Raw genomic sequence first — 105659 nt, 5'->3', positions numbered from 1 at the left:
GTTACAGTTGCTAGTAATAGTTAATAGTTGCTTGTATGACCTTCAGCCATTTGGATAATTTGTGTGTCAAGTTGCGTGTGTGACCTGGTGGCCCAGAGCCCGTCCCAATCCCTGAAAGCAAGACGGCCTTGCATCAACCAGAAACTTGCAGAGAGTGGAAGGAACCCTTAAGGTGTGAAGATGTTTTGCTCAGGATGTCTGGAAGCCTGAAATTCATCACACCCAGGCTTGCTGAATCCACTAACCAAGTTCACTCAGTTGTCTGGTGTAAAGCAGCTGCAGACCTTTAAGGCTCACATGTTGAACCTCTTTGTGGTGAAGAATCTCAGCTCCTCTGTGGCTAGGGTCTTCTATACCATCCACAGTGTCCTTCTCCATCTCGATCTTGCTTGCTGATCTTCTGTGAGGAAATAACCAGTAGTTCTTCTTATTCAGCCCCATATATAGAACCAATCATTAACCCATTGGCTGGTTTTTGTTACTATGCTTGTCTTCTTGGTTGCTTGTAATATTAGCAGATCTTTTCCTTGGGATTCCCTGAGTCTTATGCTTAAGTTTAAAACCTAAATCTACTTCTGAAAGTTTGAAGAGTGAGTTTGTGGTTGACATTTAATGAAAATAGTTATTACTGTAGAAAATTCTATGTTTATGTGTTTAATCCTAAAATTCAACTGGATATTAAAGGCGGTATTTGCTTGAGAGGTTGGTAATATTCAGAAAATGTATTATTTGATTTGTATGATTCTTTTAAACATTAAAGGGTATGAAATCGTTTTAATCAAATATGTGCTCTAAAGTTTTCCATCTCCACCTTTTTTTTTACAGAATATCTGGGTTGTTCCCAATGGGTGTTCGTCTTGCATGGGAGAATTGAAGACCTATTCATTTTGAGATTTTCCCATCAAGCTGTCAGAGATGTTCTGATACTCAAACAGTTATGTAGGTGAAGACCAGTGAGCAACTATGTTTGACATTATACGTTAACTTTCAAACTAGGACGTTTTTTTTATAGGAGGTGCACAAGTGGTGAATTTGTCAACCTATCCTGTTCAACTTCTGGTTCTGTTGGGACCCAGGCCAGCAGGGTCACCCCCATAGTTTACTTATACCTCAGTCCAGCCCTGGACTGAAAGAAGTTATAAAGACGCAAAATAATCTTAGATGACATTTAGTTGTTCTGCTATAGACATATTTATTCTCACTAACATAAAACACTTATCTGCACTATTCACATATCAAGTAAAATATTGTGACTTGGGAGGCATTGAAAAATTTACATAATTGTCAGCCCGTTTGGTTTTTTTAGTTTTTCAACGTTTGTTTTTAGCTGGTTGTTTTCAACAGGACTGAGTTTTAGGTGGATGCTTTTATTTTGGTGGGTTGGGTCAGTATTGTTTCCGGTGTTATAGTTAACAGCCTTAGAGCGAGAACTTAATGTCACCGCTGGATGGCAGCGTGCCTACTTTCACCGGAAGTGTCGGTCCAGTAGCTCAATGGATGTAATTAGGATTTAGGCCGCTCAATTTCCAGAGAGGGACGGTGTGGTAATGGGGAGGTGGGGGACGGTGCTGGTTCTGGTCTCTGGGGGAAGGAGGAGGAGGACCAGTCCTGGTTACCCGTCCTCACAGGCCCAACACAGAAAGACACACATTCACCCACAGTTCTGGTCACATTTACTGGCAGGCCTGGTAAAGATGAGTGAAAAGCCTTGGAAAAAATCCTCTTTTATTGCAACAACATAATGTTAGTGTGAGATTACAAATAGAATCAGAATAATCCAACATTTAATTTGAGTACATTTGATGATCTGGTTGGGAACAAAAATCCCATGTTACTAATTGATTTTAACAAAGTCACTGATGGTAAATTTGTTGGTACCCCAACAACCCCTCTAAAATAAATAGAACTAAATTCCTAAACCTTCACCTTCTGTTTCCCTGGAATATACAGTGTTTTACATGATTATTCCTACCTCTTAAATTTTCTGACACTATATGACTCCGGGGGGGGTGAATACAAATGCACAACCTCAGGCATGCTGAAAAACAGATCAAATCATGTTCATTTTCTTTACTCTTCAAAGCTGCTGTATGATTGTCTCTCACATAAAATCTCAATATAATACGTTGAGGTTTGTGGTTAGAACGTGACAAAATGTGATAAAGCTGGAGGGCATGAGTGCCTTTGCACGGTTTGACAGTTTTAACACACCATCACAAAGCCTGATAAATGCCTTAATTAACATGAGTAATTTATGGCAGACTTGATAAACATTCATTTTGAAGCTGCAGTTTTACTCAAACTCTCTAGGGCAATTCTGCTGAAACAGGCTCTCAGGAGGAGGATTGTCAGGATAAAAGAGAAGAGGGTGGAAGATCAATTTTTATTTCTTTATGATGAGATAAGAAAAATATTCTACTCTTTGTAATTATCTTCTTCTTCCTCTTACAGCTGCCAATATTGCCCTTAAGGTCTTGACCGTAGCTTTAACACCTGTAAGAACCAAAGCAGGATCTATTATGCAAAATTAATTTTTTGATCATTTTTATAATACCATTTGGGTCTCTAATGTCTCTACAAACAGTCCAAACGCAAAAAAACAACAGCATTCAGCCATTTTTTGGCTATAAATGAATGTTTTATTTTTTCTAGAAGACACGTGGTTTCAAAAGCTGTGTAACTGTGAGGTCACAATTACAATGGCACCTAGGTTACCTGAGCCCCGCCCCTGACTAGCAACTAAAGTGGAGCTCAGTTAATTTGATTTTCAGTAGACGATCACTTCTCGCTGCCTGGTTTTACCTTACTTTACAATGGTTCCCCTTAAAGGCAGACGTTCTGTTGTTGGCTGCAAAGACCCACGTGTCCATGCACATTCTCCTGCTGTCGGATTATGGAGATTAGTGGCCTAATTTTATTTAGTTTGCGCGAATCGCTTCACCACGGACTGCTTTCATAACTCACATAAGTACACGTCAGGATTTGCAGAAAGACTGAAGAAAAATTCAGTCCATACTGTTTGTGGTAAATCTGCATATGACACAAATTTAAGTACTCATTGTTGTGTTTTATAAGTTTCGTTTTCATGAGTACCAAGTGCTGGTTGGGGGCATAGCCAGATACAGCTAACATGCATAAAGTGACAGAGCCCTAAAACAGCTCATTCTGAAAGGAGCTCAGCAAAGGGGGAACCGAGGAGGTGAAATCTCATTATCTGAGAATGATTTTGTGAGAAAAATGTAATTAACATGTTTTGTATAACCCATAGACGTATCCCAAATGTTTAAAAGGAAGTATAAAAGGTCACCTTTAAGTTAGAGCATACTAGGGTCATGTAGGAGGAAAAGGATCCAAACAAAACTAGGAAGTCTACCTCTGAATGGCCTAAACAAAGATGATTTTGGAGTGGTCTAGTCAGACTACACTTAAACAGAATGAGAAGCTGTGGCATGACTTTAAATAGGCCGTTCATACTGGAAAACTCTCCAGGGTCTCAGAATTAAAGCAATTCTGCCAAGCAGAGTGGGTCAAAGCTCCTCCACAGTGATGTTAAAACTTATCACCAGTTCTTACAAACACTTGATGGCAGCTCCTGCTGCTAAGGGAGGAACAAGCAGTTGTCAGGTTTAGGAGATGATTACTTTTTTACACTGGACCAGGTTGGTTTGGATAACTTCGTTCCTTCAATAAGTGAACCTATAGTTTCAAACTACTTTTGTAATTATTCAGGTTGTCTTTGTTTGATTTTAACATTTGTTTGATGATCTGTGACAACTATGTTTGACAAGCAAATCCAGAAGAAACATGTTACACATTTACAGCACTGTATTTTAGCCAGAAACTCCATTGTGGTGACTTACTTTAAAAGAAAAGGTTCAAAATGACTTAATCCTAAATGTGACATAGAGTGCAGATTGTTTAACATGGAAATCCGTTTCCATCAGTGCGAACAGCTCCTCTGCTTATTATGGTTTATCACCTGTCCATTCAGACTGATTTAAACTTTTTCACAAATGCCGTCATCCAAGCATGACAGACTTCTCCTTTTCTGCTCGAGTCTTCCTGCTGCAGCAGAGGAAGGAGCGCAGAGGATGAGGAGGGCTGCCCCTCCCCCCTTCCCCCTGACGTGTCATCCATAATTAACTCTGCCACTGTTGCTCCACTTTGCTGATTTTGCAAGGCGGTTAGAGACTGAAACCACAACAAAGTGGTGCCTCCTGCTCAGAACAAGGCGAGTGTGGCTGTTGTGAAGAGGGTCATCAGCAAGTGTTAGTTTGTTTAGTGCTTTATTTTGTCTCAGCACACACACACACACACACACACATCCGTGTTTTACTATCTTTATGAGGACTTTTCGGTTACTTCCATTGACTTCCATTCATTTTCCTTGATTTTCAGTACCTAACCCTAACCCTAACCAGTTAATACCTAACCCTAACCCTAACAATAACTCAATTCATACCCTAGTCCTAAACCTAACCCCTGTCCCAAGAACGGAATTTGAAAAAGTGAGGACCAGGAAAATGTCCTCACTTTGTCAAAATGTCCTCACTTTGCGATAAAAATACAAAAAATGGTTCTCACTCAGCAACAAGTACAAGAACACACACACACACACACACACACACACATGAAGAAGAGGACAAGATCCTCTAAATGACCTTTTTATTTATTTATGGGACACAACAGAATGAAATGGAAATGCCAATAGTAGGACGAGGATCTCTTCCATTCAATTCAAAGTCAAAAATACTTTATTAATCCCAAAGGGAAATTAAATGTTGTTATAGCTCATATTATGAAGGTTTCCTCAAAGAGCCGTTGTAGATGCTGATGGCTGTGGGCAGGAAGGATCTCCTGTCTTACAGCAGATCTGAAGAAGCCTCTGACTGAAGACACTCTGTTGTTGTAGGATAGTCTCATGAAGAGGATGCTCAGAGTTCTCCATAATGTTCTTCATTTTATGAAGAATCCTTCTTTGCACAATGATCTTCAGAGGTTCTAGAGGAGTCCCCAGAACAGAGGCTGACTTCTTTATCAGATTCTTGGCTCTGATGCTGCTTCCCCAGCCGGTGATGGCAGAAGATAACACACTTTCCACAACAGACTTATAGAAGATATGCAGCATCTTGCTGCAAACACCAAAGGACCTAAGCTTCCTCAAGAAGTACAGTCTGCTCTGTCCCTTCTTGTAGATGGCTTCACAGTTGCATCTCCACTCCAGTCTGTTGTCCAGGTGAACCCCGAGGTATTTATACTCCTCCACCACCACCACTTCTTGTCCCATGATGGAAATAGTGTCTGACCTATTCCTGTTTCTCTGAAAATCTACAATCATCTCCTTTGTTTTATTTACATTCAAGATGAGATGATTGTTTGCACATGTTGGAGTTATCCCTAAACTCCTGCATGCTTGTTTGTTTGGTAAAGCTAAGACCTCCTATACTGTTATTAATAAAAAACAAAGTAAGTCTTTAGTCTTTAGATGCCTGTACAGGGAGAAGCTCGTCCGAGATACTTCTGAAACTTCCGAAACTTCTGATTACTTCCCCCAGAACAGTAGTTACATGACTTTTCAGCACTTCCTGTTTTTCTACAAATATCTTCTTGTCGTAGGGCAGAACTCTTACATACAGAAATATGTTCTTGTCGTTACACAATACATTTTATTTCACACATTATTAAACATACTTAAGCATAGCCATACCAATCCTATAAGCATAGCATGAATATTTTCCAACACACACCATGCCACAAAGCAGTCCACCACCTTCCTGTACTCATCTTCTTGTCCATCTTTGATCCACCCCACGACTGCAGAATCATCTGAGTATTTCTGCAGATGACAAGAGTCTGTCTTGTACTGGAAGTCTGAGGTGTACAGAGTGAAAAGGAATGGTGAGAGTACCGTCCCCTGTGGTGCTCCTGTGCTGCTGACTACCTGGTTAGACTCACAACCCTTCAGTCTCACAAACTGTGGTGTGTTTGTCAGGTAGTCTTTGATCCAGGAGATTGTTGAGGTCTCCACCTGAGTCTTCTGGAGTTTCTGACAAAGCAAATCAGGTTGGATTGTATTAAATGCACTGGAGAAATCAAAGAACATGATTCTCACAGTGCTACTGGCTTTGTCCAGATGACAGTGGGTTTGTTGAAGCAGGTGTTTGATGGCATCTTCAACTCCAACTCCACAGCGATAAGCAAACTGAAGGGGGTCCTGATGGTTTACTGTTTGCTTACTCAGGTGGGCCAACAGGAGTCTTTCTAGGACCTTCATGATGTGAGATGTCAGGGCAACAGGTCTATAGTCATTGAGGACTGATGGGTGAGTTTTCTTTGGTACCGGAACAAGACAGGAGGTCTTCCACAACACCGGAACCTTCTTCTGGGCCAGGCTAAGGTTGAAGAGGTGCTGCAGAATCCCACAGAGCTGCTCTGCACAGGCCTTCAGGACTCTAGGGCTGACATGATCTGGACCTGCAGCCTTATTCCTATTCAGTCTCTCCAGTTGCATCTTCACTTGACTTCTTAAGACACACAGGTGGAAGGGGGAAGCAAAGGGAGCATCAGCATCTTCCGATTTGGTTGAAGACAAACATGTAGAAGCAGAAGGGTCCATGGCTGAGATGGAAGATAAAACATTTGAGGTGTGACAGAAAAGCTGTGGGTCAAAGGAGGGTGGGATGTCTGTTTGGCTGTGAGCAGGAGAGGAGGATGCTGAGCTTGGTTCTGAACTGAACCTACTGAAGAATGTGTTCAGTTCATTGGCTCCCTCCAGACATCCATCGGCCCGATCTTTCTGCTTAAAATCTGTGATCTTCACAATCCCTGACCACACATCTCTGACATTGTTTGGCTGGAGCTTGTTCTCCAGCTTCTTCTTGTACACCGTCTTGTTGTCTCTTATCTTGACTTTAAGTTGCTTCTGTATACTCCTTAATAATCTCCTGTCTCCCTCTCTGAAGGCTCTTTTTTTTGTTAAGCAGGTTCTTCAGGTCTTTGGTGATCCAGGGTTTGTTAGGACTCAAGATAAATGAAAACTTGCCTACATCTCTATTAATATGAAATTCAATTTCCAGTCGTTGCCCCACAAGAGGAAGAAATTCTTTTGAATTGAGAAATGTTTCTGTAGCATAAATAAGCTCTACAGGATACGTTTCCTTGTAGTGATGTAATGTGTTAAACAGCTGGTGGAGTGAATGATAGATGTCATATGGTAGGTTTTACATGAGGCTGACTGGTCAGATGGTGAAACTCAACATGTGAATTTTCTACATCTTAGAAAAAGTCAATTACAGAGATGCAATAAAATCATCTGGTAACTGGAATTAGCCGTTTTCATTCCAGTTCAGTGAATGTACCTTAACCAAGTAGGGCCAGGTCAGGCTGACAACAGTGCAGAAGTGAAGAATGAAAGTTAGCTATTTTTAGTATCTTTGAGGCGTTATAAAAATAAAGTCAGAGGAACAGAAGAGATGTGAGGAGCTTTTTTAAAGGAAGCTGTGTTTTCTATGACATGTCACTATAGGTCTGCAGTTAATTCAAACTATGAGGAAACGAGAGAGCTCAAGACAGATAAGAGGATGTTGTTCTGTTTTTTTCCTTTTGACCTTTCAACCTCTGGATTCAAAAACTCTCAGAGGATTTAGGATCTGCTCTCACTTGGAAATACTGAGGCTGATATTTGCAGGGAGTAAAGCCAGCCATGCTAACTGCTCTAATTGCTCACATAAGATGATAAAGACAGATTAAAGGGGAACTCAATAATAATTTTGTCTTTTCTAATGTTAGTTTTCAGAAAGGATGTATCATTTATTCTAAATGGACATTGCTTTTGGGGTTCCTCAGGGGTCAGTGTTGGGGCCTAAGTTATTCATGTATATAAATGACTTATGCAAAGTTTGTGAGAATATGAAAATGTTATTATTGGCAGATGGCATTCATGTATTTTTCCATTGGAGATGACCTGGAGAATTTATTCAGTGATGTAACAAAAAAAAATTAACAAACTGAAATTGTGGTTTGATGGAAATAAGTTGTCCTTAAACTTGACCAAAACAAAAAATAATGCTATTTAGGAATTGTAGATCACATGTAGAAGTTTAAATACAGCAAAAAATACTAAAATATTACATTTAGGGCCTGATGTTCAAAAGCAAAGCTGATCTACAAACGAGATGGTAATCGGATTGCGTGTGCAAAATCTGCAGAACTGCGGCACAAACTTTTAAGTGTGATCTGCCTTCATTAATATGCAAAACATATGATAATGATCTAAACCCACAAATTTATTGGAGGAGGGTATGCAAATATCATCTCTCACCTCCAGCAATGCGATTTTCAAAGCCTGAAACGGTTTGCGAGAGCAATTTTTGAGTGTGGATTTAGCACATTTGAATGCCGGTGCTAACTGGGATGCCAAAATGTCTGCTGTCACTTTGGCCAGAAGGAGGCATCGATAGAATGACAGATGACAGGGAGAGAGAATCTTCTGTACATGTGACAACAGATTTGGGTTGTCAATAATAAAAATATAAAAAATAGACGATAATAGAGGATTCTATGTAGGATTATCTAAGCTCTGATTTGGAGCCAATCACAAACAAAGGCCATGATATTTCTCCTATGGTAAAACTCCTTGCAACACTTTATTCAACATCATTCCAGCGTAACATCGCTGTCATTGATCATCTGCTGAACGCGCCAAACTCACGCAAAACAAACAAAATGAATTTAGTAAAATCATTGGAAAATATTTTATCTTTACGTACATAAATGTTCGATTTAACTTTTTTTCAGGACAGTTATGTGACGCTATGTTTTCAGATTAGCAAAGCTAAAATATACCGATTGCCAACTCCTACAACAAACTATTTTTATGTTGCTAATATTACTTTCAGGCTTAAGTATTGTGGCTGTTTATGATAAACTCAGAACTCTTCAAATATGTACTCTCAACAAAACAACAGAATCTGGTGAGTCTCTGAAAAGAATTAAAAGATCAAGGGAGACAAATCAATTAGCAGACATATTTGTCTTTTATATTGTTAATATAGATTGGCCAATTTGTTGTGAGTTACGTCAAGCAAGATAAGAGAAATAATCTCGTCAGAGCAGATGAAAAACCTGCTGTTAGTAGCACAACAAAAGTTAACTAACTGTAACAGTCCAGAAAAGCAAGGTCATTTATAATGATGCATCGTAACAATCCCTGCAAATTCCTAGCAACACAGCAGAGGATCTGTTTGCTTTTCCTCCTGTTCCAGCCAGTAGCACACGCAGGTTCCCCATTTCAGAGCCTAGAATTGAGCCCATGACCCAGAAGTGTATTCACATCTACATCAATTTAATCAATAACTTTGTATTTATAAGTAACATTTGAGTTTTTATTTCTTTTCATTTTTTATAATTCTGGCTTACAGCTAATAAAAACCCAAAATACAGTTTTTCAGAAAAGGAATTTTGGACCTACTGAACCATATGTCTATGTTCTGTACATTATCTGCTCTCAGTACTTGGTCTGGGCTCCTTTTGCATGAATTCCCGCATCGGTGGGATTCATTGGGGATGGAGGAGGTCTAACTGTGGATCTGCTGAGGTGTTCAGAAAGCTCAGGTGGCTTTGCTAGAGGCCTTCAGCTCATCTGCATTGTTGGTTCTGGTAGCCCTGATCTTCCTCTTGGTAATACATAGATTCTCTGTGGGGTTTAGGTCAGGTCAGTTTGGTGGCATTACTATGGTGATTAAAGCAGGTATTGGTACTTTTGGAAGTGCGGAACAGTACCAAGTCCTGCTGGAAAATTAGCATCTTCATCTTTAGGGTTGTCTGCAGAGGGTTGCATGAACTGCTCCAAAATGTCCTAGTAGGTGGTTACACTGACATTTTGGACTTTATAAAAGCCCAGTGGACCACCACCAGCTGATGACATGGCACCTCAAATCCTTATTGACTGTAGAAACCTCACACTGGACCTCAACAGCTTGGATTCGGTGCTTCTCCTCTCTTCCTCCAGACCCTGGGACCTTGATCTTCAAATAAAATGCTAAATTGACTTTAATCCTGAAAGAGGTCATTCGACCACTTAGCAACAGTCCAGTCCTTTTTCTCCTTCACCCAGTAAGATGTTTCTGATTTGCAAGCAAATGTTACAAGCAATGTAACAGTTGTGCTCCATGTCCTGGATAAGTCTTTGTTTTGTAGAACTTGAAGCTCTTCCAGCTGCAGTCCACACTTTGTGAATGTCTCCCAATCTATTGAAAATGATGCAGTTATTTTGCTTACTTGTGCAAGTTTTTCTGCCAGATTTTTTTCTTCCACACCATTTTCCATTAATATGCTTTGATACAGCACTCCGTGAACAGCCAGTTTCTTACACTCCTTGACATCTGCTGGACATCTGTCAGGTCTACAGTCATCCCCATGATGGTTTAGAATTCAGTCACACAGAATTCCAAGTGATTCAGGACATTTGTGTACAGCATGACTCAGCAGCACTGACTTAAGCACCGAGTTCGGCAGAAAATAAATACGAACTAGGTCCTACAGCGTCAGGTTTCACCACTAAATCACTCTCACCTCTGTGGCAGTGGTTCATCTCTGACAGGAAATGGGTTCAGAGATGGGTCCGTCTGTACGACACAGTCAGAAGGAAACAGCAAACAGAGACAGACTGTCACATTACAGCCAGTGTTTAATTCAGTATGTGTTCCCAACAAGGCAATAAATGTACAGCAAACTAACACCTAATGTCACACATGATGATCAGCTCACTCCATGCCACAAATCTGCAGGGACAGAACCGATACTGGGACTACACTGCATGAACACATCCATATGTCATGCACTATTACTGACCAGAGGCTGGGCCTAAAACAGAACACTACACACACAAACAAACACACACACTCACTCACTCATTATGAACATTTTTACATCACATGAGCCATGGATAATACACGCACACTTTTCAATGAAGGACATGACCAGAGTGCAAACCATGGTATAAACAATGCATTAAGAACAGCAACGTCAACAAAAACAAGAACAGTATTAAAGCTTTTTATGACCATATCAACATTCAGTCTATTGGAAAACACAATCCCAAAAGACTCTTTGTATAAAAAGAAGCTTCTCAAGTCAGCATGGAACAAATAACAGTTCATATGTCAGCGGGTTGGGCTGGATGACAGGGACGGGTTGGCTTCCTTAGACCCAGAGGAGAGGAAGAGTTGGACGTGTGGTTGATGGGATGTCTCACAGAACTAGGCCTGCTCTATGTGGCGTAGCGTTTGGTCCACTGTTTGGCTATCCTGTCGTGCTCGGCTCTGTTGGTCAGGTACTGTGTGGCGATGCTTCCAACCAGAGGATCAGCTGCAACACAAACATTATAGAGTTACCACAGACCCATTTAAATCGGATTGTCTGTTGGAGTGCTAATCTTTGGTGTACCAGAGTTGTTCTTAGCATTCAATGCAGCTGCTTGCTCTGACATTTTTCAACATGAATCTGCTTTGACCTAAAGCATCCATTTTATCTCTGGCTGTATGTTTACGGTGGTTGTCTTGCTGAAGGTGAACCGCCACCCCAGTCTCCAGTTTTCTGTAGCCTCTAACAACTTTGCTTCCAGGATTGTCCTGAATTTAGCTCCTCTGACCAGCTTCCTGCAGAAGAAAAGCATCCCCACAGCATGACACTGCCACCATCATATGTCACTGAGGGGATGGTGTGTTCATTGCAGGGAGGTAAGCAACCACTCCTAATTCAATTCAGTTCAACTCAGTTTTATGTATATAGCGCCAATTCACAACACATGTCTCACGGCACTTTACAAATTCAAAATGGGCAAAGTCAATTCAATCGAATCATACAAATTTCAAGTCAGGTTCATACATTCCAATTAATCTTAACTAACAAACAGTTCAGTCAGATTCAGTTTATTGTTAAAGTTGGTTAATAGTTTTTCTGTCTAAGGAAACCCAGCAGATTGCATCCAGTCAGTGACTTGCAGCATTCACTCCTCCTAGATGAGCATGTAGAGACAGTGGACAGTCACTGGTGTTGACTTTGCAGCAATCCCTCATACTGAGCATGCATGTAGCGACAGTGGAGAGGAAAAACTCCCTTTTAACAGGAAGAAACCTCCAGCAGAACCAGAACCAGGCTCAGTGTGAGCGGCCATCTGCCACGACCGACTGGAGGTTTGAGAGAACAGAGCAGAGACACAAAGAGAACACAGATCCAGGAGTACTTTCTATGGGAAAGAAAAGTAAAATGTTAATGGATGTAGTTCCTTTAGTCGTTTCACCTAGGAGAGAAAGACAGCTAAGAAGATGAACTGAGTCTAAGCCTATAGCAGCATAACTACAGAGATAGCTCAGGATAAACTAAGCCACTCTAACTATAAGCTTTATCAAAAAGGAAAGTTTTAAGCCTAGCCTTAAAAGTAGACAGGGCCTCACGGACTAAAACTGGGAGCTGGTTCCACAGGAGAGGAGCCTGATAACTAAAGGATCTGCCTCCCATTCTACTTCTAGAGACTCTAGGAACCACCAGTAAACCTGCAGTCTGAGAACGAAGTTCTCTGTTAGGAACATATGGACCAATCAGATCTCTGATGTATGATGGAGCTAGATCATTAAGGGCTTTATATGTGAGGAGGAGTATTTTAAATCCTATTCTGGATTTAACAGGGAACCAATGAAGGGAAGCTAAAATAGGAGAAATATGATCTCTCTTTTTAATTTTCATCAGAACTCTTGCTGCAGCATTTTGAATCAGCTGAAGGCTTTTAACTGCATTTTGTGGACATCCTGATAGTAAAGAATTACAACAGTCCAGCCTTGAAGTAACAAATGCATGGACTAGTTTTTCAGCGTCACTCCTGGACAGGATATTTCTAATTTTGGCAATGTTCCAGAGGTGAAAGAAGGAAATCCTAGAAACCTGTTTAATATAGGATTTAAATGACATGTCCTGGTCAAAAATAACACCAAGATTTTTTACTTTATTATCAGAGGTCAATTTAATGCCATCCAGGTTAAGTGATTGACTAAGCAGTTTCTTTTTTAAAGACTCCGGTCCAAAGACGACAACTTTTGTCTTGAATTTAGAAGCAGAAAATGTAAAGTCATCCAAGTTTTTATATCTTCAAGACATGCTTGTAGTCTATCTAACTGGTTGGGTTCATCAGGATTTATGGATAAGTAAAGCTGAGTGTCATCAGCGTAACAGTGAAAATTGATCCTATGCTGCCTGATAATTTGACCTATTGGAAGCATATATATAGTAAAGAGAATTGGCCCAAGTACTGAACCCTGTGGTACTCCACAATTAACCCTGGAGTTTAAAGATGATTTATCATTTACATGAACAAACCGGAGTCTGTCAGACAAATAAGATTTAAACCAGCCTAGCGCTGTTCCCCTGATCCCTACAGCATATTCTAGCCTTTCTAAGAGAATATTATGGTCGACTGGATCAAATGCAGCACTGAGATCTAACAGAACCAGAACAGACACAAGTCCATTATCTGAGGCCATAAGAATATCATTAGTGACTTTCAGCAGAGCTGTTTCAGTGCTATGAAACTCTTCAAACAAGTCATTGCTGTGTAAATGCTCACACATTTGATTAGAAACTACCAAAGTTAGGGGTGCCCAAAGTGTGGTCAAGAGACCATTTGTACCCTTTGAATAATTTTATGTGGCCCCAGACTGCAGTTCAAGAAGGATTCTTTTACGGCGAGATTTTCAATGACAAATTTATATCTTTATAAATTGAAAATGTTAGATACCACACAAAGGATTTTTTCTTTATCAGCCATCCTTTTTTTGATTTTATATTAGTTTCACATTAAGTCAGGCCACAAACCCTCAGCAGGTTTTATTGAAAAACAGCCTTGCACACAGCCATTCATTAAACATGGCTAAACACAACCAGGGTTTTTAAAGGTTTAATAGACAAAAACATGTTCCAGACAAACAATTTAGCAAACATTCAACCCAAAAGGTTAGAAAACCATATTTCATTTATTAAGGTCTGAGAGCCTTTTTCAGACCTTAATAATTAGGTTTCTACTTTCCTTCATTAAAATATTGCATGTTTCATTTATTGCTGAGCAGGTAAACAGAAATAAACTCACAATAAAATGATTTTGTGTTTTCATCTGAAAAAATAAATGACAATCACTGAGTACATGAGTGGCTACAGCTGTGAACCCACCTGCTTATTAGATAAAACACCATTTATTAAGTCTATATACAGGTCCTTCTCAAAAAATTAGCATATTGTGATAAAGTTCATTATTTTCCATAATGTAATGATGAAAATTTAACATTCATATATTTTAGATTCATTGCACACTAACTGAAATATTTCAGGTCTTTTATTGTCTTAATACGGATGATTTTGGCATACAGCTCATGAAAACCCAAAATTCCTATCTCACAAAATTAGCATATCATTAAAAGGGTCTCTAAACGAGCTATGAACCTAATCATCTGAATCAACAAGTTAACTCTAAACACCTGTAAAAGATTCCTGAGGCCTTTAAAACTCCCAGCCTGGTTCATCACTCAAAACCCCAATCATGGGTAAGACTGCTGACCTGACTGCTGTCCAGAAGGCCACTATTGACACCCTCAAGCAAGAGGGTAAGACACAGAAAGAAATTTCTGAACGAATAGGCTGTTCCCAGAGTGCTGTATCAAGGCACCTCAGTGGGAAGTCTGTGGGAAGGAAAAAGTGTGGCAGAAAACGCTGCACAACGAGAAGAGGTGACCGGACCTTGAGGAAGATTGTGGAGAAGGGCTGATTCCAGACCTTGGGGGACCTGCGGAAGCAGTGGACTGAGTCTGGAGTAGAAACATCCAGAGCCACCGTGCACAGGCGTGTGCATGAAATGGGCTACAGGGGCCGCATTCCCCAGGTTAAGCCACTTTTGAACCAGAAACAGCGGCAGAAGCGCCTGACCTGGGCTACAGAGAAGCAGCACTGGACTGTTGCTCAGTGGTCCAAAGTACTTTTTTCGGATGAAAGCAAATTCTGCATGTCATTCGGAAATCAAGGTGCCAGAGTCTGGAGGAAGACTGGGGAGAAGGAAATGCCAAAATGCCAGAAGTCCAGTGTCAAGTACCCACAGTCAGTGATGGTCTGGGGTGCCGTGTCAGCTACTGGTGTTGGTCCACTGTGTTTTATCAAGGGCAGGGTCAATGCAGCTAGCTATCAGGAGATTTTGGAGCACTTCATGCTTCCATCTGCTGAAAAGCTTTATGGAGATGAAGATTTCATTTTTCAGCACGACCTGGCACCTGCTCACAGTGCCAAAACCACTGGTAAATGGTTTACTGACCATGGTATCACTGTGCTCAATTGGCCTGCCAACTCTTCTGACCTGAACCCCATAGAGAATCTGTGGGATATTGTGAAGAGAACGTTGAGAGACTCAAGACCCAACACTCTGGATGAGCTAAAGGCCGCTATCGAAGCATCCTGGGCCTCCATAAGACCTCAGCAGTGCCACAGGCTGATTGCCTCCATGCCACGCCGCATTGAAGCAGTCATTTCTGCAAAAGGATTCCCGACCAAGTATTGAGTGCATAACTGTACATGATTATTTGAAGGTTGATGTTTTTTGTATTAAAAACACTTTTATTGGTCGGATGAAATATGCTAATTTTGTGAGATAGGAATTTTGGGTTTTCATGAGCTGTATGCCAAAATCATCCGTATTAAGACAATAAAAGACCTGAAATATTTCAGTTAGTGTGCAATGAATCTAAAATATATGAATGTTAAATTTTCATCATGACATTATGGAAAATAATTAACTTTATCACAATATGCTAATATTTTGAGAAGGACCTGTACAACACAATTATTGTTGACTTCTTCAATTAATTTGAGCTCTAAATTAAAAAAACAAACGTCTTACGTGGTGGGAAAATTACACCTTAGGTAGAATGAGGCCAATTTAGAACTATTACAAGTAAGCTCTCCTGTTTGCTTTGCATAGAAAATCATTGCTCACTTATAAACAAGTTATTAAAAAGCCACTGTGGAGGAGCTAAAGAACCACATGCAGCTCGGGGGTCACAGGTTGCTGACCCCTGGCATGGGGCGTGCTTGTCCTTACATCAGGCCTAAAACTAAAATGCATCACACTGACAGTTAAACATGGTGATGGTCATGTAATGGATGTTTCATGACTCCACAAACCAGGAATGCTGCTAAACATCTTTAAATATGCTGTTCAAGCCTGGAAAACCATCCAATGTGTCTGACTTAAAACAATTCTGCAAACCAAGTGGGTCAATGTTCCTCCACAGTGATGGTAAAGACTCATTACCAGGTACCATTAACACCTAATAGCAGCTGCTGCTGCTGCAAAGGGTGGAACAACCCGTTATTAGGTTTAGGGGTGATTACTTTTTCACGTAGGCCCAGGATGGTTTGGAGAGAATTATTCCTTTAATAAATAAACTCATAGTTTAACAGGGTCTTTTTTATTTCCACTGGTTATTTCTGTCTGATGCTATCATTTGCTTGATGATCTGACACATTTGAGTTCAACAAAAAAGCAAAAACAGAAGAAATGTGTTAGGGTGGCAAATGCTTTTCTGAAGGCAGTTGTTGGCACTGGACTTTAAATGGTAAATGGACTGAACTTATATAGCACTTTTCCAGTCATACAGACCGCTCAAAGCGCTTTACACTAGACCCACATTCACCCAATTGCACTCACTAACACTCACACATTCATACACCGATACGCAGATCGGTAGGCAACAACTTAACTTGGGGTTAAGTGCCTTGCCCAGGGGCACATTGACATATGGCAGGAGGAAGGTGGAATCGAACCCACAACCTTCTGATTGCAAGACGACTACTCTTCCAGTCGCCTCATTTTATGTAGGGCTATCAGAGTAAGGTAGGTTCACCACCCATTTTATTCTGTAGAATCTAGGAAACATACATCCACTTTCCTCCACCTCACATCTACATGCTACTTTGTTCCGGTCTATCCCATAAGTCCTACGGTGATTTCTGTGCCGATTGTTTTGGAGAAACAAATAAAACTCACTATGTTTCATCTGTCAAAGTCTGCAGTGCAAATGCAGTGAACCAGATGATCCAAAAAGCATTCTGGATCACCAAAACCAACCAGTTTATCAAAAATCTACCTAGAGTAGAAGTAGAAGGTAGACCTCTGTACCTCCGTTCTAGAGACCCTGAACCTCACATTTACTCTGGCTGTCCAGTCAATGTCGGTCTTTTCACTTCTCCTGTGGTTGGAGTTGATTTTTCTGTACCAGCATGTTGAGCTACAGCAGAATCTGTGTGTCACAGAGATGGAGAAATATCCAGTCTGGGATCTCCACAAAGCATCAGTGTTTCATTACAATCAGGAGCAGCTTATTCAGATCAGAACTTTTCATCAAGCCAGTATTAGAGGAGGCATTAAATGTGCCCACAGCTGCCTGTTGATTCGCTCATTCAGCAGACACCTCTGGCTCTGTCTGCTGCCGAGGCTCAGCATGCTGATGGAGCTGTGTGATAAGCCTGGCTCTACAGGCTGCACAGACTAATCCCTGCTGGGCTTTTTCCCTACAGGCTTACAATCATGGATGACGGGATCCTTCCATATCCCAGCCCTTCCCATTCCAACCAACTGTGGCAGTCTGCTAGTTTTTCCTTCACTGCTCCTCGACAGCAGCTGGGACGAGACTCCTGGTGGTAAAACCTTTGGAGGTATCTGACTGACCTGTGTTAGACTGGTGCTCTGAGTCATGGAGCTCATTAGTCACATATGTTCAAAGTTTGTAGACACCTGCAGCCAAAGCAGGTTCTACAGAGCATTGGATTTGAGGTGCTGAGTACATTTACATGCAACAGTGTTAAAAACCATGGAGTACTTCCTTTCAGCTTCAGAATGAAGCACTGCAATAATATATAATAAAATAAAAAATAAAATAAAATCCAGCCACACCCCTAAAATTGGTTCTCTGCTTCAGGTAAACACCCTACAGTCCTGCACTGCATCACTGTCGCATGCCTAAACAAATACACCCCCTTCCAGAGACCATTACACACACACAGCAACAAGATGGTAATACATAACGGTTATTAATATTGGCCCAGTTTTACTTTATCAGACCAATAACATATGTTAAAAAATGACTAACATCGGCCGATACCATTGTCAATATATCGTGCATTGCTACTTGGAAGCTATTCAGGTAGAAAGCCAACATTCAGCACTCTTATGTCAGGATAAAAATACAAGCAGAGAGAAGAGCAGGAAGCAGGCTGACTTTGATGAAGCAAGAGGCAGAAAGCGTGGGACTAGGTGAAGTGCAACCATGTCTTTTGTTGGAAAGAAATAATCTAACTTCAACTGAGCAAGAAGGAGAGAAACCTCAGTTCTCCTTTATCTGCTAAATTTCATAACGGAGGATAAAAAGCACTCAGAGCTCTCTTTACAATCAGCACTACTAAATCTGACCATCCACCAATACCCCCAACCGTCAGAACGCTGTTAGCAGTTTACAGGATTGTTTAACCAGCAGGTCCCAGTTAAATATCGCAGCTGCAGGGATGGAAGAAAGACAGCCCAGACTGTAGAGTAGCAACAGGAAGAAGATAATGGTTCAGTAACATGAAATAGAAGAAAAAGTTGAGGAGCAGAGAGAAGTCAGACATCTGGACACCTACTGTGTGGTGCTGATAACAACATACTGTGATGCTAGTCGCTTATATAAGATCCAAAAGGCGATTAAAGCAAAGCAAGGGAGAACATAAAAATATATAGGCAATGAAAGCATGAAGGACATAGGGAAGGGAAAAAAATGAAGTACGCACACAAAGAAGACTGGTAGGATGAAAGGAGACAACATTTAGACAACAGATGGGGAACTCTGGAAGATTCCTACTTTGACTTTCCATACTCATCCACATCTGATAATCCCAAATGTTTCCAGACTGATTAGGACCTCTGTGTAGACCTTCTCTGGTTGGGTCTACTGCCGGGGATGAACTATGATGATTAATCAAACACTCACAGCAGTGCTGTATTCTGTTCTCTGTCATCTCCTTATCCACTGGAGGAACCTCCTACAGGTGATCTAAATAAGACCTGAGCCTTATGTGGCTATTCAGGATCTAAGGTCTGTCAGTGTTTCATATCACTACCTCCACTACAGACTCAGAAGAGAAATATTATTTTACCACAAAAGGAAAGCAGCTGTGTTGTTTTAAACAGTGGTTAGAGCCCACCAGTGGGGTCAAAGGTCTCATTATCAGAGGATCAAGCTATAAAAGCAGGCAAGAGAGTCAAATAGAGCAACAGAAGAGCTGGGGTTACTAAATCTCCTCTGGAGTGAACATTAGGTTACTGTTACAGTACAGTGGAGCAGATTTTAGGGACTTTAATCTGTACAAACTCTGCTGAGCTGCAAAGAGCCCGACTACAGCTTTAATATGACAGGCTTCACTGAACATTATCAACACAGAGTACATGTCAGTCAGGCAGGCAGAGCCTCACCAGGGTTGCAGTCAGTGAGCAGGGAGCAGATGGACAGCAGGACCTTGGAGATGGTGAGAGCGGGACTCCAGTTGTCCTTCAGGATGTCCAGGCAGATCACGCCCTGACTGTTGATGTTGCAGTGATAGATCCTCGTACGGAACGTCACCTGGTGGCACATAGAGAGACTTTGTTCAGTGTAAGCAGTTTCGGCAGCAACCTCGAGCTTTTTATTTCTGACACATTGCAACAGAAAGAGGAGACATGAGGACAAAAAGGTTCATTCTGTACAAATAATACAAGCCTAACTGTTTCCAGCAAATAGCTGCTGAACCAAAACCAGATGTAAGAAACAGGCTGCGGAAGGAGAACCACAGCTGCTGCTCTCACCAAGTCAGTAACACACACTTTGTACTCTTACAGTGTGAAGGTGAAGCTAATGGATCCCTGTGGATCTGACGTGAACAGAGCACAGCAGAACCTAACATCAGCACACAGAGCTCAGCATCATTAAAGAGTCACCTTTGACCTCTCTGCTTCCCTACAGTTGAAGCTACTGACGTGGATATGCTTGTTTCAGACTGTAAGTCGTTTCCTTTCTCCACATCACTTCTTTACGAGACAAAAATAATCCTCATGTGCACATCCAACCCAGCTCCCCGGGTTTCACAGGTTTCACACTCCTGGTATCGAGAGGGTTGGACTCATGACTCATGATGACAGACACCTGGGACAATAAACTGGATGCTCTCTGTAACATTAAGGCGTTTGCACAAATGTGACAAGGAGAGGCAGGCAGGTGGGAGGTGAGCTGATTGATGCTGCGGTTTAAGTCTCATGTCTGAATGGGTTCTGCCAACGTTGGCAGCCATGAAAGCCATCCCTGGCTGGCTGTGCAGTCTCATTAACAGGCTGTAATCCCATCATGTATGATGCTAATAGTTTATGATACCACTTCCCTTCAGTAATATGGAGGCACCTAAGCCTCTGCACACAGCTGCTGCCTGTTTTTCTCCCCAGCAGGCCTCATTCTGAAGAAAGAACAAATCTGAGGTCATGCTAATAGAAAACAAATATCCACAGGAAACAGCGTTAATTCAGTCTGTCAGTGTCATTCACAAATGTCACCTCAAGGCACCGTTTGCATCCAGTTATATACAAATACATATTCTAATAAAAACCAATCCAATCAATCATATAGACAGAATCAGATTCATATGACATACAGTACAATGTTATTGAATGGATTTATAACACAATATTGTCAAAATCGTTGATCAAGCTGAGTGGTAAAACTAATCATAGCTAAGGAAGGTCAGCCAACTACATTGTGTCATTGATCATTAGTCTACAGTAGGGCTACCAATTCATCCTGCTCAAGAGATGGGACTACACAAGATCCTGGTTTCTACAGATATCTCTGTGAGAACTGAGACAAAAACTGGAACTTTTAACAAACTTAATAAAGATTTCACCAAAAGCCCTGTAATCAGCGTAGAACAGGGATTCCCAAACCCCTGGGGGGTCACGACACACCAAGTGGTCATGATATGACCGCTGAGGTGTATGGAGGGCCAGAAGGGACAAATTCAGTAAATGAATTTATCATGAAATAAATAAATGCACCATGAAATATCCCACAAAATAATTGAATAATATATGAAAAAATTAAAGGAATGCCATTTTGATGCAACGGTCTGCGTCAAGGACTATGACTTTCGTACATGGGTTGTACACTTAGCCACCCCTGTGCCACCAGCTCTGCACCCATGAATGTCATTAAAAAAAAAATAAATTCATTTAAAAATATATAATTATTTCACTCAATGTTCTGTAAATAGAGTGTTAAAAACTATATGTGTTTTTAGGGAGTCGCCAGTACCTGCGACTGTTATTTTGGGGATTACAGGCTAATAAGTTTGGGAACCCCTGGTGTAGAATGATCCAGCCTGGGTTTGACCAATCCAAATAATCAATGATTAAACATTAGGAAGCTGTTATTGTAAAATCACTTTGAGTGTTTGTAAGTATTAGTGACAAGAAGATCATCTCAGTTTTTTTTTACAGTGAAATCATGATTTTATCACGGTTTCTCTTAGTGAAAAACACAACTCACCATTCACCAACTTTTCAAAACCACGGTACACGTTTCCTATTAGTAACTGGTCTATACTTAACTTCAACCAAGTACTTGTTTGTGACAGCAATATTGCATATAGTGATACTAACTGCAATTCTATACACTGTACAGCTCTAAGGGAATAAATGCACAGCAGAGGTTTTAGGGTGGATCATAGTAGACTTTTACACACTATTCAAAGATCTCGTTATGAAACCAAAGTTTAAGGTTTTCTAGCTAATATAAACAAACAGAAACAAATAAAATTAAAGCTGCAAGCAGCATTGAAGGCCCTCTCAGTTCAGCGCAACTCAGCCTCTGCGGCGACCGCGGGAGCCTGCCATCGCTACCTGCACGCCACTGACAAGGCTGCTGCCCAATTCCACATGTCGACACTAAATGGCACTGTGAGCAACATGTCATATGATGGTCGATCATGCAGAGTTATGGACTGGCGAGAAGCATTCAAAATTTGGCCGAAATCTGACCTTCCTCATGAAAGCTGCAATCATTTGTTTGTTAGTGGGCGGGGCTAAAGTGATGTAATTAATTGACGGTGTCAACATGTTCGGCATTGATCCATAATCATGTATACTACTTTTCAAGTGGATCGGATGATGTATGAGGGAGATAGAGCACTTAAAATGTCCTAGGGGGCGCTGTTGATCCAAATTCTAATGTAATCCAATAGAGCTGTTTGTGGGTTGACAAAGATCAACCATATTCAGTTTGGAGCAAATCGGACCTTCCAGATGGAAGCTGCACTCACTTGTTTATTAGTGGGCGGGGCTAAAATTATGTCATCGATTGACGGTGCCGACATATTCAGCATTTATCATTGATGATGTATACTACATTTCAAGTGGATCCGATGATGTATGGGGGAGATATAGCACTTGAAGTGTCCTAGGGGCCGCTGTTGATCCAAATTCCAATGTAATCCAATAGAGCTGTTTGGGGTCTGACAAAGATCAACCATATTTATTTTTGAGTGAATCAGACCATGTATGTGTAATTTAGAGCCAAACGTATGGCCGTGGCGTGACAATAGAATTCGCCACGCCGCCACAGCCACAACCTCCAGCCAAATCAGTCAGTAATGAAGACTGTCTTAGACTATCATGTTATCTGTCACTTGGGACAGTTTCACTTTGATTAGGTGAAGGACACCAAATATGGACCATCAAAAGGAAAACATGACACTTCCTGTTCTCAGGGGGAGGGGCTTCGATGATGTCAGCATCTGACCAGTGAATATTTTTCAGCCCTAGAGGCAGATCAATCTGAGAAGGTTTCATTTGTCTGTGACTTTCCTTGTAGGATCTATATCAATTTCGTCGTTTATGGCGAGAAGTCATATTGTGAGGCGTGGCCACGCCCACCTGCTTTCATGTATCAAAAAGCTTTTGATAACTTTTGATCCCCAGGCCTTAAGAGTATACTGAGTGATTTTTAAGTCTCTAAGTCAAAAGCTGTAGGAGGAGTTCGCTCAGATATGTTGTCTAGAAACGGCGAAATCAGGGTCAAAATGGCAACTTCAATCCAAAATGGCCAACTTCCTGTGGGGTTTGGACCAATGCTCCAAGAGATGTTTTTGTAGGGACTGAGAAGATACATAAATCTAAAAGGAAACCAAAATGAATCACAGCTAATAACAATCCTTAAGTTAAGGAGGAGGTAACTGAATGAGCCAAGCTTGCTCCATGGAGTGTTTAACAACATTTACACTGTGGTTTAGACCAAGGATGTGACGTTAGGAGAAAAATCTTTCAGCCACTGAGGTTCTGAAGCAAACAAGTGTAGGACTGCAACACAAAAACTGAGGTAATGTCCTTTTTGTCCTCAGGATCTATCAGTGTCAGTCTTAACTGTTGTCTTCATCCTAACATTAGTGAGTGAGCCCGTGAAGGGAGCAGCTGCTGCTGTCTGATTGGTCACCGGGCCTCACTGGAAACCGAGGCAGCAGGAGGCCAACAAAGCTTAAATGAGCCCAGTTTCCCCTCCATCTGGACTGCCAGGAAAGTGGCTTTTGGATCAGAAGACTGACTCCTCTGGAAAATTGTTTCTGTTTAAGCATCAAGTTATGACTGCAGGTCAAATCCACTGGCCTACAGACATGAATATAATACCCAACAACCTTCACCTTAATACTACTGTTATAGAGCGTTCTACACAGCTGGAACCAGGTACAGTATTTACCTACACTACATAAAGACACACAACCTTTTTATTCTCACTGCCTGACATCCAATCAGAAGATACATTTCTTGCTTTAGGTCAGTTAGATTTATCTGTTTCCCAAATACCAGAATAATTTCATGACTTTCTTCTAAGTGAGATGTTCACACCCTAACCTTACTATGCCTTGAAGCAATTTATTAAAATTAAGATGATAATGTCATAACATTTTAAGCTTCTGATAATTTTATTCACAACATTTAAGTTAACTGAAGGAACAGCTGTGGATGTATTTATAGGAAGCACCTTAAACATGCTTCCTTCTGTGACATCATGGAACAAATCTAAAATTAGCCGAAATATATGGGAGAGAATTATGGACGTCCATAAGTCTGGTTCCTCCTTGGATCGAATGTCCAGATACCTGAAGGTTCCACGTTCATCTGTTTAAACAATAAGGGAACGTCCAGCCATGATACAGTGCAGGAAAAAGACGGGTTCTGTGTCCGAGAGACGGACGGGTTCTGGTGTGAATCAACCCCAGACCATGTAAAGATGCTGCTGAAACTGGTAGGAGAGTTTCACTGTCCGCTGTGTTGAGTATAAGCAAGTTCATGACAGAAACATCGTTGAGAACTTTGAACTGAATGTTGCTATATTTAAGGTTAGGGACATGGAGGGAAATTAGCTCATCCTAATATTTGATTTATTTATTTTATTTATTCACAAATAAATATTTAATGTTATACATATATAAAAAGAGAACAAATTCTTCTTAGTTCTTAATAATAGAAAACATCTTTATTAGTAGTTTTCCTTCCTTCAGGCATTGCATTGTCTGTTTGTCATCCATGGTTTGTTGCACTTTTCTTAGTAAAACAGGAAAATCATATAAAGTTTGCACTATAATCATGAATCAATCGTATGCCTTATTCACATCATGTACATACGCTGTTTCCCAATATTGTTTTATTAAGTCACATTTCAGCCTCCAAGCTGTTCTTAGATCTGTTTCTAATTATCTTCCCTGCTGTAGTTTCCTGTGTTACCTTAATAGTTCCCACACACTGAGAAACCTGGTGAACGGTCACTAACATCTGGCATGAAGATCCCACCTACCAGGTTTCCATTCATTGGTGAAAATATCATCAATGACTGTTGCAGTCTGTAATGTAATTGTTGTGGGTTGTAGTATCAGAGGAAACAGACCCAGACTATACGATGAGTAAATGAAATCACTGATTAAATTCAATCCAGCCAGGTTTCCTGAACAAGTGTTAAAATCTGTTGCCGTTCCAATATTTTGTCAAAATTGAACTAAACCCAATGTAAAAGCATAAACCCATCCCCATTTGGAAAATGCCACCAAAGTGGGTGGTGCCAAGAGACACTGAGGGGATAATTGGAGGGGATTAAAAGGGGTGTGGTCAGGAGGACGAAGGAAAGTGACAGCTAGCTTAATTTTACATACTGAAACATGAAGAATGAGCAGAGCGACGATGGTAGTTTCACCACAAATAGATTTTTTGAGGTGGAGGATTTTTTGCCCCCCTCCATCACCAGAGGTTGAGAGGCTTTGTGGGGCCCAGCGTGCCTGAGCTTTATCAGTTGGAGCCACTGGTTCAAGGCACTGACTGACCAATGACCGAAGCCGGCGCTGAAGCCGGACAGAACGGGTCCAGTTTCTGAGTGGTGATGTTAACAGCATCATTGTCAACATGGGCTAACGTTCAAAGCACTAACAAACCTTCAGAAAGTTTACATTTACATGTAGATTTATATTATCTCCAGTAAAGCATATGATCGAAGGTATAAAGCATCAAAAGCTTTGATCAATGCTTGCAATTCCAACTCCTGACTCGCTACGGGGGGTGTGTCTGAGTGAGATGGTTTTATACCCGAATGCGGGTATAAAACCGCATTCATGTATAAAACCATGTCTGATAGTGTTCCCTTTCAGAGCTGTGCTGATATATAATGCAACTCCACCACATCTCAGTCTTATAACAATGTTTCTGTAACTGCTTTAATGTTCAAATTGTTTTCCATCTATTTTAAATAATCTTGTAGTTTGCTGGCAAATAAACTCCTACCATTGGAATGAATAATAGGCAATGTCCCATTGATATTGATGTTTTCCATAAATTACTCCTCTGGGTAGTTCTCACAACCTTCATTCACAGAGTATAAATTAATATGCGTTTCCTTGTCTACATCATACATTTTATAGCCGTATAGTTTATAATCCAAGTCAATATCTGTATCTGTTTCCATATTTCAGGAACACAACCTCAGAGTCGTTCCTCATATCCATATCTGGTTCTAGCATGTTTCATTTACCCCTCTAAAATGATCTGAACTCTTTTTGGTCTCTTATCATTTTAGTAGATGATGCCTTCTATTTTATCAAAAACATACTTATTTCTGGTCCCAGTTGAAAATATATTTTTCTGTTTTCTTAACATCCTTGTTTTTTGTGCAATCTCCCCAATTTTAATTATTTTGTAAAATGTTTATTTCTGTACCCATCAGTGCTTTTCAGTTTCTTCTACTGTGTTAACAAACCATTTCTGTTTTCTGCTAATTAATCTTATGACAACAGTTTTTGCTCTCTCAGTTTTTCCAGCTAACATGTAGCAGAGGTCAGTGTCAATGATCACATCCCAACGTGCAGACAAACGTACACTGAAGAGAGAACTTGACATGTAACTTGTCTTTTACTTTATCTACGTTTACTCCATGCTGATCGAGGTTAAGCGTGGTGACCAGCACAAGTATGTGAATTGTGGATGAGGTTGAATGAGGTTCGCCTTTCATCAGTTCCATCAGAAAGGTTTTTGATCATTTGTTTAACCTGTGTTGGGGGAATGATAGACATTCATTTTAAAGTGTTCTTAAAGTATGCTTAATTCTCTACAACTCTTTTTACAATCCCATGGAGAGTAAAAGGGGGCAGACATTGTATTTTTAGTTTTGTAATGTGTTCTCTATGCTAACCATATAGTCAACATAAAATACTAATTAAAAACTGAAATAAAGCAAATTATAACGTCTGTTTAATTAGTGTTGTTCTACTCTTGATTTAAGCTACAAATTTGCCTTCCTACTTTTCCAGTCATTAAACGACTTTGCCTGCAACCTGATGTAAACGTTACATTATGCAACAGAGACTGAAGCTGATGAAGAAATATTCAGTGACCTCAATAGACCAGGCAGTGTGGTGCTGAAAGTCTTCTCCGATGACGGTGAGATATAAAGGCCAGTTCAATCAAGCATCCTAAAGCTTTTAAAGCAGGATAAAACTATTGATAATTTTGTTGTCAGAGTTCTCAGGATGGTCTACTGCTTCTGAACTGTCTAACTCAATTATATCTGCTCATATATCTCCTTCCACCACCACCAGCAGGACAGAAGGCTCCCAAAATCAGTGCATGTGATGCAGTCAAGAGACTTGTCGTCTTTCATGAGGCAGCCTGTGTGCCAAGGAATTAATTTTAAAAGCCTCAATGGTCTCTCTGACCTTATGTTTCACTGCAGGTCCTTAGATCATCTGATTAGCTTATGATGGTTGCTTATATGATTTGTAGTATATTTTATTTTGCTTTTATTGTTTGATTCTTATTATTTGTGTCTTGGTTCGACTTGTTTTAGTACTGTATAGCACTTTGGTTGAACAAAGTTTTTTAATATACCTTAAAAATAAAATGGATTTGGATTAAAGTATATACAGTAATGTGTAACTTTCCTTGCATAGACATGCATAAACAACGGTGGCTGAAAGGCAGCTTTAACGAAGTCTTAGTAGGCAATTTCTTTCACTAGTAGATATGAATCTTTACATCTTCTATAATGTCTGGAGCTGTATATCTTATTCCTAATGTTGGGTGTGTATTTTTTTTAACTCTAGTTATGCTGTAGTTTGGAGGAACCACTCCTGGGCCAGTGGGTGAGCAGCCATACCTCCTTGCATTTGGCCGTCAGAAGAGTATGACAGACAGTTTCTACATCGTCATGGAGACGTGCCTCATCCCATGCCAGGAAAAACACTCTCTTGGAGCATTTGACAAGCTATTCAAAGCCCATTTTGTGTAAATGTCTCTTAAGATGCTGCAATTATGATTTTTATATGTTTCTGCAGGCAACAGTGTATAACAGGGATGTTGGCAAAATGAAGAAATCGTCCAGAGTTAGGGAATTATAACCTATTTTGTGTGTCAGAAAGTATTTTAATTTTACTAATAACTATTTCCTTCATATTATAATACCTGACCTTCTTGGGGGTGTTGCTCAGTATGAGCTAAAATTACTTTTTGAAATCAGACAGGATTTGCTTTGCAGGATATATAGTTTTGATTAGGGGTACGTAGAAAGAAAGAAAACTGTGTGTTGGTAATTACATTGGTTTGTTTTGTTCAGACGTTTTGCCTCATTAAAATCATTCCACTTTGTCTGGGGACATTATTCCAGCAGAAGACAAAAACTGGTACTGGAAATAATGAACATTGTCTTTTCTCGTTCCCTCACTATGGTATGATAACACATTTGAAGCATTTGATTGCTGAGCACCACAGACCAAGTCCGTTAATCCACATGGGAACCTGACATCTGAGCATCATTTTAGGATCCACTATCCACCCTCTATCAAGAAAACATATTTATTGTTCCATATTTGGTCATTAGATTTAAAGCCAAACACAAGCTGTTTAAAGAGTATTTTAAAGACATAATACAGGTCCTTCTCAAAATATTAGCATATTGTGATAAAGTTAATTATTTTCCATAATGTCATGATGAAAATTTAACATTCATATATTTTAGATTCATTGCACACTAACTGAAATATTTCAGGTCTTTTATTGTCTTAATACGGATGATTTTGGCATACAGCTCATGAAAACCCAAAATTCCTATCTCACAAAATTAGCATATCATTAAAAGGGTCCCTAAACGAGCTATGAACCTAATCATCTGAATCAACGAGTTAACTCTAAACACCTGCAAAAGATTCCTGAGGCCTTTAAAACTCCCAGCCTGGTTCATCACTCAAAACCCCAATCATGGGTAAGACTGCCGACCTGACTGCTGTCCAGAAGGCCACTATTGACACCCTCAAGCAAGAGGGTAAGACACAGAAAGAAATTTCTGAACGAATAGGCTGTTCCCAGAGTGCTGTATCAAGGTACCTCAGTGGGAAGTCTGTTTGAAGGAAAAAGTGTGGCAGAAAACGCTGCACAACGAGAAGAGGTGACCGGACCCTGAGGAAGATTGTGGAGAAGGGCCGATTCCAGACCTTGGGGGACCTGCGGAAGCAGTGGACTGAGTCTGGAGTAGAAACATCCAGAGCCACCGTGCACAGGCGTGTGCAGGAAATGGGCTACAGGTGCCGCATTCCCCAGGTCAAGCCACTTTTGAACCAGAAACAGCGGCAGAAGCGCCTGACCTGGGCTACAGAGAAGCAGCACTGGACTGTTGCTCAGTGGTCCAAAGTACTTTTTTCGGATGAAAGCAAATTCTGCATGTCATTCGGAAATCAAGGTGCCAGAGTCTGGAGGAAGACTGGGGAGAAGGAAATGCCAAAATGCCAGAAGTCCAGTGTCAAGTACCCACAGTCAGTGATGGTCTGGGGTGCCGTGTCAGCTGCTGGTGTTGGTCCACTGTGTTTTATCAAGGGCAGGGTCAATGTAGCTAGCTATCAGGAGATTTTGGAGCAATTCATGCTTCCATCTGCTGAAAAGCTTTATGGAGATGAAGATTTCATTTTTCAGCACGACCTGGCACCTGCTCACAGTGTCAAAACCACTGGTAAATGGTTTACTGACCATGGTATCACTGTGCTCAATTGGCCTGCCAACTCTCCTGACCTGAACCCCATAGAGAATCTGTGGGATATTGTGAAGAGAACGTTGAGAGACTCAAGACCCAACACTCTGGATGAGCTAAAGGCCGCTATCGAAGCATCCTGGGCCTCCATAAGACCTCAGCAGTGCCACAGGTTGATTGCCTCCATGCCACGCCGCATTGAAGCAGTCATTTCTGCAAAAGGATTCCCGACCAAGTATTGAGTGCATAACTGTACATGATTATTTGAAGGTTGACGTTTTTTGTATTAAAAACACTTTTCTTTTATTGGTCGGATGAAATATGCTAATTTTGTGAGATAGGAATTTTGGGTTTTCATGAGCTGTATGCCAAAACCATCCGTATTAAGACAATAAAAGACCTGAAATATTTCAGTTAGTGTGCAATGAATCTAAAATATATGAATGTTAAATTTTTATCATGACATTATGGAAAATAATGAACTTTATCACAATATGCTAATATTTTGAGAAGGACCTGTATAACTGGCTAAAATATTTAGATGGCCATAGTTTATCACTGAAAAACGATGAAGATGTGGTCAATAAAGAAAATGCTTCAAATGATCTTGTCAGAAGATGGATTCAACTAGCTGGGTTAGAGTTGATGGTATTTGAATACAATGCTGGACCTGTTTGTAGTGCAATGTAAGAGGAAATGTGTTTTGTCAGATAAGTGATACACTTTTATTCACCAATCATTTTGGTTAACCAAACAGCTTTTCACTGGGATTTTTGTTTCATGCTTTCAAGGTTATTCAAAACGAGGTTTGATTTTCTGTACTCATTTGGAGCTAATGAATGTTTGTACACTGTTCCACAACTGCTGAAACAGCAGCTGCAAAAATAAAAATAAATATCTTTAAAATTGATTGTTTTTGTTTTAAGTGACTCAGGGCAGTGCTACTATCTAATCCCACGCTATTAATTTAACTCTGTTTGTGAGTTAAAAAAGGAACTCTGGGACTTCCGGTCAGAACATCATGGTGATGGCTGCGTGGTGAGAGAGCTCCCGAAAGAACCCGAGTAATTTCATGTGAATCCCCTAAAAATGGAGCAATTTATTCAAGCTGTAAGCGACAAAGACGAGGGGTGAGACATTTGGTTGGATATCCGTTTGTTTTTGCCATTGGACGACGAGGCAGGAGGGAACTGTCGTGAAAGTGAGGCTAAAGCTAACAACTAGCCGGGGAAGTAACACGAAGACACTAGCAGCAATGGGCGACCTGGAATTGATCCTGGAGGAGCTGAAATGATGTCAAAAAGAAAACAGAGAACAACTGTGAATGATAAAAGAAGAAATCGCCAAGGTAAACAATAGACTGAGTGAGGCGGAAGAGCGTATTGGAAAGTTAGAAGACAGAACTCTGAATACAGAAGAGGTTCTGACTGACATGTTAAAGCTAAACATACGGCTAGAAGATAAGCAAACGGAGTTAGCGAGCCGATCGAGGCGGGAAAACGTAAGGATTTACGGCGTTCCAGAGGGAGCCGAAAATGAATGTGCTACGGTGACGGCGTTCATAGAAAGCCTCCTCCGCGATAGACTAAAGCTCACCGGCGATATAACTGACCTCCACATTGAACGAGCACAACGCTCACTGGGGCCTCGCCCATCTGAAGACGCGCCACCTCGCTCCATTATAGTAAAGTTTCTGAGTTTTAAAACGAAATAAGCGATCCTCCGTAAGGCTTGGCAGAGCAAAGGATTTATGCTATTATTCCACTTTGTGGGTTTTGTTATGACTGGTTATGGGCCCTGTCCCAATACCCACACTACACCCTACGCCCCTCTATGAAGTGTGTACTTTGTACAAGTGCATGTAAGGGTTGAAGTGCGCAAGTTACAACCTGCAAAATTGGAGAATTGGGACAGTAGGGGTTACGTCATCGACTTGCACCTCTGCACCGTAACTGCAACATCAAAAAGGGCGGGAACCAGCGCTGATTTCACAGTCTTGCTGCTAAAAAAAACAACTTAAAACTGCAACAAGCAATTGTTTTGAAGAGAATAAAGTGCAGGAACAAAAGAGGCTTATACACCAGACTCTCGCATAACCAGTGTTTGTTTGAAAGGTAACTTCAGTGTTATGACATACTGACTGCTCAGACTCACTCTGAACCCAGTGGTATCTTAAAATGTTGAGCCTGGAAAACCAGTAAAAAAATATATTTGTTGGCTTGCTGTCTAAAGTTTATGCAGTTCTTATTATTCTGATTTGATGGCTGGTTACATTGACGGTTGTGATTGGTTTTTGCTCAGAACGTCATCTGCAGCAGTGAATTGTGGGTAATATACTTCATCTAAGCGGACTTTGCCGAAGGGCAGATGTGGGGCACAAAGGGGGCGGGGCTAAGGACGACTCTGGAGAATTGGGACACACTACGCACACGAACCCATCAACGGGAACGCGCAATTCAGGGACACAAGGTTAGAAGTGTGGGTATTGGGACAGGGCCAGGGTCATACTTGAGAGGTGAGTTTTACTCTAAGACACGGATGTCCCACTGAAATACAGATCAACTGAGCAGTCAGGTTTGTGTTCACTTACATCACGTATTCAATATGGGCCCCTCACACCAAGGACATGAAGAGGGATCACCCCTTAAAGCGTCTTCCTGGATGCTCAATAGGATCTAGTTCATAGACCCCTACATTGGGAATTGAACTGATTATGCTTTGTTCGAAGTTGGTTCATGTGTTATTTGTTCAGTTTTTGCTAGTTCATTTGTTAAATGTTTTTTTTAAGCATGAGGCTCACTCAAATCTGGGGTGAAGGGGTGGGTGGGTTTACATAGATGAATAGAACAATTAAAGTGGCTTCCTTTAACATCAATGGTGTACTCAACCCAATTAAGAGAGAAGAAATACTATCAAAATTAAAAAGAGACCAAATTCAAATAGCTTTCTTGCAAGAAACGCACCTTGACGATGCTGAGCATGCAAAACTAAATAAATCAAGATTTAAATATGTCTACTTTTCCTCACATGGTTCTGGGAGGCGAAGAGGGGTGGTGATTCTTATTTCTAGAACAGTAAACTTTGAATATATTTCTAAACATTAGGACAAAGAGGGTACATTCGTTTTGGTTAATGGCAAAATTGATGATATTGAGGTTAATTTGCTAAATGTTTACGTTCCTCCGGGTAGCAACTGGAGTTTTTATAGATCCATCTGTGAACTGATAACAAAATGTCATGGGTTCCTAATATGTGGGGGTGATTTTAATATAAGACTGAACCCAAAAAACGATTCATCCAATGGTAAACCTGATGCAAGTAATAACAGCAAAAAAATGTAAACTCTAATGAATGAAACAGGAATAGTAAATGTGTGGAAGGAGTTAAATCCCAGTTCACAGGGCTTCACTCATTATTCACCAAGCCACAGTGTTTATTCCCGGATAGACTATTTTTTTATTTTTGGGAAAGATTTACATAGACTAGTAAAATGCAAAGTACGTTCTAACACATTGTCAGACCATTTCCCTTTGATTCTGACAGTTAACCTAGAGAGCAAAAGGAAATTCACTTCCTGGAAGATGAACTCAAATATTCTAAATAACGGTACAATTAAAGAAAAACTGCAATTTGAAATTGGATCCTACTTAGATCTTAACGATAATGGGGAAGTGACACCACCAATACTGTGGGATGCGTTAAAAGCTGTGATAAGAGGCAGGATGATATCAATTTGTTCTTATGAGAAAAAATCTAGATAGAAGAGGTTCAGAGAACTGGAAGAAGAATTGAAAAAACTACAAAACAAACACTCATTACCTTGGAAAAAAGAAATTAAGACAAAAATTTTAGATGTAAAGAGAGAAATAGATGAAATAAATAATGTCGAAATACAGAAAAAGCTTCTTTTGGCTAAGCAACGTTATTACGAGACAGGTGGGAAATCATTAAGGCTCCTAACATACAAATTAAGAAACCAACAGGCAGACAGAAATATTCATAAAATACAAAACCCCTCAACAAAACAGTTAGAAACAAGGCATTAAACAAGATTTCCAAAAGTTTTATGAACACCTATACACTCAACCTCAAGCAGCAGACGATCGACAAATCGATACGTTTTTGGACTCAATACACCTGCCTAAGGTTACAGATAACCAGAATAGTCAATTAACAGGCAAGATAACTTATGAGGAGGTAAAAAAAGCAATCAAGAGATTGAAGAGGGGGAAATCTCCAGGACCAGACGGCTTCACCCCTGAGTGGTATAAATCCATGCAAGACCTCTTAATCCCAACTCTGGTCAGGTTGTTCAATTGGGTGATGGAAAAGAATGAAATTCCCCCCTCACGGAGAGAGGCAATAATTTCTGTTATTCCTAAAGAGGGAAAGGATAAATCAGAATGTGGAAACTACAGAAACTGTAAGTTTTCTAAACATTGATTACAAATGATTCACATCTATTTTACCGAAATTAATACACAATGATCAAACAGGTTTCGTTAAACAAAGACAAGCCCAAGATAATATTAGGAAAATGATGCTTATCATGAAAGTGATAAAAACGCAAAAAAACAATTCTTTGATAATTAGTTTGGACGCAGAAAAGGTGTTTGATGCGATGAGATGGTTTTTTCTGTATAAAGTTCTCAAAATATTTTACTTCTATAATACCATTATTAATACGCTAGAAGCACTATATGATAAACCAAAAGCCCGAATTAAAATCAATGGGGACTTGACAGACTCCTTTTGTCTGCATAGAGGAACAAGACAAGGATGCTGCGCTTCGCCACTCATCTTCGCCCTATTCATTGAAGCTTTGGCCCAGTGGATTCAACAGAGACCTGACCTAAAGGGAGTAATGACTTTAAATGGAGAGCAAAAATTAGCCTTGTTCGCAGATGATCTTTTGATAGCCTTAACACAACCTGCTCAAACACTCCCAAAACTAATGAATATGTTGGAAGAGTATGGTCAGTACTCTGGGTATAAGATTAATATAAATATTAACTCAGGCGTTAACATTTAATTTTAACCCAACAAAAGAACTAAAAAATGAATATAAATGGAAATGGAGTAGTGACTATATTAGGTATTTGGGGATTAAACTACACAAAGATAATTCTCAGATGTTTGAGGTTAATTATCAGCCACTAATGTCAAGCATAAAATCTGACCTCCAAAGGTGGAGTATAATTCCCTTTCTGAACTTGAGCTCTAAGATAGAGTCAATTCGAATGAATGTTCTCTCACGCATGCTCTATTATTTTCAATGCCTTCCACTGAAAATACCTCCCAAACAATTTCAGGATTTGGGATAGGTTAATTTCTAGATATCTATGGCAAGGGAAAAGAGCTAGGATCAAGTACAAAACACTACAGTTGAGGAAAGAAAAGGGGGAATGGGCCTCCCATGTCTACGGGATTACTATTACGCCGCCCAGATGAGGCCACTAGTTTGTATTGGTTCAGCATCCTACACATCAGGTTGGAAGGAATTGGAAGGTACCACTGTGATGGGTATTCCAATAATGGCCCTCTTGACAGATGATAAACTCCAGAGTGAACTGATGGCTTCAGAGGACCCTCTATTGGACTGTTTATTTTACCCCCTAAAAAGCGTAATTAAAATATGTAAATTAGAAGTCGCATCCAGAATGTTGAGATGGTGCGGCTACGATTCCGATTTTGAACCCATCAAAAATGATGACAGATTTAAAAGGTGGTCTTTTAAGGGCCTCACATGCTACAATTCATTTCTTCACAAATTAAATTATTTAATTAATCACGTTTGTTTTTGTTTTGTTGAGAAACTCAGCTAAAGTAAGTGCTAACAAACTTTATTTAAAGGGTGGTTTTTAAGCACAGAAGATCGGCCATAACGTGCCATCCACGCTTATGCATTTCAACCCTTTTATTAGTGGTATTTTAAAGGTATGTGTTTGATTCTGTTGACAAGCTATAAGCTTCTTTTGTTTGCTCCAACCGCTAACAGCTAAGAAAACGTACTTTCCCACTGTATGAGTCAGCTGAAGATCATTTACCCAGAAAGTTGTTAGTTTCCAATCTAGGAAATAATATTTCCCTAAATATTATTTCACTAAATTTGATAACTAATTAAACACCATTAAGATCCATTTATCCAGAAAGGTTTGGTTCTTATTCAAAATAATATTTCCTTAAATATCATTTTACTATTTCCTTAATATTTCTTTAAATATTATTTTAATAAATAAAGGCAGCTAATTAAACACCGTTGAGAATTGGTCATCGAGAAGGTTGATTTTATTCTGCCAATCATTCTTTAAAATGTTGTTTTATCAAAATAACGTTTTATATGATCTTGCATTGTGAATGGTTGTTTAAAGGTATACCAATTATTGCCTAAGTTGGTTCTAAAACTAACTTAACTTCATTTCCAGATTCTTCAAGATAATCCTTGGTTCTCAAACATAAACATTGCATGGTAATGTTGCATCACTCTTTTGGTCATGATTTCCAATCATCTTTAATCAACTTGTTTATATTGTACATAGTCCATTAGTCTTCATTATTCTTTAATTCTGCTTGGTAGTTTAGTTGGATTGTTTTAGCAAAGTAAAGAGTTTGTTGATTGAAATATGTTTGACTTTGAGTTTACTTATTTTTGTTAATAAATTCTTGTATTTTTAAGAGATTGTGTGAATTAATTCTGTGCATGTACAGAGTTTTGCTTTTCAATAATGTCAGAGCTTAGCTCATCCCTTTCAATTTTCTCCAAATACCACCACCTTATTGGACTGGTATTCACATGACAACCATTAACAGACCGAAATATTATTTAATAAAATATTAAAGCATTAATATTAAATAATATATTCATATTCACAATTACAACACCCTTAATATTTAGCGGTAGCACCTTGCAACCGCTCCATGGCACCCACAACCTGCTGCACAATACGCCAGCAGCCCCAGCCTACCCATCCACGAGAGAAAAAAACAAATATGCGCACAAACCAGCCAGGTACTTGCACCTGGGCCCCACCAACTCAACTGCGATCACAGCACGCTGCCAGGCCAGGGGCCAGAGCCGCAGGAAGTAGCAGGAGAGGAAGGCCACAATGCACCACAAACCATGCACCCCATCAACCACACACCATGAAACTGGATGTGACCACGCGTCAGCTGTGACCTGGCACCGATCAACCCCAAAAACCAGACGCTCAACCCGAGCCCAGACCCTGACCAGACAGCTTGCTCCTCCTTGCAACCACTAATCCTAGATGGCCAACAGAAAACGGGGGTGTGGAAAGACCCCAAGCCGCCCGCTCAAACAGAGTGCATTTAAAACTGGGTGGAGATGGGGAGGTGGCCAATGCAGCCGGACAACAGTTGGCACCAGCACGCCCCCCCCACCCAGGATGTCTAAATGCAACTTAACACAGTCGGTCGTGGCAGATGGCCGCTCACACTGAGCCTGGTTCTGCTGGAGGTTTCTTCCTGTTAAAAGGGAGTTTTTCCTCTCCACTGTCGCTACATGCATGCTCAGTATGAGGGATTGCTGTAAAGTCAACGCCAGTGACTGTCCACTGTCTCTACATGCTCATCCAGGAGGAGTGAATGCTGCAAGTCACTGACTGGATGCAATCTGCTGGGTTTCCTTAGATAGAAAAACTTTTTTATCCAATTTGAATAAAAAGCTAACTCCGACTGCACTGTTCAATTGTTAGGATTACTTGGAGTGTATGTACCTGACTGTTGTGAAGTGCATTGAGACAACATGTGTTGTGAAGTGGCGCTATATAAATAAAACTGAATTGAATTGAATTTAGAGGTGGGCGTAGGCACCAGAGGTGAGGCTAATTAAATAGATCCCTCTCTGGATGCCATTAAGTGTGCCCATCCCTAAGGCCCTGCATGTACATTTCATAATGTTTAACATATCTATGACCTTCATTCTGAGTTCCTGAGCATCCAGCTTTGCTTCCTCTGCTCCATGTTCACGGTTCTGTTCCCTTTTAAATGCATGCTTAGCATGAGCTGAATGGCTGATCATAAGCTTATAAGTACCTGTGGTACTAATTAAGATCAAATATAACTATAATGCAGGGGTTAATGTTCTGTTTAGGGGAGCAGACACATCTTTTTTACTCTATATTAGCATATACTTTTAACTGAATCACTTTTTAGGAGAAATGAAGCATTGTTTCATAAAGCTATAAGGGTACAAACACCAGTGTGCGATGGACGTGAAGCAAATTTCCCTGGAGTGGAAAATGTGAACTGTTCTTCGCATCGTGTCTATAGCCCTCTATTCAGCACAAAAGTTGTCATACAAGTATGAAACTCACAAAAGTTGCTAAGGGTACATGTATGAAATTTTATTTTATTCATAGGTTAATTTTCAGATGCATTTGTCAGCAAGACTGATTTCTAGGTCACCAATCAGCAGTTATTTAAACTACATAATTATTAAATACTTATGGCTACCATGCTACATTCTGTTGTCAAATCAGCTCTTGCCTGGTGCATTTTGGTGATCCTCGTCCATATGTTTAGGCACAAAAATGTTTTTCATATTTAGAAGATGTAGACAGTACAATTTGGCTGTTTTTCTACTGAGCTGAGATTTATTTACAGAGCCTGTAGTTGCCCGTCCCGGAGGCTTATTCGTCCCCCAACTTGGGACAGCAGGTCCTCAAACTGGGTCCTGGATAGATGCAAGTACCGCTGAAAGCGACCATCATCCAGACGCAGAATAGGTGGTGGTACTCTCCAAACTGATTCCATCTCTGGAAAATGTGGTGAACCCAGGAACGTCAACGCCAGCGGCATTATTCAGCTTTCCATAAATAAAGCACCGTTACTCGATCCATGTTGAGTTGAAACTGGCAAGCAACAGATAGAAGCTCCTCCTATTTGATGACTTGGTGAAGGGAGTGAAGCGTCGTGGCCCGTTGGCCACGTTAATTGCTGGCGAAATATCAGGCAGGCGACAGCACACGATTGAGGCAGACAATTCACTGGAATCGCGTTTGTTGTGAACGCACAATAACAGCTGCAGTTGCTCGCAACATGCTCACTCTCGCTTTCTGCTTCCGGCTACCATAGTAACAGTCTACATGCAACATTTTTTTTGTCATTCACAAAACGCTAAAATCAGAGACATTCTGGGGACAGCTTTAAGCGGGAACAGGTCGTCTAAAACAGGGACTGCCCCTGCAATTCGGGGACATCTGGTCACCCTAACATATAGACGGAACGAAGCCAAAAGGCATCAGAGACACAGCACGCATTACGTAACATTGTCCAAACCAGACACTTTTTGCGAAATTAAACCATTAGCTAACCACCTTTACTATCGTTTTCCATAAAAATGTTTATCTGTTGCAAAAGTACAGTTGATGTCATAAAACTGTAGCTCAAGCCATCCTTTAAACAATTAATTTGCAATTTACCTGCAAAGTTGTAAGCTAGCTGAAATTTAAGTTTCCCTCCCACGACTATGGCTTACCGCTAAGAGCGCTGACTCTCCCATCGCGAAAAGCTGCAAGTCCTTCTTACATAATGTAACAGTTAATGGGAGTGGACTTCCTATTTTTTCTCAGGATGCTTAGTGGCATGTTTTGTATCTTCGGTGGCACCATGAGTGAGATGGAAGTGTGTTATATAGACCATGGGCAGATATCTTGAAATATTCACATATTTGCCCCTTTTGCTTTATTTTGAAATATAAATTTTAACCAGCAGATGCAATTAAGGACTTCTGATCGTCTGAAGACAAAACCTTGGACAAAAAAAATTAATTTAAAGAACGGGGTTGTCGCAACCCTGTCAGCCAGTATTTACTGTGCAAATACTGACAAAATTGCATCAGCAGAAGACACACATGACACTCACAGACTGAATGGAAGGAAGTTAAATGTTGCTGAATGTTGCAGCCAGTGTAACAGGGGGAGGTACCTAAACAAAAAATGCCATAAATAATGTATGCAAGACCTTTTGGGCTAGGCAACATTTTTCAAGCCTGTTATTGGCCGGTTCTATTGACTCCGTGTGAATTATAGCCTCGGTTTTCTGTTCACCTGGTGTGGTCTTCTGCTGCTGTAGCCCATCTGCTTCATGGTTCCACATGTGCATTCAGAGAAAGTGCTCTAAATATGTTGGTAGGAACCAACTGATATTTAAGCTACTGTTGCCTTTGTGTCATGTGGGACCAGTCGGCCCATTCTCCTTTGACCTCAAGACATTTTCATCCACACAGCTGCTGCTCACTGGATATTTTCTGTTTTCAGACCATTCTCTGTAAATCTGAGAGATAGTTGTTGGTCAATATCCCAGAAGGTCATTTCATTAAGTTCTGAAATACTGAGTCACCTTCACAATTTCCAGATTACTAAATACAGTTGCTGCTGTGCAATTGGCTGCTATGCTACTTGTGTATACAAGCAACTGAAAGGGTTTACCTGATAAAGTGGCTGGTGGGTGTATTTTGTCGATACTTTAACCACAAAAAAAGTAGCAAAAAGGGATTTGATTTGGCTGTTTCTCATACTTATTGTCATAATGTGAAAGCACTTTCTTTCCTTCAGGGAAGTGATGCTTAAACATAGCAGTCGAGTACCACAGGGTTCAGTACTTAGGCCACTTTTCTTTACTATATATATATATATATATATATATATTTATCCAATTTGAATAAATAACTGAATCTGACTGAACTGTTCAATGGTTAGGATTCATTGGAATGTATGTACCTGACTTGAAATCTGTATGATTTGATTGAATTGAATTAGCCCATTTTAAAGTTACCCACCTTTCACACAATGTAACAGGAAACAACACTCGCCAATTATTTTTACCTCTGGCTTCCTCCCTCCCTGTTGGTTGGAGTAAGGGGGAGTCAGATTTAGCCTAAACCGGCTCAGTTATGGTTGAGGTGCAAACACAACCTCCATTTCTGCTACTTGTGTGACCTCTTTTCTTTTCCAATGGTTATAATCAGTCTGACAGAGAGAGGTACCCAAAATCCTTGTGGTTTTTAGTATAACAATGGCCATCAGTGGGCTCTAGATGGACAAACTTTATCAGTTTATCATTTTACTTAGTACCCCTACACAGAGCCCATTCTAAAATGGCCAACCTCTAACAGTCAGTAGTTTATTCTAACCTCCTCAACAACCCAGCACCATTCCAAACCCTTTATGAAGTGCCTTGAGACGACATGTGTTGTGAATTGGCGCTATATAAATAAAACTGATTTGAATTGAATCAAAGCAAAGCAAAGGGTGGCTATTTTGTAATAATCTAAAATGTAAAAATGTTTATTTCACACTTATTGTTTATTACATAATTCCTTGTGTTTACTCGCAGGCTTCTCTGTCTCTGGTAAAATCTACAATTTAAATAGTCATGAAAATAAAATAAAAATCATTAAGTGAGAACGGCATCCTAAAACTTTTGACAGGTTGTGTGTGTGTGTGTGCAAAAGTGTGAACAAATGCTGTAGACACACACACACACATATACAAGGGTTGGACAATGAAACTGAAACACCTGTCATTTTAGTGTGGGAGGTTTCATGGCTAAATTGGACCAGCCTGGTAGCCAGTCTTCATTGATTGCACATTGCACCAGTAAGAGCAGAGTGTGAAGGTTCAATTAGCAGGGTAAGAGCACAGTTTTGCTCAAAATATAGAAATGCACACAACATTATGGGTGACATACCAGAGTTCAAAAAATGACAAATTGTTGGTGCACGTCTTGCTGGCGCATCTGTGACCAAGACAGCAAGTCTTTGTGATGTATCAAGAGCCACGGTATCCAGGGTAATGTCAGCACACCACCAAGAAGGACGAACCACATCCAACAGGATTAACTGTGGACGCAAGAGGAAGCTGTCTGAAAGGGATGTTCGGGTGCTAACCCGGATTGTATCCAAAAAACATAAAACCACGGCTGCCCAAATCACGGCAGAATTAAATGTGCACCTCAACTCTCCTGTTTCCACCAGAACTGTCCGTCGGGAGCTCCACAGGGTCAATATACATGGCTGGGCTGCTATAGCCAAACCTTTGGTCAATCATGCCAATGCCAAACGTCGGTTTCAATGGTGCAAGGAGCGCATATCTTGGGCTGTGGACAATGTGAAACATGTATTGTTCTCTGATGAGTCAACCTTTACTGTTTTCCCCACATCCGGGAGAGTTACGGTGTGGAGAAGCCCCAAAGAAGCGTACCACCCTGACTGTTGCATGCCCAGAGTGAAGCATGGGGGTGGATCAGTGATGGTTTGGGCTGCCATATCATGGCATTCCCTTGGCCCAATACTTGTGCTAGATGGGCACGTCACTGCCAAGGACTACTGAACCATTCTTGAGGACCATGTGCATCCAATGGTTCAAACATTGTATCCTGAAGGCGGTGCCGTGTATCAGGATGACAATGCACCAATACACACAGCAAGACTGGTGAAAGATTGGTTTGATGAACATGAAAGTGAAGTTGAACATCTCCCATGGCCTGCACAGTCACCAGATCTAAATATTATTGAGCCACTTTGGGGTGTTTTGGAGGAGCGAGTCAGGAAACGTTTTCCTCCACCAGTATCACGTAGTGACCTGGCCACTATCCTGCAAGAAGAATGGCTTAAAATCCCTCTGACCACTGTGCAGGACTTGTATATGTCATTCCCAAGACGAATTGGCCGCAAAAGGAGATCCTACACTATACTAATAAATTATTGTGGTCTAAAACCAGGTGTTTCAGTTTCATTGTCCAACCTCTGTATATTGCCTTCCAACAGGTAAAATTATCAGGCAGCATGGGATGAATTTCCACTGTTATGCTGATGATATTCAGCTTTATTTATCCATAAATCCTGATGAGCCCAACTAGGTACATAGACTACAAGGCTGTCTTGAAGACATAAAAACTTGGAAGACTTTTCTGCTAAATCTTCTGCTTCTCAATTCAGACAAGACAGAATTTGTCGTCTTTGGACCAGATTTTTTGAAAAAGAAACTGCTTAGCCAATAAATTAATGTGGACGGTATTAAATTGACCTCCGGTGACAAAGTTAAAAACCTTGGTGCCATTTTTGACCAGGACATGTCATTTAAATCCCATATTAAACAGCTTTCTAGGATTTCCTTCTTTCACCTCTTGAACATTGCCAAAATTAGAAATATCCTGTCCAGGAGTGACGCTGAAAAACTAGTCCATGCATTTGTTACTTTAAGGCTGGACTATTGTAATTCTTTACTATCAGGATGTCCACAAAATGCAGTTAAAAGCCTTCAGCTGATTCAAAATGCTGCAGCAAGGGTTCTGATGAAAATTAAAAAGAGAGATCATGTTTCTCATATTTTAGCTTCCCTTCATTGGCTCCCTGTTAAATCCAGAATATAATTTAAAATTATCCTCCTCACATATAAAGCCCTTAATGATCTAGCTCCATCATACATCAGAGACACTAGCGGAACAAATCAGAGCCGGGCCGGGGGCGGGGCAAATGACCGGGCCTTTTAATAAAGCTCATCATAACATAATTTTACAACATACACAAACCCGCAACAGCGGGGCTTACAAGCTTCGGCAACACGGAAAAAAACTGTCATTTTGAAGTCCATCAAGGACATGAAATATAACACACCACGAGAACAACAAAAACATTAGGCTACACGATAATTAATGATAAAACAACAGAAATTCATAGCAGTTCAGCTCCACGGACAGCATCGGATCATTTTGACTCCCACTTTATCTATTTCAAATCAGTAGATTTTAGGTTTGGTGAAACTGGCACAGCGGCACATAAGTTCACAAACAAAATTTCAATATGAAGTACTTCAGGCCTAATAACCACTATTTGAAGGGCTCTGCGAACTCCTGCACGATGCTCTGTATGTCCAGTTTCTTTGCTATCTCATTCTCTATGGACAGAATAGCAAGTCCACTCAGTCTCTCCTGCCCCACTGTGCCCCTCAAGTTGTTTTTAATTAGTTTGAACTTGGAGAATGAGCGCTCAGAGGTTGCAACGGTGACGGGAAGAGTCAAAAATAAAAGGAGGGCGGTGCAAACCTCAATGAATGTAGAAGTTAATGCTGGGTGGTTGACAAGGAGCATTTTTGCCAGATCCGCAACAGATTTTTGCTTTGTTATCTGGTCCCGAAAAGAGGTTCTAAAACAAAGCAGCTGGCCAGGGAAGCTGGGGCCGATGTCCCGGCTGTAGTGCTCATTAAGCCGCCAGGCAGCTTGGTGTAACTCCTCATCTCCTGCTTGCAGCAGTGTGTTGGGGTGAATTACCTCAAACATTTTCACAGTTCTGTTTAAGCTGGTGAATCTTTGGGACAGTTGCTGGATGATAATATCAAGACAGGCATTAAAAACATGCACCCTGTCTTCAGAAAGTTCATCAAAGTGACGCTAATTTTCAAGTCTTCTAATAGTAAATCTTTTTACCCTGAAGATGTACAAGGGTTGGACAATGAAACTGAAACACCTGTCATTTTAGTGTGGGAGGTTTCATGGCTAAATTGGACCAGCCTGGTAGCCAGTCTTCATTGATTGCACATTGCACCAGTAAGAGCAGAGTGTGAAGGTTCAATTAGCAGGGTAAGAGCACAGTTTGGCTCAAAATATTGAAATGCACACAACATTATGGGTGACATACCAGAGTTCAAAAGAGGACAAATTGTTGGTGCACATCTTGCTGGCGCATCTGTGACCAAGACAGCAAGTCTTTGTGATGTATCAAGAGCCACGGTATCCATGGTAATGTCAACATACCACCAAGAAGGACAAATCACATCCAACAGGATTAACTGTGGACGCAAGAGGAAGCTGTCTGAAAGGGATGTTCGGGTGCTAACCCGGATTGTATCCAAAAAACATAAAACCATGGCTGCCAAAATTACGGCAGAATTAAATGTGCACCTCAACTCTCCTGTTTCCACCAGAACTGTCCGTCAGGAGCTCCACAGGGTCAATATACACGGCTGGGCTGCTATAGCCAAACCTTTGGTCACTCATGCCAATGCCAAACGTCGGTTTCAATGGTGCAAGGAGCGCAAATCTTGGGCTGTGGACAATGTGAAACATGTATTGTTCTCTGATGAGTCCACCTTTACTGTTTTCCCCACATCCTGGAGAGTTACGGTGTGGAGAAGCCCCAAAGAAGCGTACCACCTAGACTGTTGCATGCCCAGAGTGAAGCATGGGGGTGGATCAGTGATGGTTTGGGCTGCCATATCATGGCATTCCCTTGGCCCGATACTTGTGCTAGATGGGCGCGTCACTGCCAAGGACTACCGAACCATTCTGGAGGACCATGTGCATCCAATGGTTCAAACATTGTATCCTGAAGGCGGTGCCGTGTATCAGGATGACAATGCACCAATACACACAGCAAGACTGGTGAAAGATTGGTTTGATGAACATGAAAGTGAAGTTGAACATCTCCCATGGCTTGCACAGTCACCAGATCTAAATATTATTGAGCCACTTTGGGGTGTTTTGGAGGAGCGAGTCAGGAAACGTTTTCCTCCACCAGTATCACGTAGTGACCTGCACTATCCTGCAAGAAGACTGGCTTAAAATCCCTCTGACCACTGTGCAGGACTTGTATATGTCATTCCCAAGATGAATTGACGCTGTATTGGCCGCAAAAAGGAGGCTCTACACCATACTAATAAATTATTGTGGTCTAAAACCAGATGTTTCAGTTTCATTGTCCAACCCCTGTATGTGTTTACTGGAACCTGGCTTTGGTATGGTGTGTTCACTGAATGGAAAACAATCAGATTTTTGAGTTTCTGAACAGCCGGTCAAAGGAAAGAGCCTTAGATCAGATTCTGATAAAGAGACAATTTGTTGATTTTAATGTGTGAATTTATTTATGTTTGATTCAACACCAGACCTAAAAATGTGCAAGTGTAAAACACTGACTGTGTTAGATACAGCACAGATAGACAATGGTAGGAGAGAAGTAATAAGCCTCTCTGACAAGGATGGACAGTGTAAATATTAATTCTTTAAAAGCCCTGTGATTCCCAGCATTCAATCATGATGCGTGATGATTACCAACATGTCTAATTTAGGTCTCTGGGTGAATTTATTCCACATGAAAGTCAAATGTCATCATAAATACACAGTGTTATCAGAAATAACAACAAGATAACAACAAGGCCATTCAACCTATCAGAGCTTCACAGCCAAGAAACACACCATCACAGGGTTAGATGACTATAGACCTGTCGCCCTGAAGTCTGCAGTCATAAAATCCTTTGAGCTTCTGCTGTACATATACATTCTGCTCCTTTTATTTATTTCTTTATACTTAATGTGTGTAAGCTGTGAGCGCTTGAAACCGCAGTCAAATTCCTAGTTTGTGCACACAATCTAGCCCAATAAAGCTGGTTCAGAGCTTTATAACCAAAAGCTCCAACACCCAAACGCTTCCTTAAACACCTAGAAGTCTGAAACTGAAACAATGAAATAAAAAAACTGCAGAGGTAAAAAACTGCAAGGCTTTTGGTTTTACTTTCAGAGGTAGAAATATTTAACTGTTTATTTTTAAAGTATTAAATCACTCAAGTCAAAGTAAACTGTCAAACAGGAAGTGAACTAGAAATGGGTGAGCAGGTCTAAATTCATTGTGGGTTTCCTTCAGTCTACACAGACTCAAATATATAGACATGCCATCACCTAAACCATTTAACGAGAGGTGCTGAAGGTTCTAAGAGTGGATCCAAAACAGTTAGCTTGTTTGTTTAGTGATGATCCCATTTTCTTCCCAGCATTACAATGATAGAGGACTCAGTAGAATGATAAATACTTCCAAGAAATGGGAAAGCCTGTGTGGATCTTAGAGTGCGCTAGAATTACAGAACTAGCTACTTGATGTCCATTTCCCAATTATTAGTGGGAGTATAGGTATATGTTTGAGTCTGTATGTATAATTCTGACCAAGTGTGAATTAGTGAAAATGAAACTAGACATCTGCTCCCTGTTATTGTTCTTACAGATATGATGTTTGATGTAAAATCATCCAAATAAATGCTAAAAGTGACATTAATGCCCAAACCTCTGACAACAACTGTATTAGATGTGACTGACTTACATAAGACAACCCATAGAACCAGAAATCTGTTAACAGGGAAGCCTCAAACAGCTGGAAAAGAATGTGAAAAGCCAACATGCAGCTGGAACAAACGTGACATTATTCAAAGCAGTATCTTACACATAGGGGGCGCTCTGCAGAACTGTAGGGAATCACTTACCTTGGGTGGTTTAAAGGGGTAGTCTGGTGTGAAGGTGATGTCCAGGAAGAAGACCCCCCCTTCGTACACAGAGCCTGGGGGGCCCAGGATGGTGGACCTCCACTCATAGATGTTGTCTCCTTTAGGTCCGGCACTGTAGGTCCAGAAACAGAAAATAACATGTTGTTAAAAGATCTGAGAAGTGTCCCTGCAGACACTGCTATGTCTGCCAAGTGTAGGCCAATGTGAAACACACACACAGACAAACTCTTGCCTTACTATATGTTGGGAGGACTTTGCATTGACTCACATTGACTTCTATTGATTTTCATTCATTTTCAAACCTTTCTATGGCCTAACCCTCAATTCACACCTTAGTCCTAAACCTAACCCCTAGCAAAATGGCAAGTGAGGACCATGAAATTGTCATTTTACAACAAACGGTCCTCACTTTGATGGTGAAATATGAAAATGGTCCTTGCTCAGCTGCAAAAACAGGAGCACACACACAAACACACACACTTGCAATAAGAGAGGTACTAATCAGATTACATTCTGTACTGGAATTAGGCCAGATGCCCCTGTTGGTTCTATGTATTACTTTTATTGTCATTTACACAGCTTGAGAAAACCCAGAGAGGAAGGTGTGTGTGTGTGTGTGTGTGTGTCTGCCCTGACCACAAGGAGACAGCCTGGTGTGATTTCAGACTGTGCTTTTGGTTTTTTAGTGGTTTCAGTTCAGATCTAATCTGGTGATACTTAGGGCTCACCAGCAGCTTTACTTTACTCAGTGGATTTATTTTAGCCAGATATGACCAGCTTTGTTTCAGATCAACCTTCACAAGAACCGCATCTGATTAAGTTCATCTGAAAGATTTATGTCCATGGTTCACAACAGGAACTCACTTGATGATCATTTATCCAGTTTTCATTCAAATGGTCAAGAGAAAAGGTTTGCTAAGATATCCAATAAAATGTTGGTAGATGACCACATGTGCCAGCTACAGTGGAACCAAACAAAGCTTGGCAGAAAGCATGGTAGAAGAACAAGAAACATCTGTGTTTTAAAGAAGCTCTATTCAGACTAGACTTAGATTATAACTTAGCTGAGGTTTAATCAGTCTACCTACTGTAGAACATGAGCTAGAGGTGATCAAATGTTGTCAGGGCTCAAGCTTAAGAAGCTGTTAAATGGTGCTTTAAGATCAACGCCAACTTTAATGTCAGCAATAGTTAACCAGTCACTGGATTCTCTCACTGCTTAAAAACCACTTTTTAAATTAGTGGTTTATTGGCAAGATATTATTGCAGCATTCATCAACATATCATGTATTGCATGTTTTCTAGTTATCATTCAGCCCTCCAATAGACCCACAGATCGCATAAAGCTTTCATGTTGCTGGTGATTGTATTAAAAACAACTTCCCAACATGGGATTTGTTCCTCACTGAATGATGTTCTCAAATTATAGGTTGGATTTATTCACATTTACTAGTGAGATTTTAAAGCTTATTTGATTTTAAGACTTATTTTTTATTTATTGAAAGTCAATATAGCACCATTCGCTGTTAATATCACGTCCTCCTAATATCCTGCAGTTGTATGCTAAATGAGGTCAAAGTGGTGGGGTGTTGTTAGCCAGCCCAACAGGTCTTTACTTGTTCACTTTATTCTGTCAAGACAACGGGGCGACTTGAGAACTGCTTTCTTTCTTACTTCAAAATAAGAGCCTCAAAATGTAGTCAGGTTTAAGTCCTTTTTAAATCACAGGCCCTAATATTCACCTAACCAGAAGAAATTCTCCAGACAGATTTCAGTTTAAGATCATTAGATCTTGTTGCACCCAGTGTCAATTAGCATATTAAATATGTACTGGCACAGTATTTGCAATCGGGCCTCTACCAGATGACTTACATTTGTTAAACTTTCTCCCTTTCCTTCTTGTCACAAATACTGGATTTTTATATCATAAAACTTTCAAAAAAGCTGATCAAATACAGACATTGTTCTGTTTCATGCAACTGTTTCTTTTTTCTATTTAAAATGTGATTAAAAAAATGTAATGCGATGAATAAAGGAGGACATTTTTCCTCAACTAAAATCACACACAAGTTCATTAATTTCAGGTGAACATGATGAGAGCATCGTGACTCAGCAGTTTAATGGAGGTTTTTCCCTGTTTAAACCTCAGAAATTTTGTTTGGTGCTCTGGACTGTTAAAGTAGGAATCAACACCATGGTGTGATCCAAAGAGCTGCCTGTGGGTTGTAGCAGCTTATGAGTTTGGTAAGTGATTTAAAGAAGTCTCAAAAGAATCTGAAATCAGCTGTTTCTCTTAAAGGACGATAGTCTACAAACAGAAGACATTCAGACCAACTCCCAACCTGCCCAGGTCTGACTTTACAGAGAAGTTCACCCTGAAATGAGACCGTAAGATGCTGAAAGAAGTCTCTAAATACCCTTCTAATATCATCATGGGACCTACAGCAGGTTCTTGCTACTGTTGATCTGAAAGTGCAAATGTCCAACCAGAGAGAGACTAAAGAAGTTTAACTTTAAAAACTCTAAAACAACATAAAGGACACACTGACGTTTACCAGAAAGACAAAGACCAGAACTTCTGGAATAATGTTCTTTTGACAGATGACCCTAAAACTGACATTTAGACATTTATGACATTATTCCAGGAACTGCTGCATTCTTCTACGTATCAGAGGATGCTTGAGGAAAATATGAGACCATCTGTAAAAATATGAAAGCTGAAGCAGAATTGGACACTGCAGCATAACAATGGCACAAATCATACCAGTAAATCCACCAAGGACTGGCTGAGAATGATGAAATGGAAAGTCCAGGGCCTAGTCAAAGCCCTGATCAGGATTTAATTGAGATGCTGTTGGGTGAAATGTACTAGCTAAAGATGCAAAAAACTCTTCAAAAATCTCCCAGCTCAAAGTGAGGAGTTGGACAAACTGTCCCCAGGTTGATGTCAGAGATGGTAGATGGAGACAAGAAGGGTCTCAATGAAGTTATTTTAGCCAAAGGGGGTAAGGCTAGTTATAAGGCTAGTTATTAGTACTTTTTCTGTTATATAAGAAAAAGTAAGCAACAATGTGTTTTCTATTTGCTTAAGCAGTAAAACAAGATTCATGTTTGTTGTTTACTTGTAATGGAATTATTTTTAAGATAAATAAATAAGAAAAACATAAAACTCAACTTGTGAACTTTTACTTTGAAAGAATTGAACATTTAATGGGATTTCTTTCCATTCTGTTCTACTGATTTTACTAGTCTTTAATGTGTTCCTGTATAATAGGATTGCTGCCTTATCTTCAACCTGTCCTTCAACCGGTATCTATCACTGAATGATATTGAAGAAGAAAGTTTTGTCTATAGAGTTTCAGCGACCCACAAAAACTACACAGAAAGATTAAATCAGTGGATGAAACACAACCTTAAACAACCAGGCTAATTACCCATTTCCTCCATTAGTTTTAATCTCTGTTATCACCATGTTTGTTTTATCATTATTCTGCTAAATGTTCATAAAATCGAACACAAGAGAGTCCATGTTTGCAGGCTCAGGCCAAAAATGACAATTACTGGCCTGGACAACATTAATTATTCAAATCCTACTGAAAGGTAGATTTTAAAAATAGTCCTTTAGGGGTCCCACAGCTATTTCTCACCTATGTTCCCACAGTTTGCTTTGCAGCATCTGGAAATATTTAGAGCTCTGACAAGACTGCCTTATTTTCCCCTGTGTAGTTTGTTCCTACTCACTGACAGGAAGCCAGGGCTGGCAGACAGACTTTTTATCAGTCACCCAGGCCTGTCAGGCTGATGGAGGAAACAGATCTCACCATTCACCTCAGGGATTTTCTCTTATTTATCTAAGAGAACCTATCTATTATGTTCAAATGTGGACAAGTGGTCTTTAGAACTTCTCCACAACAAACCACAACAACCACTTTAAATGGTGTCAGATGCCTCGGTGAGAGATTGTAATGATCTGTCAGGAAAATTATGAAGCCTGGGCTTCTGGGCTGGACAAAAAATGAGAGCATGTTCAATCACTTTTCTCCTTTATTGTAACGTATCTCTTATACAGTTTAACCCAAAATAAATGATTCTAAAACAATCTAACACTTTTGTTAAACTTGCTGTAACATTTCAGCATTCAGTCCAAGGTGAAAGTCTTTCAGCTGACTCCATCTACACTTAGCAAGAAAAAGAAATCTGCAGGAAAATAATCGTACAGCATGATACTGCCACCACAGTGTTTCATTGTGGGTGTTTGTGCCTGTTAAAATCATGGCCTGTATGTGTTCTTGGAAAACCTGAGTCTCACAACTAGGGATGGGAAATAATCATATTGTGTATCAGAAATGTTTTTTTCAGCATAGTAACAATTATGGCCTATCGTGAAGAAAATAAACTCTACCTTTCCCCTACTTGTCACATTACAACCACAAACGTTAGTGTGCATCACTGGGATGTTAAGTGATAGAGCAACACAAAGCAGTGCATACGTTTAAAGTGAAAAGAAAATCATAAGAACCCCTCATGCCGACTACGAAATCGAGGCACGTGACATCGCCCGGTACGGCGGAGCTGGGGTCCCACCCTGGAGCCAGGCCTGGGGTCGGGACTCGTTGGAGAGCGCCTGGTGGCTGTATGTGCCAGCTTTCTACAGACTGACATTTTTGCACCTTTAGCAAAATTGCTGTTTGTTGTCTAATGTTCTCTAACAAACCTCTAAGGCCAGAAACAGAACAGCTGAATTTATACGCATATACAAGTCAGCGTTTCCACTACCATTATCCAAGGGGGGAGCTCTGCCTCACCAACAAGACCACCTGCCCCCCCCAAGAGGATCACAGCAAGTAGTAATAGCATGTTTTCACAGTTGATGTCATTCATTTTATTAGATCATGTCGTGAGTGATTTCTGTCCCTGCGTCGTCGCTACTCTACTTTCTATGGCCAAACTTGACAAAAGCTGGACGAAAACACACTGCTCATACATGTGTCACCAACGCTGATAAGCCAAGTTACATGCACTCACACAGAGGTGAAAACGCTCCTGACAGCGGACAGAAAAACATGCCGCTAAAACCTAGAAAGCAGGCAAGGATATCTGTGGTTTTAAAAAGCGCCAAATTGAGTTTTGATGGCAGCACTTCCTCTCCTGCGAGCAGCAGAGCAAACTCTCCTCCTCCTGGTACATAAGGCGAAGGTAGAGGTACGCAAAATAGCCCAAGTGTTTCATGCCCTGCCTGACATGCAGCTAAAGTCCAGTCACCACCAAATAAAAGGTTTTGACCTGGCTTGGCTGTCGGAGGTAAAATAATATTCCTTGCTCTATAAGATTGAGCTTGCTAATTAAATACATACTAGTCATATTTCACAATAAAAGTACAGTTAGAATGTTAACATGCAGGACATAGCAGACTAGCTAACCCAGCTAAATAGCCCAGTTAACACACCAGCTAATACTCTGTGAAATAAGCACGTCTACTTAAAAACTTCTACTAAATTCAGTTGCTGTTTAATGTATATTATACTTTAGGCTTCCATCACTGTGTATATCTAAAACAAACCTTAAAACAACAAACTGTTTTAAACTTGAAATTTATACCACTTCTTGTGACTGAAGTAAAAACACAACCTGAATTTTCTAAATATCTTTAGCTGGATAAATCATTGTGCCAGTCAAAGCTCACCTGTGTTCTCCAGCTCTCTGTAACTGTGCCTAATGTGTCAAATTAACAATGAATAACATCGGTATAATAACCATTGCTTCTCTGTTTCAGATGAAAAGCAGTTAGATCACGTTATGCATACCATAAAAGACAAAAAATAAAATCTGTTTGCCAGGATTTTGAAATAAATAATATTATTGTGGTTGAGCTGCCTCCATGCACCTCAATCCTTCACAAAAACTGAAGACTAAAACAAGAGGAACCCAATGAGACGTTTACTGGATAACGACGTGGCTGTGACTTGGTTCTTCTTTTACAGAACCAGGCAGGAACTGGAACCTCTTTGGTATAAAGGTCCTAACAGTGGTCTATGTCTAATAGGGGTTTTTGAAAATTCTGCACTTAATATTACAATAGTATGTGTACTTGAAATGCACATTAAATAGCTGTAACGAAATTTAAGTACTGTGACAACTCTAATACAGCATAGTTGCCATTACTGAACCCGTTTTAGCCAGTTTCATGAAGCTGTGAAGAAGAATGTGATCATTACTGTCCTGTCAGTTCATTTAATGAAAGGTAAACTGAAGGTCTTCAAGGGAATTATCTACTGGAATCTACTTGTGCGGTTGCTGAAGATGAAAGCCTGTTGGATTCCTTTGTTGCTTCAGCTGACAGTGGGTTGTGATGACCTAAGCAGACCTTCGTGCCTCTACATCAGCTTCAGTCTTATGTTGACAAGGCTCAGCTCAGTGACAGCTGAGGTGACACCCAGAGGGCTGGTTAGAGGAGGGTCAAGCATGGTGCTACTCCGACACCCTCCATCCTCTGAATCAGCACTAAACCAATTGCACCTGTATCAGAGTCTTGAGCCTGTTGCCTAGAAACATTACACACCAACAGTGAATCCATGCATGTCTGTGTACATTTTGTGTAATGAGAGAACATTTCCAAGGAGAAAGCAATGGCAACAGGGCAACAAGCCAACACCAGCAATGTTCACAGACATAAATCTATATGGTTCATAATGCCTGTTCTGCTCCTTTAGGGACAGATCAATAACAAAAAGGAACTAAACTTGTCAACAAGATTATGTAAAAGGACTAGAGGACACACCTCATAGGCAGGCATCAAGTCTAACAAGTTTCCTGGATGCAGGTTCTCGTGATGTCTTTGGTTTGCAAGGTGAAAGGGACAGAACCCCTGTGAGACCCCCCGACTGGGATTGGGTATCAGGCACTGACACTTTGTCCTAACTGAACAGTGCTTACATGACATTTGTATGGGACTCAGCCTCCTCGTGTTACAGCTATAGAAACTACAGATTTACTGAGATGAATAAATAATACTTTAAAAAGTACTAAAAAAAAACAGGACCAGATTCTCCAAGAATCATTAATTGCTGCTAAAAGTTTTATTTAGTCCTAATAACTATATGGCTTACAGCATATCATCTCTGCAGCCCAGTTCACTACAATTCCTGGGAGAACTCCTGAAGATAATATAGTCAGAAGTGACTCATTGTTTTCTGCTTTTGAGGAAAGAACGTTTCTAAGAACCTGAAGTGTTGCTGCTATCAAACAGAAAGGGTCATTCATTAACTGTCAACTACTGGATGGCAAGAGGTCCAGGCAGTAAAACCTTGGAAAAGAGGAATAGAAATTAAAGGAGAGCAGAAATGTTTGATGTTATACTGAGAGATGATTGAGAGCTTCGAAAGGAAGTTAATACAAACATGGACATGGTCATTTTGAAACCAGTAAAAGTAATTAAAAACACATCAAATCCCACCACCCAGTCCCTAGCGACTCTGTAGGTGTGAGTGAAAAGATTTCATTTGTAATTCAATATTTTAATCCTAGCGGTGCACAAACATGTTAAAATGAGCTTGTTGATGACTTTTGTTACATTTTGGAACTTAATGAGACTTTAGGTACAGTTCCTTCAAAGCAGCTTACTGTAGCGACATTGAAGGTTTGGTTTTTCAGAACAAATCACTGAACAAACCATCGATTCTTGAAACGTAAAAGAGCCAAAACTATTCTCCTGAAGATCTTGGGATCTGCTTGATGGGTGTAGGATGCTACACATCTAGGGACCAGTTATCGATCAAAGACTCGCCTTTTTCACTTGCTTTTAATCTAACTTTTACAAACTAAAGGCCTATGTAATTAAGGTACAAGCATTGCTTGACTGTCTCTCCGAGCCCTGTAGGAGCAAACGGTGTTCGAGAGACGCCCCTGCAAAGACGCGGTCTCCCAGTCTGGAAGGAAGACAGCAGAAACCGCAGCGGACAGGACGGGCCGCCCAGCTACAGCTCCGGAGTTAACCCTTTTGTTCAGAGCGAACACACTTTCAACCCACCCGCGAAGCTACCGAGCTAACCCTTTGTTCACTGTGGATACCTTCTTCAAACTTCATCGTCTTTTGGACAACATTCCTCAATACAGTTCATGAGGATAGGTTTGGTCAGATTAACAGTTAGGATGAAATGATCTGAACGTTTTCATATTATGAAGTTTGTTTTTGTTTTTGTGAAACTCTGCTATTTTAGTGCTAGCAGGCTATCTGCAGCACACGTGTTCAGGTTTTGTTCTTTGTGTGTTTTTAAAGTTAAGACAAACTTTACTTGAAGGGTGATTTTAAACAGAACATTGATCATAACGCGCCGTCTGTGCTTATGCATTTTAACCCTTTTATTAACCCCGGTATTTTAAAGGTTTGTTTTTGATTCTGGTGCTAAGTTATCCACTTCTTTGTTAGCTCAACTGCTAACCGGTAAGAACACGTGCTTGCTACTAAAGAGTATTTAAAAAAAAGGTTGTTAGTTTTCAAGCTGAATAATAGTCCCTGAACATCATTTACTAGATTTGATAACTAAGTAAACACCATTAAGCCCCATTTCTCCACAAAGATTTGGCTCTTTTCCAAAATATTCCCTTAATAATATTTCTTCAAATATTATTTCAATAAATGAAGGCAGCTAATTAAACACCGTTGAGAAATGGTCATCCAGAAGGTTGGTTTTATTCAGCAGATCATTATTTGAAACATTTTATTAAAATAATATTTTATCTGATCTTGCATTGTGAATGGTTGTCTAAACGTTTGCTGATTATTTTCTAAGTTAGTTCCAAGACTAACTTAACTTCACTTCCAGATTCTTCAAGATAATCCTTGGTTCTCAAACATAAACATTGCATGGTAATGTTGCACCACTCTTTTAGTCATGATTTTCTATCATCTTTAATCAACTTGTTTATATTGTACATAGTCCATTAGTCTTCATTATTCTTTAATTCTGCTTGGTAGTTTAGTTGGATTGTTTTAGCATAGTAAAGAGTTTGTTGATTGAAATATGTTTGACTTTCAGTTGACTTATTTTTGTTAATAAATTCTTGTATTTTAAGAAATTGTGTGAATTCATTCCATATATGTGCAGAGTTTATGCTGTTCAATAATGTCAGAGCTCATCTCACACCTTTCTATTCTGTCCTAATACCATCGCCTTACTGGGCTGGCATTCACAGGACAACCCTTAACAGACCGAAATATTATTTAATAAAATATTAATATTAAATAATATTCTCAGATTCATAATTCCAACACTCTTCAAACTGGATCCAAGAGTGTCATACGATCCAGCGATCATAAGGTACAAGCGTTGCTTGACTTTCTCTCTGAGGCCTACAGAAGCAAACTGTGTTCCAGAGAGTTCCCAGCAGAGACCCTGTCTCTACAATGCCGAGTGGAGCAGTTTTCCCGGTCTGAAGGAAGGACAACGGGACCGCATCACCGTGGTTTCAGCAGTAACCTGCAGTTTGGCCGGCCAACCGAAGGAACGAGCCGCCCCCCACCCCACAGCTACAGAGGTTTGCTGCAGTTAACCCTTTATTCACTGTGGATGCTTTCCTAAACTTTGTCGCCCCGGACAACTTTTCCTCAGCACGGTTCACGTAAGAGATTGTGTTTTCGGCAGAGAGATGTAGTTTAGAATGAAATAATCTAAACATTTTTCGTTTTATGACATTTGGTTTGTTTGTGTTGAAACTCAGCCATCTTAGTGCTACCAGATTATCTGCTCAGCACATGTGCTCAGTTTGTGTTCTGTGTTGGTGTTTTTTTTTTTTAAAGTTAAGACAAACTTTATTTAAAGGGTGATTTTAAACAGAAGATCGGCCGTCACACGCCGTCAAAGCTTATGCATTTTAACCCTTTCATTAATGGTATTTTAAAAGTATGTGTTTGATTCTGATGATAAGCTATCAGCTTTTTTTATTAGCTTTAACCGCTAACAGCTAACATGTGCTTGCCTGCTAAAGATCATTTATGCAAAAAGGTTGTTAGTTTTCAGTCTGGTAAAATAATATTTCCCTAAACATTATTTTGCTAAATTTGATAACTAAGTAACACAATTAAGCCCATTTCTCAAAGATTTGGTTTTAATTCAAAATAATATTTCTTTAAATATTATTTTAATAAAGGCAGCTAATTAAACACTTGAGAATTGGTTAACCAGAAGGTTGGTTTTATTCAGCAAATCATTCTTTAAAATATTATTTAATTAAAATAATGTTTTATCTGATCTTGCATTGTGAATGGTTGTCTGAAGGTATACCAATTATTGCCCAATTTAGTTCCAAGACTAACTTAACTTCACTTCCAGATTATTCAAGATAATCCTAGGTTTTATTATTTAATAAAATATTCAAGTATTAATATAAAATATTAAATAATATATTCATATTCCGTGAGTGACGGAATCAAAAACAAAAATCCAGAAAAATCACATTATGTGATTTTTAAGTAATTAATTAGCATTTTATTGCATAATATGAGTTATTTGATCACCTAACAACCAGTAAGAATCCCGGCTCTCACAGGCCTGTTAGTTCTTCTTTAAGAAGCCCTCCTGTTCTCCACTCATTACCTGTATTAACTGCACCAGTTTGGACTCCTTATCTGTATAAGACGCACCTGTCCACACACTCAATCAAACTCCAACCTCTCCACCATAGCCAAGACGAGAGAGCTGTGGAAGGACATCAGGGATAAAATAGTAGACCTGCACTTTTTGAGCAGTATATATATAATAGTTGATTGGGCCAATCCAGGATCAGAACCACAATCAAAGGAAATCAGGAGTAAAATTAAATCTTTAAAAAATAATATACTAATTAAACAAAATACCTCACATTTGAGCTTTCTATCTCAATAATTCATCAAAACACTTAAAAGAAACACTGATATCCAGTTCCTAGGTACATAGGTATGAAATGCTCTGTTTGTGTTAGTATAGAGGTAGGTAGGGACAAAAGCTACTAAATCTGAGTTTGAACTGGAGAGAAGCAGCAAATGGACAAGGGCTGCACAATTTATCACAGATTCAGCGTTATCACAGTATCACTAAACACAATATGCATACGGCGAGGAACTGCTTGGACTGCAATAAATGTTATCATATAAATAATTATGCACTAAATAATTTATCCACTAGAAATTGCATAAAGCTTCTACCAATAATTAAGCGTATTTAGCATGTTTGGCATGGCATACAAAGTGCCATGCTAAATATGTAGAGAAAGGGTGTGGACAAATCAAAGGAAGCACACTGTGACCTTCCAGGCAATCACTTAATGATCTCTTACTGCTGTCCCCACAGTCATCATGGCATCATTGATTAGGTTGCACTCTGAGTATTGATTTAATGTCCCTCTTCTATCCAGATGGGCTCCAATGGACTGCGATCAGTCAAAGCCAGTCCGTGTGTAATTTACTCTACATGTGTCACAGAGAGCTTCAGCTACACATTGGACCATTTTTGGATATTTATTTTACCTTTATTTAAGCAGGTCAAGCTAAATTGAGATTAAAAAAAATTTTTTACAAGAGTGTCCTGGCCAAGACAGCAGTAAAAAATTTCAGTTTTACTCTGAAACTGACAGATATATGAAATTCAGCTCTGAAAATCCGATAAAACATCCAACTCCAAGTCATTCGGCATTTTCTTAAAAGCCTAAATGAGACCAAGCCATGAAGTGTCAAGTGCTTTGTTCCATGCAAAGGGAGCAGCATACATGAAAGCCTTTTTCCCAATCTCAGTTTGTACTTGTGGAACTGAGAATGAAGGATAACTCTGTGAACAAAGGCTGTAAGGCCCTAAAGTCTTTAGATGGCAGTAAGATGGAAGTCAAGGACATTATTGTAAACAGTGTCTTAGCCTGCCCATTGATAAAGACCCCCAGCCAATTCGTTGACAGAATGAAAAATAAAGGGTGAGTGATGTAAAGTTAGTAATGAACCTCTAAGCATCGGTGGTATTAAGTTTTAAGAGCAGGTAGACACTGAGCCAAGATGCATATACAACAACACCATAGTCCAAGAAAGACAGAAAGGAAACAGCAAACAATAACTGTTGTGGATTGAAATGAAAAACAAGATTTAATCTTGGAAAAAAAAAACTAGCTTCAGCTTTTCGACCAATTGATGAACATGTAGGGTAAAGAAGAGAGAATCATCAATTAAAATACCCAGGTATCTGTAGCATGACACAAACTCCATTTGTGGTGATTGAGGGCAGATTCTGAGTTTTATCCTTGGCATCTGAAAACCTTATGACTTTGGTTTTGTCTGTATTTATTAAATGTTTTAGATCATACAAATTTAGCTGAAATGAGCTGAACTAAAAAGCCAATTGTAAATGGCTGTGTGCCTGGGATAGGGGCTGTACAATACATCACAGTGTCATCAGTAGTTTCAGTGAACTGACCTGCTCTAGCTAAACTATGCATTAGCAATGAGTGTTCTACTAAGACAAATGCCTTGTAGAGGTCATTAAGGAGGGCAGTTGAGTGTTGTTTAGTGTCAATACAATTGATTAATATCATAAATGACTTTAAGAACTGCTGGGGGTTTAAGGGGCTTGAGAAGCTTGGCCAGGACACATAGCTTGGCAATGGGCCTATAATTACTAAGAACAGATGAGTCTCCCCCTTTTGAGATAGCAAATACATAAGCTGACTGCCATACACAATTTATTTCCAGACAAAGGTTAAAAAAGTTTGGTAGGGGCTGGGCAAAGACTGCTGAAGGAATGGCTCTAATTTATCTGCAACAACAGATTTTGTAGCATATAAAATCTCAGGTATTTGTGAACCTCTGAAGTTAAAACAGTGTTAAAATTAAAAGATGGTCTTAACAAATCATGGCTGACTGAACTGAAAAAGCACTATGACTGTTAGGGTTAAGGGACTCAAATAAAGAGCCAGAAGATGTAAAATGTTTGTTGAAACAATTAAGCATTTCTGTTTTGTCTATATTTTCTTGAAACCCATTTACTGCATACAGTAGAAGTTCTGGGTTTTGGCTGTTGTTAGACAAAGATTTAATTGCTTTCCAAAAGTGTGCGGGATTGTTAAGATTATTAGAGGTTTGGGAAAGGAAATAGTCTGCATTGGCCTTTTTAGTTTTGTAGTAAATGCATTTCTATTGCCCCTTTTCCACATGTTCTACATGGGCTGCACAGCTCCACTCCACTCGGTCTCTCTCTACTCCACACAGAACCTGTTGTGTTTCCAATGACTCACTGACGGCTGGCATTCTGGCTTGAAGCCTTGCATGCCTGTAATTCAGAAAGTGTCCGTTTTCTTTTCCTTCAGCCTGCTCGGGAACAGGTACGAGAATAGTAGCTTCTGGTGCTGAAGAAAACAGTTATAGAAACACACGCAAAGCAGGCTGAGTAGAGTGGAGCTGGCCTAAGCAGAGGCAGTGGAAAAAGGGCATTAGTCCCCTGAACAACGACCAGACAGGGTCCATATTTGCTTTCGTAGCCTTTGCCCAAAAATGGTTGCATTTATGAAGAAGACTGGTGAGATTTGGAGTGAACAAGGCATTGTTTGGACCTTTCACTCTAAACGTCCTCAAGGGCTCCATTCAGACACATTCATCTCATGTTCTATTTAACAAATTTTCTATGTGAATGACAAAGGATGATTAATAGATGAGAATTACAGTCATTTTTTAGCTTAAAATAATGCTAGTCTAACCCTTCAGCCAATCCAACATCTGAGACCTAAAGATAAGAAGTCCCCAGTAGAGAAGCTGTCTCTACAAGCCAAGTGAAACGGTTTTCCCTGCCTGAGAGAAGGACAACAGGAGCCATATCACCGTGGTTACGGTAACGTGCAGTTTGGACGGCCGACAGAACAGCCGCCACTCCCCACAGCTAAGGAGGTTAGCTGTAGCTAACTGTTTAAAGACTGTGGACTTTTCTTCAAACTTCGCTGCCTTGGACAACGTTCCTCACCACAGTTCATGAGGTTAAGTGTTTGGGCAGAATAATATAGAAGTGATTTAGATTGAAATGATCTAAACGTTTTCCATTTTATGAAGTTTGGTTTTGTGTTCTTGGTTTGTATGTTTTTAAAGTTAAGACAAACTTTACTTGAAGGGTGATTTTAAACAGAAGATTGATCATAATACGCCGTCCGCGCTTATGCATTTTAACCCTTTCATTAACGGTATTTTTAAAAGGTATGTGTTTGATTCTGGTGGTAAGCTATCAGCTTCTTTGTTAGCTTCAACTGCTAACAGGTAAGGACACGTGCTTGCTGCCAAATAATATTTACCCGGAAAGGTTTAGTTTTCAATCCAGTAAATAATGTGCCCCTAACATCATTTTACTAAATTTGATAACTAAGTAAACACCATTAAGCCCCATTTCTCCAGAAAGATTTGACTCTTTTCCAATATATTCCCTTAATAATATTTCTTTAAATATTATGTTAATAAGTAAAGGCAGCTAAGGAGACCCCGTTGAGAATTAGTCATCCAGAAGGTTGGTTTTATTCAGCACATCATTCTTTAAAACATTATTTTATTAAAATAATATTTAATCTGATCTTACATTGTGAAGGGTTGCCTAAAGGTTTGCTGATTATTTCCTAAGTTAGTTCCAAGACTAACTTAACTTCACTTCCTATATCCTTCAAGATAATCCTTGGTTCTCAAACATAAACATTGCATGGTAATGTTGCATCACTCTTTTGGTCATGATTTCCAATCATCTTTAATCAACTTGTTTATATTGTACATAGTCCATTAGTCTTCATTATTCTTTAATTCTGCTTGGTAGTTTAGTTGGATTGTTTTAGCAAAGTAAAGAGTTTGTTGATTGAAATATGTTTGACTTTGAGTTGACTTATTTTTGTTAATAAATTCTTGTATTTTAAGAAATTGTGTGAATTCATTCCATATATGTGCAGAGTTTATGCTGTTCAATAATGTCAGAGCTCGTCTCACTCCTTTCTATTTTGTCCTAATACCATCGCCTTACTGGGCTGGTATTCACAGGACAACCCTTAACAGACCGAAATATTATTTAATAAAATATTAATATTAAATAATATTCTCAGATTCATAATTCCAACATTTTCCTACCTCGACAAGATCAAAATGGCAAAAAGATGTTATAGTGAGAAAATGCAAAACAGCTTCTGAACTAACGACTCTGCTTCAGGGTGGAAAAGCCTGCAGTATATCACCAGTTACAGGAGCCCTACCCCCCATGCAGTGAAGACACCCCGCCTGGCTGAGGATCTAAACCGCTTCTTCTGTAGGTGTGATTGCCAGCCATTCACACCTCACTCCAACACACAAAGGGTTGACCTACAACCTCCTCCAAGAACTCTGCAACCCCCTTCTCTTGCCCCTGGCTGCACTAAAGATCAGAGAGGAAGATGTTAACAGGGTCTTTCAGTGTCTAAGTGGAAAGAAAGCTCCGGGTCCTGATGGCATCTCCCCTCTCTGTCTGAAAACCTGTGTTGGTCAACTTTCCCCGATTTTTACTCATAAATTTCACAAGTCTCTGGAGCTGTGTTAAGTTCCCTCCAGCTTTAAACACTCAACCATCAAGAAACGCACCATCACAGGATTAAATTACTACAGGTCTGTTGGCCCTGACATATGTGGTCATGAAATCTTTTGAGTATCAGGTGCTGATGCATCTGAAGGACATCACAGGCCCCCTGCTGGACCCCCTGCAGTTTGCTTAATCGGCAAACAGGTTGGCAGAGGATGCAGTCAACTTGGGACTATACTTCATCCTGCACCACTTCGACCTCACGGGGACGTACGCCAGGATCCGGTACTTCAACTCAGGCTTCAAAACCATAAACTCAGATTGGTTCATCCACAAAACAGGACAGGTCCAGACTGCAACGAACAATAAGGTCTGCAGAGAGAATCATCAGGGCTGACTTTCCCTCTATCCAGGAATTGTACAGGTCATGAAAATGGCAACTAATATCTATGCAGATCCCACACATCCTTGACACAAACTGTTTAGACTTTCACCTCCAGGTCGGCGCTAATTCACCTTAGTCGTCTTCTTCTGTAATAACACTGTATATATACCGTATTTTTCGGACTATAAGCCGCTACTTTTTTCCCGTGCTTTGAACCATGCGGCTTACAATGAGGTGCGGCTTTTCTGTGGATTTTTCTTCACCCGCCAGGGGGCGCTTTAGCAGAAAGTGAAAAAACAAGACAGGTGGGAAGTCAAAATTGGAAATCAAAGAAGAAGAAAGCGCTAATTTTCATTTAGCACATGCAAGCAGCAGGCACGACGGAGATTTTTTTTCAAACCCGTACCCACTCATCATGGAAACCACACGAAGAAGTTCATATGATGCCGCATTTAAGTTGAAGGCCATCAATCTGGCAGTACAGGAAGGAAATAGAGCACTTTCACTTTTATGCTACAGGCACCATTCGGAAGCTAATCAGTTCAGTTATGTTCAGTTAAACTATGTAATCAGTTCCGTCGATATCAGCAGCTTTTAGCCCGGTGCGGCTTATATACAGGTCCTTCTCAAAATATTAGCATATTGTGATAAATTAAGATAAAGATTCCTGAGGCCTTTAAAACTCCCAGCCTGGTTCATCACTCAAAACCCCAATCATGGGTAAGACTGCCGACCTGACTGCTGTCCAGAAGGCCACTATTGACACCCTCAAGCAAGAGGGTAAGACACAGAAAGACATTTCTGAACGAATAGGCTGTTCCCAGAGTGCTGTATCAAGGCACCTCAGTGGGAAGTCTGTGGGAAGGAAAAAGTGTGGCAGAAAACGCTGCACAACGAGAAGAGGTGACCGGACCCTGAGGAAGATTGTGGAGAAGGGCCGATTCCAGACCTTGGGGGACCTGCGGAAGCAGTGGACTGAGTCTGGAGTAGAAACATCCAGAGCCACCGTGCACAGGCGTGTGCAGGAAATGGGCTACAGGTGCCGCATTCCCCAGACCTGGTCTACAGAGAAGCAGCACTGGACTGTTGCTCAGTGGTCCAAAGTACTTTTTTCAGATGAAAGCAAATTCTGCATGTCATGCGGAAATCAAGGTGCCAGAGTCTGGAGGAAGACTGGGGAGAAGGAAATGCCAAAATGCCAGAAGTCCAGTGTCAAGTACCCACAGTCAGTGATGGTCTGGGGTGCCGTGTCAGCTGCTGGTGTTGGTCCACTGTGTTTTATCAAGGGCAGGGTCAATGCAGCTAGCTATCAGGAGATTTTGGAGCACTTCATGCTTCCATCTGCTGAAAAGCTTTATGGAGATGACGATTTCCTTTTTCAGCACGACCTGGCACCTGCTCACAGTGCCAAAACCACTGGTAAATGGTTTACTGACCATGGTATCACTGTGCTCAATTGGCCTGCCATCTCTCCTGACCTGAACCCCATAGAGAATCTGTGGGATATTGTGAAGAGAACGTTGAGAGACTCAAGACCCAACACTCTGGATGAGCTAAAGGCCGCTATCGAAGCATCCTGGGCCTCCATAAGACCTCAGCAGTGCCACAGGCTGATTGCCTCCATGCCACGCCGCATTGAAGCAGTCATTTCTGCAAAAGGATTCCCGACCAAGTATTGAGTGCATAACTGTACATGATTATTTGAAGGTTGACGTTTTTTGTATTAAAAACACTTTTCTTTTATTGGTCGGATGAAATATGCTAATTTTGGGAGATAGGAATTTTGGGTTTTCATGAGCTGTATGCCAAAATCATCCGTATTAAGACAATAAAAGACCTGAAATATTTCAGTTAGTGTGCAATGAATCTAAAATATATGAATGTTAAATTTTCATCATGACATTATGGAAAATAATGAACTTTATCACAATATGCTAATATTTTGAGAAGGACCTGTATGTACATCTCCATTTAAAAAAAAAACCCAACTTTGTGGGTGCGCTCTATAGTCATGAAAACACGGTACATATTTGCATTAAAAATGCTTTTTTTTTTTACTTCCAACTAAATTCACATATTCATATTTAAAATGTTTGTACATTGAGACCAATGTGGAACAGATGTGTAATTGGCTAATTAAGCTCATTCTGATTCTAAAGCTGTTTGTGTTTCATTGGATGAGGTTTAGAATAATACAATAGTTTTCCAGACAGAATTTACCAGTTTCCGAACACATATGATGGCTGTACGGCAGAAACTCTGGTTGGGACAAAATATATACAGATACAGAAGTTCAGTCCGGACTACTGGAAATCATTAGTGAGTGAGTTAGGTGGAACACCAACACAATACGTAAGTAGAATACGGCCTACATCCCCAATACATTGTCATCATATCAGTGTGCACAATGTTAAAATTGCAAAGGCTGTTTCGAAAGCATTAATTGTTTGCAAATATATATTTCACAATTCACTATTTAATGTAATATTTATCCTGTTGGATAGTTTCCATGCAGCAGGTGTTTGGACCTGACAAGGATTATAGTGGCCAAGACAGAAAGGGACAGAAAGTGTTGGAAGCACAGATGAGAAAGAAAGGGTGGAGAATATTGTAGATTTATCACTATATTTACAAAGAATTTTACAAATACATAATTTTTTTGAGCTGCCCTATTGTAGACCAAGTAATCTGAACAAGTGTAGTGTATGCACTTTAAAGCTTTTTACTGTCATATACTTGGCATTAATCTGAATGAAGTCTTAGTGACATGTTGGTCATAAACGTTTTTTCTGTTAGTAGATGCCTCTGTGTGTCTGCACTAAGCAGGAAGAGGAACGACAAGACATAAATACAACACACACACACACACTGGACGGGGAGAGATGCATGCAAGACAGAACAGCCGTTAAAGAGTAATCACACTAAAAAGGTGAGAAAATGTGCAGGAAACTCAGTTCTTGCTATTATAAGTAGCAGTATTACTTCCATAGAGGTCCCTGATGTTTTTAAACATGCAATCATAAACCCATTGATCAAAAAACTGACCATGACCCATTAGTTTGTTCAAGTCTTTTAACAGACATATTCATTTTGTGTCATTTCCAGATATTTTAGTCTGTTGCAGCTGGTCCATCTCAGCCACGGTTGAAAGTCTTTCCTCACATGACGCAAGGCAACATGAAAAGTTGCTTCGAAAGTGACTGCTACAAACAGTATCTTTGGCCTGAGTACTTGGAAAAACAAGACTCCTCTTACCGTTTTGCTTGTAGAAATTTCTCTCTCCCAAATACAAGAATCTGTTTTCACATCGTTGTCAAGATACAGCAGCCTGTGAGAGAAGCTTTTCAGCTCTTAAAATAATTAAGACCCATTTGTGAACCAGTGTGTCTAATGACAGACTGAGGAGCCTGGGTCTCCCTAGCATTAAAGCTAGAAGAGCAAAGTCACTTAACATGCACTCATATGGTTCATACCATTTTTCTAAGCATTTGCCTAAACAGGAGAATGAATCTGTTTTAAGATTTATTCATTCATAACCTGTTATAATAGTTCATATGAAAGCACTGTAGCAGGAGAAACATTTTAGTTGCTGCAAGGGTAAAGATATATACAGGGGCCTGTAGAAGTATTCATACCCCTTGAACTTTTCCGCATTCGTTACATTACAACCACAAACAAAAATATGTTTGGGGAATTTTCAGTGAAAGACCAACAAAAAGTGGTATACAATTGTGAAGTGGAACAGAAATTATACATGATTTTTTTTTTTTTTTTACAAATGAAAAACTGAAAGGGGCATTGTGCAAAAGTATTCAGCCCCCCTGAGTCAATAGTTTGTGGAACCACCTTTTTTGCTGAAATTACAACTGCAAGTCTATCAGGGTGTCTCTACCAGCTTTCAGCATCTAGTGACTGAAATGTTTGCCCATTCTTCTTTGCAAAACAGCTCAAGCTCAGTCAGATTAGATGGAGAGTGTTTGTGAACAGCAGATTTCAGATCTTGTCACAGATTCTTGACTGGGCCATTTTAACACATGAATAAGTTTTGTTTTAAACCATTCCCATTGTAGCCCTGGCTTTATGTTTAGGGTCGATGTCCTGCTCAAATCTTTTGCCCCAGTCTCAAGTCTTCTGCAGACTCCAACAGGTTTTCTTCCAATATTACCCTGTATTTGGCTCCATCCATCTTCCCATCAACTGTGACCACCTTCTCTGTCCCTGCTGAAGAGAAGCATCCCCAGAGCATAATGCTGCCACCACCATATTTGACAGTAGGGATGGTGTGTTCAGAGTGATGTGGAGTGTTAGTTCTCAGCCACACATAGCGTTTTGCATTTTGGCCAAAATGTTTAATTTTGGTCTCATCTGACCAAAGCACCTTCTTCCACCTGTCTGCTGTGTCTCCAACATGGCTTCTGGCACACTGCAAACGGGACTACTTATGGTTTTCTTTTAACAATAGCTTTCTTCTTGCCACTCTTCCATAAAGACCACATTTGTGCAGTGCACGACTAATAGTTGACCTGTGGACAGATTCCCCCACCTGAGCTGTGGTTCTCTGCAGTTCCCCAGAGTCACCATGGGCCTCTTGGCTGCATCTCTGATCAGTGCTCTCCTTGTTCAGCCTGTAAGTTTAGATGGATGGCCTTGTCTTGGTAGGTTAACAGGTGTGCCACACTCTTTCCATTCCCGGATGATGGACTGAACAGATGTTCAAAGCTTGGGAAATCTTTTTAAGTCTGCTTTAAACTTCTCCACAACTTTATCCTTGACCTATCCGGTGTGTTCCTTGGAATTCATGATGCTGTTTGCTCCCCAATATTCTCTTAACCAACCTCTGAGGCAGTCATAGAACAGCTGCATTTGTACTGAAATTAAACACAGACTATTTAGTCATTAGCATTCATCAGGCAACTTGTGAAGGCAATTGGTTGCACTCCGAGTAAAGGGGGCTAAATACTTTTGCACATTGCACTTTTCAGTTTTTTATTTGTAAAACATGTTTTAAATCATGTGTATAATTTTTGTTCCACTTCGCACTTGTATACCACTTTGTGTTGGTCTTAACATAAAATTCCAATAAAATATATTAATGTTTGTGGTTTTAATGTGACAATATGTGGAAAGGTTTAAGGGGTATGAATACTTTTACAAGCCACTGTACCCGCTCATTCCTGTTCAGGGTTATGGAGCAGAAAGGGATTGGCTTGTGTATTGTGCATCATTCATAAAAGGTTCTTCCTGTCTTGGCCACCACAGTAAAAATCTTCTGACTACGACACTAGAGCACACCCAGGTGATCTCATACAGACCGTGCTGGTAGATGTCCCAACCACCTGCAAGACAAGCTAAAATATATGCGTTTTCTAAATGCCCCAGAGCTGAGAGGATAGCAGCGATAAATCTCCTACTCCGTCTTCAGCTATATAAAACAGCCTAAGTGCTTCACTATTAATTAAATGCAACTGTCATCAGACTTTAGCCTAAACGGTTCAGGACCCCATCCTGCATGGGCAGAAGGAGAATGTAGATGTCACCTAACAGTCAATCCCTTAGTGGCCATGGGTCAACACATGAAGCAACAGACCTCATGCATTTTATTACTTTACTTTTTCCTCTAAGCTGAACCCGTCCTGTCTTCTGTTTCAGGACCAGCTGCTGCTGGGCATTCACCACTAAGTGAAATCACTGCTGTGCCATGAGGGTGTAATCCTCACTGTGGGAGATGGTTGCTGAGGCAGGAGAGGGGAGGGTGGTGTGTGTGTGTGAGTGTCTGTGAAATGGAAACTTCAAGAAACCCAATCCAGCACTGGACCTGTTAGTCCAGGTGCCAATATTTCACCAAACATGTCTGTCTGGGCAGTTAATAATCCAACCATCCCTCTGTCTAACTCTGCAGTGACTTAGGAGAGGAAGAAAACATCCATTTAGAGATGATTTCCTGGGATCCATTAGTCCATCTTTCAACTGCATTCTAGCTTCCGTCCCTGCAGAACTCCCATGACACCTCCCCTTCCATAGACCCAAGCTTGAAGGTGATAGCTGGTGAAAGTGGACCACAAAAGGAAACATTAAGAATTTAACAGGCAGGGCAAATACATCTGATAGAAAATCTACTGACGCATGCAGGGAGACAATTTAGCAGAGATGCACAGTGGGCCAAACAATCCTGCAGGAATCTGTCACTTTCCCTTATTGGGTCTTACGAGACACCCCCTTTAATAAATGGGAGCTCAGGGTCCTGCCAACAGACAAAACAATGTCAGAATAGGAAAGCCAGGCAAGGGAATGGCTCCCACAGGCACAATCTGGGGCACAGGTGGTCTACAGCTGGCTGACCATAACTTAGTTATTTCTGACCTATCGCTGCACTGAACAGTTAATTAATATTATTAAGGACATGATGAGGAACACTGAGGAGACTGAATATAAAAGTTACTCTGGATGATCGGCATTCAAACAGCTTTAAAACAGGCAGCAATGAAAGATCAGAGTCCAGGATGTAACTAGGAGGAATAAGAGGCAACACAACCCACGAGTGGATAAAAACACAGCATGGCCTGCTGGCTCAAACGCATCCTGCTCTGATTTTATCATGGGCTGTTTAGTGCCTGCATCTCACTGCACTATTGATTCAGCAGCCTTGCAGTTTGGAGAGACACTTGCAGGATAAGAGGAATGGGAAATAGAGTTGGAGCTTCCTCGGAAAACACTGAAAATTAGCCGCAGAGTACAGATTAACCAGTTTAGTCTACGTCATAAACAGGAGAAACGGTTTGCTGAGTCTCTGATACATTTTAACAACCGTACAACATCTACCAACTGGATCTGACAGACAATCAGAAACAAGCGTCAACTTTCTGTATTTGTGGTAATTTGCCACTTGATACTGCCGTAATGCACTTTGGAGGACTAAGCTTCATCAGTTCTCCGAAAATCATCAAAATGATTTAAGACATCTTTATTTGAGACTGTAACATAATTTCTATTGTTAGAGGTGCACTAACATTTGATTGATTTCTAATCCCAGGTTTTCTCTAAAACCTTGACTTAGCGAAAGCAGTATCTTCCAAATTCTCATTAAGGACTATAGGAACATATACAGTGCTGTGAAAAGTATTTGAATCCTCACAGATTTCTCCAGGTTTTGCTTTGTTGTCATGTGTTGCGGAATATAGATCAGAGACGATTTAGAATCACTATCAAGTCAACCTGAGTTGATGCAAAAAGCAGCTGTCCAATGAGGATGTTATTTATTAAAGAAAAAGAAATAATCAAAGCAACCTGTTATTGTGTGAAAAGGTACAGTAATAGCCCCCTAAACCCAAAAACTGGTTGTCCCACCATTTGCAGCAACAGCTTCCATACATATGCATAGTATCTATCCATCTATTTAGAGATAGGTACTAACCATCTCTCTCTCCATCTTATAAACAGTATGAGAAATCAGCTGTAGTAGTTTATGCCCTTGTATGGAAGCGCGTAAGGGCCAAAGCTCTGATTTACCTGGTGCTGTGTTTTATGAGCACACTTTAAATAAAGCCACCTTTATTTCAGTAAAAAATGGATGAACGAGCCATTCTTTTAAATGATCATGACAAACAGAGGCAGGATTTCTAAATAAGATCCATCTACCTCTCTCTGTCATTTACATGTGCATCAGGAGAAACTGAACAAATGAACAAAATATCAGAGACTGTAAAGTGTCTCAAGGTTCAGACATGTCCTTTATTCATTAGCTGTGGTTCCTTATTCAGCTGTATATTTGATCAACCTTTAAACCATAATCAATGAGTATTTACTTTAGAATATTGCCGTTAATCGGCACATTATTTACCGGAATTGATTGCAAATCAAATCTTGCTACACTTTTGTTAATATAGAAGTACTTTTAAGTTACATATAACAGTACAATTAATGCTGCTTAAGAACTGTAATAACTGCCCAGCCCTGATAGTTGTAGACAGATGAAGACAGGCAGATAAATGAAGCTAAAAGGTGGAGATGAACAAATGGATGACAGAAGGTGAGAAACAAAAATGGAAAGAAATATAAATATATAGATATATACATGGACAGATAAATAAATGAGTGTTTGTTCAGTAACTCTTAAGTTCTGGTGTGCTTATAATGATTTTATCTCAAATTGATTGCTGTTATTGATGGAAACATGAAAACTACTTCTGACTTCTTTTAGATCATTAGTGCAGTCACATTAACAATAAAGGCCAGATCTGCCATCCAGGGTGCCTCCGATAGCTCTGGGATGTCCTTGTCTTTCTTTTCACAAAACTCTTAAATCTCTGCACTCAGGTCCCAAATGTCTATTTTTGTAAGTAGATTGACAGGTCCAAATTTCCGGTTACAGCCTGGTTTGCACTCGGCTACAATAAATCAATCATACCTGCTGATTGCAAACATAATGACAGGGTTTCCATAATGTTCTTCCCATGAACTTCCCTCACAGAGCCTAATGTTGCAGTTTTAAAATAATGAGGCACCATTTTGAAGACCAATCACATCTGCCTTAACTCTGCTTGCCTAGAATTAAACATGTTACTGGTTATCTGAGGATTAAACAATAAAGTTAGATATGTCTTTAAAACAACGGGTCGATGCATGTGAATGTTCTTCATTCATCAGTTCTAGAACCTTGACCTAAAAAGAACGAAAACCTTGTCTATGCAGCTTCTTAGATTACACAACTGTCACTGATTTAACCGTACATGCATGCTGTCAGGGTTTCACAGCTTTATCATGGGTTCTTCTTTTCTAAGCCATGATCTGAAGTAAACCTGATCTACAAAGTCAGATAAGCAGGAGTGTTTTATCTCTGCAAGGCAAACCAGCCACATTATTCAGCCTGTCTAATACACATGAGGAGACAGACAGCATTGGGCTCTGGTTAACCATACAAACAGATATGCATAAGTTTTTATCAGTGAATTTCTTCTCTGTATCATATTCCTGTTATGATAGTAATATTACAGTCTGTTTCTCATATTGCCCTAGATGCAATGATGTCATAAAGGTGGACTCCCACATTATTTAACACTCTCATGTATTAAATAAACATGTCAGCATTGTACAAAGATTTAAAGCCTCTAATGGTCTTGCTTGTTGTCGTCAACACCCGTCTGCATCTTTAAGCTTTTGAAGCCCATGTTTCTCTGCCATAGTTTCTCAGAGTCTGTGAGGCCACTGCTGGTGCAGTGTGACCCAGAACATACGCATCTGAGTTTGTGTCCATAACAGAAAGCGTGAGAGGCTGAGCACCTCCTGTATACACTGCAGCAGTTTCTCCATGCTGCAGGAAACTATTCTCTCTCTCTCTGATAGCGTGAAGAAGAAAAAGCAGCTCTCAACACATTGTTACAGCTGGTCTCCGCCTCACACAACCCCAGAAGAAGACAGATTTACCAGTACAGATGATATCCTCTCCAACACTGCCTTCAAGTGCTGTAGCTATCTGATTAACAGGAGGCTTTAGTGTCATATCTTTCACTTTTACTGTCTGTATTGCAGACTCTTAATTTACTCTTCATCCTTAAAATGAATTTCCAAGACGTAGATCAGAAAGGTTTTATAATTCTGTTTCTTAATAATGGGGTAGCTAAGGAAGGAACCGTGCACGGTGGGATAAAAGCAATATGGCAGCCATTTTGAAAAAGGCTGCCACATTGTTCTGTGATAAACAGATTACAAACTTCTCTTATATTTTTAAAAGACGTTTTTTTTTCTTCTATTCCTTTTGCTTTCTGTATTTCTTTAGTAAATCATTTGCTGATTCAGTCAGCTGTATTTGCTTTCTACAGTTCCTCATTGGTAATGGCAGTTTTCTTTTTACATTGAATAGCTTCTGTTTTCCTTTCTGCACATTGCTTCTGCTAATTTCTACAATCATCCAGTGCAACCTTGCAGAGTATACTGGTCAGATTTCCAGCTTGAATTGGTTCACAACAACTTCATGGTTAAAGGCAACCCTAAAGCATGAGGTTCACCTCTCTACTCCACCCAGGGTTGGTCCTAAATAATTTCTGATTTCTTTCAACACCTCAATAACAGTACTTAACACATACGAATGATCTACTGGCAGCTGTTATAGGAGAAGTTCTGCATCCTGCTTGTACACTTGGGATTTAGCAAGTGTGTATCAACATAGAGACATTGTTGCAGGTTAGAGTTCCCACCCAGAAGGCTGCTGCTTTTATACACGAGTCAAATCAAGCACTGGTTTTGTTCTCCTTCTTGCCAACTAAAGAATTTCTTAAATGATAATCTAATGGTAGATATAACAAACATGTTACAACATACACTGTGAAATTACACTGCAATCATTGAGTAACTTAGAAAATGGGTATTTAGTTAGTTTATAACTAAAGGCAGGTCGGCTGATAATTAAGCCAATATTTACAATGTTTTTAAAATATTGGCCATCAGCTTCACTTAAATATACACAACTGATAACAGAGGAGCTGTGTTTGCTAGCATCACATTGTTACTGTGGTAATGTAGAAAGTAAACACATGACGCTACAATTTGACAAACAGTTACAGTCAGACCCCAAAGGATGGTCAGTTGAGCAACAGTCTCACTGCAGAGCTGGATTAATAGCTGTAGCTAATGCCCCTTTTCCATTATCACCTACTCTAAATCAGCAGAAGCTCTAAGAACAAGTATATCTGAAGTTTTGATCTGTACCGGCAAATGCTGTCCATTGAAGGTTCTTTGTAAAGTGGAGATAGCAGATTTATAAAAATTATACATGTATGTAACCAAAATGTCCACCACCAAATCTAAGAGGTAGAGAAGGAGAAAGAGGCTGCTGCTCCTTTACACCTAAAAGGTTCAGAAATATGTTATTTCCAATTAACTGGCAGAAAGTCTGACATCAGGAAACAAAAAAACACCTTGATAGAAAGAAAATATATCAGACAAATGTAATAAAAAAAAATATTTGTGAGGAACAACTGCCCTTAATTTTTATTTATCGTAATTAGCCAGGCTAAGTCTAGCAGGCACACACAGTACAAGTCTAAATAGATAAATTAAAAGAAGTCATATCTCAGTCATCCTAAAAGATTTGTGAAGCATAACGAAAAACAGGTCCCTCTAGAAAATGAGACCTTGTGACTCAATGAGACTTACCTGTATGAATAAAGGTGAAATACATGCAGCTGTTTATTTTCTTCTGTATTTCATGTTGGATCACTTTGGTTTGCTGAAGCATGTGATGTTTGCAAGTCTTTTTAAACTGAAAGCATTGCTGAATACAAAAGTTTATAGTAATTCAATTAAAATAGATGTTCAGTTTTTTACAGAGCAGTGATTTTTCCCCATGACCATTTATTTGATAATGTAATTTTACACCTGAATGACTGTGGGGCCAATCGGCGTCAACGGACTGGACCTGCATCCTCATTGGCAGAGCCTTACATAGAGATTAATTTCCTGAGTACCTGCTCCCTAAACAGCTACTGTGCCAGCTCAAGGTTTAGGAAGGATGGTGGACTTTCTTTAACTTCATTCAGCTCTAGTTACCTCAAATCAAATTGATTTAATTTATCATATGATGCCATTTTGAGTTGTTTGGATGACATCTTTCAAATGATCGGATGACAATTGCTCGCCAGAATGTTAGCATGGACGACGCCACATCTATAGTAAAATTATCAAAGTGCTTTGCGCTGGCTGGGGACCTCTTGCCAGGTGAATTTGTCCCATCTTGGTGTGGGGTTGAGGGTTCCGTTGTGAGCTCGGTGCTTGACGGTGTCTGCCGTGTTGTGACTGTGGGCGGGGGCTTGGTGGCGTTGCGCGTGGCCCTTGCCTTGTTGTCGCAGCGCGCTGTGTGTCATCTGTAAATGGTAAATGGACTGAACTTATATAGCGCTTTTCCAGTCATACAGACCGCTCAAAGCGCTTTACACTAGCGCCACATTCACCCAATTGCACTCACTAACGCTCACACATTCATACACCGATACGCAGATCGGTAGGCAACTTGAGGTTAAGTGCCTTGCGCAGGGGCACATCGACCTATGGCAGGAGGAAGCTGGATTCGAACCCACAACCTTCTGATTGCAAGACGACTACTCTTCCTACTGAGCCACAGTCGCCTCAATCTGCCCATCTGTGGGGGTTGTGCCCATGTGCCGTGGGGAGGGGATTCATGGCGTTTGGGTTTGGGGGCTGGTGTCCGATATCTGTGTCCTGGTTGGGGGTGGCCCTGTGGGGAAATTTGGGTCGACGTTCATTGGTGGTGGGGGGCTCATGGGTTAGGATCGGAATTCATTGGGGAGTTGGAACTATTTTATTCTGTGGCGGCTCTGGTTGGTAGGCTGGTTTGGACCATGTAGACCCCTCTTTTGTACATGGCCCCCTCTCTGGATGAGGATGGGGGTTGTTGGGGACTGGGGTCGGGGTGGTGGGTCGGGGTCCGGGCCAGGTTCAGGTGCTGGGGCGGTCTGCCTGTCTCCTCATGTGTACGCATGAGGGTGGGAATGAGTGATTATGTCTGTGTGCGCCTGTTTTTGAGCCAGGTTGGGTCTTGGGCTGCTCCCTCTCCTGGATCAGCTTAGGCCCCCATCAAATGTAGGGCCTGTTTCCTCCCTGCCACACTTACTGCCGGTGGCTGGTGTCTCTGCCCGCTGGTGTATTGATGGTTCTCGGTGTCCAGAGCTAGGTGCTTTGGTGTGCGCCGGCTCACTCCCAGTGGGTGCTTGCCCCTTGGCTCGGTTGGGTCTCTACTAGGGGGGTGATGTGCCAAGGGGTCTCAGGTCTCTGGGTCCATTTCTGGATCTGCACCAGCGTAGACGGCTGCCGGCTGGTCCTGTGGGCTCGTCACTGCAGCTCCCTGGGGCTTCTTCATTGCGGCTGCTGGGTGCATAGATAAGGTTTTCCTTCTTTTTAGGTGGTTCCCCTGGGGCTCTCCTCTCAGGTGTTAACAGATACACTGATGTTCTATATTTAGCCGCAGTTACCACTAAATACACCTTCCATTCGTTGCATTCCATGCACTTTTCGGTAACTTTGCTGTTGTAATATATGTGATTCTGGAGGTGTAGATTAAGTCTTCTAGGGTGTTTTCTGGTATTCTCTTCTCTCTAATCTCTCATGTATTCTTTTCTCCTTCTCCCCTTCTCATTTTTGCCCCACCTCTCTCTCTTTCTTGTTCCTTTTTGTTTCTGCCAGACAGGACATTAAATTCTATTAAAACACTAGTCCAGTATCAGAAAATACAAATGCTATTATGGCACAGAAATACTTAATGTAAAAGTGTTATCACTAAAGAGTACAGTTTCTTCTGCACATCCAAGAATAGAACAGTTTGTATGATGACTTCACCCAGCAGAGGCGTTTTTAGGGTCTTTAAACACTGGGTCTGTAAGAAATACCCTTTACAGGCTGTATTTATGCATTTTCGGAATTATGTTAATCTCTCACACGCAGTCAAGCACTGAAAAGATTTAGTCCATGCCCACCTGCTGAGTGGGCCCCACGCCGGTCTCACTGAGTAGAAATTATTTTGAGACTGGACAATCTGCTCCTAAATAGGATTTTTTTCTTCAGCTGTTTGGGAACCAGTGAGGCCCAGAGCTTAAGGGGCTGCGCCTATACTCATACAATCAGGGATTACAGTATGAAACCAGTTTTTTCTTTAGTGTAGGCAATCACTAGTGGATTAAAGGGAAAGCAGGATATTGTCTGTGCCTCACTGGTTCTGTCCGGACCACACACGTAAAGCATCTGCTCTCACCGAACAACTTCAACCACGACCTTCGCACTCATAGGCACCATACGCACCTGACCAGAGGAGACATAATATCTGGTCAGGATAGAGGCTGAGATGTAATGCACAAATTAAAACCCAGCCACGTTGTTGGCTGCAGACGAGTTGCTAACGAATGCAGGCGTGCTAACGGTGCTGAATGCAGTTGTAGCCGTAGATCTGAGGCTGAAGAAAATTGTCTCTTTAGCCTTGACAAAAATCTTGTGCTTAACCAGGTCAGTGTATGTACACACACACACACTCAGAAGAATATATAAATGGCTGGGCCCATGGATTCCTCTGACTGCAGCCTGTTTAAGCTGTCTACATGTTCGACTGAACATTCTTACGAAAAAAAAAAACTCTGAAATGTTTATTTATCTTCTACCTACTATATCTATCTTTTTACTTTATCTTTAACTGTCTCTCCATCTTTATTTCTCCATCTTTCTGTCTCTTTATCACATCTTTTATCTCCTTCTTTCTTGCTTGTATTTCCTTACCAAGTTCAGTCTTACATTATTTCACCTCCGACAGCCAAGCCAGGTCAAAACCTTTTATTTGGTGGTGACTGGACTTTAGCTGCATGTCAGGCAGGGCATGAAACACTTGGGCTATTTTGCGTACCTCTACCTTCGCCTTATGTACCAGGAGGAGGAGAGTTTGCTCTGCTGCTGCACGCAGGAGAGGAAGTGCTGCCATCAAAACTAAATTTGGCGATTTTTAAACCGCAGATATTCTTGCCTGCTTTCTAGGTTTTAGCGGCATGTTTTTCTGTCCGCTGTCAGGAGCTTGTGTTCACCTGCGTGCGAGCGCACGTAACTCAGTGTGTCAGCGTCAGTGACACAGAGTATGTTTTGGTCCAGTTTTTGTCAAGTGTGGCCATAGAAAGTAGAGTAGCGACAACGCAGGGACAGCAATCTTCCACGACGTGATCTATTAAAATGAATGACATTAACTGTTAAAACATAATATTACTATATGCCGTGATTCTCTTGAATAGATGTAGGGTAAACGCTGCAGATGCTTCCTCAGAGTAGAAGAATTCCCGCCGCTGGCCTTGCACATTGCATCACAAATAAAAGTAGAGCCATACTTTCGAGAGCTTTCTATCCATAGCCATAGTCATTATGCTCTTGAGCGTGCAAAGCTGTCCAGCAGGGAAATCGCCCTCCCTCGGTGTCACAATGATGCCTTTAAGTACCGAAACATGGTAAGGTTTGATGTTACGTAAATCTGAACTCAGTACTACTGATGGAATTCAGTCGGTACCAAAAAAGATATTGAATTTGGTACCCATCCCTACCGTGGTACCCGTAGATAACGTCCTGAGGGTCTGGTAATCGCTTGACAGCATTTTACAATAGCGTCTTTCTTCTTACGACATTGCTTTGGTGTTTGCTGATACCAGTGAGCAGCCCTCAACCGAGTCACTCTAGTGATGCAACCAGTGACTGCTTGTCCTAGCCAATCAGCGACTGACAGTCTTCTGACGTTGCGTTTGCAGCCCTACTTGGTACCAAGTAAGCCAACTCCAAGTAGGTCCTAAAAAAGGGGCTGGTACATGTAACTACTATGGATGGAAAACCCTAAAAACCTATTAGAGCTGAGCTGAGCCACACAGAGAGGGTTCTAATGGAAAAGGGCCATTAGTCTTCCATTGACCTGGGTCTTTAAACAGTCCTCACTGTGGAGAAGCAGAGCTAGGCGAAATGTTAAAGAGAAATAAATAGCCAGTTAGGTTGGAATATTTCAGTCTGTATCAGTAAGAAGTCAGGAAGTCAAACGTGTTTTCAACTTGAATGAATCTCTGTGTATAACTGTAGGAGGAAGTGATACCCACACTGGAAGTGAGAGTGGTTGTGTTATAACAGCATGCCTCAATATCTTCAAGCACCTCTAATTAACCCATTTCTTCACTCAGTGTTGACACATCATGACCCCAAAGGGTTTGACTTTATGTTGCGGTTTTTATTATTATTACTTGACTTAAATGAATCTCTTTAGTTTATGACAGAATATATGACTGCCTCTGAGTTCTTTCGGAAAGCACTGTAAGAAGATGCAGCAGTTCTCTCTGCAGGGGAAATGTATTAAAAGGCTAATCATTCATCCTATGCACAGACACTGTGTGCAAGGATAATTAATGCACACTAATGACCTTGCTCACACATCCAGCCTCCATGGCTCAAACATGCATGTCAGCTTGGCTAACTGCCGATGAGAGAAAATGGAGAAGAAAGACAAGTAGAATCAGTTTCACACATTTCTTACAGTAAAGCATTAAACATCTCTACTTTAAGACTTTAAAACAGTTCAAAGACCGAGTTTAAAGGGGACATATGCAAAATCCACCCTTTTAGCCCTTAGATATATTTTGTTGTGTTCTTGGAGTCTGTAGGTCTCAAGGTGTTGCAGAGATATCTATATATTCTGTTTGGGTCATATTTTTCAGTCCGTTCAATTTTCTCTATCATCTGTTACGTTTTTCCAGCTGTTATGTCACAGTATTTGCAGCGGATCAGCTAAATACGGTCATGGACTTCCAGCTGATCAATTTCACGTATCCACCATATTTATTTATCGCTGCGGTTTTGTAGTCTAAGCTCAAGTTTCAGTTGTTGAGTGTATTAACCCACACAATTCAATTCATCATCCCTCAGCATAAGAACTTTTTTCAAGTGCCTGGTTAATTTTTATTTTTCATGGAAATCTACCCACATCAGTGAAGAATTTCCTATTTCTCCACTTCAAGGACGAGCTCTTCATCAACCTCCTCCAGTATTAAAAAGGATTTACTGAAAGACTTTACTGAAAGAGTAGCCTGTGGAGCTACAATACCAAGGAGTTCAGACCAAAGCATTGAAGTTCCACTTTATATAGACCACAACTGAATAATTTAAGTGTGACATGGAATGGTTTAAAAGCATGTTGTGTCCCCTTTAAGACTAGATTATTAGAGAACCACAGAGAGGATGCTGATACAGAGTAGATTCATATTCTTTATGTTCCCACAGGCACGCTGTCTTTTTATGAGTAACTCATAAACACAGTGCTTTTCAACAAATTTCTGCTGGCATTCGCTAGGACAATAAATTGGCTTTGAATGCTAAGTGTATAAGCTGCCTGCATTTGTAGGGTTCATAAAAAAAAGATTTTTTTAAATTACTAAACCAGCAATGTTCCACTCTGTAAGCATCACTGAACCGACTCTCGGTGGACTTCCGGGCTAAATGAATGAACTTTAACTCTCAGACAGAAAATAAACAGCTTCTTACAACACGGTAAACATCCTTCCAGGTCCACAGCAGTGTGTGCTTATCGGAGCTAAAACCTGAAGCAACTCATGGAGACTATCGCCAATCAACCAGTACAACAGGTGGTTACCATGGAAAAAGATTACAACTGTTGGATAGACATTACTGATAAAGGAGTCGTGGTTTCTCCCAGCCGTTTCGGTATCAAAAGATGTGACGGGTGTTCTCCAGATAACAGAAGACACAATTTTACTTAGTGATAAAATAAAATGGCATATTTATTTGTCCCTAACCTGAAAATGAGGGATACATTATGTGTCAGCTCGGAGATAGTTCGGGTTTGTTTTGTAGCCAGGTCTCGGACAATCTGGACACGGCAGTAATTTTTTTTTACCTCTTTGGGACGCTCACAGACTAAGTAGAGAGCATTTAGCTTTACGTCCAAGACGGTTAGGAAATCACTTAGGATAGGAAAAAAAAGAAATAGGAAAGACATAATGTCAAAAAGTTACTTAGTCTGTACTGACACAGTATAAAATGTGCTTAATTCTTATATGCTTAAAACCACATACTATTTTTTTTAGATATAACAAGATAAAAAACGGTGCGACATCAGATTCTGTTACCACATAGTTTCAATAAGATAAACAGAGCAAATGAATAGGTGCTTCTCAAATAACTAGAATCCAAGATCACAAATGTTACAGGTTTACCATGGAGTGGGGTCCTAATGCAGAAATAAAATTTAAAAACTTGCAAATCTAATTTTGACCTTGGAGAAACAACAGCAAAAAAAAAAAAAAAAAAAGGATAATGTCTAAAAGTACACAAACATGTACAATTAAACATAAGAGGCCTAAATAACATTCTGACAGATTTGCAAATGAGTGAAAGCTGATTTCAACTTGTAGAAGAAGCATTAATCACGACACACTTCTCAGCAGCATGACTGCATAAAGGCATGGTGAATAATTAGCTGCTCCACCGCGTTTGCTACCTGCAGGGGGCTGCAGAAGTCTTTAAGTCCCCCTACAGATCCCTTATGCAGCGGATGGGTATGCCTGTTTCTGCCACTCTCAGCTTAATTTCTCACTTTATCTCTGTTCTCCCTTCAAGTACCAAGCTTTCTTGCTCAACATTCCACCCATCACAAACAGACCTTACAGATCATATTTATTAAAAACATGGCCAGAGAGAATGTGTGTCCGGATCAAAATGTAAAAATCAGATGGGAGAAAGAAAGCTTTTATTATAAATTTTTGACATAAACAATTCAATTCAGTTTTATTTATATGGCGCCAATTCACAACACGTCATCTCAAGGCACTTCACAAAAGTCAGGTTCATACATTCCAATTAATCACACCAGAACTCACTGTCTTCTAATACTCCACAGGCCATGGGAGATGGAAGGCAGGTTAAACATCAACAATGGAGAAGACAGCAGTAATCATCATTTCAGCCTGCTGGAGTTGTCCATGATCCCCCTGCAGCACCACCTTACTCACAAAAGCACGAAAAGAATGTCATCAGCAGTGTTCCTACGGAGTCCTAACAGTAACCCAGACTGTCTGCAAACAATAATTTTGCTTAACAGAACTCTTCGTTCTCAGACTGCAGGTTTACTGGTGGTTCCTAGAGTCTCTAGAAGTAGAATGGGAGGCAGATCCTTTAGTTATCAGGCTCCTCTCCTGTGGAACCAGCTCCCAGTTTTAGTCTTACCCCTTTTCCACCGATGTGGTTCAGAGCCCATTTTGGTTTCCGAATGTGATTTTGAACTGGGACACATGTTTCCACCAACGAAAAAAGAGTTCCAGAGCACAAACTGGTTCAACTCAGCCACTGCAGAATACTTGGTTCTTCTGGGCGAACTGTCACATCACCCGTGGGCGGGTTGAAGCTCCAAACAAAAGAAGCAACAAGTATGACAGCGAAGATGAAAACGTACCATATAAACATTGTTTATGTTTGCAAAAACACATTGTCGCTGCATGCATGGTCAGTATGAGGGATGAGTGAATGCTGCAAGTCAGTGGTTCAAAGTCTGCCGGGTTTTCTTGGATAGAAAACTATTGAACCAATGTCAATAGTAAACACAACGTGACTAGGATCAAACTGCAATGGATGTAACTGATTTTGGATCCGTCTGTATATTTGGACTGAATTGACTTTTTTGTTAGTACCTTGAGATGACGTGTTGTGAATTGGTGCTGTGTAAATCAACTCAATTGAAAACTGAACGGAAACTGAGTTTATCTGAGAATCACATCTAGACCATGCATTAGGACCATATACAGTTTTATGAGGGAATGCATTTTTAACATGAAATGGGATTTTCTGGCTGAACGACTGGTGCACCCACTGCAGGCTGTTCTGTTTCACTGCAGGATGTTTGCAGATAAACTGGCCCCAACCCCATTTATCTGACAAAAGCATGAGTACAGCTACAGTGTGTCGTTGGGAGGTTAAACAGAAATGGTAGCAAAGCATCAGCGACAGAATAGACCTCTTCACATAGCCACTTTAACTGGGATCCAGCTGCAGCCATGCTGGGTGCTGGGATTTCAGGTTTAGCACTTTCTGGTTTAACAGTGCATGTATTAAACACAGGCATCAGTATCATCACCATAACCGTTGGATCAGAAAGAGATAAGGTTAATCTTTAATGCCGCCAAAATACAAAAACATAATTACCGTATTTTCCCGACTATAAGCCGCTACTTTTTCCCCATGCTTTGAACTATGCGGCTTATAATTAGGTGCAGCTTTTCTGTGGATTTTTCTTCACCGCCCGGGGGCGCTTTAGCAGAAAGTGAAACAAAAACGAGACAGGTGGGAAGTCAAAATTGGAAATCAAAGAAGAAGAAAGCGCTAATTTTCATTTAGCACATGCAAGCAGCAGGCACGACGGAGATTTTTTCTGAGGCTGTTCAACTCCAATGCTGAAGAAGATAACTTCAGTGGTTTCAGTAAACAGATGGACGATGAGGTTATTGGTGGTTCTTACCATACAAGAACTCTGCCTCTCACTGTGACAATCCTTTAAAATGCTGCGATTTGCTGACCAGAGAATATCCCTACCCTGACCAGTGCACTGCTAATAAGTACTGTGCATACTAATGTGAATCTGCCAGCGTGTGTTTGCACAGTCCACTGGACTAACACATTTCAAAGTCAAAATGTGTTTCTGCTACTAAAAGAGGAAACCATACCGGTTTTAGTTTCCAACAAGACCCTGAAACACCTCATTAATGTTCAAGCATTTCCAGGGATTTTAAACAGCTGTAGGAATCCTGTGAAACAAACATGAAACAACATGAGTGTTTGACTGGACTCAAATGAAAGTCCACTTCAGTCCAGTCAATTTTAAATGACTTTCTGTTGATTCTCCTGGTATCACACTGTGATGACTTCAAATATTAAACTGAAATCCTCTTTAATAATCATTATCTGCCCTTAAAGTGCCTGTTTATCTTTCAACCTAATCATCTGTATTGATGCTTGAACATTTTAGTTGAATGATGGGAAACTACTGCCCCTTTACCATGGGCTCCACTCCACTCATCCCGTTTTGAGACCGTTAACATCACTGGCTCTTCCGGCCCGGTATTGGCTTTCTTGGTATCTGCTCATCAGCAGATCCCATCAGGGCTAAGCAGGGCCAAAATATGACTTGAGCAGATTGCTTTTCACTGATTGGCTATGTCAGTGGCATGAGAAAGTATTCGCTGTGGTAGCAGCAAAAATGACAAGCTACGGATTTTAACGCATACCACTGTGCTGGTAAAAGCTCAAGAGTGACCACAGAAATATTAAGGACCATAATAGCTGGAGTGGGTCAAGCTGAAAGCTGTGGCTCGAAATCACTGTTGGAGAACATGTGCAACAGAGTGTTTATGTTACTTTGTATGTTTGTACCTGAAAATATTTTCATGCGTGGTAGGCTAACACCAAACCAGTAGACAGTAAGGGTTAACAGCGGCAGGTTTAGTGTGGAGTAGAGTGAGGCAGAGCCGAGTAGAACCGTGAGTGGAAAAGAGGCATAACTATCAGTACTGAGTTGGTACCATTTGTATAATATTACTTTGAAACCCCTGAAGCCACTGTAGAAGTGTGACTGCTGCAGCTATTAAAGCTACCTACGTCTACTGACGCCTGAGGAACAGGATGGCTGATCAGCTGATGGTTTCACTGGGGTTATTAGCTTAAATTTTGTGTGCATCAAACCTTTGACATGGCCTTATTATTTCCTTTGCAAGAGTTACAAGAATTTAAATATTGTCTTTTATTAGATTATAGCATGTAAAAGGGAATGAAAATGTACCAGCTCTATTCTGTAACTGTAATATAAACTGCAGCTTGCTTTTATATTGATGGAGAGACCACAGAGTCAGGAAAGCCATCATTGTTCATTTAAAGTGAAAACCAAGACCTAATAAATTGCTGCTTTGCTGCCTAATAGTGTGGCATGCTGCTTAAATCTAAAAGTTTGCACTTTAGAGGCTCTTCGTGTTGTCTGAAGGATTTATCAGCTCTGGAGGAAAATCCTTATTTATATTAGTTTACAGGAGCAGACAAGCTGTGTAAATCAATAAAATTAAGCTAATAAATTCCTGCACTAACTTTTACTTTGGGAAACTACTGCAGATTGAGGGCAACCACATTTTACCACTGTCCTTAAATCTTGTTTGGTGGAAACATTCAAACACTGAGCAGAACTGAATGCTTTGATGATGCTGATAAAGGGCTATTCTTTGAAGTGAGGGAGCTGCTGAGAGCCTTGTAACTCTCACAAAGCACAGACTTATGGGAGATATACCCTGAGGGGAGCCACTGCTAGGAATACAAACTCAGCCTGTTAGGCTCAATCCTGAACAGAAAGAAAGAAGCAGCCGAGCAGATCCAACAAGCATCAAACTGTTATTATCCACCCATGTTTTTCTGCATCGAAGAAAGAAAATTCAATTCTAAACCTCCCTCTCCTCATGTATGGTATACGCAACCTGAAGTGGTCTTACCAGAATTGCACCAATAACTCTCCAAGGACTATAACAAATCAAAGAAGAAAGGTCGCTGCTTTGAATCCAACAAAACAAATGAAGGAATTATACAAAGCATTCCTCTTTGTGCATCAAAGCAGGACAGCTGGACATGTAAAGTACATTTGAGCACATGGCTGCTTAAAAACAGAATCTTCTTCTCTTTGTGCTTGTAGGACAACTGGCCAGGCTCAGAGACATGAAGATATAGGACTTGTGGGAGGATGTGGCTGTTTTTTCTATACTTTATCATATTTGTGAATCTTTGAAAAGTAAAAATACTCTACAGTATAAACAGCAACTACATTTTCCCAGTGCTCTTCTGTGATCCATTTGTTACAGTACATCAAGTAGACAAGGCTTCTTAAACACAAGGCAAAATAATGTTACTGTGAATGAGCTAGCAGTTTTTAAGGTGCCTCCACCAACACAGCTATGGTAAGACTCAGGTGTATGGCTGCTGAAGGTGGACAAACTTTTACAATGAGAAATCAAACTGTTTATGCCAGCAACGATTGTCAGAACAATCGATAATTAGATATAATTATCAATAAAAAACAAATTACTCAGAGATACAATTTTGGGTCACGAACGATAGAAACGGACCCATTTTCATCTCTCCAAGCTGTCGCCTTTTTTCAGACAGCAGTGCTGCAATAACACAGACACTCAGCCCCTCCTTCCCTGAACATTTATGGCTGAGAATAAAACAGTGAGCTGCTGCTGGTAGTTTAAAAGTCCGCTAACTGGAAAGTACCTCCAGAGAAGAGCGTCTCGTTACCCAACAAGGCAAACTTAAGCGTTGTCCAGAGGTACTTTGACCCATGAGGAAACAGGAAATGCTAAAATGCCCAGGGATGCTAGTTGCTAGCTGTGCTAAAGCTAACAAAAAACCTCTGCTGTTTGAGATCAACTTAAAACGGTCAGTAAAGCTCATGTATCTGCAGCAGGTAAAGTAGTAAACCTCTTGGACGTCACAAGCTAACGTTTTCTGTTTAAAGTGGAACTTAACCCGAAATCAACTTTTTTTGTGAAGATAAACTATACAGGTCCTTCTCAAAATATTAGCATATTGTGATAAAGTTCATTATTTTCCATAATGTCATGATGAAAATTTAACATTCATATATTTTAGATTCATTGCACACTAACTGAAATATTTCAGGTCTTTTATTGTCTTAATATGGATGATTTTGGCATACAGCTCATGAAAACCCAAAATTCCTATCTCACAAAATTAGCATATTTCATCCGACCAATAAATTAAAAGTGTTTTTAATACAAAAAACGTCAACCTTCAAATAATCATGTACAGTTATGCACTCAATACTTGGTCAGGAATCCTTTTGCAGAAATGACTGCTTCAATGCGGCGTGGCATGGAGGCAATCAGCCTGTGGCACTGCTGAGGTCTTATGGAGGCCCAGGATGCTTCGATAGCGGCCTTTAGCTCATCCAGAGTGTTGGGTCTTGAGTCTCTCAACGTTCTCTTCACAATATCCCACAGATTCTCTATGGGGTTCAGGTCAGGAGAGTTGGCAGACCAATTGAGCACAATGATACCATGGTCAGTAAACCATTTACCAGTGGTTTTGGCACTGTGAGAAGGTGCCAGGTCGTGCTGAAAAATGAAATCTTCATCTCCATAAAGCTTTTCAGCAGATGGAAGCATGAAGTGCTCCAAAATCTCCTGATAGCTAGCTGCATTGACCCTGCCCTTGATAAAACACATTGGACCAACACCAGCAGCTGACACGGCACCCCAGACCATCACTGACTGTGGGTACTTGACACTGGACTTCTGGCATTTTGGCATTTCCTTCTCCCCAGTCTTCCTCCAGACTCTGGCAACTTGATTTCTGAATGACATGCAGAATTTGCTTTCATCCGAAAAAAGTACTTTGGACCACTGAGCAACAGTCCAGTGCTGCTTCTCTGTAGCCCAGGTCAGGCGCTTCTGCCGCTGTTTCTGGTTCAAAAGTGGCTTGACCTGGGGAATGCGGCACCTGTAGCCCATTTCCTGCACACGCCTGTGCACGGTGGCTCTAGATGTTTCTACTCCAGACTCAGTCCACTGCTTCCGCAGGTCCCCCAAGGTCTAGAATCGGCCCTTCTCCACAATCTTCCTCAGGGTCCGGTCACCTCTTCTCGTTGTGCAGCGTTTTCTGTCACAGTTTTTCCTTCCCACAGACTTCCCACTGAGGTGCCTTGATACAGCACTCTGGGAACAGCCTATTCGTTCAGAAATGTCTTTCTGTGTCTTACCCTCTTGCTTGAGGGTGTCAATAGTGGCCTTCTGGACAGCAGTCAGGTCGGCAGTCTTACCCATGATTGGGGTTTTGAGTGATGAACCAGGCTGGGAGTTTTAAAGGCCTCAGGAATCTTTTGCAGGTGTTTAGAGTTAACTCGTTGATTCAGATGATGAGGTTCATAGCTCGTTTAGAGACCCTTTTAATAATATGCTAATTTTGTGAGATAGGAATTTTGGGTTTTCGTGAGCTGTATGCCAAAATCATCCGTATTAAGACAATAAAAGACCTGAAATATTTCAGTTAGTGTGCAATGAATCTAAAATATATGAATGTTAAATTTTCATCATGACATTATGGAAAATAATGAACTTTATCACAATATGCTAATATTTTGAGAAGGACCTGTATAAACTGAAGTGCTTAAGTGTGCTATATTTATGTTACTGTGCAATTTTGTACATTTTTTTTCGTACATTTTCATGTAAACCTGTTTATTCCTGCAATATTTGTCCTACAAACATCTTATTGCTGCCCTCTTTGGGTTGATCGGTGGCTACTGCAGAGGTAGCCTGACTGCCATTAGGTACCGAGATGAGATCCTCAGACCCCTTGTGAGACCATATGCTGGTGCGGTTGGCCCTGGGTTCCTCCTAATGCAGGACAATGCTAGACCTCATGTGGCTGGAGTGTGTCAGAAGTTCCAGCAAGATGAAGACATTGAAGCTATGGACTGGCCCGCCCGTTCCCCAGACCTGAATCCGATTGATCACATCTGGGACATCATGTCTCCATCCATCCACCAATGTCATGTTGCACCACAGACTGTCCAGGAGTTGGTGGATGCTTTAGTCCAGGTCTGGGAGGAGATCCCTCAGGAGACCATCCACCATCTCATCAGGAGCATGTCCAGGTGTTGTAGGGAGGTCGTACAGACACGTGGAGGTCACACACAATACTGAGCCTCATTTTGACTTGTTTTAAGGACATTACATCAAAGTTGGATCAGCCTCTAGTGTGTTTTTCCACTTTAATGTTGTGTGTGACTCCAAATCCAGGCCTCCATTGGTTAATAAATTTGATTTCCATTGATGATTTTTGTGTGATTTTGTTGTCAGCACATTTAACTTTGTACAGAACAAAGTATTCAATGAGAATATTTCATTCAGTCAGATCTAGGATGTGTTAAGAGTGTTCCCTTTATTTTTTTGAGCAGTGTATAAATATACATTAGCCCATGTTAGCAATGATGCTACAAACATAACTTTACCACTATGGACCCATTCTGTCATCAGCTGCCTTGGCAGCATCAGCTTCGGACATCACCGAGTCAGCGCCTTGAGCCAGCTGCTCAAACTGATAAGGCTCAGGCCTGCTGCGCTCCATAAAGCCTCCCTCAACCTCAAGTGACGACAGGGGTGAAAAATCCTGCACCTCAAAAGACCTATTCGTGGTGAAACTACCAGCTTCCGTCGGCTCACTCTCCATGTTTCAACATGTCAAATTAAGCTAGCTGCCACTTTCCCTCGTCCTCCTGACCACACCGCCTCTTAATCCCCTCCACTTATCCCCACATTTGGCCGTGCCCCTCAGTGTCTCTTGCCACCGCCCATTTTGGTGGCATTTTTCAAAATTTGTTTGGACGGGGTTATGTTTTTACATCAGGTTTCAATCTGTACTCCCCCGTTGAGATGTGTTTCCCAGATGCAGAATCCGCACAAAGCGCAGTAGTACCCGCAGTAGAAAGGAGTACAGAGCTCCTTTCTACTGCGGGTACGAATTAACACAGAAAATTGTCCCTCAGTAGACAGCTCCATCTGCTACTTAACTGTGAAGTGACTAGTTTAATTTTTTCTTAAAAGAAAACATATATATCTCCATTTTGTTATTTACTCAGGTTACCTTTGTCTGATATTAATACTTTTCTAATAATCTGAACCATTTGAATTTGATAAAAAGCTAAACCAGAAGAGATCCATTAGGGGGAAATAACTTTCACATTGTTATAAGGCTTTCTCTTCCTCTTACTGCTTTCATTTCTAAAGATCACAGCTAATATTTAATAAATAGATAAGTATCATCTTGCTGCGATCAAAAAAGAGGTGGAGAGAAGATGTTGTTTGAGAGCATGACCAGCTCTCCCGCTGAAATCCACGCACAGTTTCCCCTCAACTGATGGGGGGCAGATTTTTTATCCAGACTATCATGAAAGGATATGATAATTACCACACATACACACACACACACCCAAGCAGAGCAAGGAAGGCCTAACAAGCACTACACTAATACAGATTGTCAGGTGTGGGGTCTATTTACATACCCTTCCAGTGCGCTTGTCACATTTCATTAATTACTCTGTGGAGGGGTGACAAAGATGATTAAAAATATTTCCACACACCTTTTGCGAAGACGGCAGATGATCCCTGAAACAGAAATGTTGCCATTGTAAAAGTTAAATGTGTTAGAAAGAAGGCCAAAAATAATAAGTCGGAGATGTTTACAGCAGCTCCTGTGACCACGCAATGCTCTAACAGAGGATGGTGTGAAACCTGTAGGTTAATGGGATGCATCACAACATTCGTTCATCCCACTCTTACATGGAGGCTTTTATGTGGAGTGTAGCTGATTTAACAGCGTCAGACTGATTAGCACGTGAAGCAGGACACCATGTGGGAGGATGAGCAGCATTGCTCCCAGGTATTCATGTGGAACGGGTCCAGTGTTCACATTGTGTGATTGTCCTTGGCTTTGTAACACAAAGGGACGAACTCAAACTGGATTGTTGTGCTGGAACAGGCCTGTAAAATCAAACAATTGGGGATTTTACAACCTTTTGGGGAATTGGGAGCTCTTAAAAGTGAGTCGGACACCGCAGAGGCCCAGTGAATGCTGAAATCTACATTTCAAGAAGTGTCGCGTCGGATTATATCTTACTGCCACTGAAATGCCACTTATGACTGTGGACTTTTGAATGCAGCCGAGCTCAAGCCATTCGTCACAAGTGCGGCACTCAGCATGAACGTTCTTCAAATGGTCTCCCCTCAAAGGCATGTCAGTTTTTGATCCCAGTGTTTGTCTGTGAAATTGAGCCTCTCTGCTCTGCTGATTGCTCATCCGACATGACACATAATAGGAGACTTCAGTCAATGAACCCTGCAAGTCTACACAATGACTGTGGCAGTGATTGACAGCACAGTCATAGGTATGTTCACTGAAAAACCTAATACGCCTCGTTTCACAGGGTCAGTTCTTCTGCTGATAAGAACATTTGCAGCAGACTAGAAACAGCTCAGGTACTGCCCAACAGGTCAGCTGTGGAAATCTAAAGATTTTCTCCAAACTCCCACCTCCGTGGCTTGTGGGCAGAGAATTTGCTCCTTATTTGGTGAGCAGCAGGAGCTTCCTTCAAGGTCTGATGAGTAAAATCAATCAGTGTTTAAAGCTAGAAAGTACATGCGGTTGTTTTGGATGAAATCCCCAACTGATCTTAGTGTAGGTAAAAGCCTCAAGTCTTAATACGTAGAGGGTCTTTCTACCACCCTGAATTTTATGTCCTATCACTTTATTCTCATGTTAGTGTTTGTCATTTTCAACCACAAGGACTTTTCTTAGCGATGATCCAATCAGTTGATCAGCCACATTTCCTTTGATCAGTCCTGAATGATGACAGCAGGCCAGACTAAAAAAAACAGATTTTCTTCCTGAATATTAAATACATGGAAACTGAAAAACCTTTGGTTGGTAAATGCATTAACATGCACTGTTAGATACATTCTGATACAGGTTAAGAGCTTTTTCTCTGAGGCAGACATGGGGATAATCTTGTTGTGTTCATTCTTCTATGCTAAATATTTTAACATTTAGTTGGCTGAGGTAAAACTCAGTTTACACAACCAGGTTTGAACAGCTGAAACCAGAAGTTTACATACGCTGTATGAAAACAATCCGACTAACCCTATCTAACACACTAGGGTTAGATCAGATTACTTTTCCTTCTTGTCAAAATTCCAGCTAACTATTGGGGACCATGTTGTGGAAGGAACCCAACCTGGTTAAATGTAAAGCAAATGCTAAGGAAATGTATGTAAACGTCTACAGCCTTCAATATTCCGATGTTTAGCAAATAGAAGAATTTAATTGAAACTGACATTGAAACAGGAAAAGATGGTCTAATGTCACACAGTGAGAAGATAGGTTCTGGGTCTTTTGAGTGTATGTAAATGTGTGTGTGAAGATCTTAGAGAAAGAGGAAACTGGAAATGGGATTTGGGGAGTAAAGGCTTGATCGCTGCATCTCTAGTTTCTCTGAACCCTTCCTCTCTGTTTGGCTTTGTCCGAGCTACCGCACCCTGTTGGCGGTCAGACCTCTCGGAGCTCCTCCGGTACTTGAAACCCAGAAGCGATCACACACTAACTTTGACTCTTAAAGGAACGACTCTCAAACAGTTTCTAACTTTTAGCTCCATTAATCTAAATTAAAGCAGAGGAATGATTACAGAGATCAGCGCTGAGGCTCCCGTCTTGGACCTTCACCGTCTGTTAGAGGATGACGAAGACCCTCGATAGAAGGTCACATATAGTTTTTATATTTGGCACTCCGATGCAATGGATGTTTCCTCCCTCAGTGATTATCAGTAGACTATGTGCCACTATTGTGGTGTCTATCTGTTAGATTGTGTAGTAGCGGGAGTCCATCCCTAATCTAAGTGTTCTGTAGCTTTCTAATCAACCCAGTTATACCAGCTGCTCCACTATCAAACCCAGTGCCCCAGCTTCAGGTCATTTATGACAAACCTTGGGCCATTTATCCTTGTACTGTATGTCTATGAGCATTCTTATCCTATTCTAACAAAAGGGAAACATTAGAACTTATACTTTATATCACTATGATATAAATGGGAAAACCAGCTATGAGTCATATTAATAAAGGTTATTTCTAACAGCTTTAGGCTCCACCATCAGATAAGTACACATACACATCGGTATAGTGGAATTAGCCTGATAGAGAAGTCCCTTTAGATAAGGCAGCATTCCCTGACCAGCCTTGGAGTAAGCTGGAAGCAGATGAAACTCTGCAGAACACTCTGACCTTACCTTCATTGTGTAGGGAGCCATAGACCTAAATCATTTTAATGGAGTTCTCACATCAACCAGCATCTTACCATGCTGCTCTACAGTGCATGGCCTCAGCTCTAATGGCTGTTAGTAAGAACATATTGTCTGTGACCAAACAGAAGAATTTATAGAGCAGACACAAACTGTCCGACTTTATCGTTCTGGAACCTATATTTTTAAATATCTACTGTGACACAGAATAGATCTGGAGAACTACAGCAGGACAAATTGAGATGAAGCAACAGCTCTATGCCAATAATAATCAACAGGGTTCATTACTTCTCTATTTCACACAATGCACAACACGACGGTGTCATCCAGTCCATGGAGAGAAGCAGAAGTAGAGTAAAAACCTAAACGGTAGCCTGCTCAGTCTGAGCTTACAGTCTAACAACTAGTTCATGTTCCTGTACCATGAGTTCACACAGGGGTGGAGGGTCTGTGTTTCACATCAGCATCTATTAGAGATGCACCAGGAAATCAGCTGGTGACCAGAAACAGACAGTTTTCAGTTTGACCCGCCTCACTGGGGATCAGCAGATCGGACACTGTTAGTGTAAGAAGCAAACAATGAGCAGGTTGCAGAAACCACACTTTCAGCAATGTCAGAGGAAGCACAGTGATGTCTACAGAGACATGTCTGCTCAAACAGCATGGACCTCAGGAGGTAACAGGAAGGCCCCAGTTATACCATACGTACATTTGCATTCTGGGTAGAAATGTGTTTAACGTGACTACACTGCACATTTCCTACTGTCTGTATATCTCATCAACAAAAATCATACAGAAGACAAAACTGTTTGTAGGCTCATTACATTCAGTATGTTGTGGAAAGCTGAATAAGAACATGTGGCTGAGATCATGGCTGCAGAATAAAGGTGTCTTGCTGATGTTACAGACTTAACTGCATAGCGTTTATGGGCAGTCTAAGTGAAGTAGTATTTCTCCAGGGAAAGAAAGGACCTCCAGCGTGATGTTTCTGGGAACTTGGTTTGGGACATAAATGTTTTGTGTTTAGTAAAACGATGTGAAGTAACCAAAGCCAGCATGTCCACCTTTCAACTCGCTCACAACCCCCAACTTCAACACCAGCAATATGAAGGATGGTAACCAGAGTAACTCAGCAGGCAGAGGAACCATGCAAACCCATCAAGCTGCAGTGGGGTGAATTCCCACCCTAAGGTAGTGGAAGAAAACAGTACTGTTGCTACATGAGGGATAAACACACAATGAGGAAGGCCCTGCTGTTTATTTCTCTCACCTTTTACTTAATGTCAGCTTCAGGCCTCAGATTGCTCTCTATGCTCATGCACTCAGCTCCATCCAGAACAAACAGAAGCATAAAAACCACGATATATAAACCAATTCAGTCTCTCACACTGGACACATCAAAGCGCCTGAAGTGCTCCAGCAAGTGCATCCTTTTAAACAAAAAAACCCCACAATCAACAGGCTCCTACCTGCAGTTTGGTGGCGGGTCCAGAGTGATCTCTGCCAGCTCCTTCTGGATCCTGAAACAAGACGAAGATCTGGGTAACAATCACACTCTCACAAACAGACAGACACACAAATCCTGCCTGTGAAATCAATCTGGAAGAGTGCACAATGAACACCTCATTGATTTTCCAATGAGCTCCTAAGCAACAGGAATAAGTCTTGTCACACCAGATCAGCATGGGGGTGCACAACTGCATGCTGGTCATCTTTTAAAGCATGTGTGCAATAACTGATCCTGGTGTCACATAAATCAGAAAGGCCTAAATAAATGATGCTGCTGATCCCACTTGTGTCTCAACCTCAACACACAGAGAAAGGTTTGCTGGATGCACTGAATACGGCTCACATTTCTCCCTGATGAAGTATTTATGACATGCCAGGAATTTGCCAACATGCATGGAGAAGAAAGGAGTTATTTAACAGTCATTCCATCAGCATGAAAGGTGCTCCTCTCTCCTGTAATAAGAAGAACCTCAAAACAAATTCATTTTGAAAATTCTTTATTAATTATGAAGGGAAATTAAATGTTGTTATAGCTCATATTATGAAGGTTTCTTCAAAGAGCCGTTGTAGATGCTGATGGCTGTGGGCAGGAAGGATCTCCTGTAGCGCTCCGTCTTACAGCAGATCTGAAGAAGCCTCTGACTGAAGACACTCTGTTGTTGTAGGACAGTCTCATGAAGAGGATGATCAGGGTTCTCCATAATGTTCTTCATTTTATGAAGAATCTGTCTTTCCACAATGATCTCCAGAGGTTCCAGAGGAGTCCCCAGAACAGAACCAGCCTTCTTTATCAGCTTGTTGAGCTTTTTTAAGTCCCTGGTTCTGATGCTGCTTCTCCAGCAGATGATGGTAGAAGAGATCACACTTTCCACAACAGACTTATAGAAGATATGCAGCATCTTGCTGCAAACACCAAAGGACCTAAGCTTCCTCGAGAAGTACAGTCTGCTCTGTCCCTTCTTGTAGATGGCTTCACAGTTGCATCTCCACTCTAGTCTGTTGTCCAGGTGAACACCGAGGTATTTATACTCCTCCACCACCTCCACTTCTTCTCCCAAGATAGAAATAGTTTTTCACTTATTCCTGTTTCTCTTAAAATCTACAATCATCTCCTTTGTTTTAGTCACGTTCAAAATGAGATGATTGTTTCCACACCATGCCACAACAGATAACAACCTGCATCATGAAGACCAAAGAACACAGCACACAGGTCAGGGAGAAAGTTCTGGAGAAGTTTAAAGCAGAGTTACGTTCTACAACAATATCCCAAGCTTTGAACATCTCACAGAGGTCTGATCATCCATCATCTGAACATAGAGAGAGGATGGAACAACTGCAGACCTACCAAGACATGAATGTCCACCTGACAGGCTGGCCAAGGACAGCTTTAATCAGAAAAGCAGCCCATACGCCCATGGTAACTCTGGAGGAGCTGCACAAATCCATAAAAAATAAATCTCTGCAGGCAGGACAACTATCAGTAATGCATTTCACAAATTATTATAAGTGAGTGACAAAAGGAAAGTCTGTTGGCGGTGATGTAGGAGACCAAGCAAACAAGGTGATCTGCTCACATTAGATCAAAATGTACGTTTTTAGCCTAAATTCAAAACACTATAGGTGGCAGAAAACTAAAACTGATTCTGAACTGTGACACATGGTGGTGGCAGCATCATACTGTGGGGATCCTTTTCTTCAACAGGGAGAGAGAAGCTGTTTCTGCTTCATCCATCTTGCCATCAAGAGTTGATGGGAAGATGGATGGAACTAAATCCAGGACAATCCTGGAAGAAAACCTGGTAGAGGCTGCAGAAGACCTAAGACTAGAGTGGAGGTTCACCTTCCAGCAGGACAACCACCCTAAACATACACACACAGATACAATGGATGGTTTACATCACAACACAGTAATGTATCAGAATGACCTAGTCAAAGTCCAGACCTAAATCCAACTGATAATCTGTGACAAGGCTTTAAAGTTGATGTTCACAGATGCTCTCCATCCAATCTGACTGAGCTTGAGCTGTTTTACAGAGAAAAACAGGAAAAAGTTTCAGTCATGCTCAAAGCTACACACCAAAAGCTTTTCCTCCAGACAATGGTGGCATTTGCAAACCACTAGGTGCTATTTGTTGTTGTTCTATCACATAAAATGTCAATAAAATGGATTCTTATTTATTGTTCTTAATGTGGCAGTGTTTAAAGAAGAATAAACAGGCTTTTAAATTGGTGTACTAACATATCCTATGATAATGGGCAAGTTGTTGTTTTATTTTATTAGGAGCTGTTTGTGGGGCTCTGACAGGTGTATTTTCAATAAGACCGATGAATGTTACTTTTATTTTCATTGCAACAAATACCATAAAATATTTTGATATAATTTCACATACATCTCTCTCCTAAACCCCACTATACAATATTTAAACCAAGATGCATCCACAGCTTCTACGACAAACATATCCACATCTTCAGTCAGAGTGAGGAGAAGCAGCAGCAATACTTCTGACTCCATCGTGATATGGCACAGGTTGTATTCTTCATCTAAAATGCAGTACATTTTACCAACAGTATCCGAAATCAGTTCTATTAAGACCAACACAGCTAACAAAACAGTTGTTGAAAGAGAATGAAAGAGTTTGATGTGCTTTTCTTCATGCTGTGGTAACTGAACAGGCAGCTGCTCTACGTAGAGATCATTGAATCACATTTACAGACTGTTTTCAAACATTTCAAAACCAGGGAAGAAGAACCAAATTAAAGATCTGTTCATGAATCCTACACGGAAATTACATTTTTGCTGTGTAAATAAACACAAGAAGGATTTAGGCAATCACACGGCAGAAACGCTGTGTGTTTAGGCATCTGAACATGGTGTAGAGAGCTCAGAATGGGGATCAAAAGAGGATTAAAGTGACTTCGAAGGTAGCATGGTTATTGGTGCCAAAGCTGCTGGTCTGAGTATTTCAGAACTTACTGAGCTTTGGGGATTTGGACCAACAACCATCTCTCAGGTTTACAGAGAATGGTTTGCAAACAGAAACTATCCAGTGAGCGGCAGCTGTGAGAATGAAAATGTATAGTTAAGGTTAGAGGTCAGAGGTCAGAGGAGAATGGGCCGACAGATCCCAGATGACAGAAAGGCAACAGTTGCTTAAATATTAATTGATTCCTACCAACGTAAGCAGAACACCTTCTCTGAATAAACGTGCGGAACCATGAAGCAGTTGGGCTACAGCAGCAGAAGACCACACCAGGTGAACAGGAAACTGAGGCTATAATTCAAACAGACTCACCAGAACCGGCCAATAACAGGTTAGAACAACGGCGTCTGATGCAATGAGTCTGGATTTTGGCTGCAACATTCAGGTGGTCCGAGATCTTTGAGGAATCTTTCTGACAGCTTGTTTAATCTCTGCTACGGAGAACTGATGCAGTTCTGAAGGCAGAAATAGGTACTAGTAAGGTGTTAATTACCAAAACACACACAAACACTGTGTGATGTTCATCAACCTAAGGTGTTGCTGGGACCAGTATCAGACCAGTTTAAGGCCTAGTATTATTAGAAGGTTGAATGGAATTAACTCTGCTCTATTGTTCTGAGTTTCCAGGTTAGAAGAGCTGATTTTGGAGAGACTGACCGGATGCAAGGACACAGCAGAACAGTGCTGACTGGACTGACAGGACTGGAGTGTGTTGGATTTCATGTATTTACATACATGACAACATTGCTGCCACTCTGCTGTGAATCTGACCAGTAAGAGGGGTGCACGGGAACAAAGAAGTACAGCCTGGACAACATGGAATCTAAAATGTGTCTTTTCCTATTCCCCAGAGAAGTGTCAGCACATGAAGAGACGGGGGAAACCAGACATTTTAGCTAAGCTGTCTGTAACCCAATCTCCATGGTTAGTCGCTTTCAGCCTGAGTGCACACTGTGTAATTTTAGCTCTACTATTTCCTGGTCATTTACACGACGGAAGCAAAGGAATGATTAGGGAAGCAGTGAGCCAGGCCAAGCTGATCAAAAGGTGAGAGGAAGAGCTTCCAGATTGAGCTCGGATTCATATTCCACAGCTTGCTTTCTGCATGCTGAGACTTTATAATGTGAAGCACACGCTGTCATTAGTGGATGATGCAGCTGATGACTTATTACAACAATCCGCTCCAAGGAGCAACTAAATATCACCTTCCAGGTTCTGTTGTTCTTATGCAGCCATTACTGCTGATAACAGGGATTTACTGCCTGCTGCTGGTGAAGCCATGACAGCATCTTTGTTTTTATGCTAGAAGCTTTTTCTTAATGGGAACACCTTAGAGAAGAAATCTGGATCTTTGTTTAAAGAAGTCCCTTGTTGATAATATTCTGACCATTGCACAAGTATTCATACACCTTAAACCACAAACTTCAAGGGTTTAATTAGTATATGTGTCAAACTAATACAAAGCAGTTGATCATTGGTGATGAGAAGAAAAATGATTTGTTTTTGAGGCAAACATTTGTATTCAGCATCCATGGTCACAGATTTTCAAGCCTTTGACTAGGCCATTCTGATACATGACTATGTTTTCATCCAAACCATCCCATAGTATCTCTGGCTGTGTGTTTAGGGTGGTTGTCCTGCTGGAAGGTGAACTCAGGTCTTCTCCAGCCAACAGGTTTTCCACCAGGATTGTTCTGGATTTAATACATTGAATCAAGGTTTTTAATCCTAATTTAAATGTGTGTAATATCACAAAAACAACTGGTTGGATGCAAAATTTGGTATGCTATTATATTTCATGTGCCAGGCCAAGAAACTCGAGCCACCAATAATATATTAGTCTAAGTGGATGGACTTTGATTGTCTCTCATGCCCAAACCTGAAACAGATCTTAATAACCATGATGCTAAAGCTCAAAGCTCAATGATAGGACCACCATGATGATGTCAAACAGAACGTTTTGGATTAATCACAGTCAATTTAATATTTTATAATACTACTTTTCATAATATTGAGCAGATCTAGCTCAATCCAACTTCCTTGCATGATGCTGCCACCACCATGCTTCCAGTTCAACTTTGGTCTCATCTGAGCAGACCCTACTACATGGCTTGTGGCAAACTGCAAATATGACTTCTGGTGGCTCTCTTTCAACAATGGCTTTCAACTCTTCCATAAAGGCCAGATTTGTGGACTGAAACAACTCATAGCTGTTGTACAGAAAGACCCCCCATGGGGCTCCAGTCTGCTTCGCTGATTAATGCCCTTTTTGTCCATTCTGTCAGTTTAGGTGAACATCCAAGTCTTGGTAGGTCTACATTTGGTCCATCCTCTCTCCATGTTCAGATGAGGAATGATCAGAGCTCTGTTAGATGTTCAATTTGGGATATTGTTGTAGAACCTAACTCTGTTTTATTTTGATCCACTTCTTTCTCCATGACCCGCCTGCTGGGGTCCTTGGTCTTCATGATGCTGTTTGTTCTCTAATGTTGTCTAACAAACCTCAGAGGTCAGAAACAGAACAGTGTCAGGAGGTAACTGGTTGCACTGGGTTTTATTTACGGGTATCAGAGTAAAGGGTGCATGCCCCATCTTTCAGCTGTTTATTTGTAAACAAACTGAAAAAAAGTGTGCTTTTGTTTGAAAACAGATTGATGTTGTGGATGTTATAACACTGACATTGTTCCTCTTCCACTGGTGAAAATGCAGATGTTCCTCATTTCATGTGGCGAGCTCCACTGTGGGACGTATTCCTGCAATTCCCTGCTGCAGAATCTGGACAGCCTCCAATGATCCCATGTGTGAAGGCAGGCGGTCATTTTCAGGGGAATTCCTGGCGAGTTACTGTTCCTGTTGATAACAGTTGGCTCCTCATCTGTTACTCTTGGCCTTCGCCTCTCTGAACAAAGACAGTCAGCTTCATGGACACATAACGAGCCCAATCATTCCTCTGAGATTTGCATTTCCTGAAGCATTCTGTGCTTTAACGTGATGCAGCTCCTGTGTGTTAAATTAACTGTACAGTTCTTTTAGTTGTTTAGCAGCCAGCAAGCTACACGGTGTGTGACAGAAATTCTGATCCAGATTGATTGGCTCTAGCTCTGAGCCTCGTATGACAGCAAAGGATCCATATAAGTGTTGCATCAACAAGCTAACTGTTGAGCGAGAGCAGGATGGACCAGCCCGAAGCAGAGACGAAGTAATGTTTCACCCCAACGGAGGAAGATGTATGGACTCCACCCTAGGATGTCTCCTAGGGGCCTCCTTCTGGATGTTCTCCATGCATGTTCCCCTGGGAGAACAAAATCCAGACCCAAAACTCAATGAAGGGACTATATATTCCTTCTGAACTAGGAAGGCCAGGGATCCTTGAAACTAAATGGGACAAAGTCACCCTCCCTCCATGACGAGATCTCGAAAAGGCAGAAGACGAAGAATGAAAACGTTTCAATGATCAGCAAACACTTATTTTTTATGTGGCCAATGAGCATGTGTGGACAATGCTGATTTGCAGCTGCTGCTATAGAGCCATCACACAGAAATGCTTCCAACCTGCCATGAAGTCATCTAAAGAGTCAGCTCTTTGTTACATAAGGATCAACAGGGTCAACTTTTTTTCTTCTCTGGGTGGCTCGAGAAGATTTTTCTCAGCAGCCTTTCAGATCCAACTAGAGGTCTTGGATACACAGGGGTAAGAAAAGCATCAGGGCCTTAAGACAATGTACAAAGATCATTTCTCTATCCATCTCACAGCACATTTAGGGCTACGGCTGCTCCCAAATCCAAACTATAGCACAACAAGCCTCCAGATAGGAGCTAAAATAGGTCAGACAAGTCTGTGGTCAGAGAAGCGGTTATGCAGCCACAATTCAAGAAGGCAAAATCACCCCTCCACCCCCCACAATCCCTGCAATAGTGGGCAAAGGCATCCTAAATCCCAGTCTGGTGCAACACAGTGGCATGTACATTAACACGTTTTGTTAAACCACAAACTTCAATCTGTTTTCTTAGGATTTTGGGGCAGATCAACACAAAGTATTGCATGATTGTGATGTGGAAGAAAAAGGATGGTTTTAACATTTTTTACGAGTAAAAATCTAAAAAGTGCTCATTTCTTTTCAGTTCCCTTGAGTTGAGAATAGGGGTGCACCAATAACAGTTTTCTGTCCGATCACCGATCTCTAAAAAGCCCGACTGGCCAATTCTCATTTTGCCAGATACAGATTTTCTTTGTAACGGACACCATCAGGTACCATAAAGGTGCTGGCGGTTCTCTAATGTTCTCTAACAAACCTCTGAGGCCAGAAACAGAACAGTCTCAGATTTTATTTAGGAGTATAAGAGTAAAAGAAAAATGTTAAATACAAACGCGTAACACACTTTCAAATTTGCATTTGTCATCAAAGTTTGTGGTTGTAACAGCACAAAATGTGCAAAAGCTACAGGGGTGTGATTACTTTTTCAGTACGTTGTATGTCCAAAGGTGAGGCTCAAAATGTCCCTGCAGGTTTCTACTTCAAAGCCTTCTGCAGAAATATTCTGAAATCTAAAGCCCTGCCCAGGTTTGACAAATGCCTCTGCTGATGTCTCACAAGCTTTTTATTTCAGTCGGTCTGTTATCGACTTTCTTGGAAAGGACTTCCCTTCTTTTTTCTCAGGCAACATCCTCAAAGGGCTTAGAGACCCAGCGGCTCATTCAACCATAGTTTCAGGCTTTTTTTTAACAGGCAGCAGTTAACAGCAGCACAGAGAAAACTGCACAACAAGTGGGTGACAGATGACCAGTCGAGAGGCTGAACACAACCATGGGGGCAGAGCAGGCACGCAGCCAGCAGAGGAAACAAAGGAAAGAAGAGTGCAGCGGATCTACCTCTTGGCACTGGTGGACAGCTTGGCAGCGGTCTTGCTGGAGATTTTGGCCTCCTTCTTTTTAGGCTGAGACTGGTCCCGCTGCTCGGGGCCGGGCTGCTCCGGAGGGGCCGCCTCCCTCTGCTCGGCATCCGAGCTCCCCCCACTGGTGTTGGGGCTGTCGTCCGGCCTCGGCTGGACCTCGCTGGACATGCTGACCCTGTGGAGCATGTACACACACTGAATTTAGGAGACAATGAGATAAAAACACAAAGGATCTATGAATACTGATGAAGACTCCCACAGACAGTTTTCCTGTTGTCTCTAACCTTCAAAATGCTTTGTCCATTGATCATTTAACAAAAGAAGATTCGCTCATCGCCCTCCAGAACTCTGAGATTTCTTTAAAAAGAGAGTAAGATTATTGATGTAGAGGCTGAGGGGGTACTTCATCAACCACGAACTGTCCGTGCCCTGCTTTGATTCCCGTTGAGGACCATTATGTCGTTCTCCAGCGCTCTCTCTCCCCTCATTTCCTGTTATTTGTCCAGAGTCAACAATCAGAAAAAGCACCATGATGCGCGCTCAGATTGTTCACCAACTACCAACACTGCTGCTGTTGATGATGAAGCTTCCCTCCCTCCGTCATCTTTCAGCGATCATACCACGATCAGAAATGTACTGCAGGTTCCTTGACAGAGGTAGCAGTTTTCAATCCAGAACATTTCAGAATTACATGATTCTCCCATTTCATGCTCTTATAGACAGAAAATTCAGGGAGTTCTTTGATTCGATGCATTTAATAAATGATCACAGCCCAAAGGAAAATTGGCTGACTGACTGGTTCATCACCAATTAGGAGAGAATGACCGCAGCATTGCAGATATTAATCCAAATTGCCTTAAGCCACTCTAGGGTTATTAATACTTCAGCTGTTCACAATACAACTTCTGTTACAGTCATATGTTACCCATCAGCTACTGAGTTTATTATTATGTTGTTGGCAAGCTAAAGTCTTTCCAGTTTTGCCACAGATTCTCAGTTGAAACTAGGTCTGAACTTTGATGAGGCCATTCAAACACATTAAAAAAAGTCGATGTTCAGCTGAAAGGTGAACCTCCAACACAATCTCAAGTCTTCTAACAGATATGTTTCCAGGATAGCTCCATCCGTCTTCTCATCAACTCTAACCAGCTTTCCCTGCCCCAGCGGAAAAAAGGCTGGATCTTATTTAGGTTTATCATTAGAGGGGCTGAACAGAAATCTATGCTTATTAGATTTGTATTTGTAAAATACATAATAACATTTTCCTTCCATCTCAACAATATTAGACTGCAGTGTCTGGGACTGTCAAAACAAATTCCAATAAAACATGCTGAAGTTTGTGTTCGTTATGAAACACAACGTGAAAAATGTCAAGGGGTATGAATACTTTTACAAAAACATAGTTCTTCCCACTTCCTTGCAGGCATCTGGAGAAGGTGATCACAATTCTGACAAATATCTGGATCACCACGGTTAGCTGTGTCAAACCTAACAGTGACAGACACTCAAGCAGGCCCAACGCGGCCGCCTCGCTGTGAGGACTTACAAGTGGTCATGGAGGGCTTCAGAAGGTCAGCAAGAGCTGAACTGCTTCAAGAGAGGTCGTGAATGCGCAAAGGTCCCTACAAACCAGAGATATACAGTGCCAGGAAAATCGGTTAGTGTACACCAATCAGCCTAATAATTATGACCACTGAAGTGAAGCAAGTATCCATATTTTTACTGGCATTCAGATGGATGGGGGATACCAGTTTATTCATTAGCTGATAAGGAATCTCTGTAAAAGATAACAGACTGCTTGGTATGCAGGGTTCCCACATTTTTCCATTTGTTTCCCCATTCGATGGATGGATGGATGGATGGCTGTGCATCTTTTATATCTAAATCAACATAAAAAGCTGTCTAAATAGGGCACTCTGTCTTTAGAGATGATAACCATCAAAAAATGTTTCTTTTACTCATTTTTTTAATTCATTTTCAGACCTGGAGAATACTACCAAATTCTGTATTTCCAGGCCTTTCCAGACCATGCAGGAATTGTATGCTTTTTTAATAGCTTTATCATCTCAGAGGTGCATTTTTTTAATAATCAATAACCAGCTACTTTTTGCCATGGGTTCCTTCAAAGGTACATGCCAGAAACCTGCTAGAGCCGAAAGCTTGAATATTTCCATTCAGATCCGCAGACCTAGTCAAGTTGAAACTTCAGCATGTAAAACACGTACAAGGTGACATTCACTAGATCCAATGATCCTATCTCATAGTGAGTCAAGGTGAATGCCTCTATTTACATTCCCATCCCCTGTGTTCATGTAGGATACAGTCAGGTGGAGGTGATGGCACCTCTGCTGCTGCCTGAGATGAACGGAGCCTCCAAACTGACATCAGCCAAACCAACCTGCAGCTCCCTGTGGGGATTATGAGGGTCAAAGGGACACTCAGCTCAATCGCTTCATCATGGCGCTGAAACTTTTTCTTCTTTGACACCACCTTCTCGGGGCGGAGTGTCCATGGTGTGGAAGCGTTTCCAGCTGCCAGCCAGGCGAGGTCAAGCCACAGTTAAAACACTGCCCTGTTGTCTTCTGACGTGGCGGGAAAAGCCCCCCAAAACAAACTTTTAGCTAAATGCTGCATCAGCTAAATGTTTCAGTTTAGCTCCGTGTCGGAACCAGTGAAGCTTGAATACTGTTCGGTTGCGATTGAATGTATGGCTTTGAGAGACGCTAGCTGCTCATCACAGAGCAGTTCAAGTGCCTCACATTGTTCCGTTGGACGGAGCAAACAGGTCGCGTGGTGGTGGGATACAAGCCCACGAGCTGCTGCCGCCCGGGTCCTCTGCTTTTGTTAGCCGCAGATTAAGAGTTGGCCGCGAGGCAGCCGCGCAATTAAATATCAAAGGATTAAGTTCCAGACTGCACGCGCACAAAAGCGAGCACCTCCAGAAGCGGGGCTCGCGCTGACCTTTGCCAGATAGATGCCCCAACACAAAAGACCCCCCCTCCACCTCCCATCTCATCTCACCCCCACCCTCCGTGTTCTCCACAACGACAACCACCAACACCGCCGCCGCCCCCTTCCACAATAATACACCCCCAAATATTCTGAAGAGATGGTTTGTGTCTGAGGAAACGGACTCCTCACCTTTTCAAGCAGGCTGGAAGCACAGCGGCCGTGAAAACGGTTCCCAAACCCCACTTTATCTTCCGTAAATCCGAATCCCTCGCCGTCCGCTGCTCCGCGTCACTTTGCTTTGACGGACTGGTGCTAGAGAATGTGCCAAAATGCGACTGTCATGGCGGAGACCCTTAGAGGCAGAGGTTCCGCTTTGACCCGCTAAAATAAAAGTCTGGCCAAGCAGGATTTGCTTCTGCTTTGTTTTTGTTTCTATTACTATTTTTCTTATATTCAGAAAGGAATATAGAAAAAGATAAAATAGCCAGAAAGTAATATATAAATACATTAGCCATTGAGGTCAAACTGTCAACTGAAGCACTAAAGATAATTTTCCTAATGTAAATGGCCTGCAGTTGTAAAGCGCTTTATCAAGTCCAAGGACTTTATACTACAATCAGTCACCCACCCCTTCATACATACATTCACACACTGACAGTGGTAAGCTACATTGTAGCTAATGGAAAGGTAGCCAGTGAGTAGACCTTAAAGATGGTGTGATGTGAGTTTGTTTTCTGGTCTTCATCTTCATTCCTGCAGCTGAGTTCTGAAGTAGCTGTAGTGGAGGACCAGAAATCAGAACATTACAACAATCTGTTCTACAAGTTATGAAAGCATGAACTAAAGTCTCTGCAATCTGACTGGGATAGAAATGGTTGTTTTTGACCAGATCTGAAGATTCATTGCCAGTGTTTGAAGGTGGGCAGTGAATTCCACTTTGTTGAAAAAGGGTCAGTGAGTTCCTCAAGAACATCGGAGACTTTCAAAGATTCACACTAAAGTAGCATACAGAGTTCAAACAAAAGGTTTTTTTTGTTTTTTTTTTTCAAACATTACATAAAAAAATCACAAAATCACCC

At 40.9% G+C, this 105659-nt stretch overlaps 1 protein-coding gene across 2 annotated transcripts; it reads right to left on the bottom strand.

The window, feature by feature from the left end:
* Positions 1-10669: 10669 nt before the first annotated feature.
* On the bottom strand, positions 10670-104925 carry LOC124878680 (ubiquitin-conjugating enzyme E2 E2-like). Of its 2 annotated transcripts, none has more exons than XM_047382754.1 (6): positions 104770-104925; positions 101606-101803; positions 93715-93765; positions 46901-47033; positions 19538-19685; positions 10670-11367 (listed from the first exon to the last, which is right to left on the bottom strand). In XM_047382754.1, the coding sequence occupies exons 2-6, from the start codon at positions 101794-101796 to the stop codon at positions 11270-11272; spliced, it is 621 nt and encodes a 206-aa protein (XP_047238710.1). In that variant the 5' UTR covers positions 101797-101803; positions 104770-104925; the 3' UTR covers positions 10670-11269. The 2 variants fall into 2 exon arrangements, with proteins under 2 accessions (XP_047238710.1, XP_047238711.1); XM_047382755.1 differs by lacking the exon at positions 104770-104925 and adding an exon at positions 101913-101996.
* Positions 104926-105659: the final 734 nt, after the last annotated feature.

The sequence above is a fragment of the Girardinichthys multiradiatus genome, chromosome 13 (assembly GCF_021462225.1).
Source record: "Girardinichthys multiradiatus isolate DD_20200921_A chromosome 13, DD_fGirMul_XY1, whole genome shotgun sequence".
Taxonomy (NCBI): Eukaryota; Metazoa; Chordata; class Actinopteri; order Cyprinodontiformes; family Goodeidae; genus Girardinichthys; species Girardinichthys multiradiatus.
Note: the sequence above shows the minus strand (reverse complement) of the source record. Positions and strands in the feature narration are given on the sequence as shown.

What these genes read in the sequence shown, in the direction of transcription:
- LOC124878680 (XM_047382754.1), bottom strand. Translation starts at nt 101,796, where the DNA reads ATGTCCAGCGAGGTCCAGCCGAGGCCGGACGACAGCCCCAACACCAGT. An exon ending in GACCCGCCACCAAACTGCAG is followed by an intron (nt 47,034 to 93,714) that starts GTAGGAGCCTGT and finishes CTGGACCTACAG; the next exon opens with TGCCGGACCTAAAGGAGACA. An exon ending in ACCCCTTTAAACCACCCAAG is followed by an intron (nt 19,686 to 46,900) that starts GTAAGTGATTCC and finishes ATGTGCCACCAG; the next exon opens with GTGACGTTCCGTACGAGGAT.